General features: G+C 35.9%; 5 protein-coding genes across 17 annotated transcripts; 4 read left to right on the top strand and 1 right to left on the bottom strand.

Moving 5' to 3' along the window:
* Positions 1–36382: 36382 nt before the first annotated feature.
* On the top strand, positions 36383–40361 carry LOC117328733 (60S ribosomal protein L31-like). 2 transcript variants are annotated; one of them, XM_033886240.1, is made up of 5 exons: positions 36383–36426; positions 37394–37505; positions 38204–38329; positions 39818–39930; positions 40300–40361. In XM_033886240.1, the coding sequence occupies exons 2-5, from the start codon at positions 37399–37401 to the stop codon at positions 40329–40331; spliced, it is 378 nt and encodes a 125-aa protein (XP_033742131.1). In that variant the 5' UTR covers positions 36383–36426; positions 37394–37398; the 3' UTR covers positions 40332–40361. The 2 variants fall into 2 exon arrangements, with proteins under 2 accessions (XP_033742131.1, XP_033742130.1); XM_033886239.1 differs by lacking the exon at positions 36383–36426 and having other exon boundaries at positions 37354–37505.
* A 10619-nt stretch (positions 40362–50980) lies between these two features.
* LOC117328732 lies at positions 50981–61834 on the bottom strand. Of its 4 annotated transcripts, none has more exons than XM_033886236.1 (4): positions 61757–61834; positions 52464–58284; positions 51322–52390; positions 50981–51219 (listed from the first exon to the last, which is right to left on the bottom strand). In XM_033886236.1, exon 2 carries the CDS (start codon positions 58264–58266, stop codon positions 56371–56373), a length of 1896 nt encoding a protein of 631 aa, XP_033742127.1. In that variant the 5' UTR covers positions 58267–58284; positions 61757–61834; the 3' UTR covers positions 50981–51219; positions 51322–52390; positions 52464–56370. The 4 variants fall into 4 exon arrangements, with proteins under 4 accessions (XP_033742127.1, XP_033742128.1, XP_033742129.1 ...); XM_033886237.1 differs by having other exon boundaries at positions 50981–51185; XM_033886238.1 differs by having other exon boundaries at positions 51390–52390.
* LOC117329950 (serine/arginine repetitive matrix protein 2-like) lies at positions 53036–54325 on the top strand. The gene has a single exon (XM_033888182.1). The coding sequence runs from the start codon at positions 53036–53038 to the stop codon at positions 54323–54325; it is 1290 nt and encodes a 429-aa protein (XP_033744073.1).
* Positions 61835–62031: 197 nt separating the features above from the next.
* On the top strand, positions 62032–108121 carry LOC117328731 (zinc finger and SCAN domain-containing protein 5B-like). Of its 9 annotated transcripts, XM_033886226.1 has the most exons (7): positions 62032–62131; positions 63327–64449; positions 73467–73607; positions 74097–74167; positions 74667–74916; positions 75352–75656; positions 76501–76525. In XM_033886226.1, exons 2-7 carry the CDS (start codon positions 63342–63344, stop codon positions 76522–76524), a joined length of 1899 nt encoding a protein of 632 aa, XP_033742117.1. In that variant the 5' UTR covers positions 62032–62131; positions 63327–63341; the 3' UTR covers position 76525. The 9 variants fall into 9 exon arrangements, with proteins under 9 accessions (XP_033742117.1, XP_033742119.1, XP_033742124.1 ...); XM_033886228.1 differs by lacking the exons at positions 73467–73607; positions 74097–74167; positions 74667–74916; positions 75352–75656; positions 76501–76525 and adding exons at positions 67947–68186; positions 68820–69067; positions 69615–70219; XM_033886233.1 differs by lacking the exons at positions 73467–73607; positions 74097–74167; positions 74667–74916; positions 75352–75656; positions 76501–76525 and adding exons at positions 105173–105641; positions 107032–107138.
* Positions 108122–123238: 15117 nt separating this feature from the next.
* On the top strand, positions 123239–140093 carry LOC117328730. Its single transcript, XM_033886224.1, has 2 exons — positions 123239–123522; positions 138724–140093. The coding sequence occupies exon 2, from the start codon at positions 138730–138732 to the stop codon at positions 139666–139668; it is 939 nt and encodes a 312-aa protein (XP_033742115.1). The 5' UTR covers positions 123239–123522; positions 138724–138729; the 3' UTR covers positions 139669–140093.
* The last annotated feature ends 4086 nt before the right edge of the window (positions 140094–144179 follow it).

The raw sequence follows: 144179 nt of genomic DNA, 5'->3' as shown, positions 1-144179 counted from the left end.
AGGGGATCACCACCCGAAAGATAATTTAGTATATTGTGTATCACCTATAAAAAAAACTCTTAATGCTAACATGATTTATCGGAGCTGTAACTTACCCATTACATTGATCCGGGCCGGCACCCGGTTTAAAAGTTATCGTAGATGAAATAGGAGAGACGCCCGTTATCTAATATTTGTGAAATTGACATGTACTTTTAGCTTTAAAAACATCTTTGTTCGTTTGATAACTAAATGTTTTGATGTGTGTTAAATCGTCCTTGGATTAAATGAGCAGGCACCAATGCAGACTTGGCTAATGCTACTCTCTGATTGGTCAACTGACACTGAACAATAAACAGATAACAATAAGATGATTTGCCTTTTGTGGTGTAATATGATATCATCAGGATAACTATTACACAATATGTTAATCATTTATCTTAGTACAGTCAGTAAAGACATTTTTAACATTATTGTATCCTTGTGGACACAAACAATCCCCGGCCAAGATAGCTTTATAAATCTCCCAATGACTTACATAGTGATCGGTCCTCGACCGATTCCCGGGGGTTTTGTTGATGGGTGCTGTCTGCCCAGTTACATGTAACGAGTGAGAAACATTGTACTACGTTTAAGTCTAGAGATATACAACAAAACTATTATTTTATCAAACAAATTTTCAAACAATTGTGATTGTATAATCTAGATTTTTTCATCGCTTGAGATTACTTTCCGGTTCCATGATTTTCTGTGTCAGTCTGAACTCCTTAGCCTATTAACACTCTTGGCAATGATTTCTGAAGGTATGTAGATTTGGTGATCTGACACCTTTCCAGCTTACTCGTGCCTCTCTTTTCCACAGGTCTGTTAGGTCTGAATAAAACACAAAATTTCCCCTACGATATAGAAAATAAACTAACAATGTTTTTCGTTTATGTAATTCTCTATATCTGAATATTGCCAGCAAAAGTTTTGGTTTTAAAATTACTGAAAATTACGTTTTTGACAAAACATTTGTTATTTATATTAAGATATCAATACCTTCAATACCGTAATCAAGGTGCTGGCAGGTAGTTTTTTTTTTGAGGTTCGGTATTCTTGATTGATGTCCTTGACCATGTAGTTCTAAATGCAATACTTTAATAACGGGTATGAATTCGGCTACATTACCTTGACAAAGTCCGCGAGGTTTTGGCATGCTATTATTCCACTGCCATAGCGTGTAACTTCTTAACTAGGTCAAGACCTATAAGGAAACTGTATACTGTATTACTTCTCACTACATCGCTACACATGCAATAAAGTCACAACATGCTTAGTATTAATTATAATATTAGTTTATAAGGTGACGATCTAGAGCGACACAGCTTGTCATCCTTACAATACCCCAGTTATATAGATATTAACTGGTGGCATTTATCCAATTTTGTTACTTTGTTGAAGTCTTAAGGAAGATAAATACTTGCGGAATAGAGTGAGTATTTCTGGGAAACCAATCACAATACCTTTATATTTACAATACTAAACATCATTGTTAGGAACACTTACAATACCTATATATCTATAATACTAAACATCAATGTTAGGAACACTATCAATACCTATACAATGTATATTATATATTATATAAGATATCTTATTAAGTTTACAAGATATCTTGTATTATAATTTGGTAAAATCCTGGATTAACGTTACTCCGTAAATAAATGACAACTTGGCTTGCCATAGTTCTAACAGTTTCGCTAGATGTGGTTGATGTTGATTAGTATGTACTAGGATGTTTACTCCTAAGTACAGTTAAATAACCAGATAACTATCATTAAGTGTATACATTAGGTATCAGAATTACCATAACTTTTATCATTTCAGGATGTTACCTATCAATATAGGAGTTACGAACGTCACGTCTTGTTAGGGAAATAAATAAAATGGAACATACCATGTATAGGTATTAAATACATAACACTTTACCAGTGGATCTAACTGGATAATCACTACACACTGTGATGATTGGTTCGCGGATATCTACTTTAAAGTGGCCAATGAAATGACAAATTACAAAGACGATAGAGATGAATATACGTCACAATTCTAGGAAAACAAATAGAACGCCCTTATGTCCCTGGGGTATACCCCGATAGTACACCACACACTTTCTATTCTGACATTCTGTAACTCTGGGTTGTTCTCTAACTGACCGAAATCACACATAAAAAAATTTGGTATTGAGTCACACTCGGGATGCAATGATGGTATTTGTTCGATGGTCTGTGAGCGATGTCTGTTCTTTGTGGCCGTTTTACGAGATTACTACTGATGGGGTTTAGGTCGACATGGTGGCTCGGGAATATTTGTGGCTTATGTCATATAAAACGGTACGTTATAGAGGCTAAGGTGTGTCATGGTGTGTCATGGGGACTCTATCCTGGACTGAATAGTGTATAATACATTAGTATAGGATTTACGTCTTAAATTCATCATTAAAATGGCGTGAAATTTACCGTATTCTCGACACCTGTTTGATGTGGAAAGGTTGTGTGTGTGTACGTTTTTATTATCACAATAATACCAGCGTTATGAACGGGCACCAGTATGTCAGAGATACAATGAGGCTTTACAAGTATGCTACCTACAACATATTTGTGACAATCATTCAATCTCCAAAAGTACACATGGGTAAAGAGATCGGAATTCAGGCGACCTCTTTGTCCTATTGGGCTGTGTATTGGGTACTATTGAAGAGCTATTGAGAATACATTTAACGGCCTGATGGCCAAACTCAATTATCATGTCAGTCCTCACCGGGCGTAGCCATCAGTCATATCAATCAAACAAATAATCGATACCAAAATCAATATTAGTTTATTTCGAATTGATACTTACAACATTAAATGTGTATTACAAAATATAACATACTTCAAATTTTATTTATCAACTTGATGATTTAAGATAGGTTTGAAGATTATCGATTTTTCCTTAATCCGACATGATAATTAATTAAACGAAACGCATGTAGTTAATCATTAAAATGGGTGGGTAATTAGGTGTATGCCAAGATAGGCAGGGTGGTCTGAGGAGTAACCGTGAGATTAATTAATAATCCGTATACGTGATCCGTATACTGTCTTGGTCCGTATACTGTCATGATCCGTATACTGTCTTGGTCCGTATACTGTCGTGATCCGTATACTGTCCTGATCCGTATACTGTCGTGATCCGTATACATGTAATGATCCGTATACTGTCGTGATCCGTATACTGTCGTGATCCGTATACTGTAGTGATCCGTATACATGTAATGATCCGTATACTGTCGTGATCCGTATACTGTCCTGATCCGTATACTGTAGTGATCCGTATACTGTCATGATCCGTATACTGTAGTGATCCGTAAACTGTAGTGATCCGTATACTGTCGTGATCCGTATACTGTCGTGATCCGTATACTGTCGTGATCCGTATACTCTCCTGATCCGTATACTGTCGTGATCCGTATACTCTCCTGATCCGTTTACATGTAATGATCCGTATACTCTCCTGATCCGTATACTGTCATGATCCGTATACTGTCATGATCCGTATACTGTCATGATCCGTATACTGTCGTGATCCGTATACTGTCGTGATCCGTATACTGTCGTGATCCGTATACTGTAGTGATCCGTATACATGTAATGATCCGTATACTGTCGTGATCCGTATACTGTCCTGATCCGTATACTGTAGTGATCCGTATACTGTCATGATCCGTATACTGTAGTGATCCGTAAACTGTAGTGATCCGTATACTGTCGTGATCCGTATACTGTCGTGATCCGTATACTGTAGTGATCCGTATACTGTCGTGATCCGTATACTGTCATGATCCGTATACGGTCGTGATCCGTATACTCTCCTGATCCGTATACTATCATGATCCGTATACTGTCATGATCCGTATACTGTAGTGATCCGTATACTGTCGTGATCCGTATACTGTCTTGGTCCGTATACTCTCCTGATCCGTATACTGTAGTGATCCGTATACTCTCCTGATCCGTTTACATGTAATGATCCGTATACTGTCGTGATCCGTATACTGTCATGATCCGTATACGGTCGTGATCCGTATACTCTCCTGATCCGTATACTGTCATGATCCGTATACTGTCATGATCCGTATACTGTCGTGATCCGTATACTGTCTTGGTCCGTATACTCTCCTGATCCGTATACTGTCGTGATCCGTATACTCTCCTGATCCGTTTACATGTAATGATCCGTATACTCTCCTGATCCGTATACTGTCATGATCCGTATACTGTCATGATCCGTATACTGTAGTGATCCGTATACTGTCGTGATCCGTATACTGTCATGATCCGTATACTGTCCTGATCCGTATACTGTCCTGATCCGTATACTCTCCTGATCCGTATACTGTAGTGATCCGTATACTGTCATGATCCGTATACTGTCGTGATCCGTATACTGTCGTGATCCGTATACTGTCGTGATCCGTTTACATGTAATGATCCGTATACTTTTTAATGCGTTCATTCAAAAACTTTGGTTAATTTACTCTCAGAAAATCTCAGAAAAATTTGATTTATAGAAGGCCTTAGGAGTAATCTCCAGTATTCTGGTGGCAGTTTCATTAGTCCAACTAAACAAGAAATACGTCTATTTTGTGAGTGATAATCGGTTTTTATTCAACTTTCAATTTCCATGAGATATTGTGTCAATTCATTCATTCATTTATTCATTGAAATATGAAACCCAGTCGGCGGGCTTTGGTTTCAGCAAACCTGGACACCACCAAGTCAAAGTCTACATCAAAATCTCGATATGCATGCAACAATGCAAGCGACGACATCCGGTCACATCGCATGGTAGACCTCAGATAGGTCGCATGATGCTGAACGACATAAGTGAATCGGAATGCCTTGCAGGGATTTCAACAATCCGGAAGAAATTTTGTAAAAAAAAAAACAAAAAAACAAAAAACAAATAAATAAACGGGATACACGCTTGACCCGGGGCGTAAAAAGACTATTTCGAAAAAAAATGAGGTGGACGCCCGAGCGTACGAGCGTACGCCTGGCTACGCGCCTGAATAAGTTCTTGTCCGGCCCAACTTCTAAACCTCTGAAGATGGCCTGACCAAACTTAGTATCCTTGCATCACCCAAAGCCGATGTACAGTGGGCTGTCGTTTGGCCACAGTGACATTGATCTCAAGTTCAAAGGTCAGAGAAGAGAGTTTTTTTTCAATCATGTTTGTCCGGGCGTAACATTAAAACATCAATGATATCTTGATTAAAGTTCCTGTGTACCTTTATCACGAACTGGCGAAGTACACTGCTCTGTCATTGGATCATTGCAGCCTTGACCAGAAGGTCAATGGTCAAATATGTGCGAATTTCGTGATGGCCACGACAATTAAAATTCTCTTGATAAATCTTGCAATATTCTTGCATTACCTAAAGCCGATGTGTAATGCACTGCTGTAGTTCACTTTAACCTTATGCTCAAGATCAAAGGTCAAAGTGTACTTATTTCAAACAATTTCTAATCCTCTCGATGAGGACGGATGTCAAAGAGATACCAACAGCCAGGGTCATATCTAGACGGGTGAAAAGGAGACACCAACATCCAGGGTCATATCTAGACGGGTGACAAGGCGACACCAACAGCCAGGGTCATATCTAGACGGGTGACAAGGAGACACCAACAGTCAGGGTCATATCTAGACGGGTGACAAGGCGACACCAACAGCCAGGGTCATATCTAGACGGGTGACAAAGAGACACCAACAGCCAAGGTCATATATAGACGGGTGACAAAGAGACACCAACAGCCAAGGTCATATATAGACGGGTGACAAGGAGACACCAACAGCCAGGGTCATATCTAGACGGGTGACAAGGAGACACCAACAGCCAGGGTCATATCTAGACGGGTGACAAGGAGACACCAACAGCCAGGGTCATATCTAGACGGGTGACAAGGAGACACCAACAGCCAGGGTCATATCTAGACGGGTGACAAGGAGACACCAACAGCCAGGGTCATATCTAGACGGGCGACAAGGAGACACCAACAAGTTGGGATCCCCGGTGTTGCGATGGGGACAGAAGATTTATGTAGTGTCTTCAGTGTCCACTCAATAGAGAACACGAAAGAAAGCCCCGATTGTTCTAGGTGACCACACATTGATCACTGGGGAAACACTGTGGTTAGTAATGAGATCATTGCCACCTTGACCTTAAGGTCAAACGTCAACATAGAGAACCCAAATCAATGCCTAGTAAGACAGAGACTTTCACCAACTCCCTTTATTCATTATCTTCCTGTTCTCATTTTCGAATCCCATGTACTTATTCGTGAACTCGCCGTTTTCATTTTCTAATCTCTGAACTTATTTGTGAAAATCCCGGTTCCTCTTTTCTAATCTCTGTACTTATTCGTGAACTCGCTGTTCTCATTTTCTAATCTCTGTACTTATTCGTGAACTCCATATTCTCATTTTAGTGATCTTCCTGTTCTCATTTTCGAATCTCTGTAATCATTCGTGAACTCCTTGTGCCTACTCGCTAAAAAATGATTGATAATTTGTATTTTACTTAATGTTTTGAATATTTTTTCCGCCTGAGACTTGATTTCGTGATAGATACTGTAGGATAATGTATACGAATGTAAGAAACTTAAAATATATCCAATAAGTAATATACATAACCCGCACCCGCCTTGATTAGCTGGATAGTGTGGTCGTGACCAGGTACAATGACTAAAGTCTCTCAAGGACAAATCTATAAATCATATAAGTAACAAATGGCGCTCTAATATAGTCGTACCTGCATTAGCTACGGCGTAGTGAGAAGGTCACGTTCACTCCAAAGTTATACGCAGATCGGAAGAAGTTTCATTTGAAGAGTTTTGTCGATTATAAGACCATGACAAACCTGACAATATGGAGTTAGAAATCCTACTTATAACGAGTAAATTTCTCGTGTAAGTTGAACAGCCTGGCCAGGTTATATTTGCCAGATTTGATTACTGTAAATCAATTGCCTTTATAATCTTCAGATGACAAATAAGTTGTTACCCGCGAACTTTTCATTTTTACCACAACACAATCAAAAGATTTATAGTAGTATATGTAATATATAGGTAAGCCGACGCTTTGATTTCTTTTCCTTTGGTTTATTTTGTTAAACTTCCTATGACCAGCCAGGGTTATTAAAAACGTGCCAGGTTTTGGAGGTGGAGGAAAGTGTAATGTAGTTATATTTGATGTAATGTGATGTAGTGTGATGTAGTGTAATGCGCATGTAGTTCCATTTGACGCAGTGTGATGACATGTGATGTCGTGTGATGTAGTTTCATGTAATGTATTGTGATGTAGTTCCATGTAATGATGTAATTAAATATAATTTCACTTAAACAACAATCTCGTAGTGTATGTACTTTAACAGATATACAACCTTGGTACATGTAACCGTACCTCCGGATGATATTCCTTATATCATAAATCTTAAACAGTGAAACATCTTAACAATCAAACAAATTAATCAATGAGATATAAAGCTACAAAATAATTATATATTAAAATGTTTAATTACACAATACATCAACGTGTATAATCCATTACAGTACTGAGGAAATCTACAATGTAAAACTAATAAACCATTGTTAGATATAGGCCTAATGGTTTATTATAAATAAATCGGGTACAGATAAACGGTGACTACGTGCTCAAAGCACGTGCGTTATTAAGTAAATATTACAAACGTTGAATATAAAGGTATGTCTGATGACACGATTCCATTGTCCTGTTATCGATATCATCAAAGACCTTGGTTTGTCAACTGATTTTCACGGCATTATTAGCTAAGACGTGTATTGTGTTTTGTGAATTAGACGGTATATTAGTTAAGACAATTCCATTGTGTTCTGTGTTCTGTTGCTATTGTATTGTGATAACGAGGTGCTAGTAGAGACGTTCACGTTGCGTTATTATTTTTCCACGTGACTGATCTACGTCAAAGGCAGGCCAGCAGGTGACAAACAATGTGTTTTAGGAAGAACTTACGTGTTTGATGAACAAGTATTATAAACATATTTTGATTGTAAAATTCCATTGAAGATAGATGGTGATCGATGTAGCATGTAAACAAACAAGCATGCATATAAAGCACGTATTCCGAAAAAAACATGATTGTGTGTATTTAAATGTTATTGTAAACCTGTCTATTACTAAATTGAGGTGATTGTTGATCTACAAAAACAGTCTTTATTGTGCAAATCGTGTTAAATTCCACTGATCAAGTATAACTTAGGGGTTTGTATCATCTACGTACAAGTGTTTTGTTCTGGTTTAATGTTTTTGTTATGATGAATGATATAAAACCAAGAGACCTTGTAAAATTGAAATATTTCCTTTAAATTATAACATTTATCTCGAATAACATGATGTTGAAAACATCAACAACATATCTCAGGCGATAAACAGTCTTTAGTCATATTACCATTTACGGTATGTGGATATAATACGACCAAAACATATTTTGCACGTGCGCACATAACTAGGATGACGGATGAGTTAAAAGATAAATCGAAACATTTTAGGAATTTTATTTTGTCAAAAGCTGTATTTGAAAAATGAAAACATTAAAGAACAACAAGAAAGTTATTTATTTATCATTCAACGCGCGTCGTTACTAACAACAAATCAAGAACTACGAAATCCGTGGGGAAATAGACACTTGGGGAATATATTACTGGACACGTTAAATACGGACGATACGGAAACCTATTAAATCGGTCTATAAGGAATCGGTAGATACTCACTTCAGTATTAGTCTCAAAATATAAATTTGTGCATGAAACATGGGTTGAAGGTGAGTAAAAAAGAAATTTAGGACTATTGGTGTTTAGGGCCCCATTTATCCCTGGCTAGTTCTCATTAGTCTACGTATACAATATAAACAGGTGAACAATCTAAGGTATTTCGGACGGGGTTAATTATCCCTCGTGTATCGGGGACTTACTCTGTGTGTAGAAGTAGGTGTGGTTTATATATTCAATCTCAGTTGTATCAATCTTTATAAAACCGCTGTGATTATTGTCTTAGTTATTAAAACTGAGCACAAAATACGATTTGGGATTCAATAAAATCACCCTGATACAATGTAAACAGAAATACTAGAGATCCCGATGCATAGTAAAGTGTGGGCGTTTCATTTAGAGATATTCACGTGGTATAACAGATATTAGTAGACTCCAGTCCCTCCTGCCATGATGAGAACGTTGATTTAGAGATATTAACGTGTTATAATAGATATAAGTAGACTCCAGTCCATCCTGCCATGATGAGAACGTTGATTTAGAGATATTAACGTGTTATAATAGATATTAGTAGACTCCAGTCCTCCTGTCATGATGAGAACGTTGATTTAGAGATATTAAGGTGTTATAATAGATATTAGTAGACTCCAGTCCCTCCTGTCATGATGAGAACGTTGATTTAGAGATAATAACGTGTTATAATAGATATTAGTAGACTCCAGTTCCTCCTGTCATGATGATAACGATGATTTAGAGATATAAACGTGTTATAATAGATATTAGTAGACTCCAGTCCATCCTGCCATGATGAGAACGTTGATTTAGAGATATTAACGTGTTATAATATATATTAGTAGACTTCCGTCCCTCCTGTCATGATGAGAACGTTGATTTATAGATATTAACGTGTTATAATAGATATTAGTAGACTTCCGTCCCTCCTGTCATGGTGAGAACGTTGATTTAGAGATATTAACGTGTTATAATAGATAATATTAACGTGTTATAATAGATATTAGTAGACTCCAGTCCATCCTACCATGATGAGAACGTTGATTTAGAGATATTAACGTGTTATAATAGATATTAGTAGACTCCAGTCCATCCTGTCATGATGAGAACGTTGATTTAGAGATATCAACGTGTTATAATAGATATTAGTAGACGACTCCAGTCCCTCCTGCCATGATGAGAACGTTGATTTAGAGATATTAACGTGTTATAATAGATATTAGTAGACTCCCGTCCCTCCTGTCATGATGAGAACGTTGATTTAGAGATATTAACGTGTTATAATAGATATTAATAGACTCCAGTCCCTCCTGTCATGATGAGAACGTTGATTTAGAGATATTAACGTGTTATAATAGATATTAGTAGACTCCAGTCCCTCCTGTCATGATGAGAACGTTGATTTAGAGATATTAACGTGTTATAATAGATATTAGTAGACTCCAGTACCTCCTGTCATGATGAGAACGTTGATTTAGAGATATTAACGTGTTATATTAGATATTAGTAGACTCCAGTCCCTCCTGTCATAATGAGAACGTTGATTTAGAGATATTAACGTGTTATAATAGATATTAGTAGACTCCAGTCCTCCTGTCATGATGACAACGTTGATTTAGAGATATTAACGTGTTAAAACAGATATTAGTAGACTCCCGTCCATCCTGCCATGATGAGAACGTTGATTTAGAGATATTAACGTGTTATAATAGATATTAGTAAACTCCAGTCCATCCTGCCATGATGAGAACGTTGATTTAGAGATATTAACGTGTTATAATAGATATTAGTAGACTCCAGTCCCTACTGTCATGATGAGAACGTTGATTTAGAGATATTAACGTGTTATAATAGATATTAGTAGACTCCAGTCCCTCCTGTCATGATGAGAACGTTGATTTAGAAATATTAACGTGTTATAACAGATATTAGTAGACTCCAGTCCCTCCTGTCATGATGATAACGTTGATTTAGAGATATAAACGTGTTATAATAGATATTAATAGACTCCAGTCCCTCCTGTCATGATGAGAACTTTGATTTAATACGTTGATACCGAGTAGTGCGAGTCCCTTGTTTTTGTATAAAAAGACGATATCACACATTGTTCTCTGTCAATGATGACGATGTATGTTTCAACATTGACACCCGTTCAGTTCATTTATTCACTTCATTTATTCCGTAAGCCTTTCGGCCCATAGTTGATAATACCAGCATGTGATTATGTATAAGTACATCATATGAATGCATGTAAAAAGTAGAGTGATCAATGTAAAATCATTATATAAAATATTATGATAATATGATGTAATGAATTCAATTACATAAAGTGATATTTGATCAATTTCAAATGCTGAATTACTGTGACTATTGCCATAAAGAAGCGTCGATATATGTAATACAAATGTGTAGGCCAGTACAACACACAATTTGTATTCATTTTAGTATTAAAAACCCGAAACAACTATTGCACTGAGTAGTAAATTTAAATCAGTGAAAGGCAAGTGACGAGGACAATTAGCCTATCACAATGTACACAACACCCGTGTAACTCTTATAAACAGTGTCAGTGATACAGTACTGGTAGAGTCATGTCACGAGTCAATTAAATATTTAACAGAAAACAACATCAATTAAACCCTGTCTTAAGAATTGGGAAGTCATGACGGTCCGGTAACTGGAAACCATTTTATAGCCTATACTGTCACACAAAATATCCATACTCATACTTATGATAGAACACTTATTGCTGTTATTCCCTGGAGCCAGCTTAATTAATTATAGTCCAAAAGGTTAACATGAAAATGATAAAGGGGGAGTTAAATTAATGTCAGAAATCTAAACGTTTGCCTGGCACTCGCTTTCTTGATTTCAAAGTACCCTACAAATAGTTTCTGATCCATGGTACTGATGATCCGTGGTGTTGATGATCCATGATATTGATGATCCATGGTATTGGTGATCCATGGTATTGGTGATCCATGGTATTGGTGATCCATAATATTGATGATCCGTGGTATTGGTGATTCATGGTATTGATGATCCGTGGTGTTGATGATCCATGATATTGGTGATCCATGATATTGATGATCCATGATATTGATTATCCATGGTATTGATGATCCATGATATTGGTGATCCATGGTATTGATGATCCGTGGTATTGGGGATCCATGATAGTGGTGATCCATGATATTGATGATCCATGGTATTGGTGATCCATGATATTGGTGATCCATGGTATTGATGATCCATGGTATTGGTGATCCATGGTATTGATGATCCGTGGTATTGGTGATCCATGGTATTGATGATCCGTGATATTGATGATCCATGATATTGGTGATCCATGGTATTGGTGATCCATGGTATTGATGATCCGTGGTGTTGATGATCCATGATATTGATGTCCCACTTAATATAACACTGAATTATTGTAAACACCGCAATAAAGCCATATAGTTTACCGAAGAGTCTCGGATAAGCACGGGCCAAAATACAGCTTATATCTCAACACACTGGCCAAATTACAGCTTATATCTCAACACACTGGCCAAAATACAGCTTATATCTCAACACACGGGCCAAAATACAGCTTATATCTCAACACACGGGCCAAAATACAGCTTATATCTCAACACACGGGCCAAAATACAGCTTATATCTCAACACAAGGGCCAAAATACAGCTTATATCTCAACACACGGGCCAAAATACAGCTTATATCTCAACACACGGGCCAAAATACAGCTTATATCTCAACACACTGGCCAAAATACAGCTTATATCTCAACACACGGGCCAAAATACAGCTTATATCTCAACACACGGGCCAAAATACAGCTTATATCTCAACACACGGGCCAAAATACAGCTTATATCTCAACACACTGGCCAAAATACAGCTTATATCTCAACACACTGGCCAAAATATAGCTTATATCTCAACACACGGGCCAAAATACAGCTTATATCTCAACACACTGGCCAAAATACAGCTTATATCTCAACACACGGGCCAAAATACAGCTTATATCTCAACACACGGGCCAAAATACAGCTTATATCTCAACACACTGGCCAAAATACAGCTTATATCTCAACACACGGGCCAAAATACAGCTTATATCTCAACACACTGGCCAAAATACAGCTTATATCTCAACACACGGGCCAAAATACAGCTTATATCTCAACACACTGGCCAAAATACAGCTTATATCTCAACACACGGGCCAAAATACAGCTTATATCTCAACACACGGGCCAAAATACAGCTTATATCTCAACACAAGGGCCAAAATACAGCTTATATCTCAACACACGGGCCAAAATACAGCTTATATCTCAACACACGGGCCAAAATACAGCTTATATCTCAACACACGGGCCAAAATACAGCTTATATCTCAACACAAGGGCCAAAATACAGCTTATATCTCAACACACGGGCCAAAATACAGCTTATATCTCAACACACGGGCCAAAATACAGCTTATATCTCAACACACGGGCCAAAATACAGCTTATATCTCAACACACGGGCCAAAATACAGCTTATATCTCAACACACGGGCCAAAATACAGCTTATATCTCAACACACGGGCCAAAATACAGCTTATATCTCAACACACGGGCCAAAATACAGCTTATATCTCAACACACGGGCCAAAATACAGCTTATATCTCAACACAAGGGCCAAAATACAGCTTATATCTCAACACACGGGCCAAAATACAGCTTATATCTCAACACACGGGCCAAAATACAGCTTATATCTCAACACACGGACCAAAATACAGCTTATATCTCAACACACGGGCCAAAATACAGCTTATATCTCAACACACTGGCCAAAATACAGCTTATGTCTCTACACACTGGCCAAAATACAGCTTATATCTCAACACACGGGCCAAAATACAGCTTATATCTCAACACACGGACCAAAATACAGCTTATATCTCAACACACGGGCCAGGTATTCTATTTACCCTTCAAAAATAAAAGCAGTGTTTCCTCATATGCGATCTGTTGTCTATAAGTATTCTGCGGGCAAATTTAGTGAATTTCAACTGAAAGTATGTCTTTTCATTCAGAGAATGTATAAATTGTCTCATTAGCCTAAATAATTGTAAGAAAGACACTAGCGAATAGCGCATTAAATATAAAATAATGGTGCCAAAAGTGTGGAAATCCAGAAGTAGATTAAAAAGAATAAAAATAACCAATTAACGTTTAAATATAGAAGGGGAGGGGGGGGGTATGGGGGGGGGGGGTATTAAGTGTATGTCGCTATTCAATTTCAACTTGACACGAAGATTGCTTAACACTTACTAATGTCATCACTAGAACCAACCTCAATCTCAAGCCCCATGACCTGTCAGGGAAGACACGAGGGGAGTAACTATGGTAGATCAGGGTGATGCGCGTGCTGGTCACAATGTTAACATAAAAAACAGAATTGTATTAATTAAATTACACAAACGTGTTTTAAAGGTTAATATATCCTGAACTACATACTCCAGACTACTCTCTGTTTCCATGTGTTTGTTTATTGATGACCTAATTAAACGCTCCAAGTGTCTAATTTAACACAATTATCTGGCGCCGTAAACCGTAATTAGCTGGAGTGTATTAACAGCCAGTCATGCTATTCCGCATATCGTTAGGGCCTACAGTTACATCCCAGCCGATCTCTGTCACTGTGATACTTCCCATTAACGGATAAATTATATTGATTAGATATGTTTTTTAACTGTCACGGCCGTTAACACCGGTAGGGGGTAGAAATTTGATAGCATACTTACGTAACAGGGAGGAGATCGCTAGTATTAAAAGTTCATTGAAAGCACATGAGGAAGCTGATTAGAATGAATTAAGTGCATTAAAATGATGCGCTATAGGTAAAGTACTCTCTCTACGTAATCCACTAGCTCGGTAACTACTACGTAATCAATAATAACACTGAACTAGTCAATCAGTGGATTAAAATATCTTAAATGTATTGACCTGTTAAAACACTTTATGCCACGATGTCGACGTCAAAATGCAATTTGAAAAGGCAAAGCTTTTGAAAGGTTTACTAGTATAATGTATCGATTCGTCTAAGGAAACATCCATATCAGTTCATGTATGTTCCGTGAAATTTTTGAAGTCTTTCAAAAGAGCACCTTCTACACAGGCAATATTCCTTCACGTGAATTTCACGTGTCACATGAAAAATTTCACGTGAAGTTCACATGAATTTCACGTGAATTTCACGTGAATTTTTTTCATGTGAATTTCACATGAAAAAATATTCACGTGAAATTCACATGAAAAAAATTCACGGGAAATTCACGTGAATTCACGTGAAGAAATATTGCCTGTGTATATTTGGTGAAACATTGTTAACATCAACAAACAGTTGGTTTAGCTTTTTTTAGGTGACAGTTTAATTTGCAAAGAAAGGTTGTGTAATTCAAAGAAAACAAATTTTGAGCGATGATTTAGCGATCATTACCAGCATATGAAGAGAGAATTTGTTATACAGCTTAGAGCACCTTAATCTGTCAGAACAACCACGGGACACACAATAATTATACTGTCATAAAGCAGGTGTGATCCACCTTAACATGAAAAGATATACTGGAAACTTTTTAAGTTGTTTGATTCTGTAAGCCACTAATTGCTATGTGTTGATTTCTGAAATAGTTCAGCACAACGATAGGTCATCATTTAACATCAATAATTATATAACATATATTACAACATGTATAGCTTCATAAGTGAATGTAATCGACTTCCTAGAGCCATCCGACAATGTCCAGTGTATAGCTATCCGACAATGTACCGTGTATAGCTCTTAATTAAGCCATTCACTGACAGTATCGTTACAACACTATACAATTTTACCAGATACACCCATTTATGCAATTTAATTTGATTTTAATCATACGTTATTATGTATTTGAATGTGTAGGGTCTACAAGTGACTATCCACTAAAGCTGACAGTGAAGGTTTGAAGATATTTGGACCCCAGACACGACTTGTAGACCACTATACCACTCACGACGCCGTATCTACCAATACAACTACACCCAACGATTCCGTGTCGTTCATCATTAACGGTTTAATCGTTACTGAATGTAGACAATAGGTATCTATGTTGGAGCAATATTTAATAATATAATTGCTCCATTGGCAAGGTTAAGTTAAGTTTTTATATGAACATTTAACCACGTGAGTGCTGTATTGGTAAAGCCTGAAATATGAAAATATTGATATCATTGTACATTGTACATCCACGTACTCATATAACATTGTTCCGAGGACAGTTTCTCTTTAGTTTACTTTCCTCCCCTTTTTCTGTGTTGACTTCGAATTCTGATTGGAATCTATGAGCAGAAACGACGTTGTCCACCAATTTTTCTTTTACATAACCTTAATTGTATCACGGCTGGGTTGAAAAAGTAATGCGGCATGTCATAGGCGTTCTTGGTACTTCAAAATGCAGGGAAAGTATTTATAGTAATTAGGCCACCTTAGCTTTCAGAAACAAAATACTTCGTCCTATGTGTGGTATTTTGTCGGAAGGCATTACCAAGTTATCAATCAGAAGACGAACACTCCGGTATGAATACTGTATCAATGTTTAAAAGGTATCTAGTAATCGTATTATGCTTACCTGAAAACCTACTCACCATTTCACACCTACTATACGACGGTCCACTAATTAACATCGGACCTACATTACGAAATGTCACTGTAAAATATCTTTCTCCGGTCATATCGATAATTGTAATTACCGTAATCATCTCAGCTTTAATTGGCTCTGTATCAATAACTCGGTTTATTTCTTGTGCGATATGAAATCAAACGTGTTTGATACTTGATAATGCGCGTAGTGGTTCCGCCGAGACCACGATTATTCTCACTTTGGGAATATAACTAACTCATTTCACCTAGGTTTTCCTTGGAGGGTGTCGTTAATGAAGAAGAGAACGCTTACTCTCCCGGAATATATGGTCCTACTATCCTTGTAATATGCCAAGGGTGTCCAATTCAAACAGAACACATAAAGAAAAAAATGAAACCATCTGGGTTTTTTTCTTCATGGGAACAACTTATGAATATATATTGCTTTGACACATAATAATCATTTATACATTTTTGTTTATTACATTATCCAAGGTTTTCCATCTTACTAAGGCTGACAGTATATGCAATACTTTAATAAATCTAGGGCATTCTAGATTTCGTTAATTGCCGTTTGTACTTTTTTACTATGTTGTGAATCTGTATTGATATAATTAACCTCCACGCCGTCTTAATAGCGGCACTGGTTCAGTATATATTCAGAATTATAATATACATTGTCTGATATCTACCAAACATATTAATTATCAGCTCAGTACATATCCACGATTTTATTTCTTTAAGCCCGATTTCATTGCCCTTATTTTCCTTTTAGATTCCACGCCTTTGTCCTCTTGGTCTTTAGTCATTCAAGGACAAATCAGCTAGATGGTCATTACTGTATTAATTATTTCCTAATTAATATTCTATAGCAATATTAGACATGTATATGTTGCATGAGTGACATTAACAAATTCTGGAACTTTTACACTAACACTTAAGGATAAATTGGTTTATTTTGTTCACGTTGCTTTTTACAATGACAGGTAAACATGCACGTATTCATGAACACGTTGATTTCTGTGTAAGGGTAAGTATCCTACCGATCGTGTCATGGATTGATTTAAATATAACATTCTTTAAACAGCTTTTGTGCTGTCCATCATCGACCGTTGCAAATAACTGCACTGGTTAATACAAGTTTTAAACTTTTAAACAAACCCGATTGGTGTTCAGATTGTTCACATGAAAAGCTGCAACAGCTTACAGAGAATGTAATTTGTGATACACAACGACCAACCATTGATGATAACACCAATACAACGTTCATTCTGGGCAGAACCTCTTTTATTATCATTTTCATTTTTTGATTCGTCCGCATATAGTGACGGCGCTAAATCTGGGTCCTAGCTGTCCATAATTGCCGTAAAACGTTTTAGGTGAAGTAAAAGAATACCTGTATAAGTATAAGCATTGTGTATCCTTCTAGAATTATAACCCCTTTGCAGCTAAAGTCAAAATCATAATACTTTCTTTCCTAATGCTAAATACATTTACTATATGATGAGGCGTGAGTGCATTTTTGCTATTGTAAAAACGTTTTTGTTACAAACTTCACTTGATATTAAAGACCTATATATTAAGAATCTCTGAAGTTGAAATGAAGTATATCAAACTAGTACCGACAGTAACCTGCTTCACTTCCTACTCGTACATACATTATATATGTAGATTAATACAAATTCCATACACTTAAAGCTTGTAAAGCATTTATAATTATGTACTACTCAAGAGGATCCCCAAATATGTGTGTATACTGTTTTGTATGTCAAAAGCTTTTAAATATCCATTTCATTCTTCTTTTTTACATTAAAAACAGCAATGGAAATTGCTGTTCATGTATTGAATACATTTAGTCATGTCCTGTTTGGTTTCCTGTAACGTTTGTACTGTGGAGGAGAGGTTTTTTTAGTTGTTTTTAACTATATTTCCTGTGTGTCTAGTGAAGAGAGAATGTTAAAATATTGTCAGACAATTCGGTCATGTGACACCGATGTTAAAGTCGCAAGAACTTGCCAACAAAATTACAAAGTACTCTGTTTTAATGCAAATATAAGTAATGAATATGTATATGAATTGCTGACAAGATAACATGACATTGCTGACATTGGACATTGGTCTTTACTTATTGTCGTTGTGGGAAAATGTTGCATCTGATTGTTGTTGCATAAATCTGTTTATGTGGCATGTATCAAATTATCTAATACGGCGTGGTGGTTTTCCAGGATTTGATGTGACATTAATCAAAATACATGTATATCAAACGAAGAGGTCTTTTTCCAGGATTTAATGTGACATGAATCAAATCAGTTTCTTTCCAACGACGAGGTGGTTTTCCGGGATTTGATGTGACATTAATCAAAATACATGCATATCAAACGAAGGGGTCTTTTTCCAGGATTTAATGTGACATGAATCAAATTATTTCAAACGACGGGGTGTTTTTTCATGATTTCCATCATTTGTCGGTTTCGTCAGGTAATTTGCTCGGCTGTACTAACGGTCAGACCGTCTGTTCAGTCCATCTTTTGTCGGTTTCGTCCGGTAATTTGCTCGGCTGTACTAACGGTCAGACCGTCTGTTCAGTCCATCTTTTGACAATTGTCTCACGGCCAGCTCGATTAACCATTCTTAAGGTCGAAAAAGCACGATTTAATCCTTATGTTCCGATCACACTAACCTGCCGTTTATAGCCGGACATGTGTTTAAAGACAATTTATGACGAGATAGTGTCACTGTCATTATGACTTACCCTGACACAAAATAATTCTAAATAAAGTGGTTTAAAAACGTAATATGAAAATTCTTATTTTGTTGATGCGTTGTTATTTCAATAGATAAGCCAAACTCTTCTGTGGCAGATATTTGGTTTTTCATAGTGAATATTTATACAGGTACTAGGTAATATCTATACATATACAAACAAATACATATCCAGGTAATATCTATACATATACAAACAAATACATATCCAGGTAACATTCATACACATACAAACAAATACATATCCAGGTAACATTCATACATATACAAACAAATACATATCCAGGTAACATTCATACACATACAAACAAATACATATCCAGGTAATATCTATACATATACAAACAAATACATATCCAGGTAACATTCATACATATACAAACAAATACATATCCAGGTAACATCTATACACATACAAACAAATACATATCCAGGTAACATTCATACACATACAAACAAATACATATCCAGGTAATATCTATACATATACAAACAAATACATATCCAGGTAACATCTATACACATACAAACAAATACATATCCAGGTAACATTCATACACATACAAACAAATACATATCCAGGTAACATTCATACATATACAAACAAATACATATCCAGGTAACATGCATACATATACAAACAAATACATATCCAGGTAACATTCATACACATACAAACAAATACATATCCAGGTAGCATTCATACGTATACAAACAAATACATATCCAGGTAATATCTATACATATACAAACAAATACATATCCAGGTAACATTCATACACATACAAACAAATACATATCCAGGTAACATTCATACGTATACAAACAAATACATATCCAGGTAATATCTATACATATACAAACAAATACATATCCAGGTAACATTCATACATATACAAACAAATACATATCCAGGTAACATTCATACATATACAAACAAATACATATTCAGGTAAGATCTATATATATACAAACAAATACATATCCAGGTAATATCTATACATACAAACAAATACATATCCAGGTAACATCTATACACATACAAACAAATACATATCCAGGTAACATTCATACACATACAAACAAATACATATCCAGGTAATATCTATACACATACAAACAAATACATATCCAGGTAACATTCATACATATACAAACAAATACATATTCAGGTAATATCTATACATATACAAACAAATACATATCCAGGTAATATTCATACGTATACAAACAAATACATATCCAGGTAACATCTATACACATACAAACAAATACATATTCAGGTAATATCTATACATATACAAACAAATACATATCCAGGTAATATTCATACGTATACAAACAAATACATATCCAGGTAACATCTATACACATACAAAAAAATACATATCCAGGTAGCATTCATACATATACAAACAAATACATATCCAGGTAGCATTCATACATATACAAACAAATACATATCCAGGTAATATTCATACCTATACAAACAAATACATATCCAGGTAACATTCATACATATACAAACAAATACATATCCAGGTAACATTCATACACATACAAACAAATACATATCCAGGTAACATTCATACGTATACAAACAAATACATATCCAGGTAATATATATACATATACAAACAAATACATATCCAGGTAACATTCATACATATACAAACAAATACATATCCAGGTAACATTCATACATATACAAACAAATACATATCCAGGTAATATCTATACATATACAAACAAATACATTTCCATGTAACATTCATACACATACAAACAAATACATATCCAGGTAGCATTCATACGTATACAAACAAATACATATCCAGGTAATATCTATACATATACAAACAAATACATATCCAGGTAACATTCATACATATACAAACAAATACATATCCAGGTAATATCTATACATATACAAACAAATACATTTCCAGGTAACATTCATACACATACAAACAAATACATATCCAGGTAGCATTCATACGTATACAAACAAATACATATCCAGGTAATATCTATACACATACAAACAAATACATATCCAGGTAACATTCATACATATACAAACAAATACATATTCAGGTAATATCTATACATATACAAACAAATACATATCCAGGTAATATTCATACGTATACAAACAAATACATATCCAGGTAACATCTATACACATACAAACAAATACATATTCAGGTAATATCTATACATATACAAACAAATACATATCCAGGTAATATTCATACGTATACAAACAAATACATATCCAGGTAACATCTATACACATACAAAAAAATACATATCCAGGTAGCATTCATACATATACAAACAAATACATATCCAGGTAGCATTCATACATATACAAACAAATACATATCCAGGTAATATTCATACCTATACAAACAAATACATAGCCAGGTAACATTCATACATATACAAACAAATACATATCCAGGTAACATTCATACACATACAAACAAATACATATCCAGGTAACATTCATACGTATACAAACAAATACATATCCAGGTAGCATTCATACGTATACAAACAAATACATATCCAGGTAATATCTATACATATACAAACAAATACATATCCAGGTAACATTCATACATATACAAACAAATACATATCCAGGTAACATTCATACATATACAAACAAATACATATCCAGGTAATATCTATACATATACAAACAAATACATTTCCAGGTAACATTCATACACATACAAACAAATACATATCCAGGTAGCATTCATACGTATACAAACAAATACATATCCAGGTAATATCTATACATATACAAACAAATACATATCCAGGTAACATTCATACATATACAAACAAATACATATCCAGGTAACATTCATACAAAAAAATGTTTAGTGTAGATTGTTTACGAGGCAAGCAATCTTATACCTCCTGAACTAGGTTCTACTGGAACAACTCCGAAATATTAGACATTTTATACCCCCGAACTAGATCATACTGTTACAACTCCGAAATATTGGACATTTTATACCCCTGAACTAGGTTCTACTGGAACAACTCCGAAACATTTTATACCCCCAAACTAGATCATACTGTTACAACTCAAAATATTAGACATTTTATACCCCCGAACTAGATCATACTGTTACAACTCCGAAATATTAGACATTTTATACCCCCAAACTAGATCATACTGTTACAACTCAAAATATTAGACATTTTATACCCCCGAACTAGATCATACTGTTACAACTCAGAATATTAGACATTTTATACCCCCGAACTAGATCATACTGTTACAACTCCGAAATATTAGACATTTTATACCCCCAAACTAGATCATACTGTTACAACTCAAAATATTAGACATTTTATACCCCCAAACTAGATCATACTGTTACAACTCAAAATATTAGACATTTTATACCCCCAAACTAGATCATACTGTTACAACTCCGAAATATTAGACATTTTATACCCCCAAACTAGATCATACTGTTACAACTCCGAAATATTAGACATTTTATACCCCCAAACTAGATCATACTGTTACAACTCAAAATATTAGACATTTTATACCCCCAAACTAGATCATACTGTTACAACTCAAAATATTAGACATTTTATACCCCCGAACTAGATCATACTGTTACAACTCAGAATATTAGATGATGTAATAAGTAATCTGAAGTTCTTCATTCCTTTATAGACAAATGTAGCTTGTTGATATGGCCCACCATAATACAGAATAACCAGAAGATCGGGAGAATTGTTTCATGTAACAGTTTTAATGTGCCGGGAAAAAATGCAAGAATCTTGTATCGACACCTTGTGTACACTCCCAGCAAAGAAAAGGTGCACGTAACTCAAGTGTCATATTGTCAGCGTGTTGAAGTGTTCAGAAACCGACCGAGTTAAGCTCATATCGAAATAAAACGTCATCCGAATTTGGAGTCTGTATATACAGCTGCCCTTTTCTTATTTATTAAGCATATAAAAACTATTTCAAATAAACCACAAATTTAATTTCGAATGTCATTTAATTCCTTTTTATACATATTTTCTTATCCAATTACATAATTTGTCTTGAAGACATGTGTACCCCCGTCACCTATCTAACAAGTCGTATAGGGTCTCATTGACTGGTGTCAGTGTGAATAGCTTCAAACCTGGACCTGGATCCGAGATCTACCCTCTGACACGGCACATGTCATCAGGCAAAAACACACTCTCGTCACATCTTCTCAATGCCACCGTGACTTTAAATGTTTAAATAGTTCCGGTATCAAAAAGTTTTTATCAAGCGATGATTTTCATGCGTTACTCGAGTAACCTCGATTTTCAGCCATGCTGGGAGGGTCAATCACCTTGATTTTTTGTTTATTATGACCGTCGTGGTCCATTTCAGATGTCCGAACGCTCCGACATGGCCAATGACCTGTTAATATGTATGGTCATATTGACTATGAAATAGTCTTTTATATACCTGTCATTTTTGTTTTTCAATAGAAGCATTGTTAATAATGTTCTGATTGTATAAATGCCAATGTAATTTACCTGTAAGGTGTTCATGTGTACATTAACACTCGTCATGTCAATAAAGGCTAGTATCGAGTAACCCGAAACATCTGACGACGTGACGAAATGGAACAAAACCACAATAAACAGTTACGTCGTAACACCAAATTCTGACTCCCTGCATGTTTGTAAACAATAATTGTTGATTGTGTGGTATGATCTCCTGCCCCATAGGACTGTCCTTCAACATGCAAATCCATTTGGTTTCAAATTTAAGCAGGCATCAACTTTATGAAGAGCTAATAATAAAAACTGTTCTGTCATAGCACCACGTCAAAAGTCAAACATAAACAGAGCAGTAACAGAATACCTTATACTGTGACATTAACGATTATTTAGTACATATCCCCATACGTTTAACAGGAGACATAGTTACGGTACCCGATCTGGTTCAGTACATACCTAGAACACCACCTCTCGACTCCGGTAAGAGAGTCCGTCTAGAGTTCGGAGGTCCTGAATTCGGTCCCGATCTGCATTTTCCCTCTGCTGTTACATTTGGTGCCCAACTAAATATCCATGGAAGGTGTTGTAGGGTCTCGTTTGTGTCTTCGGGATCCTGTCACCACATAATGTACCTCACATAGTGATCCTGTCACCACCACAAGGTACCCCACATGGTTATCCTGTCGCCACATAAGGTACCCCACATGGTTATCCTGTCGCCACATACGGTACCCCACATAGTGATCCTGTCATCACCACAAGGTACCCCACATGGTTATCTTGTCGCCACATAAGGTACCCCACATGGTCGCCACAGTCTCGTTCGATTTACATAAAAACTATTTTGCATATGATTAAAATTGCCATAAATGTGATTATTATTTCTAGGTTGAAATTCATTATACTGCAAATGCATTTCATGTCGTTTCGATAAGTAACTTAATTCACCAACAAATGTACCAAAAAGAACCATTCTATCGTCTGTTAGATACAGAAATGGACCCGGCCATTGAGTCTGTAAGTGGAAGTTCCTTGCCTCCCACAGATTGTCGGGTCGTGTGACATTAAAAAAGGCGATAATTTTTTTGTTGGCTCAGTTTTCAAAACTGACCAAAATGGTAAAGCAATATGAATAAGTATCAGTATTAAACAGTGGATTTAATGATGATATAGTCGATATGGCAGCGGCCTAGCGGGTTCCCATGGCATTGGCCAGCATTCCTCCTGCTGCCATATCGACTATAACAACATTAAAACCACTGTCCATATCTGGCCTATCTACGTTTACAAAGCGACATTGTAGCGTATTCGTGGTACCACAGGTGATGGGGACACCTCTTAACTCTAGTTAGCCGTCAACTTATTGCAATTACTAATATTTTGCTTTGGTGTATGTTTAGTGTTTTGGTGTACTTAACATTGTATTACATTTCCACATTTTGCTTGTTTTATCCCCTGTTAGTGGCATCAAAGTGATAAGTCAGTGTGTGATGGATTACTTTAATAAGTATATAGGTAGTTATCTAGTTATCAATAAAAGTGTTAAGTCATTGCGTGGTGGATTATTTTATTAGTCTATATGTAGTTATCTAGTTATCAATAAAAGTGTTGAGTCATTGCGTGGTGGATTATTTTGATTAGTCTATATGAAGTTATCTAATTATCAATAAAAGTGTTAAGTCATTGCATGATGGATTATTTTAATTAGTCTATATGAAGTTCTCTAATTATCAATAAAAGTGTTAAGTTACTAATGATGTATTATTTTAATTAGCCTATACATAGTTATCTAATTATCAATAAAAGTAAAGATGTCCCTCTATAAATACGCGTAGCTGTATTAATGTCTGAATTTCAGATTTAAATGTCAGTAGTTTTATTAAATAAGATGACAAGATCATTTTAAAGAGGAATGTCAAGCTTGAAAATAATAATAATACAAGTTTTAAATGGTTGCATTAACACAATGTTAAAAATATTAAGTAAAATATTGTGTTGTATGGAATTAGACTGATAATGTAATGTAATCATCAACCGAAGTTTGAATCTTAAAATATACGTTATTGATATAACATAATGGCTTAACATCTTATAAAGCTAACAGAGGTTTAAAGAATGTGTATTGGCATTAAAATGTCTTTCGTTGTCCCATTTAACTTAAACCCGCATCACACCAGCTATATACATGTAGTTAGCGTTCATCAAACAGTCGGAATACTAGAATTATTTACAGTTCAAAAGTTCAAGTTCAAATTATTTTTATTTTCGTGTCAAATGTGTGATGCTCTTAAAATCAAAATACACATCAACAGCCATGTGTCCAGTCGGAATTATGGCAAGCCAAGTTGTCATTTAAATTATTTAATCGCCGAGCAATGTTGATCCAGTATTTTACCAAATTATATAAGATATCTTATATGTTTATGAGATATCTTATATGTTTATGAGATATCTTATATGTTTATAAGATACCTTATATAATATAAAAGATATATCATAAAAGATATATGATAACTTATATCTTTTATAAGATATCTCATAAACTATTCTTTATAAGATATCTTATATAATATATGAGATATCTTATATAATATATAAGATATCTTATATCTTTTATGAGATATCTTATATATTATATAAGATATCTTATAAAGAAAAGTTTATAAGATATCTTATAAAAGATATTTTCATTTCAAAACATTTTATTGCCACAAGGACAATAGGATTGGACAGCAGGCAAAGCCTATATAAGTCCTCTACCAAAACAGTAACATACACAATGGTACAAACATGGACATAATATAACACATTACATATTACAATCTCAATGCTTAACAAAGAGGCAGCTCCATTAGATTAGTATTAATTTTGTTTTATGAAGAGAATACTCTAACCTTTTAAAATAGGTAAAACGTTATTTAAAGCAAAAAGACAGAATAGGCATTTATATCCTAATTGAATAAAATTTAACATACAAACTGTATGGAATAAACATCTGATGATATTGAATTTCCTTATCCCAACAGATACAGGCCACATGTCCATTTCATCATCACACTGGCCATCCACTGATGAAATTTAGAAATTCCATATCACCAGATAGTTTATATTGTTTGGGTTAAAGGTTAAATATAAAGTTTGAAATGATTATTTGACTGAGAATAGTATTTAACAGGAGCTGCCTCACAATATTTACATGTAGGTAGAAATATATATATTTTGACAACCAAGCCACACTCTCCATAGTTAACAACCATATGACTTATATATAGAAAAAAAGTAGGTAGAAGCAGGAAGTAGCATTAAAGTATATGGTATAAGTTTCATGGTATCAATATATATACCATCTGTGTAAAAATTCATTCATTACTACTAGTATATCACAATATACAAAATGTACATCATTTTTATTTATATCTCACTACACATGCATATTTTGTTAAAGGAAATAATAATAAATAGTAAATAGTAATAAATATAAGTATGTCTTTTATATCATAACATGCTTACATACATGTACATTTTGTATATGTACTATACTAATATGGTTATAAGTTATCAAGTATCTTATATCTTTTATGAGATATCTTATATATTATATAAGATACCTTATAAAGAAAAGTTTATAAGATATCTTATAAAGAACGAGACTCTCATGAGACCAGCAAAACCTGAAAGTTAGAGAACGACTGCTCCCTCCGTAAGGTAACTTCCGTTTTGTTGAAAGGCACGCGGAACATACACAATCAACCCTCTGTCGCGACCACGATCGGCTAGGCACGGAGCAGATATGGCAATTATAAATCTGTTTCAAACCATTATATGTAGTTCCAGCTTCATCGAGAGGAGGAGAGTTCATTATCAAATTCAAATCTCGTTCTTTATAAGATATCTTATAATCGAATTATATAAGATATCTTATATAATTTCCTTTATAAGATATCTTATATGATATATAAGATATTTCATATAATATATAAGATATCTTATAAAATATATAAGATATCTTATAAAATATATAGGATATCTTATAAAATATATAGGATATCTTATAAAATATATAAGATATCTTATTTAATTTTCTTTATAAGATATCTTATATCTTTTATGAGATATCTTATAAAGAAAAGTATATAAGATATATCATTTATTATATAAGATATCTTATAAAGTTTATAAGATACCTTATATAATTTGGTAAAATCCTGGATCCTGCTCCGTGAATAAATGACAACTTGGCTTGCCATACGGAATGACCACACTATTTACTAGGTAAGTACACGGACAGATCGTTATACTCACTAGTTAACATGTGTAATGCCATTCACCAAATTGTTTTAAAAAAAAAAGCAATTAAAAAGAAAGAAAAAGAAAAAAGGGGTTAAGGTGCTCATGATAAAAGTGTTACTAGTATGTGTTGTTTTAAATTAAAATAAATTTAAATAGATTTAACTTAATCACAAACGACATCGTACTACGGAGGTTTTGTTGCCGGTGATCATCAACTCCCATACTGAGGACATTCTTAACATCTTTCCTATGTTGATACACACTAACCAAATAATCTGTCCCAAGGTTTGAGTGGTACAGGATATATATATATAGTATCGTGGAATGATACTTTTTGTGACATTTGTCAAATATTTATGCGAATTGAGCCGCCACATAGTTACATAGATAATTCATGGTAATTCTGAAAACCTTTGATAGCAATGCCATTTAAAACAAGATTATGATCCATAGAAAAACCCACTTGATGGTCGTTGTATGGTGCAGTTTTATATCCATAAGTCAGTTTATACTTTCTAGCATGAAATTCATTTTAAATACTCTGCACGTGTGTGTGTGTGTGTGGGGGGGGGGGGGTGCATTTCGGCGAAACTTTGGATACCATAGAACCCTACTCGGGCAAGATGTCTTGAGGTGAGCAAAATCTTGACCTAAAATTGACCTGAAAAGGATGTCAGTTTCACATAAAGAAAAATTCATGTCAAATTGAGGTAAATTCCAGATAAATTTGACCTGAAATTGACCTCAATTTGACCTGAATGGACATGAAGACATTTTGCCTGTGTATACCTGTTATTTCATGCATCTACCGTATACTATACAATGTATCAAATAAACCATTATTTCGTGTGCATTAGTCTGTGATACCGAGTCTATTTCTTATTTCATTGATAAAAGAACTGAAGAAATATACCTGCGATAAATCATCGGCAGCTTATAAAATATTCATAGATTTTTGCGATTGATTAGATCAATCTAATATATATATATATATTTCTTCAAACCGACAAAATTGAAATACTGTCAGGAAGTATCCCACAATACCGTTATATAGCTTCGTGTGCGTCATAGTTTTGAAGAATGACATAAAAAGGTATTCGCGGATGGCAGTCAATGAGTTCTGATTTAGGAATCATCGGATTCACAATATGACAACTTATATTGATAGTTGATGTACATTTAAACTTATATTTCAACAAAGTTATTACCAAAAATAGAACATGTATACAAAACATTTTATGTTTAATGTAGCAAACTATGTGTTGTAAATTTGTCCCGTTTATTTTCGGAGCCGAATTGAGAAGAATTAGAAAATAAACCCAGTATAGTGTAGTATATATGTTCATCCACGATAAATCCCATTACATTTAAATGTACTTTACGAATGGAGTGTTTCATTTAGTTAACAAATAACGACGTTTCTACAGTTTAAATGAATCGTGTATTGAACGCCATATATGGTATCATTGACGGTACAAGTTGGCCGTGTGTCCAGTACAGAAAGGTTCAATCACATTCTCTATCCCAAACACACATCTACTTACCGTTATAGCGGGTGTAAGGATAGAGATCTGAAATGAAAGTGTCTGGTTTTCGTACAGAATTAAACCCTTTCGATAAAGATCGTATTCGACAATAGGACAAGGAACGAATGATCTCTTGATATGACAAAGAAATGACACAAATGTCGCTTCCAATACATACAACATCGCACTATTTAATAGGATATATTATCACTACATTGTACACTGCACGCGCAAGAAGAAACAGAAATACCAATCACGTGACTATTACGTGAATTTTGAAAATGTTATGCTATATAAATCCAAATTAAGTAACTATTATGTGAATTTTGTAAATGTTATACTATATCAATCCAAATTAAGTAACTATTACGTTTTACGTAATTTACGTAATTATGTGGAACACCAACGAAAAGAGAATGTGAAGTTTTGTAAGATGAAGACCATGTATGTGGCCTATCTGGCCATGTCGACGTAGGTAGACTAACACAAAAATCCTTCTGCTTTCTAATGTTCGTCACATCCTGTGCTCAGTATCGTTCTCCATGTTCACTCGTAACCTTCTTTGGTCTCACTTCGAATACATATCCTTGGCTACCTTTGCCGACAAGACCAGTGGAACCAGGTACACCGTCAATACGACATGAAATTTACTGAGATATATATACGATAAATGATACATTTTACTGGTACTAATACACAGTTGGTGTTGGAAGTGGGGGTTTAGATTGGATAGGAGGAGAGTGGCAGGGAAAGAAAAAAAAAGAGTATATAGAATTAGCAACCTTGGTATTTGATTGGACAAACTCATATTAAATGATAAATCTTTTAGAACCTGGTATAAACATTTGTACAGACCTGCAAATAAAAATGTTATGGTTAGTATCGAGATTTGCGTCCCCCAAAGAAGATGTTCCACGGTAATTTCGTTGTACCAGTAAGGGATTGAAGCATTATGTCTGATGGATTGTAATGATTTTGCTTCTGTTGATAGATGGCTCCAGAAATGTGTGACTTGTCACCTCTGTTTCTAAGATTTTAATTAGTATGGTTTGATACTATGGGTGGGAGTAAGGACTTTTCTATTGCATCGTCTGTCTGCTAATGACTGCCAATTAATTCCTTATAGATATATATTCTTTCTTAGTAAAGATAAGTAACCGGTAACTATTCGATCTGCTTCATACTGCATATTCTCAACTATTACGTGAATCTTGTAAATGGTGTTATGCTATATAAATCCAAATTAAGTAATTAGTACGTAAATCTTGTAAATGTTATGCTATATAAATCCAAATTAAGTGAAACTTTTACGTGAATCTTGTAAATGTTATACTATATAAATCCAAATTAAGTAATTAGTACGTAAATCTTGTAAATGTTATGCTATATAAATCCAAATTAAGTAATTAGTACGTAAATCTTGTAAATGTTATGCTATATAAATCCAAATTAAGTGCAACTTTTACGTGAATCTTGTAAATGTTATACTAGTCTTTATAAATCCAAATTAAATAACTCTACCTCCACATACCTGGTGATTTATTCAGTAGCTGTTGAGTGGTGATTTTGATCTTCCAAACCTTTTTATCCCTAATATATCATTGTATAACCTTTATTTATTTTCAATCGTTGATGTAGTATTTAATATAGCCAAGTGCATTTAAGCAACTTCTGATGTTTAGAAAGATCACAAATCTGAAACGTGGATTTGTCACTAGCAAGCTTTTTTACACCAGAGACTTTATAAAACTTTTCTCGTGATTTAGGACGACACTAGATACCAAGGTCGGTCAAAGTCGTTCATTACCACCAATATGTCGGCGAATAGCGTCACTCCCCAACCTTCGACACACATTAACGATATGAAAAATGTATGAGTTATGTGAGGAGTTCATGGTAAATAACCCGGGGTATGTCGTTACACCGGTGTCTAGTTTCCAATTACCAACAAATTTAAAACGAAGATTAAAATGCATTTTTAACAAAAACATTTGCATTTGATTTTTATCGATTTGCATATTGAAGATCTAGTTTGAGAAGAATGGTCAGGTACTTGTAGGTTCCTGTTTAGATTAAGACGGATCTTATTCGGTGATCAGGGGTGGTGATCAGGTCCTTGTTCAAATAAAAACATAATAAACCTCTCTATCAAATAACCAATCCATACTGCCAGAAACTTATGCCAATTTATACCCTCAAATAACATAACAAAATATTGTATGTACAAAATAGATCATCCTATTGGTATGATGTTGATATTTTACTTGCTATCTCCATTCTGTTACGTCACCTCTCTGTATAACCGTTTTATTATCATGTACCTGGTACTGCATTCTGTTGTTAGAATTTAAATTGTATGATAGACTTTGTTATCAATTGTTTGGCATATATACTGTATCTACAGTGTATTATTAAAAGTCACATTTTAATAAGTCCACGTCAGTTCACTCACTTGTTCCCAATATTACACGTGAAATATGTCTACTGATGATAGAAAACATTTATATGGTTTCTGAGAGTTGTAGATTGATAAAGGCAGTGAATGGCATCATTATCTCAACTGGGGAATAGTTGATGCCCTCTACTGTAGATAATGGTTCCGTTGTTATCAGCTTGGGTCCTATTTTGAGAACGCAGCATCACCAGCATTTGACCTATATTATTATGACATGCATCGGCGAAGACGCTTATCATTCCGGAACACATGGTTGCGTTATCATCGTGTCTTTTAAAGTGCTTTCGTTTAAATCTTTATTCACGTGACCGATGCGGTTCAAATTTCATTGTTTTTTAGGTAGAATAACAGTTTCCAAATCGATAGTTATATAATAAATTTGAAAACTACTACATAAGTGACAAACTGAACATGTGTATGAGTATGATTTCTGGTATTTTAGTTGTATATTAATGGTTTACTTATAGAACGGTCAAATTATTTATAACAAGTCACTACACCTATTTAGTCGTGTATCTTTGTTATCTGCCTTCGCATTGGCACAGTCCAAATGATGGAAGGGCAGTAACTCGCATACGGTGTACGGTTACTAATCAGAATTCGTTTTATGTTTCTCTTTTCCAATACATATAAAACATTTGAAAAAAATATCGTTACTTGCACATCTTCAATTTGATACATTTATTGATATTGTAGTTTAATTTCAGATTAAATTAAGCAGCATATTCATAATTTCATTTTTGATGTGATATTATGCTTATTAAAATCTTATTCAGCCCATAATATAAAGCCAGAAACCTGGACACATAAAGAAATTAATTAAGCATTGATTTAACATGTAAAGAACGAGATTCTTTGAATGTACTGGTAATTAAGTGATCATAACAGTTCTACATTTCAAAATTTTAAGTTTATAAAAGGTATATGTTACTTGTAATACACCTTCCATCTTGCTTTACTGATATAGTTGAAATTTCTGTACATGTACCCGTGTGCAGGTATCTAATACTTTGAAGATCTAACATATTGGATCTGATTCCAGGTACATGTATCAGTTACAGGTAACACAGAATGAGATAATGGCCTGAGGGAAAGATTAATGTCATTTTTGTTATGAAATACATATACTGGAAAACTTGGGGAGGGGGAGGGCAACAGTTTAAGCTTATATAACACACATACATGTTCATGTATCTGGAGCTGTACTTGTCATACAACACTTGAATTATACAACACTTGTATTTGTAATTTCATAATTTTCTTCTATAAAGTTACCTGCTAGCAAATATATTCTATATACATGTGGATCATGTGGACATTAAGCCAAAGGTTTTTTTTTACAGTTCACGCTATCATGTTTTTTTTGCAATATTGTTTAAAAACAAAATATTGGCATACATTTTGATCAGCATTTAAGTGTTTCCCTATTGCATTAAGAAAATAATTAATTGTTCTTTACCTTAAAATGTATAACTGATGGGGATTTGACTTCTTCTTGTAATTAAAGAAAATCAGCATATAAACTATATTTATTGAATATCTTTATTGTGAAGAAAATGTATATAAAAATTAATTATTTTTTGATGATTCGCAAAAAAAAAACCTATATTTTTTTTAAAAACATCCACAGGTAGATATTATATATGGGTAGTGTTAGATGCAGATTACAGATAGGTAAGGCAAAGGAGTCTGACACAGCATGCTATAAATGGACCCCTGGGGGTTAATTGGGAACTTGACAAAACTATAGCCAGGTGTTAAAACAGGCACACCTTAAGACTGATCCTCATCTGATACATATATATACTGTGAGGTAAGGTGTTATGGAGGTCCATAATATAAGGTGGTGGTGAGGTGGGGTTTGGGCCCTGGGGCCCAGGTGGCCATGACAACAGGCATGTCCTGAGAGTACCAATTATACATACGGGTTCATGTACATAACTTGTTGTGTAGTTATTATATGTCTCTTACAGAACATAAATGAGAATATACGAAACTTCTGATTCTTGATTCTTGATTATGTACTATGAAATGATTTCATGGTTGAATTAACAGATATTAGTGAAATAAAAATACATTGAATTTAAAAATATTTTTGTCTTATAAAATAATAGATATTAAAATATATGTACATATACAGTGTACTTGAGAGAAAAAATCTACAAACAGTAATCAAGGCCTAAGGTAGATTTAATCATTAATCTAAAATGTATATTAATTACATATAAAAAAAATAATTAAAAGCATTAAAATTTTGAAATCAGGAAGATAAACCTTAATTTACTATAATGAAATCTTTATAAAAAAATAATGATAAAAAAAACCCACTACAGATCCAATTGATAATTCCTCTTGTGCAATATATCATATAAGAACCGCAGCCAATTTTATTTTGAATTAATATTACATAAAATGTTATCAACATTTAAATATACCTGGTAAAGTCAGAATGACAGATATTTTCAATGTTTTTATTTAACTTTAGGCCTTACAGCCCATCAGTATAAATACATGTATAACAACAATAAATATAACACGCATACGTCGTAATTATTAATTACACACATGTAATAGCGGTGGCCCTAGTGACCAATTCCACCCTAAATATTAAAGCCGCACAGGTGGTCTGAACTAGTGGTCCAAAAGGGCCGTCCATAATCAATGATTTTGAACAAAAAGATAAAACATGTTTGATATGTAATATGAAATCAAAATAATTAGGTTACCTAACTGACAAAGAATTGTATAATTTATGTAACATCCTACTATCTACAACATATGCTAGGCCACTAGAATTAGAAATATCACCAAGAAATATCTGGTGGTTCCGCTGTACAAAAGATAAGGATAATAAATAACACACGTCGTTTATATTGTAACTTGAAATGTAATGTCAAGCTAACTATAAAGCTGTACTAATACTACTACTACAAGTAACTGGTTGTATCTACAACAGTCGTGGACAGACGGACAGGTGGACGGAAGAACACACATGGCAATCAACAAGGAGAGCCGTACCAACTTAAGAAAAATATACAGGAAAATTGTCGCGACCATGCTAACAATTCTGCGTTTGAACGCTTCAATAATAAATTTACCTAACATATTCAGTTCCTTTTGATTATTAGAATTATTAGATATAAGACAGTCAATTTACACATGTCTGTATATGTAACAACTACAGGTATCTAACACATGTGTCCATTATCTGTATAGGGGGATTTGTGGTCACACCTGACTGGACGTAGTGCACTACAAGTTTACCTGTAGCTTAAATGTAGTGCACTTGTGTCCTAGGCTCGGTTATAACCGGAACAAGGACGTTAAGCCCCATCAATCAATCAATCATGTAGTGTAGTGCACTACTAGTTTAAACGTAGTGCACTAGGATGTAAAGGTTAGCTTACACTCAACTGTAAATATATATACTATACATGTACACGGTCATGGTTTACACTCCGATCAACCATTATTAGTATAGAACCTTATGAATTGTCTTACAAGTTAAAACTGAACACTTTCCTAGTCTACTGAAATTCAAAGCAGTATTTACATGTGAACTGTTGTTTTGTTGCAAACAACGATTTTTGTTCACGGAGAGAGCAATACTGTGATACTAATAAATAAACGCTATCACAGTGTATATTGTGTCGTATTGGTTCTGTTGAAATGTGATTTTTACAGAACAACGGAGGTGTTCTTAGGTGAATTAAGCTGTTTCATCGGCCTCAAGCTTTTCGATAGATCCATCCTAATATATATATTGACGTTATATACTAACATCCAGTTAAATTCGTTTTGTTAAATCTGATATCTCATTCATGTCTACATCTATACGGTACTGTCCAACTTCGACAATTTAAAGGAGAAATGCCGGGGGGGGGGGGGGGGGGGGGGTGAAAATGGAGAAAGGTCCTCTTTTATTGGGAAACAACAACACACAAACAATTTTTTTCTTTGTACGTTAAGATAAAAGGTTGATTAGATATTTAGCTCTATTTGTTGATGGTAATGAGTCTGTGGTGGGACAGGAGACGATGTCTGGTGGTAATTTGTTCCACTCATACTGTATATATTTACAGTAGTGTTTGGAAAAAATGAAGTTTTTCTTTCTATCAATGTTTTTGGAATGGTGTAATTGAAATGAGAGCTGGCGACTATGCCTGGAATGTAAGAATATGTTCTCAATCTGAGAATAAAACTAGATTACCAACAAAGGATTATTTCAACGACACGACTGTCGTTCTGTGATTATATTTGGGTGATGCTACCTATATTTCAGATGTTCAAACGCGGTGTGGATCTAGAGTTAGTTCCCTTAGAGAACCTTGCACTTCCTTTTCAAGACGCCATATTTAAGGTGATTGTCAACGTGAATGTTTATACGAGATAAATCGCCATTCATCAAGAAATGAAATCACTTATGAAAACCCAAACCAGCATTTTTCGAACATTCAATAAATTTCAAGTGCAGATGTATTTGTATTTTATCTGTTTTACGCGTTGTTTTCGATAAATTGTAATTTAAACGCTGGTAATGCTGACTTCTCGCCCTAAAATAAATAACTGGAAGTTGTTTCATAAGCATAAACATACCTATTCGATTATTGAAGCGAGTTTGAAACAAAGAGTCTACACCGTATTGTAAGAATGTGTGCAAACTTTTTGATTACCGACTAATCGTCGGGTTTTGCGTGGATTTGAAACTGGAAGCTTAAAATGATGCAGGGCATATAAATCACTCCCGGCTCGTTTCAGCCAGAGTTCCTCTTGCCCTGACACCCTGATATAAATATATACATATGTATATCTTGACATTAGTCTGGCGAAAACATCGTTCGAGTAGTACCAGGATTAGCTGGCTAGCTTGTTTTGTCGGAAAGAGATTTATAAAAAGTGTTTCGCTTCACGCTAAGTTCTCGTGTTGACCACAGGGGCATGTCTAGTCTTATATTTAAAAAAATATTTTTTTAAATATAAGGCTAGACATGCCCCTATTTGCTGACCATTCTATTTGCTCATTTTTATAAAACTGCTGTATGATGCTGATTCTATTTAAATTGAAATCATTTTAGATGAACACTGGAAAAATAAGAGTTTTATCTAAATGCATTAACAATTCCAATTCTCATTTATATTTATAGTTATGTTTTGTATTATACATGATATGGATATATAGGCTTTCAGCCTATGTCCAACCTATATGCTATTAAATGTTATTAAAAAATGAGTGTTCATGTAGGACGCTACTATTCAAGGCTACAGTCATTGAATGTGTTTCCTAAAAGAAATTATGTGTATAATAAAGTTTTGTTGTCCTATTTCAGTCGAAATGGCACCCCGCAAAGGAGCTGGTAAAGGGGAGAAGAAGAAACAGACCATCAATGAGGTCATCACAAAAGAATGTACCATCAACGTCCACAAGAGGATCCATGGAATGTACGTAGCTTGAATGTCATAAATGCAGTCACATGTCATATCAATGCCTTAGACATATAACATTATTAAACAGTTGTGTGACATCAGACTATATTTCAAACGTTTGTTGTCTGGCCCCAACACCACATAAATATCTTGACCTATGTAAATTTTGAAGTCTCAACCGATTCCCAACACTAGCCAATCCTACTTAAGATTGACCCAATCATTGACTAAGTGTGGTTATTTAATGTCACTTACCTTCAATATATCATTTTCTCAACAGATACTTTTGAATAGTCAAAACATGTCTTAAGTGTCCACTAGGCTTTAAAAGTTGTTTTTTTTTATCCTGGGCTTGGCTAGGCCTGAAATTCTATCAGTCCTAAAATGGTTTTAAAGTACTTCATGAGTTGCTCTACAATAATTAACTGTTTTCATAATGCAAGTACAAAATGAGGATAGAAATGAAAAGAAAACACTACAGAAATAATGGAAGAGCTAATAGATAAATATAAGCTCGAAGTAGTTGTTGTAAATCATGATCATACAAACAAAATTCTTCGATTCGCCAGACCTCATTTTCACTCTTTATTTGTATAAATAGAAACTCAATAAGTATATATCATTTTACACCCAGGACGTTTTAAAATCACCTCTTAAAACATGCATGTTGATCGTGTTGGGGAGAAATAAAACTTGACGTTATTGTGTTTTAGTGGCTTCAAGAAGAGGGCTCCCCGTGCCATCAAAGCTGTGCGTAAATTTGCAGAGAAGATGATGGGAACTCCCGATGTCAGGATAGACACGAGGCTTAACAAGCATGTGTGGTCTCAGGGTGTTAGGTAAGGAAATAAAACCTGCTGGAGCCAGGATAGATGTAAGCCAGTAAGGTTCGACAGGCATGTGTTGTACCAGGTATTATAGCCCAAGTTTCCTCTGGCCCCGACACTATGTCTGGTGTAGGGCCAGAGCGTACTGCTATATGAAAACGTGGAATTCTCTGACACCATTTGGTGTCGCTAAGATTTTGTACAAACTCAATGAAATCAGGTGTGACATAACACCTGCCTTACATGTATGGATAAATGAGATATTTATTTACCCCAGAACACCCATATCAGTGTTATATTCAGTCTGTATAGACCCTCACGTTATGCTGGTCAAAATTTCACACTTGACTCGACGCCATATTGCTAACTATGTAGGTCGTGGGTGGCTTAATAGCCCTAAGCAGTGCACGATTGAGCGAAAAGAAAAAAATACATTTATTTCTTTTTAGTATACTGTTTATAATTTGTAAATAACATATTCTTGTGTTATATATAACTATGCAAGAAGATAAACACAATAAATGATATTGGGACTTTTCGGTCCATTGCGTTCCGATTCGGGTGGTTAGTTGCACTGTCACTTACAAAATGATGGGTCAACAGTGTGAAGTTCTGACCAGTCGAAAGCGGGGGTCTATACGTTTTTTTTTTTGGTTGGTGGGTGGGGGATATAATCTATCGAAATTTGAGATGATTGCATATCATTTTCACCAAAAACAAAGCATTTTGTCAAGTTTTAATTATGGTTCTGTCAATGCAGACATGAAACATGCCAGTTATCCTCCTTTCTACTGAAAGGATAAGGGAAGTAACTTCTAAAAGCTAGATCAGCAAAATCTGTGGAATCTCTTCATTTCAGAAATATCTCTTTAAAAACAAAACTTTTTCAAAAATTTGTTTGGATGTTGGGCATTATAGAGACCCGTTTTGTAAGAGATAGTCTTTTGGACATTATAGAGTCCCGTTTTGTATGAGATAGTCTTTTGGACATTATAGAGTCCCGTTTGTAAGAGATTGTCTTTTGGACATTATAGAGTCCCGTTTTGTAAGAGATAGTCTTTTGGACATTATAGAGTCCCGTTTTGTAAGAGATAGTCTTTTGGACATTATAGAGATCCATTTTGTAAGAGATTGTCTTTTGGACATTATAGAGTCCCGTTTTGTAAGAGATAGTCTTTTGGGCATTATAGAATCCCGTTTTGTAAGAGATAGTCTTTTGGGCATTATAGAAACCCGTTTTGTAAGAGAGTCTTTTGGACATTATAGAGACCCATTTTGTAAGAGAGTCTTTTGGACATTATAGAGACCCGTTTTGTAAGAGATAGTCTTTTGGACATTATAGAGTCCTGTTTTGTAAGAGATAGTCTTTTGGACATTACAGAGACCCATTTTGTAAGAGATAGTCTTTTGGACATTATAGAGTCCCGTTTTGTAAGAGATAGTCTTTGGGACATTATAGAGACCCGTTTTGTAAGAGATAGTCTTTTCTTCATTACACAGGAACGTTCCCTACAGAGTACGTGTGAGGTTAGCTCGTAAGAGGAACGATGATGAGGACTCCACAAACAGATTTTACACACTTGTTACATATGTACCATGTGCATCCTTCAAAGGTAAATGTGACACTGACTGAATTTGTTCTTATTACATAACATTAATATAACATAAAAATCTGGCGATTCATAAAACTGATACTTGTGTTCAATTTTCACATCTACATTTCGTACTGTTTAAATGCTTCCAAATAGCCCTTTGAAGAATAAAATGTAGAAAAACAAGCCCCAGTTAAATGTTTCCATTAATTCCAAGTCCCGGTATTCACAAGACAAATAAATTGTCTTTACCATTATTGTTTAGCATAGCTAAATACAATGTATCCCAAACCATGTAGACATTCTTGATTATTTGAATGAAACATGTACCCAAAAATATTCCAAGATCTACAGGTAATGCATTCATTGACTGTTTTTATTTATTTTCAGGTTCACAGACGATTAACGTGGACAATGAATAAGTTATGTGTACAAATCTGGTAATAAACAAAAAAAAAAAAAAAAGTTTTTGATTTTGTTGTCTATTGATTAGTCCCCTATTGGAAACTATAGGGATCGGTGGGATAGTCATCATACCATTTTATTAGGATTGGTTCCATCGGATTCGTCTACATTTTAGCTTGTCGTGGCGCTTTCTCATACACTACTTGTAACTGGAACTTAATACATAACTCATAATCTTGAGAGAGAAATGCAAAAGTAATTCCTCTGTAATTACACGACAAAAAAAGCCCTCTAACTTAAACTGACTCTAGTTTAGCTAATAGATTTATGTAAACACTGACTTCTATATTTGTTCCATGTATAAATTGCTGCCCGTCTTAAAGCAATGCTGGAAAGTGATCTCAACTGCTGGATTGTTACAGCATCACACTAGTGCCTGGAGTGGTTTGTGTTTCTGAAGCTGAAGTAAAGGACAATATTGAGCTTTCATATTTGTGTCCTTGTGCAAAAAAAAGCACTTTCGATAGTACGTGTCCAACCTGTATATTGTTCAGTAAGGACACCAGCTACTACAAAGCGACCAAGCTGTTGACAAGATGATAAATCCAGCAAGATAAAATAAAAAGTAAATTCCTGGTTTGCTATCAACATGGCAATGCCAAGCTTGTTAGGTCACCCGAGAGAAGTCTAAATTGGGGTGACATATATGATCACTTTTTTCATCGTAAACCATGTACATTTTCAGTTTCTTGATAGCCACAAGACTTCGGGTCATGATATTTGGTCAATAGCATATTAGGATGAAGGACTTTGATCTACTTTCAAGGTCACCGGGGTCAAATGTGTTAAAATCTTTAAAATGACTTCTCAATAACCAAGAGACACAGAAGATATTGGGACAATAAAGTAGTTAAGGAGTTCCTTTATTAGCTCCCCTGGTCCGAAGGAACCAAGTGTGGTGTCCGTCAACAATTGACTTTTTTTTCTGAATCGCTGGTCAGAATTTAACCAAATTTGGTAGAAAGCATCCCTAGGTGACTGAGATTCAAATTCATACATATAACGGAACAGGGTCCAATAGGGGTCCATTTAGCAATATTGATATTAACGACTTCTTCCCTGAACCTAAGCAATGTATGACATTGGTATTTCAATGCTAAATGATGGGCTGACCGCCCCAGGAGCAGGGCAAAAGGGATCAATTTGACTATATTGTTATAAAGGACTTATTGCATTTTTTAAACTATTCAGTTCTCTAACCGTATATATATATAGCATTGATGGGCATCAAAAGATAAAAAAAATAGAATCTTGGGTCTTCCCCTACCCTTGAAGACTTTTTTATTCTGTTGTGTTTTCAAACCGTTCAGATCCCCACCGCACAACCGTCTATAGCATTGCTGGGCATCAAGAGATGAACACAATCCATATGTAAAAATAAGCCAAGGGTCTTCCCCACCCCAACGGACTTTAGGTTTCTTTAAACACTATCATGTTATCAAAGTTATATCTTTGAAGCAGTCGTGATCGATATCGCACTCTGTAGTCATACATATAGCATTGTTAGACATTAACAAATATAACATGAACATTATTTTGATGTTTGCTCATATAAACCAGGTGAGGGATACAGGCCCTCTGGGCCTTTTGTTTATGAAACTAGGGCCTCGTCTTTCTGTAAGTCTGCATGGCTTGAACAAAATACATGTAGACAGTTTTAGTTCAAATTCATTAAAGTAAATAATGAACTAAACTCCAATAATGCTTCAATCCTATGGACATGACATGGTATATATATATATATATGGACATGACATGGTATATATATATATATGGACATGACATGGTATATACATGGACATGACCTGGTATATTTTTGTATGGACATGACATGGTATATTTTTGTATGGACATGACATGGTATATATTGACATGACATGGTATATTTTTGTATGGACATGACATGGTATATATTGACATGACATGGTATATATATATATATGGACATGGCATGGTATATATATATGGACATGACATGATATATATATATGGACATGACATGGTATATATATATATATGGACATGACATGGTATATATATATATATGGACATGACATGGTATATATATGGACATGACATGGTATATATATATATATATGGACATGACATGGTATATATATATGGACATGACATGGTATATATATGGACATGACATGGTATTTATATATGGACATGACATGGTATATATATGGACATGACATGGTATTTATATATGGACATGACATGGTATATATATGGACATGACATGGTATACAGTAAAACTCGGATAAGTCGAAGTCGACGGGACCAAGCAAAATATTCGACTTATCCGATGGTTCGACTTATCCGTGTTTGTATACGGAGACAAAACCCGACTATCATCGGTTGTATGCAGAACAAGTGCTTGCATGATAACATAGTCGAAAATAAGCAATACATAATAACAAAGAAATTAATTAATTGTACATGATAACAATTATTCCTTTATCTAATAAACAATATTGTGCACAGTTACAGATAAAAACAAAGTTCATGCGTAAAATAGTCTTTGACATAGACACACGATTTACACACGGGAGTCGCAAATGACAGCATAATATTCTATGAAAACGTTGCATATATTATAAGAATATAAATGTATATATTGTACTCATATTATTTATCTTTAAATCCGTTTATATTGTTCTCCAATTTAACAATATTAAACAATAAACAGTCCGGGAAAATTGATCGACCGTACGCGTGCTGATTTTGTATCAAAGGTGAAGGCCGCGGTCAGTGTTTTATCGGCTGCATAATCATGCATTGCCACAATCTTTTGAACAGAGTAAAAACATCCCGCATATCATTGTTACTATTGCATCGTCGTATTCAGAATTTAGGCATATATAGATAAATCAATGACAGACAGGTATTTTTCTTTGCATTTTTCGATGGAAGATATGTAATTTATCGTTTATTTTTTCCTTATTTTTTTCGGCGGCCTTGTGCATCAAAACAGTAAACAGAACACATATTGGTTTGTAGACTAAAACGTGCACATTTTATTCTTAGTTATGTATACCTGAACGTTTTACTTCACCTGAGCACCTGTATAAACAATGGGATGATGCGTAACCGACAGCCGGAAACTAATAATAGGCTCTGTTTACACCGTTACGGGTGATCGGTCACACTCGGTCAATCAGACGAGGCCAGCAAATTTTACCTGAGACAGCATGACACCTCGATGTTCGACACAAAAATGGAAATTTTGGTATAGTTTAGAAGGGAGGGACCACAAAATATATTCGACACAACCGCAGTATTCGATTCAACAGTGTTCGAGTCATCCGTGCTTAATTTACTAAGATAAAGAAGGGAAAAAATCGGGACCGAACGAAACGTTCGACTCATCCGATGTATTCGATTCAACCGTGTTCGACACAAGTGAGTTTTACTGTATATATATGGACATGACATTGTATATATACGGACATGACATCGTATATACATGGACATGACATGGTATATATATGGACATGACGTGGTATATGGACATGACATGGTATTTATATGGACATGACATGGTATATATATGGACATGATATTGTATATATATGGACATGACGTGGTATATGGACATGGCATGGTATATATATATGGACATGACATGGTATATACATGGACATGACATGGTATTTATATGGACATGACATGGTATATATATGGACATGAAATGGTATATATATGTGTGGACATGACATGGTATATATACGGACATGACATGTTATATATATGGACATGACATGGTATATATATGGACATGACATGTTATATATACGGACATGACATGGTATATACATGGACATGACATGGTATATTTAAGGACATGACATGGTATATATATATGTATGGACATGACATGGTATATATATGGACATGACATGGTATATGGACATGACATGGTATATATATGGACATGACATGGTATATATACGGACATGACATGGTATATATACGGACATGACATGGTATATATTATATATGGACATGACATGGTATATATATGGACATGACATGGTATATATATGGACATGACATGGTATATATATGGACATGACATGGTATATATATGGACATGACATGGTATATACATGGACATGACATGGTATATATACGGACATGACATGGTATATATACGGACATGACATGGTATATATATGGACATGACATGGTATATATACGGACATGACATGGTATATATATGGACATGACATGGTATATATACGGACATGGCATGGTATATATATATGGACATGACATGGTATATATATGGACATGACATGGTATATATTATATATGGACATGGCATGGTATATATATGGACATGACATGGTATATATATATGGACATGACAAGGTATATATATGGACATGACATGGTATATATACGGACATGACATGGTATATATATGGACATGACATGGTATATATACGGACATGGCATGGTATATATATATGGACATGACATGGTATATATACGGACATGGCATGGTATATATATATGGACATGACATGATATATATGTATGGACATGACATGGTATATATATGGACATGACATGGTATATATATATGGACATGACATGGTATATATATATATATGGACATGACATGGTATATATATATATGGACATGACATGGTATATATATGGACATGACATGGTATATATATATATGGACATGACATGGTATATATATGGACATGACATGGTATATACATGGACATGACATGGTATATATATGGACATGACATGGTGTATATATATATGGACATGACAGGTTATATATATGGACATGGCATGGTATATGGACATGACATGGTATATATATATATGGACATGACATGGTATATATATATGGACATGACATGGTATATATATGGACATGACATGGTATATATATGGACATGACATGGTATATATATGGACATGACATGGTATATGGACATGACATGGTATATGGACATGACATGGTATATGGACATGACATGGTATATATATATATGGACATGACATGGTATATATAAGGACATGACATGGTATATATATGGACATGACATGGTATATATATGGACATGACATGGTATATGGACATGACATGGTATATATATGGACATGACATGGTATATATATGGAATTCTTGATTTAACCTGAAGTGGCCGAACTGTTCAAAACTAAAAACTTAATAAGAAGACTCCACCAAGAAGGGAATACATGTACTTCTACTTCACATTGAAACATATAAATGCAAGTTCCGGAAGCATATCTCACCCGGCGCACGCCCCCTAAAAGAAGAAAAATAAGAGAAAAAGTTATGTGATATGTTTTACGGAAATATTATATTTCTTACATGGTCTTTTTCAATTTCAGCGCTATATTCAGAACGAGTCCGTTGTTTGGTATAACGGGGTTTATATTTGTGCTGTTACTTTGCCCTTGTCTCTCAGATTTTGTGATCGAGACCATATCCTCCACGGGAATGAAATAATTGATGCCTAGCTATAAGCACCTTAAATTATATCACGGCGAACCTCTGTGAAGATACCACTACAATACCAAGCAGTTATAACTTATAATGTTCTGTCTTTTTATTGTTTTTTCATTAGTCACATGCGATCGTACCTGACAGTCACACATACAGTCATTGTTCTTTAAGAACGCAGGATATTGAACCGTTTGTTCGAGAGCTTTGGAGATCTACAGCTCCAGACCCATCGCCCTATTCCTTTCTATGAAGGGCCCCACGTGTCCTTAACATCAACTCGGGGAATTTCAGAATAAAGTTTTATTCAAAACTTCAGGCCATTGGCCCATCAGCACAACAGAGCAAACATACAGTAGAGATACAATGCAGAATAAAGTATAGAGAATGAATCCCTTATGACATAAATATAAAATATACAATTATATAAATGAATCAACATTTGTTTAGTTTTTCGACTGAAATGTTGTCGTACAAAATACCACATATTATTCCTTAAAACTTCAGTTATTATTTTGTTGGAAATGTGTTCCCGACAGTCTCAGAAAACAAAACTTAAGCTAAGCCCGTTATCAGATGATAGGCTGTTGTCCTTCATCTCAAGTCCGTCCGTAAACTATCTAGAGAAGTACCAGAATAATCTAGCTCACATCCATGTTGGCGTATACGCCAAGTTTGAGACTATTTAGAAAACAAGATGGTCAACAGGCGGCCATTGTAAATTTTGACAGTTGAAGTTTGTTAAATTATTACTATTTCCTTAAGTTTCTCTTGGTCCCTCATTGTGCACGGTCAAGTTTGAGTGTAATTAGAGAATGAGATGACAAACAAGTGGTCCATGTGTCCGTTAATCATTAATATCTCACAAACTCTCGATAGATCTCAAATTTCAAATGTAGGTTCCTCATATATTAGTACCCTGTCGGTGAAACTATAGGTTTTATAGGTATAAAGTTTGCCAGCGCTCTAGCGGCTTCATTCCTTAAGAGATTTTAATCAGTCTTCACACAATCACAGGGCCACGTCACTATCGTATCGTTTTGTAAAATCTTAATATGTCTACCCTACGACTCATAACCTGAATGATAAAGGACCATACTATTTCTGTCGAGTTCGGGTTCAAGGTCAAGGTCACTACATGTAGACTTGCTTTTCTTCGAGTTCTTGGTAGGTCTTTCTCACTTGTTATATATATGCAGTGTTCCATTTGTTTTCAAATGATAAAAGGGAAGATGAGAATAGATAAGTCTTGTATAGATCCAATAAAGGCCATTCAAGGGTGAGTGCCAAGGTCGTTCTAGGATCTCTTGTTAATTGCAATGATCAAGTTTCTACAGTGTGTATATTATAAGGTCATGTTAAACATCTCATTTCCTACAGGTTACATCTCCGTCAAACAATATTAAAAACAAAAATGTGTTGCTTTCATTTTATACTACACCGAATGTACATGTACGTCACGCTATTCCATCCTCCGAACGTTTGAGCTTCTAATTTTAGGTCACCTGCCCGACGAGCAATTGAGCTTAGGCTGTGTTGCGGCATCCCTAGCCCGAGTTTCCTCTGGCCCTGACACCATGTCTGGTGTACATGGTGTCAGGGCCAGAGGAAACTCGGACTACGGCATCCCTCGTCCATTCAACATCAACTTTTTGCCTTCCACAAAAACAACTTATCAATAACTAAAAGCCATAGAATCAAGAGTGTTGGCTTATAGGTTCCTGGGATGAAGCCTGATAAAGTTTGCTAATAAAAATTGCCTTGACACATATTTAAGGGGTTAAATGAATTAAAACACTTATGCAACTTCTTCTCAATAGCCAAACATTCTAAACGCAAAATACATGTGTATTCTGTTGGGAGCCTCCTGTGACAACGCCGAACAAAGTTTGCGAATACAATTACCTTGACCCATATTCAAGGTCGCAGAGGTCAAATTTGTTGCAATACTTTTTTTAATCTGATTAAAAGGCCTCCAATGGTAATATTTAGCTGGTAGACTCCTGGTTTGAAGAATTTTGATTCATTTTTTTTACGAAAAGGCCTTGAATCATGACGTTTAACCAATTGCTTACCGGAATGACGTAGAACATAGAACGTGAATAGTTAAAAGAGTTCTCTTTGCTCCCTTTGGTTAACTGGAATGCTTACAAGGTCATAAAAGCAGTGAATAACAGGTTGACGATACAGGCCAATTGAGCCTCCTATATCTTTTTAATTTATATGTGATAAATAATTAATTACATCCCACAGAGATTATATCGTGCTGGGCATCTATACTTTATACGTGTCCATTATTACGACGCTGAGACTTCTTGACCTTCTGTCCTAGTCCGTTCACAAACAATTTACGCTTTCGACATCATTCAGTAAACAAGATGCCTCGGACATATGATATATTAGTCAGCATCGTGCTGGGATCAGGGACTACTAAATTTGGTCGATTGAATGACCTTGAGAAACTTTCAGGGACAAAGTGATTCAAATGTGTTGATAAATTTCAATGTCTTTTAAATAACTCTGGGGCCTAGGGTCATGCCATAAGTCAATTTATTAGTATGTTATACATTATGTCAGTATGTGAAAAGACAATAAAATGAATTTTGATTTTAATTTGCTAGGATGAAGGTTACACATTTTGTTAAAAAGAACAAAACCTTGAACTACTTTCAAGTTCACAGGGTCGAGATACGTTAAATCTTAGTTTAAAAGCAAAGATATCAGAATACTTGTTTTTCATTTGTTAGATTGATGAACATATGGAGTCGCCGATGTAGTATCTTTTTGTTATAAGGTCAATGATTATCTCAAAAATGTATAAAAAGAACCCTACATGTCTGTTGTTTGTAGAACATTTTTTCATAAGAATTTTAGTTACCAATTTGGCGGCCATTTTGAAAATGTGAAGTTATTTCTTGACCTTCATGAAAAGCCCACCTTTTTAACTGTAGATTATTCACTTACCGTAAATCTTACGTGTGACCACATTTTTAATTGAAGCAAGTTGATTATGCTGTGTAACTTTAAGATGTTTAATATAATGATAATGATATGCAAAAAAGTGGGAAATTATACATTTTTTGTACTCATTGCTATATTTTAGCGAGCTGAAGAATTTGTGGTTGTTTACCTACATCCCTATTTAAGTTTGTTTTAGAGAGATGAACTTATTTTCTTTTGAACCGCTAAATATTTTATAAAGTTTAAAACATAACTATATATATTGAGCGTTAAATCTGATTTGTTTCATTAAAAAATAGATAATAAGTTAAAATATTAGGTTAAAAAAATCCATAATTTGAAAGATGCATGTACATGTATATCTGATAACACACTTAGAAGATATTGTATGAAGTTATGTCCTGCAAATCGTCAAAACATCATAATTCACAAAATCACATTTGTCAAATTGGTATCTTTGACCAATTATAACACAGAAGAAGCAGGCACATAATTATTGAATTTTCTGTTATATACATGCCACTAACTCCCCTTTCCAAAAATGTGTACGAGAAAAAAAAAGTTAATATCATTTTCAGTTCTCACAAGATGTCCATCCTTTTGGCAAAAAAAAAACCAACAAAAAACAAGTGGTCCATTGGGCCTGAATCGCTCACCTGGTTCTACTGCAAATCTAAGTTGATCAAGGTCATTTCTACAGATACTATGCTGATTACCATTTTATTCAAATATCAAAAGTAGGCTAGGTTTATTCATGTCAATAAATGTTCTAGTCCCTCATTCCAGCATATTATTGGCCTTATATCAGGTCCCACATTATTTTAGCTATTGAGAAATAATTCTTTTAAGATTTAAGCCTCTTGGCTTTGGGTGTGGGTGTGTGAAGATGTATGCATGTTTGATCATGATCAGAAATATACACATATAAGAGTACGTATGGTTGTCTAATGACGCCGACTATGATGATGATGATGATGAGGCCCTTTGCCTCTTGGTTAGTGAGAAGAAGTTGTTATAAAGATTTTAGCCTATTTGACCCCTGTGACCTTAAATGTAAGTCAATGTCATTCATTTGAACAAACTTGGTATCCCTATCCCAGTATGCAACAGGTACAATATCAGCTTCCTGGACTCTTGGTTATTGAGAAAAAGTTGTTAAACATATTTTAGTCTATTTGACCTTGAATGTAGGTCAAGGACATTAATTTGAACAAACTAAGTACCCCATCACCCCAGTATGCTACAGACCCAATATCAACTCCCTGGGCCTCTTGGTTATTGAGAAGAGGTTGTTTAAAGAATTTAGTCTTTTTGACTCCTGTGACCTAACCTTGAATGTAGTTCAATGTCATTCTTTTGAACAAACTTGGTAGCCCTTCACCCGTATGCAACAGGTACAATATCAAGTCTCTGGGCCTCACGGTTATTGAGAAGAAGTTGTTTTAAGGAAAAAGTTGATGCTGAACGGCTGGACAGTGAAGGGCGCACCACGTCATAAGCTCACTTGCCCTTTGGACAGGCGAGTCAAAAAACAAAAACAAAAAGCCCAACAAAGCGCTGGCCTTAACATGGTCACCAGAGTCCTTGAATATTTCAGCCAATTTGACCCTCTTTGGCACCTCACTTTAGCCTCTTACAGTCAATCAGGTCAACATGTGCATACCATCAAACTGTAATCCCATGCTGACAATACTAACCAAGTTAGAACGAATCCCAATAGAACTTCAAAAACGATAGTCAAAAATGTTATTAACCTATATAACTATAGTAAAACCTCCCCCTTCCAGTGGCAAACATGAGACCATTAGGTCACGAAATTCACAATTTAGGTAAAGCACCTTTCATCTTTTTTTGAATATTTGATTCTACAATATCATGGTTTTGAGATGATTTTTCAAATTTCAGTCAATTTGACCCCTTTTTGCCCCACCCCTCACCTAGGGACTGTGAACCATACAATTTACAATTTTTACAGACATTTGGCCATAGCAGGTTTTTGCAAAATTTCATTGAATTGGTTCAGGGGTTTCTGAGAAGTGGAAAATATAAATTAATTAAATACGGAAGCACCACAACACCAAAAGGCAATTAGAATAGGTCACTTGGGACTCAGGTGACCTAAAAAGAAAACAATAACAATAATCAAATTATTTGAAATAATTTATTAATAATTTCAACCTTGGTCACAAAAAATGATATACAAAATTGAAAATTTGTACACCTGCAGCTGGACCAGCCTAATTTAACAGTTTTCAATCATGTAGGTACAAAACCAGATCATATAGACAAAGGTAACTCTCTATAGGTCTGCATGGATTGGATGACTTATCTTAGAAATCATATTTACCTGGTGTATACAATATCTTAGAAATCATATTTACCTGGTGTATACCATATCTTAGAAATCATATTTACCTGGTGTATACAATATCTTAGAAATAATATTTACCTGGTGTATACAATATCTTAGAAAGCATATTTACCTGTTGTGTACAATAACTTAGAAATCATATTTACCTGGTGTATACAATATCTTAGAAATCATATTTACCTGTTGTGTACAATACTGAATGCCCGATGTTTTATTACCTCACACCTATCTATTTCCCTTACATCATTATCAGACTGTAGTAATAGATGAAGGCATTCATTACCACTTCCCAATAATCGTGAGTACAGTAAAATAATTGATATTCTGACTATTGTGAAATCAAGTCGGATGTTTCAAAAGAGGATTATTGGCAGTCTAAGTGGAGAACTATATGAATATCCTATTTGTTACTGTAGGAAATAATGATAAATGTTGTCACTGTAGGAAATAGTGATAAATGTTGTCCAAGTCAATTTCACAGTTATAGGCCTTATCATACCAGGAACTACATGTTTGGTTTTGGTTTTGTTTTTGTTTAACATCCTATTAACAGCCAGGGTCATTTAAGGATGTGTCAGGATTTGGAGGTGGAGGAAAGCCGAAGTACCGGGAGGAAAACCACCGACCTACAGTCAGTACCTGGGAACTGCCCCACATAGGTTTTGAAGTCGCAACACAGAGGTGGAGGGCTAGTGATAAAGTGTCGGGACACCTTAACCACTCGGCCACCGTGGCCCCTCGGAACTGCATGTAAGTGCGAAACTGAACACTATTCACTTCAGGATATTCACATAAATGAGATACACTATATGCATTGAATACTTATACATAAACAGATCACATTCATACTATGACACTTTGATTTTATGTAATGAAATATTCAGAAGATCAATACGATGGCCTCAGTTAAGCTAACAAGACTTTTACTTCATGCTTCTATATCACTATACAAAATACCTGTAACTATTGTAATTATTGTTTGTGTATAGATCACCTTACTAGCTCAGACTAGCAGGAATTTCCCTTTAGCCTAGTGGTAGGATGTTTGCCTAGAGAGTGAGAGGTCGGTAGTTTGAAGCCCTGCATGTGCGGGGTATATTTCATTACTCCTTCATATTACAGATTTGGTACTACAGTATTGAAATCTGGGAGATTGAGAGGCTTCCTTGGAGCTATAGAACCTGGGTTCTAAAATAAAGAAAACAAAAAAAAAAAGAAAAAAAAAAAAAAGAGAAGAAAAAAAAAAAAAAAAACCTGGGTTGTGGTTGACTTCAGGGACAAAAACTTTGTGAAGGAGGGATACATGTCCTTACTAGTTCAGACAAGTGGGATTTCCCTTTAGCCTTTAGTGGTTGGATGCTATAGTTTGGGGCCCAATGTACTGGGCACTGGGTCCTTTTACTCCCTCTTATTACATTCCAATTAGCATTGTTATTACTTTTATAATCATGTCCCAACAATGGTGAGAAATTGTTGTCCGATATAGTGTTGGTGATAATGAGCAGCACACATTGAGATCCTCATAATAATTCTTATGTTTAAATAATCTGAACCTCATTCTGTTTCAGAACATTCACAAATAGCAAACCTAGCATTTGTCGATGAGATCTGCATGTAATAGCAAATATTGTATATCTACTTCAATGTTTAACATAAACTACAAAATAACACCTAACATTAGGCACCAAAGCCTACATAAAACACAAACAGTGTATAGAACAGGCATCCTGCCATTGTCACAGTTCACTGTGCATACTTAAATTGTAACTAATGCAAAAAGTAAGGTAAACCAAGACAGACACCAAATCTTAGGAAATGACAAATAAATGGAAAACATAAGATCTGGGGATACCACAAAAGGAAGGACAAGATCTGGGGATACCACAAAAGTAAAGACAAGATCTGGGGATACCACAAAAGGAAGGACAAGATCTGGGGATACCACAAAAGGAAGGACAAGATCTGGGGATACCACAAAAGGAAGGACAAGATCTGGGGATACCACAAAAGGAAGGACAAGATCAGGGGATACCACAAAAGGAAGGACAAGATCTGGGGATACCACAAAAGGAAGGACAAGATCTGGGGATACCACAAAAGGAGGGACAAGATCTGGGGATACCACAAAAGGAAGGACAAGATCTGGGGATACCACAAAAGGAAAGACAAGATCTGAGGAGAGCACAAAAGGAAGGACAAGATCTGGGGATACCACAAAAGGAAGGACAATATCTGGGGATACCACAAAAGGAAGGACAAGATCAGGGGATACCACAAAAGGAAGGACAAGATCTGGGGATACCACAAAAGGAAGGACAAGATCTGGGGATACCACAAAAGGAGGGACAAGATCTAGGGATACCACAAAAGGAAGGACAAGATCTGGGGATACCACAAAAGTAAAGACAAGATCTGGGGATACCACAAAAGGAAGGACAAGATCTGGGGATACCACAAAAGGAAGGACAAGATCTTGGGACACCACAAAAGGAAGGACAAGATCTGGGGATACCACAAAAGGAAGGACAAGATCTGGGGATACCACAAAAAGAAAGACAAGATGTAAGGAGACCACAAAAGGAAAGACAAGATCTGGGGATACCACAAAAGGAAGGACAAGATCTGGGGATACCACAAAAGGAAGGACAAGATCTTGGGACACCACAAAAGGAAGGACAAGATCTGGGGATACCACAAAAGGAAGGACAAGATCTTGGGACACCACAAAAGGAAGGACAAGATCTGGGGATACCACAAAAGGAAGGACAAGATCTGGGGACACCACAAAAGGAAAGACAAGATCTGAGGATACCACAAAAGGAAGGACAAGATATGGGGATACCACAAAAGGAAAGACAAGATCTGGGGATACCACAAAAGGAAGGACAAGATCTGAGGATACCATAAAAGGAAGGACAAGATCTGGGGAGATTACAAATGGAAGGACAAGATCTGGGGATACCACAAAAGGAAGGACAAGATCTGAGGAGAGCACAAAAGGAAAGACAAGATCTGGGGATACCATAAAAGGAAAGACAAGATTTAAGGAGACCACAAAAGGAAAGACAAGACAAAATCTGAGGAGACCACAAAATAAAAGAAAAGACAAGATTTGATGAGATCACAAAAGGAAAGACAAGATTTAAGGCGACCACAAAAGGAAAGACCAGACTATACATGATGAGTTCCATTGAAACACACCTTGATAAAGATTTGATAAAAACCTTTAAAGATTAGTTATTTTTGTGACTAGCAACTGGTGACAGTGTCGAGGTCCTGATACTTTTTTACCAGACAATACTTCAGTACTGTTAACGTTTTATACCCATCAATGTAGATCATCATCAGGAATGTAAACTTTACCTTTTCTCTGTGTTTGATCCAATATGATATTCAATGTTGACTAGAATGTAAATGTACAAACTTTTAAATGCCGAAATATCCGATAGCTGCCTTCAAGCTGACAACCGTTTTATTCTACATTCATTCTCAATAGTAAACATGCGTGCCAATATAATGGCCAAGGGAACCTAAATATGGAATATGAGAAATACCTGTCCAATCATTCCTGAGAAATAGCAATAACAAGAATTATAAATTTTAATTCATAAGATCTGAATAGCGATCATCTGATGTTAATATCAGCCACCATCTGATGTCAATATTAGTCTTGATGACCTGATTTTGCTCAAATTAAAAGATAAGTTAGACAATGAATACATAACTCAGTGTATTTATACAGAAATTACACAACAGGAGATATGTCTAACACACAATGTGTCTGGATGTAGATTTTTGTTAAATGTGTATGTAATAGTTTACTCCTGTCCTAACACTAGACATTTTGAGGGACATAATATAGCCAAACTTCAAAATAAATTAGAGGATTCAAACATCATGCTTCAAAAACAAAAACAGTAAGTGAATAATGCATTTTGTACTTTTTTAAAACAATTTGTAAATTTCCTAAATTATCTGGTTTGAATTTTCATATACAATGTATATATTTATTAACAAAATACTTGTACCATATATATTAATTTGATTATTTTAATTGCATAAAATACTCTGACCGATGGCATTATCTCGACCTTTTACCTATAGCTATTACCAGTACCCAGTACCGTATATACCGGGTATATAGAGGAATTGATATAAGCTTATAACTTGTTTTTTTTTATCCTACTGATATAGATGTTATATGTATTAAGTGATGTAGTGTGTAAGTGTATTTGAATAAAATATTGTTTAAACTAATAATAAAGCAACACGAAAAATATAAATATCCGATGACCATATTTTGTACAGTTATCAAATTTCTCTTTTGATTTGAAGTACATTGTTAACAGCTAACAATATTGATTACAGCACTTACTAAAATTTTACCGTGTAAAACAGGCTGTTTCCCCTAGCTAAAAGATACATGTACATGAGAAAACTCCCATAAAGAATAGAAACATCTTCCCAATTTTTATTAAATCACTGTAATTTCTCCAATTGATTTAGCCACATGCTGCCGGAAAACTAGGTACAAAGACTAGTACTGCAATGTAGACATAAAGACAAAAATATAAGTCTATCAAACTTTGCCCAATTTCCCCCATTCGGCAATAGAAAAACCAGAAATATATATATATCAGTGTGCCATCTTGGATGTTGGGGTCGACTGCTGTTTTGTATACCCTGCCTTGTAAAATCAATATCATTGATCTCATCGTAAATCATGAATACATGCTATGCATATTGTTTAATAATGAAAATTGATATGTGTATGTAAAATTATGGGATAGCGCGCATCACCAATAAACAGCCAATAGGTTGGCCTTTTGATTTATAAATTAAAACAGATTTGTCAGTACTGTTTCCAAAGTTCTTTGCAATATCATGATTTTTTTGTAAGAAAAGTTATACATTCCCTACACATTATATACTACTTGAAACAAGTTCTGTCTGAGCTGGGGCATGGGCAGCTAATTTATCCCAACTTCATTAAGAAAATAAATAAATAGAATAAATAAGGAAAATAACTTCAACTTGACTCTTTCTTCCATTTCTTACTAACAATTTGCCTGTACTAAAATCACTGCAGAGAATAAGGAAGAAAACAGTACAAACAAATAGAAGAAATTATATAAATACTGGATATCGGTGCCTTGTATAATCACAACCAAGTCATATTGTCATCTAAATTTTCAGAACTGTTCATGTCAAGTGGATCTATCCCCAGCTGTGACGGCATGATCTTAACTCCGTGCATCTTCAGCATGTGTCTTTGTTTACTGTCTGCCCGTGAGTAAAACTTTCCACACACTGAACATTCGAATGTGTGATTTCCGCATGTAAACTTTTCATGTCTCATTTTAGATTTTCTGGAAGCAAATCCTGTGCCACATTTTTCACAATAAAACTGTTTAATTTCTCCCCTAATTATAGGATCGCTGTCATCAAAGTTCTGATTTGAGGACGAGTAATTAACTGGACTAGAGATATTAGATTTTGTTGAGTTGTCTAAACCGGAGATCCTAAGGGGAGATAAATGAGATTGCCCCATCGCACCAACCAATCCTGAACTTGTAGTCTCCATGACTGTTGGTTTATGAAGGAGGGAAACAAGTTTGGGTTCTGTCACTTTCTTCTTTTTTGTCCGCCTAAGCACTGCTGGTTCCCTGTTTGATGTGGCAAAAGGCGTATCACAGCCACTAGACTGGGACAAGCCCTCATCATCCGACCTCTCCTCACCCAACAACGAGTAACCTTTCTTCCAGTCATTACCACCACTGGCAGAAAAATCAATTACAGATGTTGATGGACTTGTGTAGTGAAGATCACAGTCATTGTCTGTGGGAAATTTTGTAAGCTGAGAATTTCTGTCACTGTCCAGAAACATGGATGACATTTTTACTTCTTGATCATTTCCTGTTTTTATGAGGCAATTCCTCAATAGAGAGACCTGATTAGTGGTTTTACCCACCTCGAAAGCTGTGTTTCCTTGGACAGATTGTATTATCATAGGAGGGTTCTCGATCACAGGCCTGTTATATTCTGGATCCTCTGGTTCTGTTTTCACGACAAACGATTCACTGGAATTTTCAGTACAGTCATGACTTTTTGATGTTTCTCTTTCATCTTCATCCATATCTTGCTCATCTTGGTCATCAGTGGATTGTGATTCAACTGCTTCAGTCTCAACAGTTCCTAATTCCTTGTTGTAAATCATAAATTTGCCTCTTGGTTCTCTTCGCCGATGGCCAAGCTTTGGTACTAATGATGGTATAATATCCTGAGAATCAGAGTCACTTTTCCCGATCATAGCTTCAGAACGGTTCTCATTTTTGTCCATTTGTCCACAACCAACAGTATCATTATCTCCATAATCATCATCAATAGGTTCTTCTTTTATGGCTACTTTTTCCTCTGTTGAAGAATTGCAGCCATCTTGGAGTTCCTCCTCCTCATCGTTTCCTGGATGGTCCCCCTGAGGTTTTACTTGGAGTTGACTGACCCTTAACAAGCGTCCCTGTTTATCCCTAGTTACAAATAATGTATTTTCAGCGCTATTAGTTTCATCAATGGACATTGATGAAGATTTCGTTTCACTCCAGGGTTGATACTGGGTCACAGAACTTTTCTTCATTTTTCTCCTACTTGAACTGGATTTATTGGTTTCACTACTTGGCTTCATCAGACTTGATGATCCAGCATCTACTTTGGCAGCGTTTAGTTTTACCCTGAAATTATGTTTCTGTCTACACATTAGGCGCTTACGTTTCTTGATTTGCATTTGAATTCCTCTGGCAATTCCTAGATTACTTTCCACTTTAGAGGCATGGATACCATTTGTTGAAGTATTTTTGAAGTTTTCCCGAGGCACAACTTGGTGTATTTTTACAATATTTTGTTGGGAGGAGTTGATTGCAGACAGACATATAATTGCGTCCACCTCCATGTCTGCCAAAGCTGTGTAGTGGTTTCTACAGATTTCCAATAGGGACTGACGCAACATTTGACAGACCTCATTATTACGAGATAAAGCCTCTTCATCCATCTTCTCATCCATAAATCACCAGCCAATCACCTGGAAGAAAGAGCAATCAATGTCATTTGCTTTCTCATCAAATTAAATATATATATATATAATATATATTGTATGCGATTCAATGCCATTGTCCGATGTTTAAATTAAGTTTTAGTACAGTATAATGTATGACAGTCCGATCTTTAATTAAGTTTTAGTACAGTATAATTGTATGACAGTCAAAATCAAAGTACAAAGTGTCATATATACTTCATGATCAGGGATGCATGTACTAGTATTTCTAAACTTTTGCAACCATGTTATAACAATATACAATTATGGCCCTCCGTGGAGGGAAGTATCCAGAATTATGTCCCTGGTAAGAGTTATTCCCCTCAGGCTACAAATATATCCCGAATCAAGAGGCTAGGGCCATAAACGTTTTATTATACCGAAACAAACAACAAGATCAGTAATTATGATAACTGCTTGATGTAAATTGCATTTTATTGACTTTTGACAGTAAAGTCAACAAATATCACATTAAAAAGAATAGAAAAATAAAACAATAAAATATATCATATTTGACAGTGTCACTTCCATCATTGTTGTTTTGAAATTGAACGTTTTTTGGTGCAGGCACATTTGATGATGAGTGAGGTTATACCCCGGTCAGGGGTTATCCTATGGTGTTATTCACCGGGCAGGGGTTATCCCACGGGGTTATCCCATTGTGTTATATACCGGTCAGGGGTTATCCTATGGTGTTATATACCTGTCAGGGGTTATCCTATGGTGTTATATACCTGTCTGGGGCTATCGTATGGTGTTATTCACCAGGCGGGGGTTATCCCACGGGGTTATATACCGGGCGAGGGTTATCCCACGGGGTTATCCTATGGTGTTATATACCGATCCGAGGTTATCCCATGGGGTTATAACCCGGTCAGGGGTTATCCTATGGTGTTAGTCACCGGGCGGGGGTTATCCCACAGGGTTATATACCGGGCGAGGGTTATCCCTGGGGTTATCCTATGGTGTTATATACCAATCCGAGGTTATCCTATGGTGTTATTCACCGGGCGGGGGTTATCCCACGGGGTTATATACTGGGCAGGGGTTATCCCATGGGGTTATAACCCGGTCAAGGGTAATCCTATGGTATTATTCACCGGACGGGGTTATACCACAGGCTTATACACTGGCCACGATAATTCAGTGGAATATTTGATTTAAAAAATGTCAGGTGACCTGTTTTCCTCCAATGAAATTAATTCTAATGAAAGTGAGGTATATGTCAGCAACACAAGAATCAATACACAGTGTCGTACTTCAGCGACACAAGTATCAATACACAGTGTCATACTTCAGCGACACAAGTATCAATATACAGTGTCGTACTTCAGCGACACACGTATCAATACACAGTGTCTCCAATTCAGCGACACACGTATCAATTCACAGTGTCGTACTCCAGCGACACAAGTATCAATACACAGTGTCGTACTCCAGCGACACAAGTATCAATACACAGTGTCGTACTTCAGCGACACACGTATCAATACACATGTATCAATACACAGTGTCCTAATTCAGCGACACACATATCAATTCAGTGTCGTACTTCAGCGACACAAGTATCAATACACAGTGTCGTACTTCAGCGACACACGTATCAATTCACAGTGTCGTACTCCAGCGACACAAGTATCAATACACAGTGTCGTACTTCAGCGACACAAGTATCAATACACATGTATCAATACACAGTGTCGTACTTCAGCGACACAAGTATCAATACAGTGTCGTACTTCAGCGACACAAGTATCAATACACAGTGTCGTACTTCAGCGACACAAGTATCAATACAGTGTCGTACTTCAGCGACACAAGTATCAATACACAGTGTCGTACTTCAGCGACACAAGTATCAATACAGTGTCGTACTTCAGCGACACAAGTATCAATACACAGTGTCGTACTTCAGCGACACATGTATCAATACACAGTGTCCTAATTCAGCGACACAAGTATCAATACACAGTGTCGTACTTCAGCGACACAAGTATCGAACCCCGGTCTGGTCGCTACATTTTCTCCTCTCCTGTTAAAAAATTGGCGCCCAACTAAAATACCCACGGTGGTGGTATAAGGGTCTCGTGTGTCTTCGAGGGCGAAGACTTGGAAAAAAGGAGGGAGGTGTGTAGCGGGACTGGACAGGGTCGATCAACGGTGACCAGGTAGCTCAAGTGGTAGAGCATCCGGCTAGTGTTCTGAGGTCCTGGGTTCGAACCCTGGTTTGGCTGCTACATTTTCACCTCTCCTGTTACAATTTTACCAAAATTGGTTTTACTTGCGCAGCCAGCTGAAAGAACTTTACACTAAAATATGCCATACATGTTTATGCATGCCATAGCAAAATACAAGTGGGCTTGTCTTGTTCTAGAGTCGGTGGTGTTGAGGATTTGGCTGTAGTCTATGGCTACATGTTTGTGAATGATTTTATAGAATGGTATGAGTCTTGTTCCATATGATTTAAGTGTAAAAGTTCAAGGAGTAGTAGTGTGCGGCCAGCAGGGATCGAACCCACGACCCTCGGCTTACTGGTCCGCAACTCTACCGACTGAGCTAAAGGGAAATTCCCCCTAGCCGGAAGCTAGAAGGCGACCATACAACTATGTACAGTATTTACAATTAAAACCTGGCCTGCTACACTACTCCCTCCTTCAAACGTGTTCGCCCCCGAACACACCAACCCAGGTTCTTTCTCCATGGAAGCCTCTTGCTCTCACTTGGAGTGGTCTGCAGCACCAATGTAAAAGTTCAAGGAGTAGTAGTGTGCAGCCAGCCAGGATCGGCCCCGCGACCCTCGGCTTACTGGTCCGCCGCTCTATCGACTGAGCTAAAGGGAAATTCCCCCTAGCCGGAAGCTAGAAGGCGACCAAACAAATATGTACAGTATTTACAATTAAAACCTGGCCTGAGTGCTACATAAGTATGTCATGCATATCATTTGAATAGAAAATGTTGACAGTTCCTTTTATATAAAAAATGTTATGCTTTATTATCTTCTTTACATTAAGTAACTCCATCAATATTGGTGATATGATTTCTCTTTATGATTATTGTGCGCAGCAGGTGGGGGTATGTCAGATAATTTTTGTTTTTTGCATTTTTTAGATGATGCAGTTAGGCCTTCTTCTGTTGATAATCTTGTTTCATACACTGTCAAATATACATGGCTGTCGGCGTTGTCACAAAAGGAGTTTTAATTAATTCAAGAAATGTTTGTATCATAAATTTATATCAAACTGAAATAGGGCGGCGATTAATTCATTATACGAGTACTTATCGAGATCCTAAATTCCGGAATCGTGTTCGATGGATACAAGTCAAATGTGTCCCAATATATATGATCACTACAGTAAGCATATGCGCCCGATATGATTAGGAAACCACACATTGGCATAGATACTGGGAAAGAATCAAGTATTATTTATGAAATATGTCATGGTTGACGTTCACGACTTACCCTTAAAATGACCAAAACATCCTATATTGACGAAAGTAAGAAGAAACAAACTCCTTCCCAATGTACACTTCCGCAAAGATGCGTTTGCAAGAATCTATACGAAACGCAAATCTTCATTTAATACACAAATATAATTTTACTATGAAAATACGACTGTTTAAAAGTGTTACTTTTAGAAATTTAAGTTGTGCTGGAATAAGTAAGACATTTGTTTAGCATTTCAGAAACAATAATGTTTAAACTTTTCGTAAAATATGAGTAATAAATATGGAATTTATAGTTACCACAATGGATGCGTTCCAACAAAGAGGGTGAAGCGGAACTACTCTACAACTTTTATGTTTTCCTTGTAAAGAGGGGCGTTTTATTGAGTTGGTAGGTTTAAGCATGCTAGATTGTAGTTTTTTCGTCAGTGTACATCGATATTGGTTCTAAATTTTGTGAACCTTGAGAGTGAGCAACGCTTTACTGATAGGTTACGCGGCGCCTCGTTTTGACCAATTTCAGCATGAGCAGGTGGAGCTCTAATATTTAGGCCTAGATTGTACACATCCATTGCAAGCGTGATAATAAATTGCAGTTCTTATCATTGCTATATTTATCTTGAAGATATAATCCGTGTACTTAAGTTTTAATTTTATCAAATTTGCGAAAGCTTAATATACCTACTGTACTGTATAAACCGGGAGGCATGCATTATGGGGTCACCGGGTAAAAATGAGGGTCTGAAACATCGCTTTGTAGATCTAGTACAGATCCATCTTTAGGGCAGTCTAGATTTGTGGCCCATTATTCTTTACCTTTGTATGGCTAAGGTTTTCTTCGAAACCTCATAGGAAATTAAATAGATTTTTAAGATAATGGAAGTTTTGTATAACTGAAGTGCATATTATTTTCTGTTGATGAAAGTTCACATGTATTTTACCGATGTTCCTATAGCTAATGATCATGAGAACCTGTGAGGAATGAGTGTCATGTGAGGTTTTTGGCCACCTGCAATTTGTTAAATGATATTTTTCTTAATCACATATAATTCAGGAAAACCCCCATGAAAGTCATGTTAGAGATAGCAATGTGCAAAAAGTGTACACACATTTTTCAATTGTCCGAAATCAGAATTTGGTTGCCCAAGGCTTTAGTTCAGCGTCTATCACATCATTTAAAAAAATGATCGAAAAATATCAAACTAAATAAAAGGAAACAAATTCTCTATGACAATTTTTTGCATATAGGTTTAAAGTATTTTATAGTGGTTTTTGTTTGCAAGACTTCTTGCCTTACAATTTTTAAAGTCAAAACCATTCTTCATTTCTACCACGATTGCCAAAGTTCAGTGTTCAATTTTGCTCTTTAACTCCAATTGCACCTGTACATGTATGTGCTTATAGATACCAAAGACACTTCTTTTGTATTAAATTTGAGTGATGTCCTACTCTTAAAACTCTTTAAACTAGACAAAAAGTAGCAATCACAGTTATAATTTCCTGCAAACTATCGAATGCAAATTTTACTAAGTGTCTGAAAATAATTATGAATCTATGTACCTTACACAGATTTGCTGTATTTATAGGGGAGAGAAAAGAAGATGAGGTCTTTAGGCGGAAAAGTTCAAGAGAGCACCTTCTGTGACATCCTCCACAATGCTGTTCTTCAGGTGTGTAGAGAGAAATACTGGGCAGATTCACCTGACTGGGAGGTTGATGGAGTAATTTGTATTTCTGTACCTCATTCACAGGAACAACATGTGGTGAAAATTCATCAAAAATTTCCTTCAGATTCTGGTAAACACTTTGACAACAGGTGTTTTGAATGTGATAGAAAGCCAAAAGATGCATTGTCTACAAACGAAACTTCAGAGAGACACTTCAATGAAAGTGTAGAGGAAGATGACTCTAGTTATCGCAATGTGTCCGTCATTGACTTGGAACATGCCAGTACACAGCCAAACCCAGCACAGACTTGTGGCCAGGGAACAATTCCTCCAAGCCTACCCAGTCCAGTGCGGGAACAAAACTCTCACAACTTCTACGCTAGTCCTGATCTCAGTGGTTTTGGGCCTAATGTGCACAGACAAAAAAGTGAACAATTGAAAAATTCTAGTGGTCAGTCACATTCTAAAACGAACAATCGTTCCAAAGATCAAGAACATTCCTCATCCTTTACAAGCCATCCAAGGGAAACAACTCCGCCGAGGAAAAAGTCAAAAACAGAGCCAGAAGAATATGTAGTAGTTAAAGCTGAACCTGATGATGATGAGGATTTTGCTCTTCATATGGAGTGTATCGACGAGAAGGAAAGTGACAATACAGCAGAAATCAAAGATGAGAATATTCAACGTGATTTGGCAGCAGAAACACAGGAAGACATAAACTTTTTGTTAAATGTGGAAGGTCCCAGTGCTTCTCATCAGTTTAATTCAGGAGATCGGTCTTGGGGTCAACGCCTCCCAACTAGCACAGTTACAAGTCAAATGGACACAAATCTGTCTTCCATGGCTGGTCAAGGATCTCAGGGCTTTAGTAACCTGAATCTCCTTACCCATGGAGTAGACATAGAGGATGGCACTATGAGACTGACCACCAGGGTCCAGCATCCATCATTTATTGCTGGTCAAACTGACTCTAATACACCAGAACAGAGAACTATTCCAAGGCCAAGTGGGCAGGACTCAGCCGCAGCTTCCAATGCAATAGGTAAGATCAACCAAAGTTTGTCCTTTTTTCAGAATACTTTCACAGATACACCTAGGCCTGAAGGAAATGTTGAGATGGCGGTCGGGGGGACAACCAGTTCTGGGCCAGTATATACTCCTAGGCCTGCTGGAAATGTTGAGACGGCAGTTGGTGGAAGCACCAGTTCTGGTTCCGTTCCAATCAGCAACTCTCAGTCTATTGCCAGGAAAAGACTGCAACTTAATAGGTCCCGAATAGGGCTGGGACTTAAATCAACTGCAGGATTGCTACTTGACAAAAAGTTCTTCTGCAAATACTGTGGCCTTGGTTTTACAAATTGTGGCAACAAGAATCGCCATGAGCGCACCACGTGTGGTGCCACCGTGTACAAATGTAACATGTGCTCCTCCGTGTTCAGCCGGACCGATAGCAGAGCGCGCCACATGTTAGCCCATCATGGTGTGTCCATCAGGGGATAATTCAGGTAATTGTCAAGCCCAACATTACCTTCAGTTAGGTCTATATCCAGGGTTTTATCAGGCTACTGTTTCTATGTACCAGGCGACCCAACTGGCATTTGTGATATCACATTTTAGATTTCGACATTGGAATTGGATGACCAATGAAATTGCCTCAATTATTCTATGCTGTATAAGTATTTAAATCTTCTATGCACTTGTCACAGTTAACTGAATTAGTGCATTGCTTATCAAATCCAAATTGTTGGACATGTTATTCGAGGCTAAAGAAGAGCAATGTATTATCAAAACTATATATATATATATATAATGCCAATTTCTTCTTTTGATCTTGGTTAAATCCTGTGATGAAAAAAGTTGGGCCATCTTAAGCCTGGTGGGGGGAAAAAAACTGAAGTGAATTGTGATGCTTAATTCATATGAAATGTTTTGAATTTGAACTGCTGATCTGTCTACATTTTCCCAGTACACTGATAAAACCCTGATCACTAAGTGTATACAATACATATAATTCAATGTTTTACTAACATGAATTACGTACATATGTATGTAAATGGGAAACACTGTAACATACAACCACTTCAAATTAAATAAAAAGAAAAAATTGTAATGAATTAATGCTTTCACATGACACATTTGTTTATTCTAAATTGAAATTGTAAATTTAACTTGGAAAGATGACGGCCACCTTAATTATTCAGGTTTGATGTTTATAATATAAATTTTCAAACAGGATCTTCAATCTTAATAACATCATATTAAAATTGTTACTAGCATTACTGTTCTTTTGGATAGATAAGATGCATGGTTGCGATTCAAAAGGAATGTTTTGTTATAATATATATTTTCACAAGGACTTAAAAAATGTAGAGTTTTCTGAAAACGGTGTAGTTGCAATTGAATGTGCATGCATGCATTTTTCAGTTGTCAAAAAGATCATCTGGATCGATTATACATACATATCTCTGGCATTGGAAATCCTATTCAACTTCACAATGATACATAAATACAGATATATATGTCAGCTTGTGATGGCATCACATTTTATGGCTTCAAGAATTACGTACATTATCATTGGCACAAACTGAATGTCTTTGTTACTGTAGTTTTGTGTTACATGATATTGATATATATACATAGCACTCATCATTAGTTTATGAATTACAATAAATTTCTCGTAGGACAGTTCTGTCTGTTAGCCACAATACACAGTATTTGTTTAATTATTGAAACATTGTATTATGCTTTAATTTCGATGCAGTTAGAAAATATTTTCTTGAAAAAGAGAAATCCTCCAGGAAAATCCTCAGCCATACATACAGTTATGGGAATTTTAATGTTGCTAGTACTGCAAAATGGTGTGCTGGAATGTAATGTTGTTAATTGTTACTAGATGATCATGATGGCATATATATGGCCCAACTAGATATACATATATAAGATTTGACACTTTATAATTCATATCTTATTTATTTGATTATAGCTACTATATGATATAACTTGCATTATATATCTATCTTGATTTTTGTTATTCATAATGTGTATGGACCTCTATACTGTACATGTATATGTAATTTTCAGGATTTTGATACATGTGTACACCTATAAAGTTGGATATGTGCTGTGCATATGTATATTTTATATTATGATTATTATACTAATGAAGGGGAAAGTACTTAAAGGTGTTTGAATATATTTAAAACTTAATTCACACATTCCTACGTACAGCCTGATGATTTTCAGTTGCAGAGTGCTGATCATTCAGTTAAATCATTTTGAATTAATGATGTAAGAAAAAATATACTTGTTCATTATGGTAATATAAAATCCTTCATTAATTTGAACAATTCTACCTTTTGAATTGTTAATGAAGACTCAACAAGGTAGAACTGGTTATAATTATATGCTTGTAGCTATATAGTCTATACTGGTAGTAGTATATATGGTGGAAACAATTCTATTGGCAGCACAATATCAACATATTGGGCTTTTGTAATTATTCTGTGACAATAGTTTTGTAAACACTTGCTTCATACTATAAAAAGTTTACTGGAAATTTGGCAAAGGGGTACATCTGTATGGATATATATATTTATTTTTCTCTCCTAATTCATTGCATGTTAACACGTGTTGAAGCCCTTGGCTTTTTCACATTCCGACATCACAAAAAAAAAATAAAAAAATAAAGGACCAAAATGGTAATATTTTGAAGAGAATGTATTTCCTTCATTGGAATTCAGTTAAACTTAAAGTCAGTTAATTTTCTTATCAAGGCTGAATTTCAGTTCACCCCAATTACTTTCACTAAAGTTTCAGTGTGTTAGGTTTAGGTTTCAAATTAAATGAAACTGAAAATACTTTTTCACGATATTTGTGAATTTGCATGTAGAAACTTTTTAAGACTTTATCATTCATTTTAAAATGAACAGTGATCATGAATCGCTATCATATGCTAAATTAAGGGTTCTAACAGAATGAAAAAATCAAAAGCACAGAATTTAATAAAAGCACAATTTAATAAAAGCACAGAATTTCAGAGTCCCTTCAATTCTTATATATTGAGCATAGCGCGCCTGATTTGGTATCGTCAGCTTTTTGTCCTCTCTATGACGTCTGAATTTCTTTACTTCGAAGAAACAAGGCATTGAGGTGTAAGTAAAATTTATTTTATTTTCATATTGATGCTGTAATTGAAGTTAATTCTCCAATTTAGCTGGAAATTTAATTCCTTTTTCTTTTCTTTTTTCTTTTTTATGCTTAAATAATAGCAATTTTATTCAGTTTCTATATCTGCAGTTTATAGTTAAATGAACTACACAGTATGCTTAAATATAGCTACAAGTATAACTTCAGGCAAAACATTTTTCTTGTTTCAATATATGATGTATATATCTCTTATTTTGTTGTCAAGTAAATTGTGTTGAAGTTCAAGTTTTCTTAACTATTAATGACTCGCGTTTTAAGGGAGTAAGTATTTTAGAAAACCTATAATTCAATTAATATTCCTGAACCACTTTTCATCTTCATTTTATATTGTAGATAGGAGGGCACCAGTCCTCTTCGGCAGCACATCCCAATCTGCCTTGAAAAGGACAAAGCAATTTATGATACAGCAGATCCAAAGAAATCAACTACGGATGTTGACTCCAAAACGCAAGGGAGGTCCAAAGCCAGCCGCCTACATTCGTCTGTCCTTCTATCTACTCCCGAGGGGCACTGCCATGCCCAAGCTCACTAAGAATGACCCTGTCATAGCATTACACCAGCAACAGGGATATGGTAATTATATAATTATATACATAAAAGTCTGTTGTCAAAATGTTCATTACTTTTCCAAACATAACATTTAATACCACAATTGGAGTACCCACTATAAAAGAGCCAAGGCAGTTAAAAGTCAAGGTGTTGATAATTGGATGCTATACATTTAAAAGGTAGGCTGCGTGATACAATGTGTATCCTATACAATTCAAACGTGGTTACAATAAACACCCACTAAGTGACTTACTGGAGATCCTTGAGTGTGTAATATGATTTTAAAACACTGTATCTAATCGGGACAAGGAAAACCAGAGCATGCACCCTGCCTTGGGTAATTCATTCAATATTCTGTAGAATAGGGGTATAGATTAAAGTACAGTCGAATCTGTCCAAACGACCATCTCTATTTAGCGACCCTCTGTTTTAAGCGACCATTTCGATTCCTCCCGAGCGTTTTCGCTATATATTTTCAGTGTATTAAGCGACCCTCTGTTTACGCAACCAGCGACCACAATTTTTCATTCCCGTGATAACAATAACTCTCCAATAAGCGACCAGAAGTCTCCAAAGTGCCTTCCATTACCATTTTGGCCTTGATAACACCCAAGTACTAAACATATGTTAGAGTATTGCATGTTATATATCTTACAGGTTACCCATCCATTTACTACAACAATCGACCAGAGGTCGAGGGGAAAGCCATGGAAAGACATGTCATCCAACTGAATCTAACAGAGGCTATGTTTAAACAGCAACTCCAGGCTTTGTATCCAGTGTTGGTGGACAAAAACTTCCGCCTTTTCACAATTGGCAAGGATCGACTGCTCCACCAGGCGCCTTTCAGACCTCTCCACTATAAGGCCCTTAACTACCGTGGAACTGTAGTTATCAGGATCGTTGTAAGTACTTTATATCATGGTTTGCACTGTCCTTACAGTATAGGCTGGTAGAAGTAGAATTGTTTTTTTTTTTTTTTTTTTTTATAATGTGAAATTCATTTGAAACTCGGTCATTGAGATCACATCCGTACTATTCATTGTATAGACACATTTGTCAATTATATGTTTACTTACACAATTTGGTCAATTACTGAAAACTAGTGGACTCTGTGTAAACCAGACTCTCCATACAGGATCTCTGTCTAAACCGGCCACAGAAAGTCCTTCTTTCTCTATAGTAGTTTAAGTCAACGTTCAAAGCTCCCAGCTGACTCTTGTCAATTTGTGTTTCTCTGAAAGCAATTATATATTTACTTTGTAAGATGTTTATACCAATTTGTTATTTATATATTTACTTTGTAAGATGTTTATACCAATTTGTTATTTATATATTTACTTTGTAAGATGTTTATACCAATTTGTTATTTATATATTTACTTTGTAAGATGTTTATACCAATTTGTTATTTATATATTTGTAAGATTGTGTTCTATTCCTGTCTTTGTAGGATGATGATACTAGAATGTTGTCAATAGAAGCTGCATATGGTTTACCGATCCCGCTTTGAATCGACTGTTTGAATGTTCAGGACATCTACACGTACAACAATACGAATTTGTGAATTTGTCTCGTCAAGCATTCCCAATAAAAGAAAATCATTAAGACCATTACAGTGAGATATTATATTTGAAAAGCTGACAATGTTCACTTATTGACCAAAATCAGGTTTTGTGTATTATCTCCTAATTATAAAGACTTCACTATTTTGATAATATAGTTTTTAAGTTGCATTTGTATTATAAATCCCCATTATTTTATAAATGTTTTACATTTGTGTATACTTGTAAATTGTATATTTTTACGAAGTAGTTTTTAGCTGCAAACTGCTAATTAATTGATTATTGATTTTTGTAGTATTTTATTTTAACAAGTAGTTTGACTCTCAGTTTATACAAGTTTCTTTCCTCACAATTATGTGTGTCAGTAACAAGAAATATACATAATTGCTACCAAATAGACTTCTATATGTTGTTTTCTACAGTATTAATTTCTATAAATTAGCATATTGTGTAAACATTTCATTTTAAGAGAAAATAAAGCCATTTAATTTAGTATTTGTAAATTTTGTTGCTATTATTGAAACTTGTGTTAGAAGTGGCAATATTCCTCCAGGTGGTACTACCAGAGGTTCAAAATGGCAGTTAGTCTCAGGTGGTACTACCAGAGGTTAAAATGGTAGTTAGTCTCTAGGTGGTACTACCAGAGGTTAAAATGGCAGTTAGTCTCCAGGTGGTACTACCAGAGGTTAAAAATGGTAGTTAGTCTCCAGGTGGTACTACCAGAGGTTAAAATGGTAGTTAGTCTCCAGGTGGTACTACCAGAGGTTAAAAATGGTAGTTAGTCTCCAGGTGGTACTACCAGATGTTAAAATGGTAGTTAGTCTCCAGGTGGTACTACCAGAGGTTAAAAATGGCAGTTAGTCTCAGGTGGTACTACCAGAGGTTAAAATGGCAGTTAGTCTCCAGGTGGTACTACCAGAGGTTAAAAATGGTAGTTAGTCTCCAGGTGGTACTACCAGAGGTTAAAATGGCAGTTAGTCTCAGGTGGTACTACCAGAGGTTAAAAATGGTAGTTAGTCTCCAGGTGGTACTACCAGAGGTTAAAAATGGTAGTTAGTCTCCAGGTGGTACTACCAGAGGTTAAAAATGGTAGTTAGTCTCCAGGTGGTACTACCAGAGGTTAAAAATGGCAGTTAGTCTCAGGTGGTACTACCAGAGGTTAAAATGGCAGTTAGTCTCCAGGTGGTACTACCAGAGGTTAAAAATGGTAGTTAGTCTCCAGGTGGTACTACCAGATGTTAAAAATGGTAGTTAGTCTCCAGGTGGTACTACCAGAGGTTAAAAATGGTAGTTAGTCTCCAGGTGGTACTACCAGAGGTTAATTTACCAAAATTTGGGTTGTGATATTCTGTGCTTACCAAGTAACTTATCATTAGGGCGTGATATTCTGTGCTTTACCAAATTACTTATCGTTAGGGTCGTGATATTCTGTGCTTTACCAAATAACTTATCATTAGGGTTGTGATTTTCTGTGCTTTACCAAATAACTTATCATTAGGGTCGTGATTTTCTGTGCTTTACCAAATAACTTATCATTAGGGTAGTGATATCCTGCTCTTTACCAAGTAACTTACCATTAGGGACGTGATTTTCTGTGCTTTACAAAATAACTTATCATTAGGGTCGTGATCTCCTGCTCTTTACCAAGTAACTTACCGTTAGGGCGTGATATTCTGTGCTTTACTAAGTAAATTACTGTTAGGGTCGTGATATTTTGTTCTCTTCCAAGTAACTTACCATTAGGGTTGTGATATTCTGTGCTTTACCAAGTAACTTACCGTTAGGGTCGTGTTATTCTGTGCTTCACTAACTAATTTACTGTTAATGCGCGATATTCTGTTCTTTACCAAGTAACTTATCATTAGGGTCGTGATATTCTGTGCTTCACTAACTAATTTACTGTTAATGCGCGATATTCTGTTCTTTACCAAGTAACTTATCATTAGGGTCGTGATATTCTGTGCTTCACTAACTAATTTACTGTTAATGCGCGATATTCTGTTCTTTACCAAGTAACTTATCATTAGGGTCGTGATATTCTGTGCTTCACTAACTAATTTACTGTTAATGCGCGATATTCTGTTCTTTACCAAGTAACTTACCATTTGGGTCGTGATATTCTGTCCTTAAGAAAGAATAGTACATCAAAAAATCTTTGCATCTAAATGATACATCATTGTAATAGTTTCACATACTACTGGTCATTGAAGAACCAACAAACATTACCAATAAAAACTTATATTTAAATAATGAGTTCTCATAGTGTTACACTGAACCAATAGAATTTAGCCTTTCACTGCTGAGTTTGAAGGAGAATCTTTGCGCTGTTTATTTGGACACCTGAGCTGACAAAGAAGTGGACATTATAGAGGTAGAAATGGTAGGTATATATACAACATTATACATTCAATATTTTCTCCTCAGGCATTGCTTTCAAAAGACAAGGTAATAAAAGATGTTGTTTTTAGACTAAATGTTTCAAACTGTTAGATTTTGGGTTTTAATGTTATTAAAAAGAAATTTTTAGTTAATTACAAGGACAGAATTTCAAACAAGAAAAATGTTTTGGTAATGCTACAAATCACACCAGTTTTATTGGGAGAAATTAGAATGAACAAGCTTTTATTTATTTACATTAAAAAAATCCACGAAAGGATTTCAATATTTCACTGGGTTATCTCCCTTTATCACCCATATATCACTAGTAATGTGCTATCACCTTGAGATACTGGGGGTCACCATGTTATTAAATATATTTCTGAAACACGAACATGGTGACATAGATTTAATGTTGGAAAACAATGTTGCAGGTTTATTAGTATGATATAATTTTCTACATCTATCTACGATACAACATTTGATATACTTCACTAAATATACCGTGCACACTCTCCCATCAAGCCAAAGTACAACCACAGTAACCCCAATAACTTATTTATATTCCCTCATATTCTCCATTTGAAGAAATGTCATGAGGCCAAGGGTATACAATTATAAAAATCCATCCTGTTGGAACATGGCCAAATAAAGTTGAATTTCATCAACTGTAAACTCTCTTCTGAACTTATTTATTTGTCCCGTTGAGGTTAGCTTACATTGTGTGTATCTTGTCAAGAACTCTAAAACTATTGGTTTACCATACAAACCATTTTACTGGTGTGTACAGTGTATTGCTTGCATGCAAATGCATGATACTGATAAATCCACGGTTTGATGCGGAAGTTTTGTTTTGTCACATGTTGTACCTGGATGCTGATCTTTATGAGGTATGTATACCTTACACAGATACACTTGTACCCCTTTGTCAAACTCGGTCAAATATAATTGAAAATTAACAAACTCGGTCACACACATGTCTATCTAACTTGTCAATCTTTGAGCAAGACATGCAAATGTTTTAATTTGTTAGACATGCATTGTGTGTCAAATTGGGCACATATACATTTAGGCTTCTATAATGAAACTAGGGATTTATGAAAACTAAAAACAGATTATAGACCTGTGCATCAAAGGAAAAATAATTTGTTTGATATACATGTGTAGAAAGGACAGTCTGTACGGGTTAAATGAACAGGTGTCCTGGTCTAGTTGTTACTATTGATGAGCTATATACCTGGAATATAGTCCCAGATATATTTCAGGAGAGTGTACATCTCCGATAAAACTAATATTAAGGTATTGTTGTTATACTAGGAGAGGATAACAAGATTATGCTATTGATAAGGATGTTTACGTTCCAGGTGTTGGAGGATCAGTAGACCACTGTAACAATGCAGATAATAGTAGTGGTTTTATCAAGTCGGCCTTCAGTGATCGATACCAAACAGACAAAACCGGGTCATACCCGGACCAGTATCAGTGGCTACCTACACCTAGGTTTGGTGAGTATAAACCGCTCCCCTACACATTAAATGTGTGGTTTTACATCGTAGTTATCTCCCTTCAATAATCAAACATTTTCTGTACAGGTGATATCTTTCTGTTTGACAAATAATTTGTTAAAGAATTAACCTCAATACCTCTTTTCAAAGATAATTTACAATTTCTTCTTGATATAAAAATCATGCAAATGAGATTAATGTCATAATTTCTTTAAGCAGAAAATTGTCTCTCTGTCTTATTCCGTATTAAGTCTTTAACCTAAGTTGATGTTCAGACAACAAAAACACTTTTAATTCGATACAAGGGGATAATGTTTAAAATATGCAACAATCTATTTTGTGTTGACACAAAATTGAGTTACTACAAGTAAATGATCATGGTTCCAGTCTGTCCGTTACACCTTGTCAAATAAAGGGTGGTCAGCACATTTAAGATGTTGATACTGGAAGCATCGACTGATTCATAAAAATGTTTTGTATGTTTTGCAGTTGTAAACCGGACTCCCTCCTCCTTACCACAGAGAGGTTTTGTTGATCCTGAAATAGCAGCAAAACACCAGGTCAGTTAGATATCATTGTGATGGTCAAGGTCTCCCATGTAGTATTGTGCATACCATGGTTCGTTAAAATGAATCAATATAGTTCCAGGAAATGAATTTGAAGACAAAAAAAGAAAGTGGCTTGGAGTTTAGAATTTCACATGAAGACATAAATAAAGAAAGTGGCTTGGAGTTCAGAATTTCACATTGCACAAATGTAATTAGTCAATACATGAGGTGACTGTATTGCCACTTTTATCAGACGAAATAATGTGCCACTTTTATCAGACGAAATAATGGTTGCCAAAATATTTCACCTATACTGATAGGCTGTGCTATATGAAACTGCCATACTGAGGAATCTCTTTTTTGTAAATGATCATGATAAGGAACTGCTTCAGCTCTCCATAATTATATACTACTTGTCAAAGTAGATCTGAGGAATCCTGCTTAATTGATGATATGAATGTCAAACTAACTACATATACTTGATTTATTAAGGGAATATAATTTATTACAGATGGTAGAGTTGGTATCTGGGTCCAAAGTATACGTGTATCAGAGTGACATCGACATGGCTATGAAGCATGGCGTGGACCGCAGGATGTCGGCACAACAAGGTCACACCATCAGGGACGGCACTAAGATGGCTCGTTATGTGATGAGTCTGTTCTGGTCGGAAAAGGAACTTATTGGACGCACTATCACACCAACACCAAGGAACAAAGATCTGATACCACTAGATATCAACCTTCTGTCAGCCATCCTAGGTTAGAGTCCTTTGTATTACAGTGAAATGCATCAGTGTTTCATTCCATACAGACCCGGTCTTAAACTTTGTTTAATTCTCTGTTTGGACACTACAGTCAGCAAGATGTTTAATTAAGTGAAACTTTCTTGAGTATGATCAGATTACTAATTCAGCACAACAGCTTTTTTGAGTATGATCAGATTTCTAATTCAGCACAATTACTTTGTTGAGTATAGTCAGATTTCTAAAAAAAAACTTTTGATTGGAGTTGTTTATGTTTAAACTTGAGTCAATTGCTATTATAATCCAATTCAACTTGATCTAAGAAATCAATGCTAAAACAGCCATATCAAATAACTGTCCTAATGGGCTTGTACCACAGTTGTCAATAATAAAGCATCATTAATTATATTTCATAATTTGGTAACAGTGTTTTTATGTTTCCATTTTGTAGATTTTTGTATCAGTGTTAGCAGTAATACCAGAGCCCAGGTCAAGGAAGCCCTCAGAAACAAAGTCACAGCTGCAAACACCCGGGCTAAATTCAAACGCTCCAATTCTCTCACTCCACAGTCCAACCCAAATGACCAGCGAGTCCTCTCCACTCTGCAGTCCATCCCAAATGACCAGCGAGTCCTCTCCACTCTGCAGTCCATCCCAAATGACCAGCGAGTCCTCTCCACTCCGCAGTCCATCCCAAATGACCAGCGAGTCTTTGCCACTCGACAGCAAGATATTTTACCTGATCAGGACTTCAATGTATGACATCCTCTCTTTATGTGTACAGTTTTATTTACAATAAAAGCTAAATGCATGTGTTTTATAGTGATTTGATTGTATGTTTATGTCAATATGTTGTTCTATTTCTTTTCTTTTTTTTTAAAGTCTGGAACAAGGTTTTATCGAATATCCTATCCTATAAACGTAATACTATCTGTTGATTTCCCAGTATTAACATTTTTTCCGGACTGTCTGAAATACAAATTTTCTAAATAATTTCCTATATTTTAGAGGTACTCTCTGTAATTGAAGTGTTTGAATTGTATTGATTTTGTCACCGATGCCGTTATGATAGATAATTCATTCACTTGTCAAAAATGTTACTTTTGATGATGTTTTCGTGAAAGAAATATTTTACATTGTTGAATTTTAAACAAGTACTTGATGTTACTTTTAATAGAACTATGATACACTATGTGGTAGAAACAGAATGTTGTGATCTCTCTGTGTAGATTGTTATGCATGTTATTATCCGTTGTAAAGTAGTTAAACGTGTGTTGGATATTCTTTATATATAGATACATATTTTCCTTATAATAAATCTCTGCTGTATAACGATTACTGATGAAGTTCAGAGTATTAAGACAATATTAGAATTGTTGTGTACAAGAAATCAATTGATGCACATCTACCCTGGCATTAACAAAATTTATATGTAATAATTCATTGCCTAAGTAAGCAGTTACCAGAGTTATCAGAACTATATTAATTTTCTTCAATTTGTATAGATTCCATCTAATATCAAAAGGCTTAAACAAAGAAGATATATATGTTTTTGTGTATATGTTAAGGTATTGAGTAGAGGTCTATTTGTATATTGCAGGTGATGCCACTTTCAAATCCATGATGAAAATAAAGTCGGAAATGATTAATCCGGAGGAATTTTACTGTCTGTCAACAGACAAACCGTCAACCAGTGATGCTGACTATAACTACAGCATGCTAGCTGGAGATCCAAGTGACCCCCACTCTCTGTCCACCCCTGGCTCCTACATAGGAATGTACGACACTGACCATCTAGGAAATATATCCGAACAGGGCAGGTCGAATAATCAGAGTACCAACAAAGGGATTAAAAAAAAGAGCAGTGTATTTATTGCAGGAAAACAAAAATCTAAATACCGGAAACGGGAGTATACCTGTAATTTCTGTGGTAAGATCTACCACCACAGCACCCGCCTAAAGAACCATGTTGTTCAGAACCATTCAACGGAGATGAAGGTTGAAACTCCCAATAGTGGTACAGACAAACCACAACCTGAGTCTGACTCGATTAATAATCCACTGAACACAGATCAACAGCCTAGTAGGACAGAAGATCAGTTTGGTCCGACAGACAACGACGATAGCAAGGAAAGTGGGAATGTTAAAACAACCAAGGCTAAATCTCGACCAGCAGGCCATCCACGATCTGGACGACGAACAAGAAGCAACACAAGATCGACACAAGTAGCTCACACAGATCCAGTACCGGAGTCCACTAGTGATCAGCTCAGTAATGAAAGCCAACCAGATCACATTAGACTCGAGGTCCGGAGTTACCAGAATGACGATGAAATGTGTCGTCGTCAAGTGGTATTATCTGGTATGTTAGGTGACCGCCTCTCCTCCATGGACCAGGGTGATGATACAAAAACAAAAAATAATGATGGGACGATGGTAAAGCAACAGGTTTCGACCTCCACAACGGACATGTCGGGAGACACAACAGATGAAGCCAATATCCAGTTTTGGTGTAAATGCGGCCAGTCATTTACATCTCTGTCTACTTTTGTGTTACACAAGTTTCCGTGCGAGGCTGCCATGAAATCTGATGAAAAATAACTTATGAGCTACACATCTGGGCAGTAACTTGTAACATTTGGTGGGCATCAGTTAAATTTTCACACACCACAGATTTTAAGATGTAACATGTTAATTTCGTTTTGTACTTGCTTCATGAAACACTAATATTTCATCGATATGAGTACTTAAAATTAATCATTATTTTAATTTATAACACTTATTGCCAGATATGTTGATTTAAATTGTTGTAAGTTTAAGTTTGAGACTATCGAAACAAATCTTAGATATCTCTATCAAAGTTGCTTTGATAAACTGCAGTAATATTGTTTAATTTTAACCGAGTTAAACTGCATGAACAGTCAGCTGACAGAAAAAGGTATTCTTTATTACCATAGGATGCATTTAACAACATTTTAGTATAAAACTTGTCTATATAACAGGTAAATTCTGTATGAAAAAATCGTTGAAAGACAAAAAAAAGACTAGTTAAATGAAACTACTGACAGAAAGCTAGTTTTGCCTGATAAGAAAGGATTTGTTATCAATTCTATATACAAGACCATTCTGTTGAGTCTGTTTAGTTAGTTTACAGGTACAACAGATCAATGATTCATTTCATCATAATTAATATAAATGAGTTGTTTTCATTTCTCTGTCAGTTCCTTTTGTCTTGAAAATATTTTTCCTTTTTAGTGCTATCCTTTGATAATGGTCTGATCTTGTTCAAATTTGTTTGTTGTCAAGAAGTGCTTTAACATTGTGATCATTGTAATTTGATATTAAAATTGTTTAATATATATATATCAATATCTTGTGTGTTTCTGTTCAGAACAGCATCACAATGATTTGTTACATTGGACAGACTGGTGACTATTCCCGGCATCAATTAAATCCTGTCAATGATTTAAATTTTATCTGCACATGAAGATGAGAGTAACTTGTTGCATGGTTCAATCGTAAGTTTATGATCAATGCCACAATTTTCTGTGCATTTTAATTATAAACCAGTTTCAACTTGTACAATTAATATCGGCCATTTTCCTTGGTACATATTATTAATAATCGTTTGAAATTGCTTGCTATCTATAATTTTTAGCTGGGATTCCAATGACTAGTAGATGGCCATGTTAGCTACCATGACACCTTTGTTGTCAAGGAGAAGGTCATATTATAGGGTATTGTTGAGATCAGGCCAAAACAAGAATATAGTTGGTTTGGCATAACCCGCCTGACCCTGAATAAATGTGCCGACTCCAAACATCTTATTGTGAAAGATAAAACATTGTTTTTTAACGATTTGGCCGTTAACGATTTGACCATTCCGGATATTTAGGTCCGGAAGTTTCTGTGCAGGTTTGAAACTACGTCTCTCAAACCCAAATAAGGTTTGTGTGTGTTTCATTTGTTTAAGAACACCCAATAGATAATGATTTCCATATTCTGGTTTGTTTTTGCATCAAAGGTTGAAATCTGTTTTCAGAACTGAATATAAAAAACTTTCAGCCCTACCTATCTACCCATATGTAAGACCCCCTGGTCGAGTTACAGCAAACCCAAGATATTTTTAGGGATGGCCTCATGGTACACAGATCGTAGGGTATTGTTGAGACCATGGTACACAGATTGTAGGGTATTGTTGAGACCATGGTACACAGATTGTAGGGTATTGTTGAGACCGTGGTACACAGATTGTAGGGTATTGTTGAGACCGTGGTACACAGATTGTAGGGTATTGTTGAGACCGTGGTACACAGATCGTAGGGTATTGTTGAGACCATGGTACACAGATTGTAGGGTATTGTTGAGACCGTGGTACACAGATTGTAGGGTATTGTTGAGACCGTGGTACACAGATTGTAGGGTATTGTTGAGACCGTGGTACACAGATTGTAGGGTATTGTTGAGACCGTGGTACACAGATTGTAGGGTATTGTTGAGACCGTGGTACACAGATTGTAGGGTATTGTTGAGACCATGGTACACAGATTGTAGGGTATTGTTGAGACCATGGTACACAGATTGTAGGGTATTGTTGAGACCGTGGTACACAGATTGTAGGGTATTGTTGAGACCATCAGATACACAGATTGTAGGGTATTGTTGAGACCGTGGTACACAGATTGTAGGGTATTGTTGAGACCGTGGTACACAGATTGTAGGGTATTGTTGAGACCATGGTACACAGATCGTAGGGTATTGTTGAGACCGTGGTACACAGATCGTAGGGTATTGTTGAGACCATGGTACACAGATCGTAGGGTATTGTTGAGACCGTGGTACACAGATCGTAGGGTATTGTTGAGACCATGGTACACAGATTGTAGGGTATTGTTGAGACCGTGGTACACAGATTGTAGGGTATTGTTGAGACCTTGGTACACAGATTGTAGTGTATTGTTGAGACCATCAGTTACACAGATTGTAGGGTATTGTTGAGACCGTGGTACACAGATTGTAGGGTATTGTTGAGACCGTGGTACACAGATCGTAGGGTATTGTTGAGACCATGGTACAAAGATTGTAGGGTATTGTTGAGACCATGGTACACAGATTGTAGGGTATTGTTGAGACCGTGGTACACAGATTGTAGGGTATTGTACATGTTGAGACCGTGGTACAAAGATCGTAGGGTATTGTTGAGACCGTGGTACACAGATCGTAGGGTATTGTTGAGACCGTGGTACACAGATCGTAGGGTATTGTTGAGACCGTGGTACACAGATTGTATAGGGTATTGTTGAGACCGTGGTACACAGATTGTAGGGTATTGTTGAGACCTTGGTACACAGATTGTAGGGTATTGTTGAGACCATGGTACACAGATTGTAGGGTATTGTTGAGACCGTGGTACACAGATTGTGTATAGGGTATTGTTGAGACCGTGGTACACAGATTGTAGGGTATTGTTGAGACCTTGGTACACAGATTGTAGGGTATTGTTGAGACCGTGGTACACAGATTGTAGGGTATCGTTGAGACCGTGGTACACAGATTGTGTATAGGGTATTGTTGAGACCGTGGTACACAGATTGTAGGGTATTGTTGAGACCGTGGTACACAGATTGTAGGGTATTGTTGAGACCTTGGTACACAGATTGTAGGGTATTGTTGAGACCATGGTACACAGATTGTAGGGTATTGTTGAGACCGTGGTACACAGATTGTAGGGTATTGTTGAGACCGTGGTACACAGATCGTAGGGTATTGTTGAGACCGTGGTACACAGATTGTAGGGTATTGTTGAGACCGTGGTACACAGATTGTAGGGTATCGTTGAGACCGTGGTACACAGATTGTAGGGTATCGTTGAGACCGTGGTACACAGATTGTAGGGTATCGTTGAGACCGTGGTACACAGATTGTAGGGTATTGTTGAGACCATGGTACATGTTTTGCACACAAGTATGGCACTGTACTCTATTTGGGAATATTTTTTATAGAAAATGTATTTAAAGCCTGTTGTGATATTGTGATAAGATACTACTTTAATTGTAATTTAACTTGTGTGTGTGACAATGATTTGTTATTTATGTATGGTTGTTATTCACATATAATTGTATTGTTTTTGTTGTTCCCGTTCTTACCTTGTGCCTAAAACAAAATAACATTAGACTTTTTATACATGTATATTATTTAAATGATATTTAATTTTCTATATAATTTTGCTTCAATAATGATCGGCGACTAAACTTTTTTCATGTTAGGAATATTTTATTTCTGGTTATTTCTTGAGAAAGTTAATGTAGTTGTTATTAAAAGTTGAACATTGTGAATATTTGGTTACGTGATACTGAGGACAATTTCCAGTGTCCTATGATACAAGGATATATTGACGGATCATTAATGTGGTACTCAGGATGCCTGACTTAGAGAGGATTGGTTTAGTGGCTGTGTTGTGTATGTGTGACGGAGAAGACCCCCTGATGTTGTGTGTATTGACTACTTACAGACCCTGCTTCCCTGCTCCGAGATCTTGCCGCTAAGTCTGGAAGTAGGAAACCAGCTCCTCTGTACAAATCACTACAGCCCACACAAGTACAGCGTGGTCGCCCGGTACAGTTTCCCTGGATTCCAAAGGCAGACACAAAAAAGAAGTACAAGTGTGAAGTATGTGGTAAACAGTTTGCACAACAACAACACTACCTCGGACACACCAACGTCCATTTTGGACGTCGGCCATTCAAATGTAAAATTTGTTCTGTTGGATTTCCATATCAGTCACAATTGGCTGCTCACAGGAAGTCATGCAAGGAGCCGGGTGAAACTTCGTCAGCACCAAATACAAGCACTTGCCAGATCTGCTCCAAATCCTTCAACGAGCATTTCAAACTGGTCCGCCACATGGTACAAGTCCACCATGGCCAGAGCCTCATGGCTGGTAAAGAGTTCATCTGTGCCTGTGGAGCAAAGTTTGACTGGCACGCCGCCTACAAATCTCACCGCGCTTCATGTCCAAAAGGTTCTCCCAAGGACAAAACTTAAGGTAACATCAAGCTAGGCTAGTTAGTTGTGAAATGAAGTATGTTGTATCAGTATATAAAGTGTGGAGGCAGTGAGGAGTAAGTGATTAAGTAACAGATTTAATTGAGGACATGTTACTACACAACATATAGCTGTGACTTTGGAGTTAGATTTCCTGTTATTTGTATAGTAAAAGCTTGTCATTATTAAAATCTAACAATCATTGGAATTACAGGGACTACTTGTATACGTTGCACTTGATGCCTGTTTCAGTCATATATATAAGGTATTGGACTAAAATCGTTCTTGTACTTGATGTTCCCTAGTGGTGTAAAGAGCTAGAAGATTTTAAAGCAGAAAGTTTATTCTATAATTTCACTACGGAGTAGAACAAAGATATTATCTGAGCTAAATCCACAAATTTATCAAATTACTATAACCAAAGAATTTGTTTAAACAATTGTTTAATGGAACTTCTATTATTGCCATGTCTACCTTAAATGTGTTCACTCAATTATACAATATGTGTGACTTGGGGGGTCAAAATATACTCTTAAAGATCTACTGGTAATTAAAATCCCTTAATTATCAGAAATTCTTTATAAATTAAGATTTTCTTGAAGTTTGTACATATTTGAGTTGGCTGTATGATTTGCTTAATTACTGTATAAACAATTTTTTGATTTACTAGAACAAGAATATTTTGTGGAAAACATATACAGTATCATATATATGTGTTGTATAATTTGCTTAAACGCCATATTGATGATCTCTCAATATGAACTGTTGTACGAGATCCATGGTGTTGTTTATGTTTCAATTACATAAGTATGATGTAGCAGTAGCAGCAGCAGATCTTTGTAGACTCACCTGACAGATCCTGTTGTAGACACTGACCTGACAGGAAACATTGTAGTTCATGGTACAAGATGTGCTGGAAAAATTAAGTGTTTGTAAGAGGAATCGCTACTTTTTGAAGATATTCAGACAAAGGAGATTGGAGTGCAAAAGAAATGACACTCTTTCTTTCTTTTACAGTGGGACAGTATGGTTGTATAGGAGCAGGACAAAGAAACACGGTCAGAAGTGCGTCAGAAACAGGAAGTAGAGGATGGGACAACTCGTCACACAATTTTTTGGAAAATACATATAGCTGGAAAGATTATTCTCAACCAGGGGAGACCCCTGTACAGGTGTTTGGTCAGGTTTCACAGGAAGGTCCGGTATCATTACACACGGGAACTGTGAGTGTATCGCATCCTGTACAAACCAAGGAGGAGTTTTCTTCACCACCGCCATTAAAGCTACCAACGTCACCACAAGCGATGAATGTTTTAGTGAAAGGATCACAGAAAGGAAAAACATTTACAAAATTCCAACATTCTGGCAACATGCCCACAAACTCCAAGGCACCCTATATAGGATACACTAAAGTTTCGAGGGACAGTTTAGGAGAAAATCAAATGGATAGTGATTCATACAAGTGTAGATTTTGTGCAAAAATGTTCAATTCTTTAAAAGCCATGAATCGACATTTACGAGTTCATGACCAACATCGTTGTAAGCAGTGTAACCAGGGCTTCAAAAGTGACTTACTTTTACAGAAACACAACACTGATCACCATGCTTTTAAGTTTCCTTGTGCCTCATGTGGTAAACTCTTTGGACGCAAGTTCACACTCAAGCGTCACGAAAAGTACACATGTAAAATTTCAACAAAATAGTAGTGTATCGTTCAATTTTCATTTTTTCCATCGGTCCCTGATTCCAAGATTGATTTGAAGGTGTATCATATGAAAGAAAAGTTTTACTTGCCTTTGATTAAACATCTGATTCCAAATAACATTTAACGTGTACAGTTGTATCTACAGTAACTGTATTGTAGCTAGGTTTAGTTCCTTTCGGCATAGGCAGGATACCTGGGAAGACATTATACTTGTATATATTTTTTCATGGATTTGTTCTTAAGTTTAAACAGTATACAATTTTCTATTAGAAATTAGAAAACTGTTTCTTGCAATGCTAGCATTTCTGTGTGAAGTAGCGTCAGGTGTTAATTATTTATTCTCGGGAAATCCTTATGATTTCAGTGGTGCATGTTGTTAGGATATAATGTTGTAGTTTATTGTGTTCCCTCCGTATCGTCTCAGTACACTGGAGTTATAGCTAACTCTAACCTATAAAGCTAACTCTAACCTATTGTTGCCAGGTCTTCAGTATTCTAATCTAGTCCATTATTAAGTATGCACAAGACTTTCAACAAATACATTTGATCAAATCTATAGGTATTGTGTTTCTCACTTCATCTCTTTACAGCAGTGACTTCGATTTCCTATGGTGTCATATAAGTGTGATTACTTTATACCTCATATGTTTGGATACAGACTTCTAATACTTATCTCATTGTCACAGAACATACGTGTTGTATACAGATGTACCGTGATATCTCAGTGACACAGAACATATGTGTTGTATACAGATGTACCGTGATATCTCAGTGTCACAGAACATATGTGTTGTATACAGATGTACCGTGATATCTCTGTCACAGAACATATGTGTTGTATACAGATGTACCGTGATATCTCGGTGTCACAGAACATATGTGTTGTATACAGATGTACCATGATATCTCAGTGTCACAGAACATACGTGTTGTATACAGATGTACCGTGATATCTCAGTGTCACAGAACATATGTGTTGTATACAGATGTACCATGATATCTCAGTGTCACAGAACATATGTGTTGTATACAGATGTACCGTGATATCTCGGTGTCACAGAACATATGTGTTGTATACAGATGTACCATGATATCTCAGTGTCACAGAACATATGTGTTGTATACAGATGTACCATGATATCTCAGTGTCACAGAACATATGTGTTGTATACAGATGTACCATGATATCTCAGTGTCACAGAACATACGTGTTGTATACAGATGTACCATGATATCTCAGTGTCACAGAACATACGTGTTGTATACAGATGTACCATGATATCTCAGTGTCACAGAACATATGTGTTGTATACCATGATATCTCGGTGTCACAGAACATATGTGTTGTATACAGATGTACCGTGATATCTCAACGCTACATAAATATATTGAAAACGAGTCTCTCTTGTTGATTTTCTGTTATTGGATGGTAAACCATCTTAACTTTGGTTTTAAATTCTGTAAGTTGTCTTCTCTTCAAATAGAGATTATTTTTTGTACCTGTTTAAAATCGGACATGCCATTCAGTTGTTCAGGCAGAAAAATATATATGTTATCCAGATTTTCACTCAAGAAAGATAAGGGTTTATACCTGGTCTGTTCACACCAACAAAGATATGGGTTTATACCTAGTCTGTTCACACCAACAAAGATATGGGTTTATACCTGGTCTAGATTTAGTCACACCAACAAAGATATGGGTTTATACCTGGTCTAGTCACACCAACAAAGATATGGGTTTATACCTGGTCTAGTCACACCAACAAAGGTATGGGTTTATACCTGGTCTAGATTTAGTCACACCAACAAAGATATGGGTTTATACCTGGTCTGGTCACACCAACAAAGATATGGGTTTATACCTGGTCTGGTCACACCAACAAAGATATGGGTTTATACCTGGTCTGGTCACACCAACAAAGATATGGGTTTATACCTGGTCTGGTCACACCAACAAAGATATGGGTTTATACCTGGTCTGGTCACACCAACAAAGATATTGGTTTATACCTGGTCTGGTCACACCAACAAAGATATGGGTTTATACCTGGTCTAGTCACACCAACAAAGATATAGGTTTATACCTGGTCTAGTCACACCAACAAAGATATAGGTTTATACCTGGTCTAGTCACACCAACAAAGATATAGGTTTATACCTGGTCTAGTCACACCAACGAAGATATAGGTTTATACCTGGTCTGGTCACACCAACAAAGGTATGGGTTTATACCTAGTCTAGATTTAGTCACACCAACAAAGATATGGGTTTATACCTGGTCTAGATTTAGTCACACCAACAAAGATATGGGTTTATACCTGGTCTAGATTTAGTCACACCAACAAAGATATGGGTTTATACCTGGTCTAGATCTAGTCACACCAACAAAGGTATGGGTTTATACCTAGTCTGGATTTAGTCACACCAACAAAGATATGGGTTTATACCTGGTCTAGATTTAGTCACACCAACAAAGATATGGGTTTATACCTGGTCTAGATTTAGTCACACCAACAAAGATATGGGTTTATACCTGGTCTAGATCTAGTCACACCAACAAAGATATTGGTTTATACCTAGTCTAGTCACACCACCAAAGATATTGGTTTATACCTGGTCTGGTCACACCAACAAAGATATGGGTTTATACCTGGTCTGGTCACACCAACAAAGGTATGGGTTTATACCTGGTCTAGTCACACCAACAAAGGTATGGGTTTATACCTGGTCTGGTCACACCAACAAAGATATGGGTTTATACCTGGTCTGGTCACACCAACAAAGATATGGGTTTATACCTGGTCTGGTCACACCAACAAAGATATGGGTTTATACCTGGTCTAGTCACACCAACAAAGATATGGGTTTATACCTGGTCTAGATTTAGTCACACCAACAAAGGTATGGGTTTATACCTGGTCTGGTCACACCAACAAAGATATGGGTTTATACCTGGTCTGGTCACACCAACAAAGATATGGGTTTATACCTGGTCTGGTCACACCAACAAAGATATGGGTTTATACCTGGTCTGGTCACACCAACAAAGGTATGGGTTTATACCTGGTCTAGATTTAGTCACACCAACAAAGATATGGGTTTATACCTGGTCTAGATTTAGTCACACCAACAAAGATATGGGTTTATACCTGGTCTGGTCACACCAACAAAGATATGGGTTTATACCTGGTCTGGTCACACAAACAAAGATATGGGTTTATACCTGGTCTGGTCACACCAACAAAGGTATGGGTTTATACCTAGTCTAGTCACACCAACAAAGATATGGGTTTATACCTGGTCTAGATCTGGTCACACCAACAAAGATATGGGTTTATACCTAGTCTAGTCACACCAACAAATATATGGGTTTATACCTGGTCTGGTCACACCAACAAAGATATGGGTTTATACCTGGTCTGGTCACACCAACAAAGGTATGGGTTTATACCTGGTCTAGATTTAGTCACACCAACAAAGATATGGATTTATACCTGGTCTAGATTTAGTCACACCAACAAAGATATGGGTTTATACCTAGTCTGGTCACACCAACAAAGATATGGGTTTATACCTGGTCTGGTGACACCAACAAAGGTATGGGTTTATACCTGGTCTAGATTTAGTCACACCAACAAAGATATGGGTTTATACCTGGTCTAGATTTAGTCACACCAACAAAGATATGGGTTTATACCTGGTCTAGATCTAGTCACACCAACAAAGATATGGGTTTATACCTGGTCTGGTCACACCAACAGAGATATGGGTTTATACCTGGTCTAGATTTAGTCACACCATCAAAGATATGGGTTTATACCTGGTCTAGATTTAGTCACACCAACAAAGATATGGGTTTATACCTGGTCTGGTCACACCATCAAAGATATGGGTTTATACCTGGTCTGGTTACACCAACAAAGGTATGGGTTTATACCTGGTCTGGTTACACCAACAAAGATATGGGTTTATACCTGGTCTAGATCTAGTCACACCAACAAAGGTATGGGTTTATACCTGGTCTGGTCACACCAACAAAGGTATGGGTTTATACCTGGTCTGGTCACACCAACAAAGGTATGGGTTTATGCCTGGTCTAGATCTAGTCACACCAACAAAGGTATGGGTTTATACCTGGTCTGGTCACACCAACAAAGATATGGGTTTATACCTGGTCTAGATTTGGTCACACCAACAAAGATATGGGTTTATACCTAGTCTAGTCACACCAACAAAGGTATGGGTTTATACCTGGTCTGGTCACACCAACAAAGGTATGGGTTTATACCTGGTCTAGATCTGGTCACACCAACAAAGATATGGGTTTATACCTGGTCTAGTCACACCAACAAAGATATGGGTTTATACCTGGTCTGGTCACACCAACAAAGATATGGGTTTATACCTGGTCTAGATTTAGTCACACCAACAAAGATATGGGTTTATACCTGGTCTAGATCTAGTCACACCAACAAAGGTATGGGTTTATACCTGGTCTAGATCTGGTCACACCAACAAAGATATGGGTTTATACCTAGTCTGGTCACACCAACAAAGGTATGGGTTTATACCTGGTCTGGTCACACCAACAAAGATATGGGTTTATACCTAGTCTGGTCACACCAACAAAGATATGGGTTTATACCTGGTCTGTTCACACCAACAAAGGTATGGGTTTATACCTGGTCTAGATCTAGTCACACCAACAAAGGTATGGGTTTATACCTAGTCTGGTCACACCAACAAAGATATGGGTTTATACCTGGTCTGTTCACACCAACAAAGATATGGGTGTAAACCTGGTCTGTTCACACCAACAAAGGTATGGGTTTATACCTAGTCTAGTCACACCAACAGAGTTATGGGTTTATACCTGGTCTAGATTTGGTCACACCAACAAAGGTATGGGTTTATACCTAGTCTAGTCACACCAACAGAGGTATGGGTTTATACCTGGTCTGGTCACACCAACAGAGGTATGGGTTTATACCTTGTCTAGATTTGGTCACACCAACAAAGGTATGGGTTTATACCTAGTCTGGTCACACCAACAAAGATATGGGTTTATACCTAGTCTGGTCACACCAACAAAGATATGGGTTTATACCTGGTCTAGATCTAGTCACACCAACAAAGATATGGGTTTATACCTGGTCTGTTCACACCAACAAAGATATGGGTTTATACCTGGTCTAGATTTAGTCACACCAACAAAGGTATGGGTTTATACCTAGTCTGGTCACACCAACAAAGGTATGGGTTTATACCTGGTCTGGTCACACCAACAAAGATATGGGTTTATACCTGGTCTAGATCTAGTCACACCAACAAAGATATGGGTTTATACCTGGTCTGGTCACACAAACAAAGATATGGGTTTATACCTGGTCTGGTCACACCAACAAAGGTATGGGTTTATACCTGGTCTAGATCTGGTCACACCAACAAAGGTATGGGTTTATACCTGGTCTGGTCACACCAACAAAGGTATGGGTTTATACCTGGTCTAGATCTGGTCACACCAACAAAGATATGGGTTTATACCTGGTCTAGTCACACCAACAAAGATATGGGTTTATACCTGGTCTGGTCACACCAACAAAGATATGGGTTTATACCTGGTCTAGATTTAGTCACACCAACAAAGATATGGGTTTATACCTGGTCTAGATCTAGTCACACCAACAAAGGTATGGGTTTATACCTGGTCTAGATCTGGTCACACCAACAAAGATATGGGTTTATACCTAGTCTGGTCACACCAACAAAGGTATGGGTTTATACCTGGTCTGGTCACACCAACAAAGATATGGGTTTATACCTAGTCTGGTCACACCAACAAAGATATGGGTTTATACCTGGTCTGTTCACACCAACAAAGGTATGGGTTTATACCTGGTCTAGATCTAGTCACACCAACAAAGGTATGGGTTTATACCTAGTCTGGTCACACCAACAAAGATATGGGTTTATACCTGGTCTGTTCACACCAACAAGGATATGGGTGTAAACCTGGTCTGTTCACACCAACAAAGGTATGGGTTTATACCTAGTCTAGTCACACCAACAGAGGTATGGGTTTATACCTGGTCTAGATTTGGTCACACCAACAAAGGTATGGGTTTATACCTAGTCTAGTCACACCAACAGAGGTATGGGTTTATACCTGGTCTGGTCACACCAACAGAGGTATGGGTTTATACCTTGTCTAGATTTGGTCACACCAACAAAGGTATGGGTTTATACCTAGTCTGGTCACACCAACAAAGATATGGGTTTATACCTAGTCTGGTCACACCAACAAAGATATGGGTTTATACCTGGTCTAGATCTAGTCACACCAACAAAGATATGGGTTTATACCTGGTCTGTTCACACCAACAAAGATATGGGTTTATACCTGGTCTAGATTTAGTCACACCAACAAAGGTATGGGTTTATACCTAGTCTGGTCACACCAACAAAGGTATGGGTTTATACCTGGTCTTGTCACACCAGCAAAGATATGGGTTTATACCTGGTCTGGTCACACCAACAAAGATATGGGTTTATACCTGGTCTAGATCTAGTCACACCAACAAAGGTATGGGTTTATACCTGGTCTAGATCTGGTCACACCAACAAAGATATGGGTTTATACCTAGTCTGGTCACACCAACAAAGGTATGGGTTTATACCTGGTCTGGTCACACCAACAAAGATATGGGTTTATACCTAGTCTGGTCACACCAACAAAGATATGGGTTTATACCTGGTCTTGTCACACCAGCAAAGATATGGGTTTATACCTGGTCTGGTCACACCAACAAAGGTATGGGTTTATACCTGGTCTGGTCACACCAACAAAGATATGGGTTTATACCTGGTCTGGTCACACCAACAAAGATATGGGTTTATACCTGGTCTAGATCTAGTCACACCAACAAAGATATGGGTTTATACCTGGTCTGGTCACACAAACAAAGATATGGGTTTATACCTGGTCTGGTCACACCAACAAAGGTATGGGTTTATACCTGGTCTGGTCACACCAACAAAGATATGGGTTTATACCTGGTCTAGATCTGGTCACACCAACAAAGGTATGGGTTTATACCTAGTCTGGTCACACCAACAAAGGTATGGGTTTATACCTGGTCTGGTCACACCAACAAAGATATGGGTTTATACCTGGTCTAGATCTAGTCACACCAACAAAGATATGTGTTTATACCTGGTCTGTTCACACCAACAAAGATATGGGTTTATACCTGGTCTAGATGTAGTCACACCAACAAAGATATGGGTTTATACCGGTATAAACCTGGTCTAGTCACACACAAAATTTACCTCACACAGGGATGATGGATTCTGTTATTTTGTGGCAGTAAAAATGATTCTAATTCTGCTGATCATGAGGCATTTGTATCTCAATGTGACATTTTACAATATCTGAACTGCATATATTATATTTAATTTCGTATTTTGTAAGAGGCTGGACATACATAAAACCACAATTATGCATTGACACTTCAAACTAGTGGAAATAGTCCAGAAGAATAAGTGACATTAAAAAGGATTATTTTTGTACATGAAATTATTTCAATTTAATCTAATAAAGCAAACAGTTATCAAGTATTATATCTGGAAGATAATATGGACTTGTAGTGAAGATACCTCTATCAAAGCACTGTGTGTACTGCCTGGGTAATATTATGTCAAATTAACCCTTTTTTTACACTCGGATGAACTATGGTGATTCTCAGAGGTGACTCTGATTTCTTCTATCAACAGCTCGAAACAGCCAATATTATGAGCATTAAATGAAATGCTATCCATGTATATATGGAGTCTCCATAAAATGGCCTTCCTGTCTACTGGACATTGGGAAGATATAAAGGGACATTTGGACAGTGCAGTAGTATGCATGTATTTGCCAACAAACAAACTTTAATGAACCATTATAATTAATGTACTACATATTTGTGGACAGCTGCATTCATGCCACTGTATGCAGTTAAGATTGCATTTAGTCCTTAAATGTAAGTGAAGTTTGATAAGTTATTCTTATTATGTATACTGCTACTTACCCAGAAGGACTTTACGGTAGATAAAAAGTTGACTGTTATTATGTTTAATTATAGGAATCCAGAAGCGCTTCGCAGAAACAACCAATGAAGAAACCACTAACAAACGTTTGAAAATTCCCAAGGCAGACAATACTTTAAAGGCTAATAGGAAGGCCTCGGTCGTGTTCCGTGACTATTTACGAGAAAAGGGCCAGGAGACAGACTTTGAACAGCACAGTGTTGTTGAACTTTGCAAACATCTTGGCCATTTCTACATGGATGCTCGTAAACATGACGGAACTCACTACAAAACTTCTTCCCTGGAGCAGTTCCGTTACTCACTAAACAGGTACTTGCGAAGCCCACCTTTTAACAAGCAATATGACATTATCAAAGATTGTGAATTTTCAGACGCAAACGTCAATTTCAAAGCTGTCATGTGTGAGCTGAAGCGTATGGGGAAAGGGGAGACCGAACACTATCCGGTTATTACCAAGGAGGATCGATATGTACTCTATTCATCACAGCATCTTAATGTCGCCACACCTGTCGGCCTTTACAATAAGGTCCAGTTTGACATACGTTTGTATTTCTGTAGACGAGGCACAGAAAACATGCACAAGATGACAAAGTCAACATTTGAGGTTGTGACGGACATTGTGACAGGTTTGAAATATGTGAGAAAAGCTGATGAAATGTTTAAGAATCCACACAGTCATGACAAAGATGCAATGTTGGGCATTTATATGCCAGAATCTCCAGGCTCACCGTTTTGTCCTGTGACATCATTCGAGTTATACATTGATAAGTTAAACCCTCAGTGTGAACGCTTGTGGCAGAGACCAAATAAGGAAAGTCCTACAGACAATGTATGGTATTACAACAGTCCTGTTGGAGAGAAGAAACTGGCAGTGTTTATGTCAGAACTCAGTAAGGCCTGTAGGTTATCGTATGTGTATACCAACTATTCCATCAGGGCCACCGGCAGTGTCATACTCTCAAAAAACATGTTTGATTCATCTCAGATAATGTCTGTTACTGGTCATGACTCTGTTCATGCTGTCTATCTGAATGTCGGGGACCTGGACAGATCCAGGGTCGAACAACCTCCTTCTGACAGTGAAGTACCACTGTGTATCAAACTGGAGTCAAACTAAGTCACAGTGGATATTCTACAAATCGCTAACAATAGGTACAATCATTATAAAACTTCTATCAGTTTATATTACTGTAACCTGAAACTTCAATATGTGCCATGTTTTACTGCACCATTCTAATCATATATTACTGTACTAATAATGTATTACTGTAACATGGTTAGAAGTGGTGTACCAATACTAACCATGTATTACTATAACATGGTTAGAAGTATTGTACATACTAATGATGTATAACTGTAACATGGTTAGAAGTATTGTACCACACTAACCATGTATTACTGTAACATGGTTATATAATTAGAAGTATTGTACATACTAACCATGTATTACTGTAACATGGTTAGAAGTATTGTACCATACTAACCATGTATTACTGTAACATGGTTAGAAGTGTTGTATCATACTAACCATGTATTACTGTAACATGGTTAGAAGTATTGTACATACTAACCATGTATTACTGTAACATGGTTAGAAGTATTGTACCACACTAACCATGTATTACTGTAACATGGTTAGAGGTATTGTACCATACTAACCATGTATTACTGTAACATGGTTAGAAGTATTGTACCATACTAACCATGTATTACTGTAACATGGTTAGAAGTGTTTACCATACTAACCATGTATTACTGTAACATGGTTAGAAGTGTTTACCATACTAACCATGTATTACTGTAACATGGTTAGAAGTATTGTACCATACTAACCATGTATTACTGTAACATGGTTAGAAGTATTGTACATACTAATCATGTATTACTGTATCATGGTTTGAAGTATTGTACCATACTAACCATGTATAACTGTAACATGGTTAGAAGTATTGTACATACTAACCATGTATTACTGTAACATGGTTAGAAGTATTGTACCATACTAACCATGTATTACTGTAACATGGTTAGAAGTGTTATACCATACTAACCATGTATTACTGTAACATGGTTAGAAGTATTGTACATACTAACCATGTATTTCTGTAACATGGTTAGAAGTATTGTACCATACTAATCATGTATTACTGTAACATGGTTAGAAGTGTTGTACCATACTAACCATGTATTACTGTAACATGGTTAGAAGTATTGTACCATACTAACCATGTATTACTGTAACATGGTTAGAAGTGTTGTACCATACTAACCATGTATTACTGTAACATGGTTAGAAGTATTGTACATACTAACCATGTATTACTGTAACATGGTTAGAAGCATTGTACAGTACTAACCATGTATTACTGTAACATGGTTAGAAGTATTGTACCACACTAATCATGTATTACTGTAACATGGTTAGAAGTATTGTACATACTAACCATGTATTTCTGTAACATGGTTAGAAGTATTGTACCATACTAATCATGTATTACTGTAACATGGTTAGAAGTGTTGTACCATACTAACCATGTATTACTGTAACATGGTTAGAAGTATTGTACCATACTAACCATGTATTATTGTAACATGGTTAGAAGTATTGTACCGTACTAACCATGTATTACTGTAACATGGTTAGAAGTGTTGTACCATACTAACCACGTATTACTGTAACATGGTTAGAAGTGTTGTACCATACTAACCACGTATTACTGTAACATGGTTAGAAGTATTGTACCATACTAACCACGTATTACTGTAACATGGTTAGAAGTGTTGTACCGTACTAACCACGTATTACTGTAACATGGTTAGAAGTGTTGTACCATACTAACCACGTATTACTGTAACATGGTTAGAAGTATTGTACCACACTAACCATGTATTACTGTAACATGGTTATATAATTAGAAGTATTGTACATACTAACCATGTATTACTGTAACATGGTTAGAAGTATTGTACCATACTAACTATGTATTACTGTAACATGGTTAGAAGTGTTGTACCGTACTAACCACGTATTACTGTAACATGGTTAGAAGTATTGTACCATACTAACCATGTATTACTGTAACATGGTTAGAAGTATTGTACCGTACTAACCATGTATTACTGTAACATGGTTAGAAGTATTGTACCACACTAATCATGTATTACTGTAACATGGTTAGAAGTATTGTACCGTACTAACCATGTATTACTGTAACATGGTTAGAAGTATTGTACCGTACTAACCATGTATTACTGTAACATGGTTAGAAGTATTGTACCACACTAATCATGTATTACTGTAACATGGTTAGAAGTATTGTACCGTACTAACCATGTATTACTGTAACATGGTTAGAAGTATTGTACCGTACTAACCATGTATTACTGTAACATGGTTAGAAGTATTGTACCGTACTAACCATGTATTACTGTAACATGGTTAGAAGTATTGTACCGTACTAACCATGTATTACTGTAACATGGTTAGAAGTATTGTACCATACTAACCATGTATTACTGTAACATGGTTAGAAGTATTGTACCGTACTAACCATGTATTACTGTAACATGGTTAGAAGTATTGTACCGTACTAACCATGTATTACTGTAACATGGTTAGAAGTGTTGTACCATACTAATCATGTATAACTGTAACATGGTTAGAAGTAATGTACCATACTAACCATGTATTACTGTAACATGGTTAGAAGTATTGTACCGTACTAACCATGTATTACTGTTACATGGTTAGAAGTATTGTACCATACTAACCATGTATTACTGTAACATGGTTAGAAGTATTGTACCGTACTAACCATGTATTACTGTAACATGGTTAGAAGTATTGTACCATACTAACCATGTATTACTGTAACATGGTTAGAAGTGTTGTACCATACTAATCATGTATAACTGTAACATGGTTAGAAGTAATGTACCATACTAACCATGTATTACTGTAACATGGTTAGAAGTATTGTACCGTACTAACCATGTATTACTGTTACATGGTTAGAAGTATTGTACCATACTAACCATGTATTACTGTAACATGGTTAGAAGTATTGTACCGTACTAACCATGTATTACTGTAACATGGTTAGAAGTATTGTACCATACTAACCATGTATTACTGTAACATGGTTAGAAGTATTGTACCGTACTAACCATGTATTACTGTAACATGGTTAGAAGTATTGTACCATACTAACCATGTATTACTGTAACATGGTTGGAAGTATTGTACCATACTAACCATGTATAACTGTAACATGGTTAGAAGTATTGTACCATACTAACCATGTATTACTGTAACATGGTTAGAAGTATTGTACCATACTAACCATGTATTACTGTAACATGGTTAGAAGTATTGTACCATACTAACCATGTATAACTGTAACATGGTTAGAAGTATTGTACCGTACTAACCATGTATTACTGTAACATGGTTAGAAGTATTGTACCGTACTAACCATGTATTACTGTAACATGGTTAGAAGTATTGTACCATACTAACCATGTATTACTGTAACATGGTTAGAAGTATTGTACCATACTAACCATGTATAACTGTAACATGGTTAGAAGTATTGTACCATACTAACCATGTATTACTGTAACATGGTTAGAAGTATTGTACATACTAATCATGTATAACTGTAACATGGTTAGAAGTATTGTACCGTACTAACCATGTATTACTGTAACATGGTTAGAAGTATTGTACCATACTAACCATGTATAACTGTAACATGGTTAGAAGTATTGTACCATACTAACCATGTATTACTGTAACATGGTTATAAGTATTGTACCATACTAACCATGTATTACTGTAACATGGTTAGAAGTATTGTACCACACTAACCATGTATTGCTGTAACATGGTTAGAAGTATTGTACCATACTAATCATGTTTTACTGTAACATGGTTAGAAGTATTGTACTGTACTAACCATGTATTACTGTACTGTACTAACCATGTATTACTGTACTGTACTAACCATGTATTACTGTACTGTACTAATCATGTTTTACTGTAATATGGTTAGAAGTATCTACCTTTTTTTACACTTTGTACATTTTTACAGTAGATTTTATGGTTATGATTATTTTTTAAATGTTTACGATTGTATGAATATATCATCAAAGTCTGTTGATAGTCACAGACAATCACAGTGTCATTGTTCTTATGTCATTAAAGGGATATACCACCTACTGACATTTCCTCCAATGATTGAATAAGAAATAGTGCATTTTAAGTTCACGTATTGACTTACAATTTTGTATACAGTATTTTGAATGGTTCAATATTGTATGTTATTGAAATGCTTTTAGTCGGCATTCAAAGGCTTTATGAATGCCACCTAAAATCAGTATATATATCACTCAGTGAATTAAAAATGCATTAGAAGTGTAATTCACTGAATCATTTATTATGTTATTTTCAGTGGTATGACAATTGGTTTTAGTTAGTTTAGCATATTTTGATTTTTTAACACTTATTGAGATGGGAAAAAAATCTATAGTATGAAGTATGTACATGTAGTTAAAACTGATTTTTGTCACCTGTGTACCTTCACATACTGCGAAATGGGATGTTATTTTCTTACTTGAATGAAAAATCATCTTTAAAATGAAATAACAAATCGCATATTTGATATCCTCAAGAAGGGAGGTGTTATGTAATGTTTTATAATAAAAATCTCTGTAATGCATTATCTATGTAGCAAAATTGATTTTTTTGGATCATCTGCGATTTGTTATAAGCATCAGACTTTGTGATCATTGTCTTTACCTAATTGATAAACATGTACTTGTTATGGCCTAAAAGACACCACACAACATTAGTGACAAATCGTGTCAGATCATCACTTAATTATTATCCAGATAGAGGTGGGTACTACTTTGTGTCACACTCCTATACTACTACATCCACGGCTTCTTTGTAGACTACAACAGATCGTGTACGACAGATCGTGTTCCTTAATGAAATTATTTCATATATTAAACTCTTATTCCTGAAATTTGCAGTTTGCATGAGGCAAAAAGGACCCATCGCTAACTGATAAATAAGAATCCACTGATCACACGTTTTAAGGTATACACTACTGCAAACTTTGCGGGCCATCAGTGTTACTAAGATGATATTATGGGGTTTGGTTCTAATTGAGCCAAATTGTAGATGAGCTGTAAATCATTACAATACTGATAAGGGGCTATGAATCTCACAAATTAATAGACTTTCACAAGTTGTACGATGATGGCATTTTGTACTTTTCGTCTCTAGTATACATACATTGATGAAGGTGTGTGTCTCGGTATATACCAGTCACCATTGTTCTACTGACTGTTATTGTGACAGACATTTCTTTGTATGGGATACAATAGTAATTCGGTGACAAAGACAAGAATATGTATAATAAAATGATAAATAACCACGAGACACAAATTATATCACTACATCATATTTATAAATTATTATCAAAAAGCAACAAAAAAAGAGTGACCAAAAAAGTTACCAAAAGTTAAGTTTATGTACCACAATTATTTAATAGTAAGTAATATCCAAAAATTGTTCAAAAAATAAATCTCATCTTTGACAGTAAAATGATAACAAGTCTATGGGCACTATTAACTCCTATGGTGCCATGTGGTAATCATGTCATCGTTATGTCCTGTGATGTTGTCACTACATGTACTTATGATGTGATGTTATCACTACCCGTACTTATGATTAATTGAATATAAATCATATGTCCGACAGCTGGATACCGTATTGGTGACTACATGGTTTACATACACCCAAGGCACTAATGCACAAAACTACTATTTCAAAGCCAGGTTTGACTTGATGCTTCCACAGTGTTCCCCATATGTTTATATTGTTGGGCGACATTGTATGACTATGTTCCAGTGTGACCACTGACAAGGCTGATTGTCTGTAATAAAATATCATATGTCATTACTTTCTTATAGTTTTCTTTATGGTTAAAAGTGGCCAGTGATATGACTGGTGTTTTTACTGTATGTGATATATTTCCCAATGCTGTATCAAATATCCCTGAAACAATAACACAATGTATAAAAGAATGTTTCCAATAAATAAACTAGGGAAATCAATAAAGCCGTCCTGAGTTATTTACCAAAGTAAAAAAGTCCAATGTAAACATACAGTTGTACACCTTGATAGTTAAAAACCAGGTTCTTTATTACTCCTGTAAGGTTAGAAGTTTGTGCAGCGAAACACAATTTCTGACGCACCTCTCGAGTCACAGTGGGAATAGAAATGTATATCAATGATATGGACAATCTTACATAGTAGTTCGTCATCAACCAAAAACATTTATTAGCTACACACATAGGTGGGTTTCTGCCACTAGATATCTACTTGCTCTGGAAATCATCTAATGAGATCAGAAAGCACCCTTGAAAAGTCTTTCTGTTGATATGATTGGAGGGTGTTGGAAATTTAAAAAGCATTATTGCATTTCTAAAATCCATCATGTGCCACAACATGATTATGACTGGTGAACTGCATTGCCCCAGGAAATACTAAGAATGAAATCTTTCTAGAATGAAACATCTAAAAAAGGTGGTGTCTGATTTAAGTCAATCCAATAGGACACTTATTCTACAGAAGTCCAAAAATCATGGTTTAGTTTAATTTGTTTGACCATCCTTCCCACGCTAACACAACTACACTAGTTACTCCTGGCTATCTGAGATCTATATGTATGCATGCTCAAAGGATTGATAATAAGATTGAAAAGCTTATTAATAAATGAATGAAAATAGATTTTTCCTGAAATATTTTGGCAAGGATACTTAATGAATCACTGGTTTGAATTTCAGCAGCTAGTGGAAATGAATTCTCAATTTAAACACACAATTGAATAGAGATTTGTACCGATCGTTTACTTCGGTAGAAAGAAACTAAGGCCTCTATTAAATATGATAGAATTCAGGGGATCCTCACATGGAACTACACGTACCTATAATGTACTACATTAATATCTATCGATGGAGTGGTTCCTTGTTTCTGCACAATTTTTTTCACTTTCAAATTTTGTCAAGAGATATCTCACACTTTTTAGGATATATGTGGTGTAAAGAATGTTTTGATATATTGCCTATATATGTTGTTTTTATTGGTTACAGATGTAACGTTCATGAAGTCTTCCCCATCCGATGCATTCCTGATAAAAGAAAGCATTGCCCAGATGTACACCTCAAGTCACCATCTGGACCTTAGCTTCACAGACAGCTCCCAAAAGTTGAAAAAGCGCCACTTCTGCCCCGAGTGTGACTTTGTAACAGACCGACATTACAGTCTAAAGCGTCACATGATAATGCACAACCAACAGTATTATGTATGTAACCTTTGTGGTGCAAGATTCAACGAAAACTGCAAGCTGAGGAAACATGTACAGATGATTCATAAAGATCCTGCACCTGCTGTCCAGCCTTTAGCTACACCACAACATTTCAGCAGCGGGCCTGGATAACTGTTCAAATCTAAAACAACATTGGGCCAAAATATTTCTGTCCACAGTCTAGCTTGTAAGAGCTACATCACAACATTTGAACTTTGGCCAGGATAGCTGATCAGATTTAGCTTCGCTTCACATCATTTCCACATTGAGCCTTGATAACACTGTCATGACTCTAGCTACACCACGGCATTTCCCTTGACATTACGTTATTTCAACAGTCGGCCTGGATAACTATCCAGACACTAGCTACATTACGTTATTTCAACAGTCGGCCTGGATAACTCGATCCAGACTAGCTACACCACAACATTTCAGCAGCGGGCCTGGATAACTGTTCAAATCCAGCTACAAAACAACATTGGGCCAAAATATTTCTGTCCACAGTCTAGCTTGTAAGAGCTACATCACAACATATGAACTTTGGCCAGGATAGCTGATCAGATTTAGCTTCGCTTCACATCATTTCCACCATTGACTAGCTACACCACAACATTTCAACATTGGGCCTGGATAACTCAGTCCAGACTAGCTACATTACAACATTTCAACAGTCGGCCTGGATAACTCGGTCCAGACTTTAGCTACACCACATTTCAACAGTCGGCCTGGATAACTCAGTCCAGACACTAGCTACATTACAACATTTCAACAGTCGGCCTGGATAACTCAGTCCAGACACTAGCTACATTACAACATTTCAACAGTCGGCCTGGATAACTCAGTCCAGACACTAGCTACACCACAACATTTCAACAGTCGGCCTGGATAACTCCATCCAGACTAGCTACATTATAACATTTCAACAGTCGGCCTGGATAACTCTGTCCAGACACTAGCTACATTATAACATTTCAACAGTCGGCCTGGATAACTCAGTCCAGACACTAGCTACATTACAACATTTCAACAGTCGGCCTGGATAACTCGGTCCAGACACTAGCTACATTATAACATTTCAACAGTCGGCCTGGATAACTCGGTCCAGACACTAGCTACATTATAACATTTCAACAGTCGGCCTGGATAACTCAGTCCAGACACTAGCTACATTACAAAATTTCAACAGTCGGCCTGGATAACTCTGTCCAGACTAGCTACATTATAACATTTCAACAGTCGGCCTGGATAACTCTGTCCAGACACTAGCTACATTACAACATTTCAACAGTCGGCCTGGATAACTCAGTCCAGACTTTAGCTACACCACATTTCAACAGTCGGCCTGGATAACTCTGTCCAGACACTAGCTACATTATAACATTTCAACAGTCAGCCCGGATAACTCGGTCCAGACTAGCTACACCACAACATTTCAACATTGGGCCTGGATATCTTTCCAGACACTAGCTACATTATAACATTTCAACAGTCGGCCTGGATAACTCTGTCCAGACACTAGCTACATTACAACATTTCAACAGTCGGCCTGGATAACTCAGTCCAGACTAGCTACATTACAACATTTCAACAGTCGGCCTGGATAACTTTCCAGACACTAGCTACATTACAACATTTCAACAGTCGGCCTGGATAACTCTGTCCAGACACTAGCTACATTACAACATTTCAACAGACGGCCTGGATAACTCGGTCCAGAATAGCTACATTATAACATTTCAACAGTCGGCCTGGATAACTCTGTCCAGACACTAGCTACATTATAACATTTCAACAGTCAGCCTGGATAACTCGGTCCAGACTAGCTACACCACAACATTTCAACATTGGGCCTGGATATCTTTCCAGACACTAGCTACATTACAACATTTCAACAGTCGGCCTGGATAACTCTCCAGACACTAGCTACATTATAACATTTCAACAGTCGGCCTGGATAACTCGGTCCAGAATAGCTACATTATAACATTTCAATAGGCGGCCTGGATAACTCGGTCCAGACACTAGCTACATTACAACATTTCAACAGTCGGCCTGGATAACTCCATCCAGACTAGCTACATTATAACATTTCAACAGTCGGCCTGGATAACTCCATCCAGACTAGCTACATTACAACATTTCAACAGTCGGCCTGGATAACTCTGTCCAGACTAGCTACATTACAACATTTCAACAGTCGGCCTGGATAACTCTGTCAATACTTTAGCTACATTACAACATTTCAACAGTCGGCCTGGATAACTCTGTCCAGACACTAGCTACATTATAACATTTCAACAGTCAGCCTGGATAACTATCCAGAAACTAGCTACATTACAACATTTCAACAGTCGGCCTGGATAACTCTGTCCAGACACTAGCTACATTACAACATTTCAACAGTCGGCCTGGATAACTCGGTCAAGACTAGCTACATTACAACATTTCAACAGTCGGCCTGGATAACTCGGTCAAGACTAGCTACGTTACAACATTTCAACAGTCGGCCTGGATAACTCAGTCCAGACACTAGCTACATTATAACATTTCAACAGTCGGCCTGGATAACTCAGTCCAGACACTAGCTACATTACAACATTTCAACAGTCGGCCTGGATAACTCGGTCCAGACACTAGCTACACCACATTTCAACAGTCGGCCTGGATAACTCAGTCCAGACACTAGCTACATTACAACATTTCAACAGTCAGCCTGGATAACTCGGTCAAGACTAGCTACGTTACAACATTTCAACCACACCACCACACTTTATGGTTTTTATTATTACAATGACGTCGGAAGTAAACTGTGTTTTGGTATACCAATAATATGGACTGAGGATAAAAACCACATCTAAATGTTGATGTCTGCTGTTCTACTTTTACTTAATAACAATGATCTGCTGGCAGAATTAAGGTTCATACTTTAAATAGATCTTGGAGATCTGGGGGAGATTGGACCCACTGGATTGGACCAGAAAAGACGTCAAGTCCTAGAATAAGATTTGGTGTGGTACCAGTACAAATCAGTGTATTTTACTTTGTATTGTAAAACTAACTTCATACATGTATATGTAATTCTTATGTATAAATTGCATGATGATATCACTGTATTTTTGTCATTCATGATTTTTTAAATCACATCTATTACTTTATGTGGAATTCTGCAAGATTTTTATATGAAATATGAAAAATCTTCTTTTAATTTATGAAACAATAATTTTACATAGATTTTTAAGAGGTTGGTCATGAAGGATTTGGATCTCATACAATTTTTATATATAGTTAAGTTAAGGTATATATCTATACACGTATACAATTTAAAATGAGAAAGCATTTGAAGCTCAACTTTGAAAAATCAATAAATATAGGATTTTTTTTATTATTCATTTTTGTTTTTAGATAAATGCCATAAAATGATGTTGTCAATATTATACATCATGGCCATTAATATTTTAACAAATTTATAGAAATAACGTATACATGTAAATATGAAAACATAGAGCTGTTCTGTTCCTACCTGTGGACACTTTACATCAACGTTTTCTGTGGATGTACTTTATATGTGGTATGAAAGTATCAGTATTTTTTTAATCCATTTGGATACAGCATAGAAAACAATGAAATAGAGAGTGTAACCACGTGATGAGGGGAACAATGCTATTAAATATTACTTAGTATCCATATAAAGTTATGCTTGACAACGTGATGACGCCATTTTGAAAGGGCTTTTCATAGTAATTTCAGCGAGATAAGGTCTTACTTTTAAAGTAGTGTTTTTATCAAAAGCTGCAATGTAAATTGCAAAAATCCAAAAAAACTAGCCACTTATTCTACATTCACTTCAGTTAGATCTGAACCAATGAATCAATGTTGTGAATAGCAAACCCGCTTAGGACTCGTCAGTGACAATAGGGACCAAAGTGTGGACATCCACAAGTGAAGTCCGCGAAAATGCACCCGACTAAATGTTCAAATATATAAGATAATTCATCCCAATATTTATTTTTGTAAATTGGATAATTTGACCATGAAGTACGGTCTTTATTTTGAACTTGCGTCATTGTCCGTAAGGATGTAAAAGTTACAGTTCATAAATTGTAAGGAAACCATTTTAGTTTGACTTAATTCGGATTTGACCTAGATTCGTTTGGCGCGTGTCGTCGATGAAGCAGTTTACTCTTTCGGAGCTCTCTTAATAGTTTGTCGGGCGTCTCCATACAAATCTATATGTTAACTTCGTTTTGTCGATTATTGTGTCATGATTATTGTTTCGTTATTATCGCGGTATTCTTTGTTGCTTTAGTACAAACTGTTATGAGCCGTGGCCATGGAAATGGTCTCCGATGTATTCGAATACTCAAGGTTCAGGAGGAGCTTGGTTTATATCAATGTCTGCAATTTTGTGCTGAAATAATATAATATCTCATTTGTTCATCCTCGTTCGTTATTGCCAAGTGCATACTATTCTGTAGAATCAATGTATCGAGTCAAATATAGCCCCACTGTTACAGTAAGTGAAATGTGCTACTGGGAACAGTTCTGTTATTTTATTAAACATATGTAAGTAATTCTTGGTATCTACATTAATCATATGTAAGTAATTCTTCGTCAATTGCAGTTTTGTACATATTTTCTGTCAGACAATCTAATTTGTCAGCAGTCCGAGACTCGTCTATGGTCGACAATGTGTAGTAATTGATCTTGTACATTTATCTGTAAGTCAGACAATGATATAATAAATGAATTTCACAGCTACTACATGTTTGCGAAGTTTTAATATTATAGATGTTGTTTTTATTTGATTATGCGTGTAGTCAGAATTATAGAATGTTAGTTCAGTCTTATCTTATGGAATAAGAACTACTTTAAATATCTTTTCGAATGTATGTCCAGTTCAGCTTTAAATAAGGAAAATATTTTCGCATGGACACGAATTCAGTTTGGAGAAAATGTTCAGTGTGATGTGTTGAAGAAAATCAAGAACATCTATTGAAGAAATTCGACAAGGGGAATATTTAATATGTATTGAAGAACTGCATTGTCTGGTGTTTCAGAAACATATAACGACCCTGACCTTAACTCCGTATTGGGCAGGACTAATGTGAAGCCATGGAAAACAGAGGCCAGGTTCAAATGTGACCAGTGCAACTACACAACGGAACACAAGTACAGGATAAAGCGCCACCAACGTATACACAAGGGAGACTACTTCAAATGTGACTTATGTAACAATAAGTTCACCGAGATGTGTGAACTGCGGGCTCACCGACAATCACGTCACGAAGGGATCGCTGTAAAATGTGAGATGTGTGGTCGCGAGTTCGCCTCCAAATATGCACTGTCGCATCACCGCTCTAGCGTGCACCCAAATAAGGTGTACTTCTGTAACCGCTGTGACAAGTCTTTTGTCACCATGGGCAAGCTCGTCATCCACCTCAAGTCCTTCCACAATATTGAAAGGGTTCAACATATGAACTACAGATAATTTCTGCAAGTTAGCTGGGATCGCCACTATGTATTCATGTAGGTAATTTGGTGTCTCATATGGCAAATGTAGAAATGTTATTTCGTGTGAAAATGGATTCTAATGAGAAGCTAAAACGAGGCTTCACTACCAATAAGACCTTTTAATGTTGGATAATCATTGCCTTAACCAATAATAGAGGAAGAAGTGAAAGTGGGAAATGGTGGCTTTCGACACTATGGTAGATACCTCCAAACTATAGAACGAAGGAGCTGAACGGCTTAAGTAACACGTGTTATTGTGAAGGTGAAAGCCTAATCAGCAGTGACGATTCCAATAACGGAACAGCGCTTACTTAGAAGACGGAATTTCCTTCTATTTCATCATATTTGTCAACTACAGTAGGTATCCAATATCAATTGAAACTAGATATGTTTTCGGAATTCATGATATGAATCGTTGGCATTATTAGGTACAGTGTAACTATCTACCATTTACGATGACTTTAGGTTTTAATGAAGTGACAGCTGCCATACTTGTAATGAACCCCATAGAGCCTGTTCATAGAATATGGGTTTGCGTATGAGCGTACGGATTGTCGACGCCATGGGTTTTACCAGTTATATCAGTTTTCTGCTAAATGTTTTCATGAAATGCGAAACATCGATCGTTAAATTATAATGTAATCTTTAAATTCAGTGAGATTTTGTATCTGTCCCTTTTAAATTCGCGTCCACATACTAGTACACCAGGATAATGCTGTATTCGTCCGTATTGTATTTCAAAGCGTAAGGGACAACATCTACATTAAATGGTTTAGGTATTGTTTTATGTTAACAAATGTATGTTATCAAATGAAAATACTAATTAATGCATCTTGATATGATTAACTTTTTTTAATATTGAAATATACATTGTACATTGTATTAGAAAATAAAGATGTCCGATAAGTATGTGTTACTGTTGATAATTACAGATCTCTGTCGGAGGTTCAAACAGTCGAAGTTGCCTCAAACTAAATCTTAGTAGGTGTAGCCATCCTTGTATGTTATTGGCCATGTCGACAATATTTTCAATTGAACAACTGTTCTGATGACGTCAGGTAGTTACTAAAACTGGTGCAATCCTTCACTTCGCTGTTGATTTGATGAAGTCTTAGCATCGGTTACCTCTAATTTATATTAAGACCTTTTCATCTTCAGTGACCTCATTCCGTAATTAAAATTTCAAAAAAAGATTATATACTATATATAACCACACATACTCAATCAGTATAAACTCAAAACCCGAAAATATCATCAACGCATTAGTATCATAAGCATTCATTTTGAAAAACAAAAACAAAAAACGCACATTTTTAGATGTCGATTGTAGATTGTCTTCGTTTGCTGAATTGTGTAGAGCTTTTATCTTGGGATAAGGAAGTTGATTGAAATTTTTATATTCCAGGCCAGTTTTACGACCTTTGCCGACATGCCATAGAACGACAAGAGGAAACAAGAGACCACGTGTTACCCAGAATGCCATCTATCGGGACACCTAACGTTTTCCGGTGTGACATATGTACGTACACAACCAACGTCAAGTATAGGATGACACGCCACCAGAAAATTCATAGCGGAGATTACCTGAAGTGTGACATGTGCTCGGCAAAGTTCACGGAACCATGCGAACTGCGAGCCCACCGACAGTCACGTCATGAAGGAATATCTGTTGCATGTCCGCTGTGTGGGAAATTATTTCCGTCCAAGCATTCTTTGTCCAATCATCGAGCTCAACAACACCCCAAGAAAACTTTCACTTGTACTTTCTGCAAGGACAGATCATTCGTCAAACTTGGGAATCTGCAGCACCACATCGCCACCTTCCACAAACCATGACACTTTAATGTCGAGATCTGTTCACTTAAGGTGCTTGATTTACAGTTTTCCGTGGGGTTGTCCTCTGTTTCAAAACTGAAAAACGGAAGAGAAACTCATACGTGAAAAAGGTTTTGCGATGTTGAAGCATATTCTTATATCAAACCTTAACAGAGACAATTAGGGCTCTTATAGGACGTGGTGGTCACATTTAAGATCAACCACTGTCCTCGAAGACCTGTATATCAAATTGTAACAATCGTAGTGGAAAATCAGTGTTGACAAACATCTAAGAAGGGTTATATACATAATAAGAAGGATACTATTCAGTGTATTAGGGGTATATAACAAATGTCTCCTATAAAATGAGTAAATCTGATGTTTAAGTTTTATAAAAGAAAGCATCTCAAAACATTTGAAGCGGTACTGGAAACCTGCTATTCGTATTTTACCATATTAATCTGTATCCGAATTGAATTATTCCAACAACGAAATCTTGTGTTGTGGTGCAGGTTTTTGTACAGTTTCAGTAATCTTATCGAGAGTTCAGAGTTAATTATTCTGTTACAAGTTTTATTCACATATAACAAATCCTGTTTTTTTGACCGGACGAAAGCGTTTGGTTGCAAAGTGATATAGTAAATAAAATTGTAGTTTTAACACATTTTATCTGCTGGACTGACATTTAAACATTTTATCTGCTGGACTAACATTTAAACCATTTTATCTGCTGGACTAAAAACATTTTAACCGGAATAAAATATGTATATCGTTTTTAAGTCTGCAGTTTTGTTGTTTGTTACATTGAAGTAAGTTGTTGTGACTGATCACACTCCAATCAAAAACGGATATCCTAATTCGTGATTAGAATTGGCGTCACTTTTAACACCTGTTTACCTGATAGTCATATTATTGTTGGTAAAATAGACTAATAAAGCGACTCCATTCCTATGTGTCCTCAGTATCAATAAGCACAGAGGAAATCTCTGTCACAGAGTAGAGGCTAACTTTAAATTGTATCGTCGACCTCTAGAACAGAGTAGAGGCTAACTTTAAATTGTATCGTCGACCTCTAGAACAGAGTAGAGGCTAACTTTAAATTGTATCGTCGACCTCTAGAACAGAGTAGAGGCTAACTTTGAATTGTATCGTCGACCTGTAGAACAGAGTAGAGGCTAACTTTGAATTGTATCGTCGACCTCTAGAACAGAGTAGAGGCTAACTTTGAATTGTATCGTCGACCTCTAGAACAGAGTAGAGGCTAACTTTGAATTGTATCGTCGACCTCTAGAACAGAGTAGAGACTAACTTTGAATTGTATCGTCGACCTGTAGAACAGAGTAGAGGCTAACTTTGAATTGTATCGTCGACCTCTAGAACAGAGTAGAGACTAACTTTAAATTGTATCGTCGACCTCTGACAGAGTAGAGGCTAACTTTGAATTGTATCGTCGACCTGTAGAACAGAGTAGAGGCTAACTTTGAATTGTATCGTCGACCTCTAGAACAGAGTAGAGGCTAACTTTGAATTGTATCGTCGACCTGTAGAACAGAGTAGAGGCTAACTTTGAATTGTATCGTCGACCTCTAGAACAGAGTAGAGACTAACTTTAAATTGTATCGTCGACCTCTGACAGAGTAGAGGCTAACTTTGAATTGTATCGTCGACTTCTGACAGAGTAGAGGCTAACTTTGAATTGTATCGTCGACCTGTAGAACAGAGTAGAGGCTAACTTTGAATTGTATCGTCGACCTCTAGAACAGAGTAGAGGCTAACTTTAAATTGTATCGTCGACCTCTGACAGAGTAGAGGCTAACTTTGAATTGTATCGTCGACCTCTAGAACAGAGTAGAGGCTAACTTTGAATTGTATCGTCGACCTCTAGAACAGAGTAGAGGTTAACTTTGAATTGTATCGTCGACCTCTGACAGAGTAGAGGCTAACTTTGAATTGTATCGTCGACCTCTGACAGAGTAGAGGCTAACTTTAAATTGTATCGTCGACCTCTAGAACAGAGTAGAGGCTTACTTTAAATTGTATCGTCGACCTCTGACAGAGTAGAGGCTAACTTTGAATTGTATCGTCGACCACTAGAACAGAGTAGAGGCTAACTTTGAATTGTATCGTCGACCTCTGACAGAGTAGAGGCTAACTTTGAATTGTATCGTCGACCTCTGACAGAGTAGAGGCTAACTTTAAATTGTATCGTCGACCTCTAGAAATACTTAGAATGGCGCATTAACAGGTGACTAATAATATGTACTGGATAATAATGGCTAATGTTTGGGTGGGGGGAGGGGACTGGCGGGCAAATAAGTTTAAAGGGCAAAGATCATTTTCAGGGATACTTTTGCTTGGTAAGATTAAAACTTAGCGTAACATTGGTGAGTCTGTCATGGACATTGTGTCATGTCGTTCCCGAGGGAGTTGTGTAGAGCAAAAAACTTTGAAAGCAAACATTCCGATGTTTTGTATACGACGCCAGAACACATACCTAAAGAGGTGGTCTTCAATATGGCACTGCCACCTTCTACAAAGACGAGTTCCGCAACATATTTTGGCCCTCTAGAGTTAGTAAAAGTTGGGTGGCGGACACGCAGGGTCTTACATGAATGGCTTTGTTCAACGAACTCGGTAATTTGATGTGCGACGAGTTCCTTACCAAATTATTTATCGGGTTTAATAAAATACATATTCACCTGTGTAAGATTCTGTTCATCACATAACTCATATTTAGGACAATAGAAGCGAAAACTCCCAAATTAATTTATAAGACAGGCGGATTTCGACTAGGATGGCATACAATATTTATGACTTCTCAGTAACGTTATTACACATGCGTCTTATCTTTGTAACATAGTAGAAGAGACCAGTTTATTGATAAAATAAAAAAAAATCTATATCGCATTATCAGATGTATTGGATACCATTGAATATTGTAACTATAGAAATATAATACGTGTCTCAACATGTATTGGCATCTTAGAAATCATAGAACACTACATGCTTAACTCATCGACGTAGACAATGGAAATGCCATTTGGGCTAGTAAATGATGGATTAAGAATTTTCGAAGGAAGCAAAATAAATTTCTATAACGGCAAATGTCAATGTTAATGCTCAATTGCAAAATATTTTTCTCTAGAACATAAACGCCTTTCTGCTTATGACATTACATGCCTGTGTTTTATTGATTGTTATTTTGATATATGTTTTAGTGTTAATATGTTTAATCATTTTGTCCTGACATTGAGTGACGTAATGTGTTAACATGTCAATGTAGTGTTTATTTGGTTTCCAGGCAGGCTCATTACTGGAGATGGAATCATCGGCAGGAAGGGCAATGTAAAGAGGGTCTCACAATCTGTCACAACAGAGAAACCGAGGTATGAATGTGACAGATGTGACTACAAAACTCAGCTGAAGTACAGGATGAGACGACATCAACGAATACATAACGAAGACTTCTTCTACTGTAGCTCGTGTCCATCACGATTCACTGAACCGTGTCGACTTCTGGCACACGTGCGGTCACGACATGGCGGGCAAGTGGTCAAGTGTGACATATGTGGTGCCGTGTTTCCGTCAGACGATGCTTTGAATGACCACAAGATTACCCAACACGCACGTGTTTTGTCACTAAATAATTCACTCGCATCGCTACCATTCTGAGCTGTGAACGTGTTGGCATCAATTATCTAAAAGGAACATCAATTATCTTAAGGGAACATCAATTATCTTAGGGAACATCACATTGACTAAAGGGAACATCAATTTCTAAAGGGAACGTTATTTAACTGCTGGTGACCTTCACCGACGGAAAAGGATCATGCTGAAACCTTCCATCACATTACTGAGTAGAACTGCAATTGACGTTGATAATTTGCCTGTTACAATTGGAATACCAACAGAATGTGGAAATGTCAACAAAACGTGAAATTATGATTCAGAGTAACTTGTATTCATTAATGGCTTAATACTCCTCAGAACAGTGACACATTTACATATGGTTGTGTAATATAAATGATAAATGAGAGCTTGCAAAACTGGAATAACTATATGGACTTTTTGAAAAATGAAGACCCTGCTTTGTATGACACTGGGCACAGTGAACGTTGCTGGCCAATAAACAACATGCTATGTTTTGAAATTAACGCCCTCATTACTTCCTTAGATATAAACAGAGACTTATCTCATGGACAGACCAGTCTTAATATTTTGTATTGAAATAGTCTCATTGTAAACTGTAAGTAATAAAGGGACCGTCTGTGTAAATACCATGTTGAAATGATTTTGCTTTGAACCAGAACTGTATTCAGAGACCACGTGTGTTTTGGACTCCTATAATTGGTGTACCAATTAACAGTTACTTATGTTTAGTGTAATAATTTTGTTCAAACATATACTAGTTATAATATGATTGTTAAAGCCTATTGAGGACAATGAGTGGTAAGTAGCAGCCTAAACTTTCCTGAAGTATACATTTATTGTATTGAATGATGACATACTTTCATTCCGCTTACTGTTTCATTTACAAATCAGTTGTATTAAGCTTAACTCTGCATATAGTACATTTTTTTCATTTTGATCTTGCATTGACGAACCTGTCATTTTATTGAAGTATTTTGTTAATTGCCTTAATTGTCCCTACTGCTGTAGAATGAATAAAACTGATTGATATATTGTAGTTTATTTAGTGGTCTTTGTTCATCTGTCTGACATGAAGAAACTGCAAAAGACATTTGAGTAAGCCTGAGGATAAATATGTATATGGATCATAAATATGATGATTATAGGTTAATGTACTAATCATTATAGTTGATTTACGTGACTAAGATGTCGATTTTATACATAGTTGATTATGGAACTAGTTTATAAACCTTATAGCACTTCAATAGAAACGATGAGACGGAGTTCACCCATTTCGTTCAATGAACTCCGGGCCAATGGTAACCTATACCATGTAGATATTATTACACGTACATAGAGTAGTTGGGTAGGTTAAAGATTTCTGTAGAACCTACACTGTGTTGATAGTTTGGCTATTCAATACGACATCAGTAGGGGTTAAGGATGATGTTACCGAATCTTAATAACTATAATTAACTTTGATATTGCTATTGAATATATATTGTTACTCCATGTGTCCTAAAACGAAATCCATTATCCTTGTTTTCTCAAGATTTGTATTATTGTTTTCCTTCACTTGTCCTTATTGTCGTTCTATTCTCTAATAACAATTTAAGAACTTCCTGCTTCATTTATCCCTACATTTATATTAACGATATCCTTAAGTGCCTCGTCAAGTTATTACATGTATTTCGACGCCAGTAACATAATACTTGTCAATGGCTCTAGATCCGGTTTCAACTGTCAAATATTCAGAAAAATGCACTTGTATATCTTCCAATAAAGCTGAGGTTTTCCTTCCGCACACGATTCAATATACATTTCGGCAATTTGTAGCAAACTGTCATTGACTGAAATACTTCATTTGATTTGAGAAAGCAAAAACAAAAAAGACATGACGCATACCACACTTCAGAAAGTGGAAGCATGACTTCATATTTGTTGTTTTATTTCGTTTCTTTTGATAGAGTATATGACAACATTTTGTAACAACAAGCAGAAACAGGATATGGAAACAAGCTTGAAAGCTTATACTAGTCAACTTTCTTCCATTGGAATTTACATTATTGAGATGAACAGCAATAAACGAAATCTGAGAGAGAGGGGAAAAAAAGATGTGATCATATATAAACCTTAATATTTTCTACTATGACTTCATATTTAATTGTTTGTAGAAATTCATTCCTTTTTCTGTACTGATGTTTTGTTGGTTCCTGCTGATAATATGCAAACATATTTTAAAAATAACGAGTGGCAATACTGATATATTTGATATTAACGCTAAGCAAACAGCGTGAGCCAAAGTAAAAATAGATAACGTCTTTAAATGGATGAAAGCTTTCAATATGGAATATTATGCTATTGGTTGGCGTCGATAACAGTTCTATATTAATACATTCATTGCATACTTTTTCTATTTCCAGGCAGACAATTCAGAGGATCAACAAGCAAAAGAGGGAAACAAAAGAACCGAGGATTATTCCGGGGTGCCCCAGTATATAAACCAGGACAAATGTACGAATGCGACCGGTGTGAATACAAAACCCAGGTCAAATACAGAATGCAGCGCCATCAACGAATACATAACGAGGACTTCATCTATTGTAAATCATGCCCATCGCGTTTCACCGAACCATGTCGATTGCTAGCTCACGTGCGATTACGTCATGGTGGACAGGTTGTCAAGTGTGACCAATGTGGAGCCGTGTTCCCGTCAGAGGAAGGCTTGAATAATCACAAGTTGACACAACACGCACGTATACTGACGTGCGTTAGCTCGCGCAAATCTTTGCCATTCTAGGCTGTTATGCATGTTGAGACGGCATTAGTATCAATGATTGCGATCTTGAGTTGCAAATAACACGATGGTTTTTCATTGCGAGAGGAAAGGAATGAATCATGCTTGGTCTAAGACTCCGCCTGACCAAACCGCTAAGGATTTTAATAATTCTACATGGCTTCTCCAACAAGGAGTTCTAAGTGATAAAATGCTGTTTCAAATTAAGTTTACAGACTGCAATCAAAATGCAGTAAAGAATACGTTTGCGAATGGAATTAGGGTACATCATTAATGTGAAAATTCATTATTGCATAGTATATAAACGCTGTGCATATAAACCATATACATTTTCAGCGGCAATCTTAATTACGTTTGAAATGTTGTGTTTCATTTCTGTTGTACTTATTGTAGTTTCTGTGTATTTTTTTCTGTAACATAATCAATGTGTGCCAATTCATTGATTACATACAGAAATCTGTTCTCAGTGCCTCTTATATTGACATTCATTAATTGTTGTTATTTATGTTGATAATACAACATAACACTGATGACGTTGATATCATTGATTTATGTAGATTATTCACTACGTTGATACACCTATGATATTTCCAATTTCATCGTTATTGCCTATTTCATTTATTGACGAGCAAAAACAACATTCCTACTTAACACTCCTGGGTGTTCAAAGGTACAATAAGTTTGTTTATATCCTCTTTCAGTATAACAAATGCAGTGAGGAATACATTACCCTGTTGCTTAAGGCAGTAATTTTCCTTTTACAAGTTATGATGCGCTCATATCTTATTTGTTTTTATTTATTTATCATTTCTTCATTACTATGTCATCTTTTATAATCTTATTATTCGTTTACCATGTGGGTCGAAGAAACAGAGCTCCAGAGAGTTTGTTACATTGTTGATCATGTTCATTATCAAATAAAGTTTATTGTATATGTCACATTGTTTATTAACTGTTATGATTAGGAATATACTGTAGGTAGGGTTTTCTGAGAAGCTTAGGCATATCCCACCGCTGTCACCAATTTTGTAGCGTAGGGCCAGACAATGTACAGTTATCATATTAACATAATTATCACCATTTGTATACCGTCATCCAAGACAAGTAATGTACCTATATATCTGCTGATGAACGTTGTTCCTGAGAGACTTGGGATCCATTACGACGGTTTAGACCTGTTTACTAGTAGTACATTGTCTCCGTGTGTTCCCCTTTTGTGTTGGTAGCTCCGGTTGCTAGGAGTTCATATTTTATCGTGGAAGGACACACCTGAAAATTCAAATAACATGCAGCTATAATAACAAATAAAATAATAAAATATCCACCGCCTTTATGAGAGATAGAGAAAGGAGGACGTTCGCCCGAGGGATGTAGTAAATTTGACGAACACCAGGCTTACCTGAAGGCTTTAGATACCTTAGTTTCATCATTAGGTTGACTTATTGTTTTATTTCTCTTACTCATTGTCATCTGATGTGTGTAATTTTGACGTTATATAAATGCATGTCATTGTTGACGACGTGATCGAATTGTCAAGAAAACAAGCCGTCAATTCAATATCATAACCTCACAACGAGTGTCTTCCTATCAACAACGGGGCAACCGTGTGCAGTTATGGGGTCTTCCAAATCATACATGGCATTGGAACTAATTCTACATTAATGCTACAGGTAAAATATTATCCGTTTAGTGGTATAGATGTAGCAGGTTTTTAGCTCGTCTCTTCGAAGAAGAGTGAGAGCTTATGTCGTCACTCCGGCGTCGGCGTTGGTTTTTCAAATGTTAAGTTTTTGGTGCAAATTTTGAAAGGCAAAATAATTTATAGTAATATGGTCCCTGTGGGGGTTAAACTATCCCTTGCCGGAGCTAAAAGATTTTTTGGAAAAAAACGAGATTTTTGATAATGTTTGGACTTTTGGTGCAAGTGTTGAAAGGTATTAATACATCACATTATAATTGTAGTAGGGTGCTGATAATTGGCAATAGAGTCCCTCTGGAGTTAAACTGTCCCCTGCCCGAGTTAAACTAAAAGATTTTTGGGGAAAAAAACAGAATTTTCAAATTTTTAGCTCGTCTCTTCGAAGAAGAGTGAGAGCTTATGTTGTCACTCCAGCGTCGGCGTCGACGTTGGTTTTTCAAATGTTAAGTTTTTGGTGCAAGTGTTGAAAGGCATAGTACTTTCTGATAATATGGTCCCTGTGGGGGTTAAACTATCCCCTGCCGGAGTTAAACTAAAAGATTTTTTGGAAAAAAAACAACAGATTTTTTTTATTTTTTTTGGACTTAAAAAATGTTTGCGTTAAGTTTTTGGTGCAAGTGTTCAGAGGTTTTAATACATCACTTTATAATTGTACTAGGGTGCTTATATTTGGCAATAGAGTCTCTATGGAGTAAGACGATCCCTTCCTGGGTTAAAACTTTTAAAAAATTGGATTTTTTCTTCTTAAATCTGTTTTTTTTTTTTTTTTTGGTTTTTTTTTTTAAATCTTTGGACTTTGTGTTAACTTTATGTTGTGAGTGTTGAAAGGCATAGTAATACATGGTATTAGGTTCCCTGTGGGGGTTAAACTATCCCTTGCCAGGGTTAAGCTGAAAGATTTTTTTTGGGGGGAAAAAACAGATTTTTTTTTTTTTTTTGTGGAAATGTTAAAAGCTATATGCTGGTATTTGGTAAAGAGTCTCTATGGAGTTACACTATCCCTTCTTGGAGTGAAACTGAAAATAAAACAATGTGAAAATGCTCACATTAGACAATTATTACCGGTCCACATTTTTCAAGGGAGACAACTCTCATGAGGATAATATTTTATAAAAAAATTGAAGAAATATGTCCAAAAGCAATTACATTTGTATTGAATATATTCATTTAATCTACAACAGCATAGCTTGTCTCCCGAAAGTTTATCAATAAATAATTTATATATATATAAATTGGTATGGTTTTGAAAATTGCATGAATTCACAAAACACAATCTGATAAAGTAAACAATATAAATATTATTAATGCAATTTGCGAAACCATTCCAATTAATATATTTTAATTATTTATTGACAAACATTTGCGAGACGAGCTATGCTGTTCTCCAACAGCTCTTGTTTGACTTAGAATATTTCTGCGTTAAGTTTTTGGTGCAAGTGTTAAGAGGTTTCTTCTTAAATCTGTGGGTTTTTTTGTTTTTTGTTTTGTTTTTGTCAATAAATAATTTTTATATATATAAAAGTGGAACTGAAAAAAAACAATGTGAAAATGCTCACATTATACAATTCATACAGGTCCACATTTTTCAAGGGAGACAACTCTCATAGTGATAATATTGTATCAAAAAATTGAAGAAATAGGTCCAAAAGCAATTACATTTGTATTTAATATATTCATTCAATCTACAATAGCATAGCTTGTTTCCTGAATGTTTATCAATAAATAATATATATATATATATATAAGTGGAACTGAAAAAAAAACAATGTGAAAATGCTCACATTAGACAAAACTTTAACCGAGAAATTGCGCAAGAAAAGTTCAGATCCAACCAAGTGAAAACTTTTTTCGGGGAAAAACATCCACAATTAAATCCGTAGTGTTCTTGTCAGACCCCACATGATCATCCATAACAAACAGTATGGTAAGAACATATGATCTGACTAAACTGTAGACCACTGAAGAAGCTTGTACCAAAACGTTAACCGGACTGACGAGCGGACGGACGGAGGGATCGACGGACTGACGGAGGGATGGACGGAGATGGTATAGTATAACACGTTAATGATACACATCCGATGTAATATCCACATCTACCATGAATGTGTTACACACAGACGACTGATGGACAATCGTTCAATGTATATTCTCTTTCCTTCCGTCCATCCTTGTCAGCGGTCACGTGTTATCGTTATGATTTTATACACTTTTTTTTTGTAAACCTTTGGTGGTGTGTAAAAAAGAATTTGCCATTGTAGTTGTTTGTATTTGCTCGGATAAGGCGGTCATAGTTTGACCTTTATGGTACCAACCGGAGACCAAAGTAGTGATGTGAGTGGTACGACAATGGACACGTTTACGACACCCTGTACGGGACACCTTTATCACGGTGAGTATTTATATGGTCATCAACATTATATACTTAGAAGAAACACATCAGAAACTCAAACCGACTCGACTCCCTCCCCGGACCCTCTCCTAAACTATCGTGTGTACTCATTAGAAAGAGCCGAAATCCTCTGACTGCTATGGAGGGTTGGTTACTCTCACTGAAGGGTTACTACGCCCCCGAGGCCTGGTTACCATGGGCACTGATATCAGTTATAATAGTCGATCTAGTAAAAAAAAAATCACTAATTATGTCCAACATTTACCAACAGTCTGACGGAATCGTTTCCTTGCGCATTCATTTAAATTCTGAACTCCGTCACAGTTCTAGACCATAATATTAAGCAAATTATGATTGGATTGTTAGAATAAACAGTTAGTCTAAAAACAATTGCATTTCTGATAGAGAAATTGTATTGAAATAATTTCAATGTTTCGGTCCATCTTTCCTACGTCGCTTCCACTATCGTAACAGCCGAGTCATGGAGAGAAGAAACAACTTTATATATTACTGACTCCTTAGGAGGACGAAACAGCTCTTTGATACAGTTATATATATTACTGACTCCCTAGGAGGACGAAACAGCTCTTTGATACAGTTATATATATTACTGACTCCCTAGGAGGACGAAACAGCTCTTTGATACAGTTATATATATTACTGACTCCCTAGGAGGACGAAACAGCTCTTTGATACAGTTATAGATATTACTGACTCCTTAGGAGGACGAAACAGCTCTTTGATACAGATATATATATATTACTGACCCCCTAGGAGGACGAAACAGCTCTTTGATACAGTTATATATATAACTGACTCCCTAGGAGGACGAAACAGCTCTTTGATACAGTTATACATATAACTGACTCCCTAGGAGGACGAAACAGCTCTTTGATACAGTTATATATATTACTGACTCCCTTGAAGACGAAACAGCTCTTTGTTACAGTTATATATATAACTGACTCCCTAGGAGGACGAAACAGCTCTTTGATACAGTTATATATATTGCTGACTCCCTTGAAGACGAAACAGTTCTTTAATGCAGTTCTATATATTACTGACGAGTCGTAGATAGACGAAACTATCACTCTTACTCTGTAAAGATATTAGTTTTATCATGGACCCATTATACCAATTAGCACGAACCTTTAGTAATTGATAGAAATATCACATGTTTATTGATTTCCGGGAATAGAACAAACTGTACACGTGATACTGATAATTAATATCTAATTAGCGAAACACTCTGTGACATTTAATATGGATAAATCTTTGTGTCGTCTGCCCGTTCTTATTTTATATAAAGGTATAACTTTGTATCGTCTGCCCATTATTATTTTATATAAGTATAGCTTTGTGTCGTCTGCCCATTATTATTTTATATAAGTATATAACCTGGTTATCAAGTCAATATGTTTACTATATAAAGGATAACCTGGTTATCAGGTTAACATGTTTACTATATAAAGGATAACCTGGTTATCAAGTTAACATGTTTAATTTATAAAGGATAACCCGGTTATCAAGTCAACATATTTACTATATAAAGGGTAACCTGGTTATCAAGTCAACATGTTTACTATATAATGGATAACCTGGTTATCAAGTCAACATGTTAACTATATAAAGGATAACCTGGTTATCAGGTTAACATGTTTACTATATAGAGGATAACCTGGTTATCAAGTCAACATGTTAACTATATAAAGGATAACCTGGTTATTAAGTCAACATGTTTACTATATAAAGGATAACCTGGTTATCAAGTCAACATGTTTACTATATGAATGATAACCTGGTTATCAAGTTAACATGTTTACTATATAAAGGATAACCCGGTTATCAAGTTAACATGTTTACTATATAAAGGATAACCTGGTTATCAGGTTAACATGTTTACTATATAAAGGATAACCTGGTTATCAAGTTACATGGTTACTATATAAAGGATAACCCGGTTATCAAGTCAACATGTTTACTATATAAAGGATAACCTGGTTATCAAGTCAACATGTTTACTATATAAAGGATAACCTGATTATCAAGTCAACATGTCTACTATATAAATGATAACCTGGTTATCAAGTCAACATGTGTTCTATATAAAGGATAACCTGGTTATCAAGTCAACATGTCTACTATATAAATGATAACCTGGTTATCAAGTCAACATGTTTACTATATAACGGATAACCTGGTTATCAAGTCAACATGTTCACTATATAACGGATAACCTGGTTATCAGGTTAACATGTTTACTATATAAAGGATAACCTGGTTATCAAGTTACATGGTTACTATATAAAGGATAACCTGATTATCAAGTCAACATGTCTACTATATAAATGATAACCTGGTTATCAAGTCAACATGTGTTCTATATAAAGGATAACCTGGTTATCAAGTCAACATGTCTACTATATAAAGGATAACCTGGTTATCAAGTCAACATGTTTACTATATAACGGATAACCTGGTTATCAAGTCAACATGTTCACTATATAACGGATAACCTGGTTATCAAGTCAACATGTTCACTATATAAATGATAACCCGGTTATCAAGTCAACATGTTTACTATATAAATGATAACCCGGTTATCAAGTCAACATGTTTACTATATAAATGATAACCCGGTTATCAAGTCAACATGTTTACTATATAAATGATAACCCGGTTATCAAGTCAACATGTTTACTATATAAATGATAACCTGGTTATCAAGTTTACATGTTTACTATATAAAGGATAACCTGGTTATCTGGTTAACATGTTAACTATATAAAGGATAACCTGGTTATCAAGTCAACATGTTTACTATATAAAGGATAACCTGGTTACCATGTTAACATGTTTACTTTATAAAGGATAACTTGGTTATCAATTCAACATGTTTACTATATAAAGGGTAACCTTGTTATCAGGTTAACATGTTTACTATATAAAGGATAACCTGGTTATCAAGTCAACATGTTTACTATATGAAGGATAACCTGGTTATCAAGTTAGCATGTTTACTATATAAAGGATAACCTGGTTATCTGGTTAACATGTTTACTATATAAAGGATAACCTGGTTATCAAGTCAACATGTTTACTATATGAAGGATAACCTGGTTATCAAGTTAGCATGTTTACTATATAAAGGATAACCTGGTTATCAAGTTAACATGTTTACTATATAAAGGATAACCTGGTTATCTGGTTAACATGTTTACTATATAAAGGATAACCTGGTTATCTGGTTAACATGTTTACTATATAAAGGATAACCTGGTTATCAGGTTAACATGTTTACTATATAAAGGATAACCTGGTTATCAGGTTAGCCTGTTTACTATATAAAGGATAACCTGGTTATCAGGTTAACATGTTTACTATATAAAGGATAACCTGGTTACCATGTTAACATGTTTACTATATAAAGGATAACTTGGTTATCAATTCAACATGTTTACTATATAAAGGATAACCTGGTTATCAGGTTAACATATTAACTATATAAAGGATAACCTGGTTATCTGGTTAACATGTTTACTATATAAAGGATAACTCGGTTATCAGGTTAACATATTTACTATATAAAGGATAACCCGGTTATCAGGTTAACATGTTTACTATATAAAGGACAACCTGGTTATCAGGTTAACATGTTTACTATATAAAGGATAACCTGGTTATCAAGTCAACATGTTTACTATATAAAGGATAACCTGGTTATCAAGTCAACATGTTTACTATATAAAGGATAACCTGGTTATCAAGTTAACATGTTTACTATATAACGGATAACCTGGTTATCAAGTTAACATGTTTACTATATAACGGATAACCTGGTTATCAAGTCAACATGTTAACTATATAAAGGATAACCCGGTTATCAAGTCAACATGTTTACTATATAAAGGATAACCTGGTTATCTGGTTAACATGTTTACTATATAAAGGATAACCTGGTTATCAAGTCAACATGTTCACTATATAAAGGATAACCCGGTTATCAAGTCAACATGTTTACTATATAAAGGATAACCTGGTTATCAAGTTAACATGTTTACTATATAACGGATAACCTGGTTATCAAGTTAACATGTTAACTATATAAAGGATAACCTGGTTATCAAGTCAACATGTTCACTATATAAAGGATAACCTGGTTATCAAGTCAACATGTTCACTATATAAAGGATAACCCGGTTATCAAGTCAGCATGTTCACTATATAAAGGATAACCCGATTATCAAGTCAGCATGTTCACTATATAAAGGATAACCTGGTTATCAGGTTAACATGTTTACTATATAAAGGATAACCCGGTTATCAAGTCAGCATGTTCACTATATAAAGGATAACCTGGTTATCAGGTTAACATGTTTACTATATAAAGGATAACCTGGTTATCAGGTTAACATGTTTACTATATAAAGGATAACCTGGTTATCAGGTTAACATGTTTACTATATAAAGGATAACCTGGTTATCAGGTTAACATGTTTACTATATAAAGGATAACCTGGTTATCAGGTTAACATGTTTACTATATAAAGGATAACCTTCTCCATTGTTGTCTAACTGTACATTCTGTTTCTGTTTTTGTTTTTTGTATCAAGTTAATTTCTATCACTGCCTACTGACGATGTGATATTTTTTCGCAGCTCAGAAATATTTTATTTCAGTCTATTTAATAATGAATGCAACAGTCTAGATGTGTCTATGGGAAGCTTGCAGAATTATTTAACTAACCTTGTATAAATGTGACAGTGTCGTGTGTAACACACGTGCACAAATAATAGATTCGCATTAATTCGACTTAACAATGAATTTTATGTCAGGTATTATACACAGTATTCGATCTAAAATACGCCGGACCGATACACAATAAATCTATCACAACTAAATGTCAAACACGCGTGTACATGACAAATAATCGACCTTAATGAAGATCCATATGACGTTCGATCGTCGCACGTGCGGGTCTGATTGGTAAGGTTACCCTATAACATGTACAGTTCGTTTGCAACGATAATAGAAACATGTCTGTCGTCTCCGAATGTTGTGTACACGCTAGTGTGATGTTGTATTATATCTACAATAGGATCTAGATGACCCCTAGCAGTTGTTATTGTATGTCTGTTCTTATTCGGTTGTTTAAACATGGTTTATAATATAACTGTCGAATCTGCGCAACAATGTTTAAAAACAACATAGAGTCGCCATTTTTAAAACAACACAATGCACCGTTATCGTATTTCTGACAGTAGTATACTGCTTACCTAGAAATGTTATTCTTGTATAGGGAACGCTTTGGAGGTAGTGCTGGCCTATTGGAGCGCTTCCCTGTTGGATAGACGAGTCACGTGACTGAATATATTTTACTGAGGCAACAGTGGATCTTGGTTCTGGTAGGAGCCGTCGTTGGCGAAGTTGGACGGAACAGTTAAATCGTATATTTACCAATTGGAAAATTTTCGTTGCTAGCTGAATTTATAAGCGGAAGTTTAATTCCCCGAGTGTTTTATCAGCTAGGCATTGTGTTTAAATTATTTGGAAAATATCGAATAAGGTAAGAGACACACCTATGTATTTAATATATTGTTTATTGAGCTCTAAAGACATTGATACAGTATGACAATAACAATGTGTGTGTTTAAGTATTGCCATCGCAAAGTGATTGTCCTGCTAGGTTTGACAAACCTCTTTTGTGACAAAGTCAACACATAAATATTTGCATTTATAATTTATCCCGGGCAAAGGATTCTAGCGTCGCCATTTTCTCTCTCAGATTCGTGGAAGCCATTTTCAAAATTGCATTTTGACTTTATTATTGTCTGCAATATACACATTTTAGATCTACTGTTACTTTTCTGTATGCAAAGAAAAAGGCAACAAAATGTAAGTAAAAACGCACATATACAGATAACGTATTGACAAACATAAGAATCTGCACACATCGCAATTACAAATTAAAATATATGTAAATGTGCATTGTCGCAACGTTATGTAAGTGTGCAGAGCAGGCGTGGAAACTCCCATCTCAAATATCAGTGTTATTTTTCTAGTTTTAAAGGTCGCTAAATTGGTTTAAGATATTATTATAATATAGATACCGTTATGGGGCGCGATCAACATTCCGATTAACATTCCTTTCATCTTCTTCATATCTATTCTGACTGCGCATGTTCGAAACACACATACAAAAAAAAACTTTTCATCAGCACAGTGTAGACAGATAAGAAAAGATAAGCTTTTACTAATTCCGTAGCTATTTAATAGCCAAGCTTTAATTTGTTGGTCTTCGGAAACGCTTGATTGTTTATTGATGGAATGTGAGGAATGTTTTAATAACATATGTGGTGTGACTACAGACCGTCACGACCCGACGATGTCAAGCCATCTAAAAATAAACCATATTTAATTTGTTGGACGTTTAGGCTATATTATTTGGTTGTTGGAATCTTTGACTATAGATGTATTTGTATTTATAATATTTTTGAAAATGTTTTGGTAGTTTGAATCTTTGACTATAGATATTTTGGTAGTTTGAATCTTTGACTATAGATGTTTTGGTAGTTTGAATCTTTGACTATAGATGTTTTGGTAGTTGGAATCTTTGACTTTACCCGTGCAATGGTCGGTCAATAAGTTATGTTTGTCTGTCCAATAAGCTTTATATCTGGCTATGCAATAAGCACACAGCGTATTGAACAGTCATTGGTACCTTATTTGACGGATACAGATACGGTATTGAATGGGTACAAGTGCTATAGACAATTACTTACGCTATTCTCTTTTGCCATACAAAGTATAAAGAAACATGTCTACAAAGTCTTTTATAATACAGGTGTTCAACATATACACAATTCCCAATCTGAGATAGAAAAACTAGATAGTTGTTCATAATATCGAGGATGACATGCTACACTTATAAACAATCCAAACAAATATCAACCATAAACAAACACATGTATATATACATTGTATATACAGTATTCACTGCAACACAAAATTCAAAATATCTGTTATCATTGCTATTGTAAAGTTTCCTGAGCACTTTAAATTTCCACGAACAGGAAACTATACTCGTAAACACTACCAGTATGAAAATGATTTATACAATTATCCAAACTTTAATGACAAACTTCCGATGTTGATAGTTAAATTACATCAGATGGCATACGAATGACTCGACAGATGTTATCCTTGCACGTGACGTTAAATCTTCTGTTCTACACCTAACACCAATAACTGTGTCTTTATATATCTCAGGGTTAGAGTTCCTTATCGACTGCGTGTTTGTAAACCCTTAGTTCTGTAATATAATATGTATCGTTATTTTTTTTACACTTCTTATCGGATATTTAAATTTTTGTTATTTGTCGATTCGAACGTTTGAGGACCACATGTCTTATAACATTGATTATATTCTACCGGTTTGTCTTACCTGTCTTGGTGACAGAGATATTGGTATTATTTAACTACGCTTTTTGGTGCACGTTTTACTCAACGCGAAGATATAGACAACATGGACCTGTGTATGGGTGTTTATTTTTTACTTTAATCCGCGATATACATTAGTGTATGGGTGTTTATTTTTACTTTAATCCGCGATATACATTAGTGTATGGGTGGTAATTGTATCTAACCGTTTGGCTATCTAAATCCTCATCTCGTATCAGTTCAAAACAAAAATCACTGAAATTCTCAGCAAGCTGGAAGACCGTACGTTCATGCACACGTGCCTGACTCGTTTTATAATATAATAACATATACGAGTACATTTATATGTACTCTTATTATGTTATTATTTTATAAAACGAGTCGGGCACCTGTGGTTCATGTGTATTTAAAATGTCCGGTCCGTTTGCCCAGGTTTAACCCACTCATAACTGACCTACGGGGTTCTACCGATAAGTCATCATTACTAGTCCAGAGTAATTAAGCGTGTCGGTTATTACGTGGCTGAAATTCCTCGTCTATTAGAGTGTAAAATAAGTGACGAAGTGGGGAATCTGAGACGTACCTCATATATCAGGGCTCAATCACGGGGACATCGGATATGTGTCATTGATATAAGTAAAATAGTTCATGTGGGTCAAACATTTCTCGTCCAAAGTAAGGTGAATGAGAGGCATTAAGATACATTCGAGACCGTCATTGGGACGGCTAATATATATGGTTCCTTATTATTTCCCAAGTTAATACTTGATATATATATCTATATTACTGTCTGTATATTTAGGTATATATATCTATATTACTGTCTGTATTTACGTGTATCTAGACAATTGTTCTATTTAGGTATATATATCTATATTACTGTCTGTATTTACGTGTATCTAGACAATTGTTATATTTAGGTATATATATATCTATATTACTGTCTGTATATTTAGGTATATATCTATATTACTGTCTGTATTTACGTGTATCTAGACAATTGTTCTATTTAGGTATATATATCTATATTACTGTCTGTATTTACGTGTATCTAGACAATTGTTCTATTTAGGTATATATATATATATATATTACTGTCTGTATTTACGTGTATCTAGACAATTGTTCTATTTAGGTATATATATATCTATATTACTGTCTGTATTTACGTGTATCTAGACAATTGTTCTATTTAGGTATATATATATCTATATTACTGTCTGTATTTACGTGTATCTAGACAATTGTTCTATTTAGGTATATATATCTATATTACTGTCTGTATTTACGTGTATCTAGACAACTGTTATATTTAGGTATATATATCTATATTACTGTCTGTATTTACGTGTATCTAGACAATTGTTATATTTAGGTATATATCTATATTACTGTCTGTATTTACGTGTATCTAGACAATTGTTCTATTTAGGTATATATATCTATATTACTGTCTGTATTTACGTGTATCTAGACAATTGTTCTATTTAGGTATATATCTATATTACTGTCTGTATTTACGTGTATCTAGACAATTGTTCTATTTAGGTATATATCTATTACTGTCTGTATTTACGTGTATCTAGACAACTGTTATATTTAGGTATATATATATCTATATTACTGTCTGTATTTACGTGTATCTAGACAATTGTTATATTTAGGTATATATCTATATTACTGTCTGTATTTACGTGTATCTAGACAATTGTTCTATTTAGGTATATATATCTATATTACTGTCTGTATTTACGTGTATCTAGACAATTGTTCTATTTAGGTATATATATATCTATATTACTGTCTGTATATTTAGGTATATATCTATTACTGTCTGTATTTACGTGTATCTAGACAATTGTTATATTTAGGTATATATCTATATTACTGTCTGTATTTACGTGTATCTAGACAATTGTTCTATTTAGGTATATATCTATATTACTGTCTGTATTTACGTGTATCTAGACAATTGTTCTATTTAGGTATATATATATCTATATTACTGTCTGTATTTACGTGTATATATATATCTATATTACTGTCTATATTTACGTGTATCTAGACAATTGTTCTATTTAGGTATATATATCTATATTACTGTCTGTATTTACGTGTATCTAGACAACTGTTATATTTAGGTATATATATCTATATTACTGTCTGTATTTACGTGTATCTAGACAATTGTTCTATTTAGGTATATATCTATATTACTGTCTGTATTTACGTGTATCTAGACAATTGTTATATTTAGGTATATATATATCTATATTACTGTCTGTATTTACGTGTATCTAGACAATTGTTATATTTAGGTATATATATCTATATTACTGTCTGTATTTACGTGTATCTAGACAATTGTTCTATTTAGGTATATATATCTATATTACTGTCTGTATTTACGTGTATCTAGACAATTGTTATATTTAGGTATATATATATCTATATTACTGTCTGTTTATTTAGGTATATATCTATATTACTGTCTGTATTTACGTGTATCTAGACAATTGTTATATTTAGGTATATATCTATATTACTGTCTGTATTTACGTGTATCTAGACAATTGTTATATTTAGGTATATATCTATATTACTGTCTGTATTTACGTGTATCTAGACAATTGTTCTATTTAGGTATATATATCTATATTACTGTCTGTATTTACGTGTATCTAGACAATTGTTATATTTAGGTATATATATCTATATTACTGTCTGTATTTACGTGTATCTAGACAATTGTTCTATTTAGGTATATATATCTATATTACTGTCTGTATTTACGTGTATCTAGACAATTGTTCTATTTAGGTATATATATCTATATTACTGTCTGTATTTACGTGTATATATATATCTATATTACTGTCTGTATTTACGTGTATCTAGACAATTGTTCTATTTAGGTATATATATCTATATTACTGTCTGTATTTACGTGTATCTAGACAATTGTTATATTAAGGTATATATATATCTATATTACTGTCTGTATTTACGTGTATCTAGACAATTGTTATATTTAGGTATATATATCTATATTACTGTCTGTATTTACGTGTATCTAGACAATTGTTCTATTTAGGTATATATATCTATATTACTGTCTGTATTTACGTGTATCTAGACAATTGTTCTATTTAGGTATATATATCTATATTACTGTCTGTATTTACGTGTATATATATATCTATATTACTGTCTGTATTTACGTGTATCTAGACAACTGTTCTATTTAGGTATATATATCTATATTACTGACTGTATTTACGTGTATCTAGACAACTGTTCTATTTAGGTATATATATCTATATTACTGTCTGTATTTACGTGTATCTAGACAATTGTTCTATTTAGGTATATATATCTATATTACTGTTTGTATTTACGTGTATCTAGACAATTGTTCTATTTAGGTATATATATCTATATATTACTGTCTGTATTTACGTGTATCTAGACAACTGTTCTATTTAGGTATAAATATCTATATATTACTGTCTGTATTTACGTGTATCTAGACAACTGTTCTATTTAGGTATATATATCTATATATTACTGTCTATATTTACGTGTATCTAGACAACTGTTCTATTTAGGTATATATATATCTATATTACTGTCTGTATTTACGTGTATCTAGACAATTGTTCTATTTAGGTATATATATATATATTACTGTCTGTATTTACGTGTATCTAGACAATTATTCTTTTTAGGTATATATATATATATTACTGTCTGTATTTACGTGTATATATATATATATATTACTGTCTGTATTTACGTGTATCTAGACAACTGTTCTATTTAGGTATATATATCTATATTACTGTCTGTATTTACGTGTATCTAGACAATTGTTCTATTTAGGTATATATATCTATATATCACTGTCTGTATTTACGTGTATCTAGACAATTGTTCTATTTAGGTATATATATCTATATATTACTGTCTGTATTTACGTGTATCTAGACAATTGTTATATTTAGGTATATATATATCTATATTACTGTCTGTATTTACGTGTATCTAGACAACTGTTATATTTAGGTATATATATCTATATTACTGTCTGTATTTACGTGTATCTAGACAATTGTTCTATTTAGGTATATATATCAATATTACTGTCTGTATTTACGTGTATCTAGACAATTGTTCTATTTAGGTATATATATCTATATTACTGTCTGTATTTACGTGTATCTAGACAATTGTTCTATTTAGGTATATATATCTATATTACTGTCTGTATTTACGTGTATCTAGACAATTGTTCTATTTAGGTATATATATCTATATTACTGTTTGTATTTACGTGTATCTAGACAATTGTTCTATTTAGGTATATATATCTATATTACTGTCTGTATTTACGTGTATCTAGACAATTGTTCTATTTAGGTATATATATCTATATTACTGTCTGTATTTACGTGTATCTAGACAATTGTTCTATTTAGGTATATATATCTATATATTACTGTCTGTATTTACGTGTATCTAGACAACTGTTATATTTAGGTATATATATCTATATTACTGTCTGTATTTACGTGTATCTAGACAATTGTTCTATTTAGGTATATATATCTATATTACTGTCTGTATTTACGTGTATCTAGACAATTGTTCTATTTAGGTATATATATCTATATATTACTGTCTGTATTTACGTGTATCTAGACAACTGTTATATTTAGGTATATATATCTATATTACTGTCTGTATTTACGTGTATCTAGACAATTGTTCTATTTAGGTATATATATCTATATTACTGTCTGTATTTACGTGTATCTAGACAATTGTTCTATTTAGGTATATATATCTGTATATTACTGTCTGTATTTACGTGTATCTAGACAATTGTTCTATTTAGGTATATATATCTATATTACTGTCTGTATTTACCTGTATCTAGACAACTGTTATATTTAGGTATATATATTCTCAGACCTCTGGTTTTAGTAACCGAGCATTTCAGTGGGATGACGCTATGAGCGGTATTATCCACAAGGGCCCGATGATTTGGTAATCTAGTTGTATTTTAATCTATCCTTATGTGTATGGACGTTTTGAGGGACTAGATGAACATTCCATAAAACGATGTCCCTTTGTTTGCAATGTACAATGTGATGTTTTTTATTGAGAAAAGTAAGTTAGACGATTTTCGACATAGCGAGCTCTCCTCCCTTTGTGATCAGTTGTTTGTCTCGTGGAGCCAAACGAATACGAGTCCCAGCACACCACAGTGATACCAGTCTATCATCAGTCTCTTTATTTATAACTTACAGAAAAACCTGATAATACTGTAATAACGTGCACTATATTACTCTTCCATGAAAACAAATGTCTCTATGTGAAATTCTGTGTACTGCGCAAGTGTTATAAATATCGCGTTTCTGCCGTAAACGTGTAATCCGTACCTGAGAAGCAGGTAAATACGATGTAGTATTCTGGAGGCTGAGTAAACAACAATTAATGACAACATTATTTAATTATACAGAAATTTACCTTCAAACGCTAAATAAATAGATAATCGAAAACAGACATGCACGTGCGCTTTATCGGGCACGTACAGGGTGGTGAATTATGAAGTGATAGTGTTATAAAACGTCTACAGCCACTACTAATGATGGTGGGTTGTTTATAGAGAACATCAGGTGAACATTATATCTAGAAAGAACCTTCTACTCTATACAGGTTGACTAGATAACTCACAAGTCTATAGTTTTACAGTTATTCGTGGTATACATGTATCTGGTATCAATTACAAGTGAAATATCTCAAAGTATTGTTTATTTATTTACATACTAACCATTAGCATGTAAACATACAAGGCTTTAAACACGATATACTGGTAATATGTTCCCGTGTCGCTATAGTTCCTACAGGTCTCAACGGGTCTCAACAATACCATAACGTAATACTCACCTGTAAATGGCACATATTGTTGTATCTATTTTACCGTCACAGATTGTAAAATAGTGTTACGTAACAGCAACACAATATTGACAGCCGAGACAAAACTTTCTCCACACTAACGCGAATAATTCCAATAACCACCTGTATGATTTAAATACTTAAATAAATAAAAAGTTCTATCAGACGGTGTCAAAATCTAATGTATTCTAAAAATATTTATACACCTGACAAATGTCCGAAGGGGGTATATAGCAAAAACTAGTACATTTATGTACGTGTATTGTTAGGGCGAATGGTTAGGGAAGCTTATTGGTTCTGTGCATTTAAATATGGCCAGACTAATTACTAGTTATGTATGTCTATAATTCAGGCGCGGATCCAGGATTTTCGAAAGGGGGGGGGGGGGTTCCAGTAATTTAGTGATAATGCAAGCGCCATAGGCGCGAGCCGATTTTTTTTCCATTTTGAGGGCTATTAACAAATTTCCTCCTGCAAAAAAAAAAAGGCTGGATCCGCTAGTGTATATTAAGATAATAATAAGCTCTATAAATATCAAACTATCTTTAAATATGGTCAGGTAATGTCCAGTTGTGTTTCTAATTGATCCCACTACAGTATATGATAGAGGGCATGCGTAGTGATACACGTATTAGGTCTACCTCGTGTTTACTATAATAAATATTATGTTGGAGTTATATTTATATATATGTATGTATTGGGCGGCGTTTTACTATTTATCATTATTTAGTGATATCACTAAAGCAGAATAAATAGTTAAACGCCGCCCCACACATATAAAACTGATCTTTATTAATACTGATGTTTCTATTTCTCTTAAGTTCTAACTTCGTTTGGATGAATTATAAATTGTCTTTATATAATCTACTGAAAAACGTCGACTGATCTAATATTGTAGTACATGTGAGGTAATCATTGGCAGCTCCAAGGGGTAGAGACTCTTAATTCCTGTAGATGTTGGAACTCCGTAGTGAGTAGATTGACTGAGAGCTCGCTAACGTTATCTATAGACTAGTAAGATCGCTTACATCGGCAAAAATAACATGTTTGGGGTGAATTCAATACATGTTTTTGTAGGATTGAATAACACCGCCATTGTCACTCTCTAATGGCGTGTGTAAGATACGCAATGTGTGTTGATTGTGGCAGAATTAGTTCATTGTCTCGGCGTGAGCTCTGACAGATTGGTAAAAGATTAGGTACGTTTTTTAAAGTTGTTACCCAGCACCTTACCGAACATCTCTACAGTACTAACTGGGACCCTGTTAGATAACCCTGGCAGGGTCACTATCTCACAAAATGGCAGTGTTACTTAGTGTTTATAATAGAGATAATGAATCTCTCTGCTCGCATTCTAACCTTCAGATAAAATCAAAATAACCAGCGGGGTATTGAAATCACCTGGATTTCCATTGTCGGTACGTACAATAGCGGTCATCAGGGCTTTGTGACCTTCCGTACCCGTGGGTGTAAATGGGATCTCGCTCTAAATAAACGAGATCTGTACTCACACCATATTGTCAATAAGTAACGGCATATTAATCTATCCTCTTCTTCCATCATCATACTTTACCAGTATTATAGGTCCCCACCCCTGATAGACCAGTAGGTCCCCGCCCCTGATAGACCAACAGGTCCCCACCCCTGATAGACAAACAGGTCCCCACCCCTGATAGACCAACAGGTCCCCACCCCTGATATACCAACAGGTCCCCACCCCTGATAGACCAACAGGTCCCCATCCCTGATAGACAAACAGGTCCCCACCCCTGATAGACCAACAGGTCCCCACCCCTGATATACCAACAGGTCCCCACCCCTGATAGACCAGCAGGTCCCCACCCCTGATAGACCAGCAGGTCCCCACCCCTGATAGACCAGCAGGTCCCCACCGCTGATAGACCAGTAGGTCCCCACCCCTGATAGACCAGCAGGTCCCCACCCCTGATAGACCAGTAGGTCCCCACCCCTGATATACCAACAGGTCCCCACCCCTGATAGACCAACAGGTCCCCACCCCTGATAGACCAGAAGGTCCCCACCCCTGATAGACCAGCAGGTCCCCACCGCTGATAGACCAGCAGGTCCCCACCCCTGATAGACCAGTAGGTCCCCACCCCTGATAGACCAGTAGGTCCCCACCCCTGATAGACCAACAGGTACCCACCCCTGATAGACCAGCAGGTCCCCACTCCTGATAGACCAGCAGGTCCCCACTCCTGATAGACCAGCAGGTCCCCACCCCCGATAGACCAGCAGGTCCCCACCCCCGATAGACCAGCAGGTCCCCACCCCTGATAGACCAACAGGTCCCCACCCCTGATAGACCAACAGATCCCCACCCCTGATAGACCAGTAGGTCCCCACCCCTGATAGACCAGTAGGTCCCCACCCCTGATAGACCAACATGTCCCCACCCCTGATAGACCAGTAGGTCCCCACCCCTGATAGACCAGTAGGTCCCCACCCCTGATAGACCAACAGGTCCCCACCCCTGATAGACCAACAGGTCCCCACCCCTGATAGACCAGCAGGTCCCCACCCCTGATAGACCAGTAGGTCCCCACCCCTGATAGACCAACAGGTCCCCACCCCTGATAGACCAACAGGTCCCCACCCCTGATAGACCAGTAGGTCCCCACCCCTGATAGACCAGTAGGTCCCCACCACTGATAGACCAACAGGTCCCCACCCCTGATAGACCAGTAGGTCCCCACCCCTGATAGACCAGTAGGTCCCCACCCCTGATAGACCAACAGGTCCCCATCCCTGATAGACCAGTAGGTCCCCACCCCTGATAGACCAACAGGTACCCACCCCTGATAGACCAGCAGGTCCCCACCCCTGATAGACCAGCAGGTCCCCACCCCTGATAGACCAGCAGGTCCCCACCCCTGATAGATCAGTAGGTCCCCACCCCTGATAGACCAACAGGTCCCCACCCCTGATAGACCAGTAGGTCCCCACCCCTGCTGGACCAACAGGTCCCCACCCCTGATAGACCAATAGGTCCCACCCCTGATAGACCAACAGGTCCCCACCCCTGATAGACCAGTAGGTCCCCACCCCTGATAGACCAACAGGTCCCCACCCCTGCTGTTCTAGGTGAGAGTATACGTCAGTACCAAACCAGCAGGTCCCCACCCCTGATGTTCTAGGTGAGAGTATACGTTAGTACCAAACCAGCAGAACCCAGATTTACCAATGTTTAATGTACAGAGATTTCTTTAATTCAATATTTTCCATAAGAAATCATTTCATATAGGAGCGCTTAGAAACGTACACCGCTCTTTCTGAAAATGTATTGGCCATCAACTTTATAACCAGACGTTTTACCATATGTGAGTTACAGCTCGAAAGGAGTTTTTATGCTATCGTCTGTGTATAAGTTGTCTAGAGTTTTCAGCACAGAGAAACTTCTGTTCCCCCGGACGCATGACCTTATCAAGCTATCTAATAGATGGTGAAACCGGTATTTATTTAATATGTCAACAGCACGTGCGCATTAGCACCATTTATTTACAAACAGACGTCCATCACGTCAGTCGAGAGTCCAGCTGGCCATCTAAATCTTGGCAACTGGCGGTCAAGCGTGTCCGTAATGGGAGCCATTTCCATCGTAGATATATCATGTATACAGAATATGCAAAGCTCTGCTAATTATGCATATCACAGTCCCGCCAGCGGCACGCGCTCGTTGTCTCTCCTCGTACGTGAAGTAGACAGATAAGAAGAGAAAGTGGTCGATTATCCTCCCCTGGGTTTGCCAAAATAAACGTGATATTGTTACATTGACGTACCATTGTTTACACTATACTGATAATATATTTGTGGTAGACCTGGAACTTCAAACAGTCCGAATCCCTCACGTGGGTAACGTAATACCGAATCAGTACAGGGACATATTGTTTTACCAGGCATCAATTAACCGCGTGATATCTCCTATATTGTTGCTACACGTGTTAACAATGATTTATCTTGTTTAATGCTTATGTTATGGGTCCTCATTTTATCTGATACTAACTATTTATATCGGGGATCACATCCTACATTGATACTAACTATTTATACCGGGGATCACATCCTATATTGATACTAACTATTTATACCAGGGATCACATCCTACATTGATACTAACTATTTATACCGGGGATCACATCCTACATTGATACTAACTATTTATACCAGGGATCACATCCTACATCGATACTAACGTTTATACCAGGGATCACATCCTACATTGATACTAACTATTTATACCAGGGACCACATCCTACATTGATACTAACTATTTATACCAGGGACCACATCCTACATTGATACTAACTATTTATACCGGGGACCACATCCTACATTGATACTAACTATTTATACCGGGGACCACATCCTACATTGATACTAACTATTTATACCGGAGATCACATCCTACATTGATACTAACTATTTATACCAGGGATCACATCCTACATTGATACTAACTATTTATACCGGGGATCACATCCTACATTGATACTATTTATACCGGGGATCACATCCTACATTGATACTATTTATACCGGGGATCACATCCTACATTGATACTATTTATACCGGGGATCACATCCTACATTGATACTATTTATACCAGGGACCACATCCTACATTGATACTAACTCTATACCAGGGATCACATCCTACATTGATACTAACTTTATACCAGGGACCACATCCCACATTGATACTAACTATTTATACCGGGGATCACATCCTACATTGATACTAACTATTTATACCAGGGACCACATCCTACATTGATACTAACTATTTATACCGGGGATCACATCCTACATTGATACTAACTATTTATACCGGGGATCACATCCTACATTGATACTAACTATTTATACCAGAGACCACATCCTACATTGATACTAACTATTTATACCGGGGATCACATCCTACATTGATACAAACTATTTATACCAGGGACCACATCCTACATTGATACTAACTATGTATACCAGGGATCACATCCTACATTGATACTATTTATACCAGGGATCACATCCTACATTGATACTAACTATTTATATCAGGGACCACATCCTACATCGATACTAACTATTTATACCGGGGACCACATCCTACATTGATACTATTTATACCAGGGATCACATCCTACATTGATACTAACTATTTATACCAGGGACCACATCCTACATTGATACTATTTATACCAGGGCTCACATCCTACATTGATACTAACTATTTATACCAGGGATCCCATCCTATATGGCCGGTATTGTCATTCGGATTCTGATGTAGTAAGACACGACTGACTAAGACAGGGTATGGTCTGTATTGTCATTCGGGTTCTGATGTAGTGAGACACGACTGACTAAGACAGGGTATGGTCTGTATTGTCATTCGGATTCTGATGTAGTGAGACACGACTGACTAAGACAGGGTATGGTCTGTATTGTCATTCGGGTTCTGATCTAGTGAGACACGACTGACTAAGACAGGGTATGGTCTGTATTGTCATTGGGGTTCTGATCTAGTGAGACACGACTGACTAAGACAGGGTATGGTCTGTATTGTCATTCGGGTTCTGATGTAGTGAGACACGACTGACTAAGACAGGGTATGGTCTGTATTGTCATTCGGGTTCTGATGTAGTGAGACACGACTGACTAAGACAGGGTATGGTCTGTATTGTCATTCGGGTTCTGATGTAGTGAGACACGACTGACTAAGACAGGGTATGGTCTGTATTGTCATTCGGGTTCTGATGTAGTGAGACACGACTGACTAAGACAGGGTATGGTCTGTATTGTCATTCGGGTTCTGATGTAGTGAGACACGCTGACTAAGACAGGGTATGGTCTGTATTGTTATTCGGATTCTGATGTAGTGAGACACGACTGACTAAGACAGGGTATGGTCTGTATTGTCATTCGGGTTCTGCTTCAGTGATTATTCGTTTAGTTGTATCTCAATCTTTGGCATTTGAAGTTACATGGATTGTTGGAATGGTTGCTGCCTGAATCAGTATAAAGACTAATAAAACGTGTTTGCAGTGAAAGACCATCATTGTAATCTCTTCTGTCCTAGAAACTCCCCAGAGTCGCCATCTGGATTAAGTCAGTAATTGGTAGATTTAATGACGAAGACAAATATGTTGATTTCTTGACTTGGTCGATGTTATTCCTGATTGTCTTTGCTTTCCGCGTTGACACAGCATGACAATAAAACAGCATTTCTGCCATTCGCCAATTTACATAGCAAATAGGGGTTGACACTCCGGAGACCTTGCCGTCATCCTCATTACAATAACTCCGACGGTATAGTTATGGCCAGGGATTTGTGGCGTAATTCCACGTGATGGGCTACATATCGATCACTGATGCAGTGTGTCTGTCTCTGGACTGTAATTAGCTCGGGAGGCCACTGTCCCCCCTAATCACGAGTTATCACTGAGCATTGATGGCACGCAAAGGACGCACATTAACAAATTAGCAATTGGAAGAAATGTTTGGAAACAAAACCGTTAATTATTCCGGTGTGTTACACTCTAAACTGTTAGATATTTGTAATATAAACATTCAGGACCTGGTAACACGATCAGACCCGTACGAATACCTCAGAGGTTCCGTGTACAAGGCGGACATTTGTTGAATAATTTACATCTGAAAATCATCGACAGTTTTTATTTGCCTTATTTAGTTTGTAACGTTTTTGAAATGCATATCGACCAATCTGATTTTGAATCATCAATTCCACCATCTCGTCGTTGGACATTGAGATACAGTTGATTAACTTATTTTCGCCATTAATCAATGATTTCAAAACTTCTACAAAATCATAATTCCTAGAACTGATAAAGGTTACCTCCCTGCCAAATGTTAATTTAACTGTTATTTACTTTGTAATTAATTACAGCTCTGTGCTGAATGTGATAGAGGTGTACCTTTGACACAAATCTATGTATAGTTAAGCGTTCCCATCAGAATCAATGCTTAGTTGTAATGCCATTTTATGTATCCATTTACAGCAGAGAATGAAGCTTGATAAAGAAGGTTATATTTTAAGTGAAGAATGTTTGTGTGACCGTGTAAGGTTCTTTACAGCTTTACATTTACTGCATGTGACGAAAGGACCCTTGTAGAGAAAATCATAACACATCTTTGTATCCGAGTTGTTTCTTAGTTTGTGTTTCAGAGAATCTTTGTTGCTGGTTTGAAAACCAAACGTGTGAAAATAAAATACTTTGAAATATTTCATTTCAATTAAGTGAATATTGATTTATGTCAGGTGTAACTTATTCATAAGAACTCCACGATTCCACTGTAAAATCGTTTTATTATCTTTTTTTTCTGATCAACAGGTTGAAATGTCGGCACCTGGAAAAATCTATTCTGTGAACATCGAGGAACTCATAAAGGATTACACGTGGAACAGATTCCGGAAGACCAAGCATTTATTACGCCGGCCATTCATCAGAAAATGCAATTATTACATAGACATCAACTGGGGCTATCTCGAATTTAAACACGACACTGTCAGATTCGACATCCGACCTGATGGCGCAAGTACACTACCAGAGGAGGTAGGAACCGGAAGTACTCAATGTAGTCCCAGTAAACAAGGCGTGGACAAGGACGGCAGCAAAAATGTCGTTCTTTACAAATCGAAGTACGAGAATCGGACTCCACGAGATCAGCAGTACACGTTCTCGACTACTCGTGAGACGAAGGCCTCGTGTACCGTGGAATTCCAGGAATCCTATACCAAAGGGGGTGAGTGTAACGTCGAGATCAAAGTTCCGGGCGATATCGTCACAATAGGGGCAGGACTCAGCGGAGAACTTACAGTCACTAAGACCAAGACCGAAACGTTCGAGGAAACAATTACGTGGCAGGTAAACACTCAAATAAACGTGGCTCAGGGTCATACGGCTGAGGCAACCGTGTTCGTGTCGGAAAGAAACAGTGTGGCTGACTTCGAAGTTAAAACCACTATGTCACTTCCGGACGGAAAGGACATGCCTGTCGCTGTGCGACGCATCTCGGACGACTCGATTTTGTACACGGATATTATAAACGACCTGGCGTATGTGTTTTCGGAAATGTCTAAGAAAGCAAATAACATTGTAAAACTGGAGAAGAGCAAAGACCATAAACGAGGCATGCTACGATCGAATGTCATCTTAACAACACACGGCACGTGTAAAAGCGTGTCGTGGAAGAACCAAAACGTCAATGTCCGTTCTAAAGAAGTAGTAAAAGAGGAAGTCGAATCCTTTGTAGCAGAGGATGGCGACGAAACGTGAAAGGGTCGCTCAAAAATGTGATTACGGGCTTATAACGCTTTGGCAATTATCGTCTACACGTATTGATTACCAGATAAACTATTCAACGTGCATTTCTCCTGCTATTAAACATGGGACATAGGAGACAGAAGACTGCCGTCATTTGACAACTGCTATTACTTTAGAAATACTATTAACACCGGACACAGTATTTCACAATGTCACATTACTTTAAGAATGCGTATCTTATCCGTTTTACGTCAATTTGAGCTGTTATAGTTGTGTCATGAAGTCCAGCTTCACTGAGTGATGTTTATGATTTCGATATAATGTGATTCCGGAGTTGTTGGTGATAAATGCTGTACTGGTGATATTGAAGCTTGTTCTAGGACTCTTTGTTGACGCTATGTTAATGCATATTATACTATTAAATATATAGAACGTTATTAATGTAGTTTGATTATTTTATCATTTTGATACAAACCTTACTCTTCCACTGATACAGAAGATATATACATTAACACAGGTAAATCCATATATACATCAACACAGGTAAATCTATATATACATTAACACAGGTAATCCATACATACAACAACACAGGTAATCCATAGATACAACAACACAGGTAATCCATAGATACATCAACACAGGTAAATCCATAGATACATCAACACAGGTAATCCATAGATACAACAACACAGGTAATCCATACATACAACAACACAGGTAATCCATAGATACAACAACACAGGTAATCCATAGATACAACAACACAGGTAATCCATAGATACATCAACACAGGTAATCCATATATACAACAACACAGGTAATCCATAGATACATCAACACAGGTAATCCATAGATACAACAACACAGGCAATCCATAGATACAACAACACAGCTAATCCATATATACAACAACACAGCTAATCCATATATACAACAACACAGCTAATCCATAGATACAACAACACAGCTAATCCATAGATACATCAACACAGGTAATCCATAGTTACATGAACACAGGTAATCCTTATAAACAACAACACAGGTAATCCATATATACAACAAGACAGGTAATCCATATATACAACAACACAGGTAATCCATAGATACAACAACACAGGTAATCCATATATACAACAACACAGGTAATCCATATATACAACAACACAGGTAATCCATAGATACAACAACACAGGTAATCCATAGTTACAACAACACAGGTAATCCATAGATACAACAACACAGGTAATCCATATATACAACAACACAGGTAATCCATATATACAACACAGGTAATCCATAGATACAACAACACAGGTAATCCATAGATACAACAACACAGGTAATCCATAGTTACAACAACACAGGTAATCCATATATACAACAACACAGCTAATCCATAGATACAACAACACAGGTAATCCATATATACATCAACACAGGTAAATCCATATATACAACTACACAGGTAATCCATAGATACAATAACACAGGTAATCCATAGATACATCAACACTGGTAAATCCATAGATACAACAACACAGGTAATCCATATATACAACACAGGTAAATCCATATATACAACTACACAGGTAATCCATAGATACAACAACACAGGTAAATTTATAAATACAACAACACAGGTAATCCATAGATACAACAACACAGGTAAATCCATATATACAACTACACAGGTAATCCATAGATACAATAACACAGGTAATCCATATATACAACAACACAGGTAATCCATATATACAACAACACAGCTAATCCATATATACAACAACACATGTAATCCATAGATACAACAACAAGGTAATCCATAGATACATCAACACGGGTAATCCATAGTTACAACAACACATGTAATCCATAGATACAACAACAAGGTAATCCATAGATACATCAACACAGGTAATCCATAGATACAACAACACAGGTAATCCATATATACAACAACACAGGTAATCCATAGATACAACAACACAGGTAATCCATATATACAACAACACAGGTAATCCATAGATACATCAACACAGGTAATCCATAGATACATCAACAAGGTAAATCCATAGATACATCAACACAGGTAATCCATAGATACATCAACACAGGTAATCCATAGATACAACAACACAGGTAATCCATAGATACAACAACACAGGTAAATCCATAAATACAACAACACAGCTAATCCATAGATACAACAATACAGCTAATCCATAGATACATTAACACAGGTAAATCCATAGATACATTAACACAGGTAAATCCATAGATACAACAACACAGGTAAATCCATAGATACATCAACACAGGTAATCCATATATACAACAACACAGCTAATCCATATATACAACAACACAGCTAATCCATAGATACAACAACACAGCTAATCCATAGATACATGAACACAGGTAATCCATAGTTACATGAACACAGGTAATCCTTATAAACAACAACACAGGTAATCCATATATACAACAAGACAGGTAATCCATATATACAACAAGACAGGTAATCCATAGATACAACAACACAGGTAATCCATATATACAACAACACAGGTAATCCATATATACAACAACACAGGTAATCCATATATACAACAACACAGGTAATCCATAGATACAACAACACAGGTAATCCATATATACAACAACAAAGGTAATCCATATATACAACAACACAGGTAATCCATAGATACATCAACACAGGTAATCCATAGATACAACAACACAGGTAATCCATATATACAACAACACAGGTAATCCATAGATACAACAACACAGGTAAATCCATATATACAACAACACAGGTAATCCATAGATACAACAACACAGGTAATCCATATATACAACAATACAGGTAATCCATAGATACAACAACACAGGTAATCCATAGATACAACAACACAGGTAATCCATAGTTACAACAACACAGGTAATCCATATATACAACAACACAGGTAATCCATATATACAACAACACAGGTAATCCATAGATACATCAACACAGGTAATCCATAGATACAACAACACAGGTAATCCATATATACAACAACACAGGTAATCCATAGATACATCAACACAGGTAATCCATAGATACAACAACACATGTAATCCATATATACAACAATACAGGTAATCCATATATACAACAACACAGGTAATCCATAGATACAACAACACAGCTAATCCATAGATACATGAACACAGGTAATCCATAGTTACATGAACACAGGTAATCCTTATAAACAACAACACAGGTAATCCATATATACAACAAGACAGGTAATCCATATATACAACAAGACAGGTAATCCATAGATACAACAACACAGGTAATCCATATATACAACAACACAGGTAATCCATATATACAACAACACAGGTAATCCATATATACAACAACACAGGTAATCCATAGATACAACAACACAGGTAATCCATATATACAACAACACAGGTAATCCATATATACAACAACACAGGTAATCCATAGATACATCAACACAGGTAATCCATAGATACAACAACACAGGTAATCCATATATACAACAACACAGGTAATCCATAGATACAACAACACAGGTAAATCCATATATACAACAACACAGGTAATCCATAGATACAACAACACAGGTAATCCATATATACAACAATACAGGTAATCCATAGATACAACAACACAGGTAATCCATAGATACAACAACACAGGTAATCCATAGTTACAACAACACAGGTAATCCATATATACAACAACACAGGTAATCCATATATACAACAACACAGGTAATCCATAGATACATCAACACAGGTAATCCATAGATACAACAACACAGGTAATCCATATATACAACAACACAGGTAATCCATAGATACATCAGCACAGGTAATCCATAGATACAACAACACATGTAATCCATATATACAACAATACAGGTAATCCATAGATACAACAACACAGGTAATCCATAGATACATCAACACAGGTAATCCATAGATACATCAACACAGGTAATCCATAGTTACATGAACACAGGTAAATCCATAGATACAACAAGACAGGTAATCCATATATACAACAAGACAGGTAATCCATATATACAACAACACAGGTAATCCATAGATACAACAACAAGGTAATCCATAGATACAACAACACGGGTAATCCATAGATACAACAACACAGGTAATCCATAGATACATCAACACAGGTAATCCATATATACAACAATACAGGTAATCCATAGATACAACAACACAGGTAATCCATAGATACATCAACACAGGTAATCCATAGATACATCAACACAGGTAATCCATAGTTACATGAACACAGGTAAATCCATAGATACAACAACACAGGTAATCCATATATACAACAAGACAGGTAATCCATATATACAACAACACAGGTAATCCATAGATACATCAACACAGGTAATCCATAGATACATCAACACAGGTAATCCATAGTTACATGAACACAGGTAATCCATAGATACATCAACACG

Source organism: Pecten maximus, chromosome 6 (genome assembly GCF_902652985.1).
Source record: "Pecten maximus chromosome 6, xPecMax1.1, whole genome shotgun sequence".
NCBI lineage: Eukaryota > Metazoa > Mollusca > Bivalvia > Pectinida > Pectinidae > Pecten > Pecten maximus.
This window is presented reverse-complemented; position numbering and strand designations above follow the sequence as displayed.

What these genes read in the sequence shown, in the direction of transcription:
- LOC117328731 (XM_033886225.1), top strand. Translation starts at nt 63,342, where the DNA reads ATGAGGTCTTTAGGCGGAAAAGTTCAAGAGAGCACCTTCTGTGACATC. An exon ending in CGCAGCTTCCAATGCAATAG is followed by an intron (nt 64,450 to 76,500) that starts GTAAGATCAACC and finishes TGTATATTGCAG; the next exon opens with GTGATGCCACTTTCAAATCC.
- LOC117328730 (XM_033886224.1), top strand. Translation starts at nt 138,730, where the DNA reads ATGTCGGCACCTGGAAAAATCTATTCTGTGAACATCGAGGAACTCATA.
- LOC117328733 (XM_033886239.1), top strand. Translation starts at nt 37,360, where the DNA reads ATGTGTATAATAAAGTTTTGTTGTCCTATTTCAGTCGAAATGGCACCC. An exon ending in GTGTGGTCTCAGGGTGTTAG is followed by an intron (nt 38,330 to 39,817) that starts GTAAGGAAATAA and finishes TTCATTACACAG; the next exon opens with GAACGTTCCCTACAGAGTAC. An exon ending in ACCATGTGCATCCTTCAAAG is followed by an intron (nt 39,931 to 40,299) that starts GTAAATGTGACA and finishes ATTTATTTTCAG; the next exon opens with GTTCACAGACGATTAACGTG.
- LOC117328732 (XM_033886235.1), bottom strand. Translation starts at nt 58,266, where the DNA reads ATGGATGAGAAGATGGATGAAGAGGCTTTATCTCGTAATAATGAGGTC.
- LOC117329950 (XM_033888182.1), top strand. Translation starts at nt 53,036, where the DNA reads ATGGAAAACATAAGATCTGGGGATACCACAAAAGGAAGGACAAGATCT.